This window comes from Apostichopus japonicus, chromosome 9 (genome assembly GCF_037975245.1).
Source record: "Apostichopus japonicus isolate 1M-3 chromosome 9, ASM3797524v1, whole genome shotgun sequence".
Taxonomy (NCBI): Eukaryota; Metazoa; Echinodermata; class Holothuroidea; order Aspidochirotida; family Stichopodidae; genus Apostichopus; species Apostichopus japonicus.
The window spans coordinates 14,763,266-14,875,623 of NC_092569.1; the positions used below are offsets into that span (position 1 = coordinate 14,763,266).

The window sequence follows — 112,358 nt, forward strand, 5'->3', positions numbered from 1 at the left end:
AAAAACATAAGAAATGTAAGCAAAATGACATTTACAGGAGTTTGGTAAGTGACCGTAAGTCTCGGACAGAATCATACGAGACTTGCCCGTTCCAAGTGAGGGATTTAGGATAGGCGATCAGATCATTCATTTCAGTGGCGTAGGAAGGTACTTTTGAGTGGGGGGGGGCTGAAGACTTATGGCCGGCCTGGGGGAGGGGTCTAAGGGGAGGGGGTGTCCCCCTCCCCTTTGGAATTTTTGCATTTCCAGGTAGCCTCAGATGCAATTTGGTGCAATATAGCACACTTCAACACCGACTCCATTTTGTAAACTTAATTTTGTATTTTCACCTGGCCTTAGATGCAATTTGGTGCTCCAAATGAGATTTTTTTCTCATTTGGAAATGAAAAAGGGGTTTTCTGACTTGCGAAGCGGGGGGGCGGAATGATACCTCCGCCTCTCCACATTTTTCACTGGGGGGCTGGCGCCCCCAGCCCCCCCCCCCGGTTCCTACGCCTTTGATTTATTTTATTTGAACCAATTAGGGACTATTCGACCAACAAAAAGCAGCCCTAGCATGCTACAAACTCAACCTTTTATTGGGTGGGGGGGGGGGGGGAGACCACCCAATCCCGATCGATTTAACGCCCATCCGGCCAGAGTGGCGTAGGCTTACACATGATTCCGCACATAAGGGAGCCAACTTCAAAACTTCCCCCTGACTGATTTTTGGACTGAAATTGTTATACGTCAAATGAGACATTATTTTGTCCGAATAACAAGTGTGTGAAGTTGACTTAACACAAGGAGGTGGAAGGGTGGGTGGGTTTGTCTCCTGAAGTAGAGGCTGAAGGTATAAATCCCCCAATTGACTATGGGACCATTTCACCACCACCTCCCCCCCCCCCCGCCACTGTCCCAGGCTCCCCTTATAGTTTCCTAACCATCTCCTGTCTGAAACAACGAGAAAGAGACTATATTTGTTCACTTTGGATAAGACATGTTATTATAACCAAAATAAACCCTTTTACATTCAATTATTTCTTTAAGAATGCTACTCAGTTCAAGTTTGAATTCAATAACGTTGAATTGACCTTTTACAACAACGCACTGCAGTAACAGAAAAAGACTTGACTAATTGGCATAGCCCACTTGCGCTATCTGAAAGCGTTCCATACTTTTCTGTTTTGCATATTTTATGCGACATTCATTGTCGTGCCCACCTTTTCAAGCATAACCTGTTTGTATGCAGAATATGTGTATATAGTCCTGCGTATTTAGAAAGCGCTCGGACGGTGGAAACACAGCATATTGTGTATGGGATGTGTCTTATAGTCAGTAGCGTAACGATAAATTTGCCGTTTTAATGATTTATTCATATTTTCTGGTGGAGGGGTAATGGTTTAACTGTAGGGGATTGAGGGTTTATAAGAAACTGTATTGCTCCCTCACAAACACGAAAATAGTAGAGATTGCCTATATATGTGTGACAGAAAATTCCAGTCTTCGATGTTTTGTGTTTTTGACAACAAGGCACTGTTTATATGACAAACATGACTCTTAGCTCGTCTTTGTCAAAAATGGTTTCGTATCAACAAAGGGAAATTCGCACCAACAAAGGGAACTTTTGCGGTTTTTTCTCCGCTTATTTTACGGAACTGGGGACGTCCCCATTCACATGTACCCCGTACATGCAGCTCAGTCGCTTACAGTTTAACAACTTGTGTCTGTCCTGTTTAGATGCGTATAAATTTGCCAGTCTGCCCTTTGAGGAAATTTATGTTGGTGTCAAAATGTCATTTACATAGTCGATTGACTTCCATACAGAATTTTGTAAGCTAGACACGGAACTGATAGACGATGAGAGTTCTTTTATGTTCAAACCATTACACAATTCTGTAAGAATTGGGAGAGTTTTGAGCTACCCATGTGTGTAACAGCTATGGTCCGTTGTCTGTGTTGAGCGAACAGCTATGGTCCGTTGTCTGTGTTGAGCAGACGTTATTGATAGTTTTAGAACTATTTTAAGAGTAACCAGCTACGACCACGAAGTTCAAACCCATTTACACCAGAATATATCTTTTTTGTTTAGTTTGTTTGGGTGAAATCTGATGGCGGATAAATGTAAGTCACGCATCATATAAGAGAGAAGAGGATGACATCCACTAAGTCGGGGAGGGGATGCGAGGCGATGGGAGGGGATGGGAGGGGAGGGGGCAGACTTGTTTCTTTGGTGGGGACACTAATGCATTTCGTAACTTTCGCATCAATTGTTTTGGTTTCGAACCCTTGGTGGAGGATCATTAAGGAGTCTTTACCCCTCTCCATTGGTCTCTTAAATGATTTATTGATGATCTGCATCCACACACAGGTGTGTTTGACCTTCAGACCGATAACCCAATTGTCTTTTTCGATTGTTCACATCCACGTACCCTGAGAAAAATAATTTTTCTGAGGACATGGTGATTCTTTTGAATTGACACCCGAGGACTTGGAATTCCTTTGTTCAATTGAGCTCAGCTGAGATATTCAACTACATAATTAAGCTTGGAAATACTTCCGTACCAAGAATTAATACCCTGGCATGTTCTAGAAAGGGATTTTGTCATCATTTTATGTTACAAAGAAATTTGTAAGCACCCTAAAACTCTTATTCCCTTCAAGTTAAGCCAATGAAAAAAGACGAAAAAATCAACAATAAAAGGAAAATATACAAATGGGTTTATCACAATTTTTATTGATTTGAAGCCAATGATCTGAGAAGGTTAGGGTATGAAGGAGTATCCATAAAATATATCAAACACAGGAAGATTAAAGAAGGTATGTGACGCAACCCATTTTCTCTTAACGGGGATTTCGAGGGATAAAAATCTATTACAACAAGCAGGCAATTCTTTTATAAAAATGCCCTGAAAGCCACAAACAAATACTTAAAAAAAAAAACGCGAAAAAAATAATTTTCTTGGGACAAATTAAACTTCATTTTTGAAATTCATCAGTTTCATTTTGTACTCCTTAAACAATGAAAATTTTTGCAAAACTTGGGGCTTGGTATTAAATTTTGCTTAAGGCAGTTTCCATTTTTATGTATTTTTAAAATGGTCGTTTTATTATTATATTACCTTTACATCTTTTCTTTACTTTAATAAAGGGCATCAAAATGTTTAAGAGTTAATCTAGGGAGGGTTATAGAACAGCCACCCCCTCTCCTTTTGTGGTTTAGTTGGCTGGACACGAACGTTGGTCGACATCTCCGACAAATCGTCTTGACGAGATGGGCAATGCTTCTCCCTGGATCACCATCTTCCTCATGCATCCCGAGAAGTCCTCGTTTTCAAGAATACCTTCGTGGACCATGTCGACTGTGGATCAGTAAATGGGGGAAAATTATCTTCAGCGGGTAGAAGTATTAAGTGCAAATGGTGACAACAGATTCGTCGCTTGTTAATCAAATTTAACTTTTGACAAGGCCTCGTTTGATCTCTCGCCCTACTTTATTTTAGTATTGAATATTACACGCTATCTCTCCGGTATAATGGTATTCATAAATAATGTATTTTGTATTACTTGCTTAGTTTCAAATATAAAAGTAGTGGGTATATCACAAACCCCCCCTACCCCCTCCCTTACAACCATCTTACTTACCCCAAAGGACACACTAACACACATACCTCTATCTGTCTCTCTCCCTCTCTGAACAACCCATATCATATACTGGTACATACTTAATCAGTTTTCCAAGCTTCAATGGTTGCCATTTACCTCTCTCTCTCTCTCAACACACCTCAGCTCTCTTGGTACCCAACATAGGATGTTTTGCTTTTAACAATACTTGATAAATTTTCAAGCAAAGGTGGTGGCCCTCACATCTTTTCCCACATAACACCCACAAGCATCTCTCTCTTGGGTAGTCCATATAGGGATTTGTACTTGTTCGCTTATTAATTTTCCAAGCAAAGGTAATGGCCACTTACACATTTTCCCACACGCCTCCCTCTCACTGGTTACTCCCCATATCAGATATTTTGAGTTTACCGATGGCCCCTCCCTAGAAAGAAGATGGCACCTTCACATCTTCCACCACTACCTTTTCATAACTACTCTATATATGGTGAGGTGCAGGGGGGGGGGTGTATGTCTTAATAACTTACTCGGCAATCCTCCAAAGAAGAGAGGGTGGTTGGTGTTGGCTTCATTAGAGGCTGGGTTGCCTGATGCCTGTATCCCTCTTACACCATCTACTTCAATGTAGGCTTGGTTGCGCTCCTTTACCACTGAAGAAAACAAAGCATAGCATATGACCAGGTCAAGGTCAGAAGAAAGCTTTGTGGTGCAGTCTCAAATAAATAGTTTCAACCAATCGCATCATTTCAAATGTATCTAAACAATGTTGCTGCACTGACAGCGTTCTTATCACCCGAATCGCCAAACAACAAAATAAAAACGTGAAAGCAACCAACAACAAGAACAAATAGTTCAACTCTCTGACATGAAGAATGTGGGGGTGGTGGTGGGGTGGGGGGGTCAGTAGGCATGTAAGGTGGTGGTTACTGAAGGGCTCCAATTATCAATTCAACCCTGAATGATTGACTTTTAGAAGACATCATGCCTGATGCTCTATGGGATGTTTTGTCTCATGTTATTACATAACGAATGCATCCCACAAGTAAGGACCAGATTATATCTGTCTCCTCGTTACCTTTAATGATATGCCACTCTCCATCACATAGAGAAAACCTGCCCTCGTCTGGTGAGAAAGTGGCTACAAATTCACCGCCACCGTTCTCGATGGTCAGGATGAGCTTCAGTGATATAAGAAAGAAATGTGGAAAGAAAAAAAATTATATCAGTTTGAACTGTTTCAAAACGCAGACGTGGAAAGATTGATTCTTTTAGTCAAAACCGTAGCCTTATTTACCGTTTACCGTTACATACAGTTTGTATGCTGTATTTAATACCTTGACCCTACCAAACCTTGATTTATTTTTGGTTACATCTGTATTTAATATCTCCATACTTCTCTCTCTAGATGGATACGGTTTATTATATGGTTTCAGAGCTTAGTTTCCTCCGATAAATTTGATCAAATACAGTAAGGGAAAGCCCAAGGACCAGCTTACAATTATTACTCAAATCAACCAAACCCCAACCCACCATGATTGTGCATCTTTCAGAACACACTAGCTAATTTTTTGGCTTAAAGCACATACATTTATGCAAGAGGGGTAACGGGTGGGGGTAGGTGGTGGGGGGAGAGGGCGTGGGGGGGTGATGATTCAAAAAGGAAAGAAGACTTACCTCTCCTTCTCTCATCTCTAGAGACATAAAGTCCATGTCTGGATTCTGCACGGAGAAGAGAGTACCAGAATTCTTCCTCGGCTTTATTTCGAAGCTGATCTCCAAACTGAATCCAACCCTAAAGGTAGCATCTGCCAGGAAAGCAAATAAATATTGGTTTCATATAAAATGACTTTTATTCTCAAATGGTTCTCTGCTTCTTCTTTTTCCTTTTCTTATTCTTTTCATCAGAACATATGGACATGCTTCCTTAACGGACTCTAGATCAGCCATATTATAAGGTGCATGGAACAATATTTGAGAGAGATCTCTGCTCCAAACTTATGGGTGAATTAACTAGAAAAAGTACCAATAGAGAAATTTAAATCTCTTAACCCCACCCCCCCCCTCCCCCTCCCATGCACAAGAGCCAAATTTTTATTGTTAGAACCTTTTTTTTAACAATTAAATAGCAAAATTAAAACGAGGATATTATAACATATCACAGAAAAGTTTGTAAACCAAAAGAAAAATGACTAAACCTCCAATTGCAGAATTCCATTTTCGCTTTTTTTTTTAATCCTTGTTTTTTGTCCGCTGGCTTGGTTGGTGTCTGTTTTAATTTTTTAGCACATATGATACAAATATCGAGAAAGCTTGGACTGTAAACTTACCTAGAACGAGGTATCCACCAAACTGGCCAAAGAAAACGCCAGGCTCCCTGGAACCTTGACACTGGGGTACTTCAAATTCAGAGAGCAATTCCCTGGGTGGGTCCACGGTGAAGTCCTTGATACAGCCTATCAGACTAACTCTGCTCTCCGGCTGTTAATAGAAATTTAATATTATAACCAACCAAAACAAATAAAAAAATCCCACCTTAACATTAGAAGCATCTTGTACGGTTTTGTTTTATACAATCGCTGGAGAAAGAGGACTAGTTTATGTAATTGCTGTCTTCTTGGAGACTTTCTTTACTCATTTTTTCACGACATTCCAACTTTGAGATACAAGAGATTTTAATGTTCATTTACTTACAAGGCAAACTCTAACCATCCAGCCATAAGTGCTCTGGCTATTTATGCTTTGCAGTTCTATATTAGAGAATGTATTGACTTTCCTGTTGTTGAGATGAATTTCTTCTTTTTCCTTTTTTTTTTATTAAATCTGAATCCCTAAATATCAAAGTTTCTGAAGATGGCTCTAAATGATGTGACTGTTCTTTTTTTAGTGTCAACAATACTGATTATTCTGCCTTTGAATATATGTAAAGAAATACAAAGGGAAGGAAACAAAAACTGAAAGGGTTGCAGATCCTAGCAGGGCTATGACATCACAGGTACAGGCGTCAGACACCAACTTTTTTTTACTAGGATATTTCCCGAACCATGCAAGAAAAATCTAAGCAATTTGGGAGAGTACTTCATCACAAATTCCTCTACCATTTAAAATAAACATAAAACTTGGGTTTGTCTCAGCTCAAAGTCATCGCTTATTGATCCTTCGCTTACATCAAAGTCAAACAATCGGAATTGCATGCATTATGACCTTCCCTGCCTGTAGCAAATACTACCCAAGTCCCCTGTTTTTGGCCAAAGAACAGGGGAGATTGAATATCTACTCGAGTTGGTAATGCTAACCATACTGAACGCTCCTCTGCACAAATTCATGACTAAAACACACAGTGCATTATTTCAGTGGTCAAGCCAAACTTGTCTTCACACATAGGAAAGTAGTGCTGTCCACACTTGTGGTTACAATCATATGGTGGCTGGTCAATTAATTAGTTGCACTCAAGGATGCATCCTAAAGGCAGTATTTGGTGTAGCTTATATGCGATCAAGTAACAAATTATGAATGCTCGAGTGAATTTGAGGAGTGCTGTTTTGACATAGGCAGGCTTGACCATCATGTGAGACATTGTGTATAAAGCCACTTCTTGTTGTACTAATGCAACTAAAGAGCATTTAATTGTCTAACGAAGCCCATTAGTGCCATTCCACAAAAAAAGAGATTAATTTGATGCTACGAAATATGGGAATAAATTGGTTGCTACGAATGACTAATTTCCTTAGTCCTCCTGCAGTATGTAGGACCAGATTTTGCTTTGTGTTTCGGTTCAACCGTATCAAACATGATTATGTGGAAAACTCGACTCAAACAGAGAAAAGATACAAAGATACGAGAGAAAGGTCAAATTACTTACTGGCACATCGGTAGCGGACCACGACGGTGGCAGACCCCCCACGAATAGCGGTGTTTCCACAGAGAGGTAACGACTGCTACCTCTGAGGATGCCCTCTCCGACATTGATGCCATCGACGAAGATGATACCTAGGAAACCATCTCTCAGAGTTCTGATCTGGTGTTCAAGAAATGGTACAAGATGATTAGGCTCATATTATGTATGCATTTATGTGTGTAAGTGTGCGTGTATGTATTAATGTATGTTCCACCAATGGCCGACTACCGACAGATGTCGCAGTGGTAGAAGTCAGGACCGATAAGAAAAGTACGAAACCAACCAGTGGTGGCCCTCCATCCTTCTGAAACTTTTCCCTCCCCCTGACCTTCCTCCTCCTCCCTCTGACCTTCCTCCTCCTCCCCCTGACCTTCCTCCTCCTCCCCCTGACCTTCCTCCTCCTCCCCCTGACCTTCCTCCTCCTCCCCCTGACCTTCCTCCTCCTCCCCCTGACCCTGACCCTGCTCCTCCTCCCCCTGACCCTGCTCCTCCTCCCCCTGACCTTCCTCCTCCTCCCCTGACCTTCCTCCTCCCCCTGACCTTTCTACTCCTCTCCCTGACCCTCCTCCACCTCCCCCTGACCTTCCTCCACCTCCCCCTGACCTTCCTCCTCCCCCTGACCTTTCTCCTCCTCCCCTGACCTTCCTCCTCCTCCCCCTGACCATCCTCCTCCTCCCCCTGACCTTCCTCCTCCTCCCCCTGACCTTCCTCCTCCTCCCCCTGATCTTCCTCCTCCTCCCCCTGACCTTCCTCCACCTCCCCCTGACCTTCCTCCTCCTCCCCCTGACCTTCCTCCTCCCCCCTGACCTTCCTCCTCCTCCCCCTGACCTTCCTCAACCTCCCCCTGACCTTCCTCCACCTCCCCCTGACCTTCCTCCTCCTCCCCCTGACCTTCCTCCTCCTCCCCCTGACCTTCCTCCTCCTCCCCCTGACCTTCCTCCTTCTCCCCCTGACCTTCCTCCTCCTCCCCCTGACCTTCCTCCTCCTCCCCCTGACCTTCCTCCACCTCCCATTGACCTTCCTCCACCCCCCCTGACCTTCCTCCACCTCCCCTGACCTTCCTCCTCCTCCCCTGACCTTCCTCCTCCCCCCTGACCTTCCTCCTCCCCTGACCTTCCTCCACCTCCCCCTGACCTTCCTCCACCTGCCCCTGACCTTCCTCCTCCTCCCCCTGACCTTCCTCCTCCTCCCCCTGACCTTCCTCCTCCTCCCCGACCTTCCTCCTTCTCCCCCTGACCTTCCTCCACCTACCCCTGACCTTCCTCCTCCTCCCCCTGACCTTCCTCGTCCTCCCCTGACCTTCCTCCACCTCCCCCTGACCTTCCTCATCCTCCCCCTGACCTTCCTCCTCCTCCTCCCCCTGACCTTCCTCCTCCTCCTCCCCCTGACCTTCCACCACCTCCCCCTGACCTTCCTCCTCCTCCCCCTGACCTTCCTCCACCTCCCCCTGACCTTCCTCCTCCTCCCCCTGACCTTCCTCCTCCTCCCCCTGACCTTCCTCCTCCTCCCCCTGACCCTGCTCCTCCTCCCCCTGACCTTCCTCCACCTCCCCCTGACCCTGCTCCTCCTCCCCCTGACCCTGCTCCTCCTCCCCCTGACCCTGCTCCTCCTCCCCCTGACCTTTCTCCTCCTCTCCCTGACCCTCCTCCTCCTCCCCCTGACCTTCCTCCTCCTCCTCCTGACCCTGCTCCTCCTCCTCCTCCCCCTGACCCTGCTCCTCCTCCCCCTGACCTTTCTCCTCTCCCTGACCCTCCTCCTCCTCCCCCTGACCTTCCTCCTCCTCCTCCTGACCTTCCTCCACCTCCCCCTGACCTTCCTCCTCCTCCCCTGACCTTTCTCCACCTCCCCCTGACCTTCCTCCTCCTCCCCCTGACCTTCCTCCTCCTCCCCCTGACCTTCCTCCTCCTCCCCCTGACCTTCCTCCTCCTCCCCCTGACCTTCCTCCTCCTCCCCCTGACCTTCCTCCTCCTCCCCCTGACCTTCCTCCTCCTCCCCCTGACCTTCCTCCACCTCCCCCTGACCTTCCTCCTTCTCCCCCTGACCTTCCTCCTCCTCCCCCTGACCTTCCTCCTCCTCCCCCTGACCCTGCTCCTCCCCCTGACCCTGCTCCTCCTCCCCCTGACCCTCCTCCTCCTCCCCCTGACCTTCCTCCTCCCCCTGACCTTCCTCCACCTCCCCCTGACCTTCCTCCTCCTCCCCCTGACCTTCCTCCTCCTCCCCCTGACCTTCCTCCTCCTCCCCCTGACCCTGCTCCTCCTCCCCCTGAGCTTTCTCCTCCTCTGCCTGACCCTCCTCCTCCTCCCCCTGACCTTCCACCTCCCACCAGGGCACTCCTTATCCATTATCTGATATTTTGTACTCACCTAACCTAGTACAGACACACTTAACTGGTATTGTACTCCATGGTACCTCATACAGATATTAAGTACCGACAGCTTCTAAACATCACTTTACCTGATGCCAAGGGCACTCCTTATCCCTTATCTGATATTTTGTACCAACCTAACCTAGTATAAGCACACTTTAGCTGGTATTGTACTCCATGGTACCTCATACAGACATTAAGTACCGACAGCTTCTAAACATCACTTTACCTGATGCCAAGGGCACTCCTTATCCCTTATCTGATATTTTGTACCAACCTAACCTAGTACAAGCACACTTTAGCTGGTATTGTACTCCACTGTACCCTATACAGATATTAAGTACCGACATGCTTCTAAACATCACTTTACCTGATGCCAAGGGCACTCCTTTATCCCTTATCTGATATTTTGTACTCACCTAACCTAGTACAAGCACACTTTAGCTGGTATTGTACTCCACTGTACCCTATACAGATATTAAGTACCGACATGCTTCTAAACATCACTTTACCTGATGCCAAGGGCACTCCTTTATCCCTTATCTGATATTTTGTACCAACCTAACCTAGTACAAGCACACTTTAGCTGGTATTGTACTCCACTGTACCCTATACAGATATTAAGTACCGACATGCTTCTAAACATCACTTTACCTGATGCCAAGGGCACTCCTTATCCCTTATCTGATATTTTGTACCAACCTAACCTAGTACAAGCACACTTTAGCTGGTATTGTACTCCATGGTACCTCATACAGATATTAAGTACCGACAGCTTCTAAACATCACTTTACCTGATGCCAAGGGCACTCCTTATCCCTTATCTGATATTTTGTACCAACCTAACCTAGTACAAGCACACTTTAGCTGGTATTGTACTCCATGGTACCTCATACAGATATTAAGTACCGACAGCTTCTAAACATCACTTTACCTGATGCCAAGGGCACTCCTTATCCCTTATCTGATATTTTGTACTCACCTAATCTAGTACAAGCACACTTTAGCTGGTATTGTACTCCATGGTACCACATACAGATATTAAGTACCGACATGCTTCTAAAGTTCCCTTACCTGATGCCACTGGTTGTCGTTGACTTGTATATCGGACTCGATTTCCTGTGACCCTGTGCCGTAGTCAAAGGAATAGATGAGCTTTCCACCAGACAAATAGAGGGAGGTGTAATCAAACTGCCTGTTATCCGAGGCATAGTACAGGACACCAAACTCTGCGGCCGTCTTCAAACCGAATGACATTTCATCTCTGCAGAGGAAATTTATACGAGGAGAGATATGAAACAACATTGGATAATTAACAGGTTCACGACAGCAGCTAATCATATCAGCTAATCATTCAACCAGGCAAAAATTATCTGCCAGTTGGTTCAAAATTTAAGGTAAAAAGAAAATATGTACAGAAATATTCCGTCAGAAAAATGTCGGTCCTGAGAGAAGGTCGGAAATGTTGTTCAGAAATGTCGGTCAGGTCACACTATTACATCGGCCAGTCAATGGGGAGCTGGCAGATTTCACACAGAAGATATGCGCATACTGAATGGTTCGTCTCAAACAGAGCATTTTACTTGCACAAACTTGCCTGGAAGACAATGCTGCTTGGAGTTTACGTTAACATTCAGGAGAAGTTGAAGGAAGGGGTAATACTCCCCTGTTTTGATTTACAGTCTTCTAAATTTGAGAGGCGCTTTCCTGTTAATATGTTCAACATGTAAGAAAAACTCAAATTCCCATATCACAACATTAATGTTTTATTTAGACCAACCAATCACTTCTGATTCCAAATGTCGAGGGGAAGAAGTTATGGTTTTTTTTTTTTTTGGGACAGATTTCCGAGCTTTCGGTTACGTGGAATACTGTTACTCGATATAAGTCTGTGGGACCAAGAATGTATATATGTATGTATTTTGGATCCTCCTGCAAGCAGGAACTCGCGAAGAAGCCATCATTAGCTTATCAAAGCTGCGAGCTGACCGAAGTCAGTCTCGTAGATTCATATTTTAACGTCCATGATTATGAATTGTCAATTGTCAACAACTCTGTAACTGGACGACAAAAATTAATCTTGGATTGACTCGAATTCGGGACCTTATGATTGAAAGGCACTGGCATTAACCACTGAGCTGTGTCCAAAAGTGTCCAAATTGTGGCCAAATATTGCTTACGAATGCTACATTTGACTCACTCGGTAGGATAATCCCTGCCCAAGGACTCGTATTCGTATCTGCTCTCGTTTGTAGCACCAAAGAAACCCGCCCCGGCATCCAGTGGATCCGCTCCAGACGAACCCAGCTGCCCGAGTCTACACTCTTCGAAAACACTGCTTGTCGATGTCTGTGAGGCGACGGTGGTGGTCGCTCCGGCAACAGGAGGTTGCTCCGAGAATATGGCTGCCTCCTCCTGACACAAGTTATAATCAGCACTGTGATCTGTTATTCTGTCTGCAAAGTTCTTCACTCTGTCAGAAAAGAGAATTCCGAGAACCGAATAGCGATGTTTAAAGGACGTACAATTATTCTCGATGCGTGCGATATTGTTTGCGTACTTCTCTAGATGAAGAAATGCTACTTACAAAATGCAACTGACTGACAGTTCCAATATATCCTCCTCCCTCCACAGTCACCCCCCCCCTTCCACCCCCGTCCAGCCCCAGCTTAACCTTACCTACCTCACAAATATAGCATCATGGGGTCAATATTAGTGTTTATATATTTGCCCTTACTATCCTTACTATGCTTTCAGGGTTGATTTCCACAACAGCTAGACAAGGATATCCAATGTAAGATGCACAACGAAAAGCAAGAAAAGGGGCAAAATCTTCAGAAATGTGTTTTTGAGGAAACCAAGCTAAATCTGCTAATTATCTTAAGTTCTACCCGAGGGAGCATGTACTATTTAAAAGCCTGTCGTATTTTTACCCCATCGGTGTTGGTTACACTAGCCCGGATGACTGGACATTTTGTCACAGACCGTTACTGCCGCATGAAATACCACCGATCTTACAACAACTTACTCAAAGCCAACTGCTACATTAGATATGCAGCCTACAAATGGCTGTAGATCAGGAAGGGCTTCAGTGTTGTACGTAATAGATGGCAGTCCTCCAATAAATAGCAAGTCACCCGCGATTACGGTAGTCCTTGTTCGGAAATTGCCGCTTGTTTCATCGACATCGTTGACCCTTAGGCTCACTCTGATGAGACAAAGGTAAAAGAAAGGAGTGAGTGCAACAATGACTGCCTTTGTTCTAATTTGTATTGTACTGTGTGCATGGTATCGAATTATGTGTATTGTTTTGCATAGAACAGTACGGTATTGTATTGTATTGCACTACACTATATTGTATAGTATAGTATTGAATTTTATAGTATAGCATTGTAAAGTGTTGTATTTCTAATTGCATTGTATTATATTATATTATATTCCATTGCATTGCATTATATATATATTGCATTGTATTATATAGTATTGTTAAGTATTGTATGGTAATGTATTGCATAGAACCGTATTGTATTGTATTGCACTATATTGCTTAGTACTGAATTGTATAGTTAAGTTTTGTATGGTATTGTATTCCAATTGCATTGTATTATATTCCATTGCATTGCACTGTATGTCTAGTTATGTATTATATAGTATTGTAAAGTATTGTATGGTAATGTATTGTATTGAACAGTTCCATATTATATTATATTCCATTTCATTGCACTGTATTGTATAGTAATGTATTATATATGTATTATATATGTATTGTATGGTAATGTATTGCATAGAACCGTATTGTATTGTATTGCACTACATTGTTTAGTATAGAATTGTATAGTTAAGTATTGTATTCCAATTGCATTGCATTGTATTATATTCCATTGCATTGCACTGTATGTCTAGTTATGTATTATATAGTATTGTAAAGTATTGTATGGTAATGTATAGTATTGAAGAGTTCCGTATTGTATTGTATTGCACTGCACTGAATTGTTTAGTATTGACTTGTATAGTACCGTTTTGGAAAGTATTGTATGGTAATGTATTCCAATTGCAATGCATTGCATTATATTCCATTGCATTTTATCCCATTGCATTGTATTAGTTACTCTACGAATGGAACACTGTGAATGGTTAGTTTTGATATCATCGTAAACAATCTACAAATGTCAGTCCTATTTTGTTTTCAAAATCCTTTTTTGATACTTTACTACTTTACATCGCCATCAGTTTCATCGTCGTGGTGATAATGAGACTCAATCAAGGTTTGCCAGATACTTTTCCAAAACATTTCCTACTGTTATGTAAATTCTACATCTCTGTATAATATGTTCTTTAGAATTGGATTTGTACATACTGTTGCAGACAATTGCAAGTACAGTTCAACGACACATTCGCACATCAGGCCTACAATACTTAACATTCACGACAGAAATGCTTTCAAAGATCTGGGAAAAGGCTCCATGAGTGAAGAGCGAAATCAAACAAAGCAAGATAACACTTTGTAGCTATCATGACTTAACTTGGTTCTTCCTCTTCTGGAAACAGAAACGAATCGCCCAGAAATAATATAAACACAACATTGCAGTCGAGGATTAAAATTTACAAAACCCCACACAATAGTATCAAAAACAGCTACAGAGTATGATTAGGGTACGCATGCAATGTATTACTTGACCGGGGGGATATTTAGTAAAACTACGCAGCCAATAAAATATATTTCATTCTCCCCCCCCCCCCCCAACCCAAAGAAAAGACGTACTCTCGTCCTGACAGCTTGGAGACACTGACGGAATGCCACTCGCCATTGTCGTAAAAATCTAGGTTGGACACGAGTCTGGTGAATTCGTCATTTTCTTTGCCAAACACAGCTTCCACTTGGCCATTGACGAGTTGCAGGACGAGGACGTTTACCTATTGACAAAGATGGGAACAAAGGTTAGGAATAGTTTTACTTAAAATGTTATTTTGATCTGGAAATCTGATATAATACACCCCCACCCCAGAGAACAAGCTAGCAATTTTGAAATTAAGAGAAACGTGCATTTCTGCAAATACACATAACTTTTTTCCCCCTTTTTTTATTATCATTGACTGAAAATAACACTTACGTGACTAGCATCTGACAGATACGCAATTAATCCAGAAGGTCGTTGAGCTCGGAAGTTCAGGGACAATTCACCGACGCCGTAAAAGTCTGTTGGTTGGAGTTTTACGAACCCTCCGAATGGTGCCGGGAAAGATACTAAGCGAGTGTCCTGTGTAAAAATAAAACCTTATTATATCTCCATAATGAAGTGATTCTCAAATAACAGTACAAACATACCTAGCTAAATTGAGGTTATGCATTATTTCATCTTTCTCTGCCCCCCCCATCCCCCTTCCGTTCTACATCTTAAATAGTGCCCACAAATTATACATTCCCTCCCTCCCTCCCACTTAGCAACATGTTAGCTCTTTTGTGTACACAGTACCCACGCCGGAAGAGAAATGGGTCAGAGGGGACCACATCCCTTTCCCCCACCACCCCCCACCTTAAAAGTATTTTGCAAAGAATTATGTATACTGATATGTATACTCATAATATACTTAAGGAAAAACGGAGGTGTCAAAACAGCCGCATATTTCGATCTTTTGTAGATCACTTCTTCTTTTTGTTACGTACCTGAGCAATACAGTTAGGGTAGATACCCTTTGACCTAACTCCTGCATTGAGGTCAATCAGGTCACGTATAATTAGAACCTCTTTCAGACAGCCAAGGAATCCACGTCTGGTAACATCTCTGGATTTGAAAGAATAACCGAGTCATTAAAAAAAACAAGGTCCTTCTGATTTCTCTCTCTCTTTTTTGGACCAACACAGATATAATAACAATATCAAGACTAAAAACTCTGCCCCAATGTCATCCTCAAACGTTACAATGTAATGCTAGTTAACAGTAAAAGATTGTACTCGCTCATTCATGGTTACATTCACGACATAAATGCCTTTTGATTCTACTTACACATATTGGCTATCTTTAATGCCAACCAGTCCTCCATAGTAGAGGTACTTGATGGGGTTCATCGACTCCATCGTTTCAAATTCGACAGCCAATGATTCACGATCTCTGTGGAAAACAAGCAGACACTAGAAATTACAAGCGTACGAAACAGACTTGACGAAGAGAAGCGTACAGAAGCAAACTAAACAGACTCGAACAAGTTTTTTACGTAGGGCATCATTTAACACTGGCTCACAATCTGGTGTCGTTAAAGGAGGCTTTTTAACTACCAAGGAAGCACGCATTGATCTGTTCCTGACGTACACCAAAATGTTCGATCAAAGAAACGATAAAATATCCATCTAACTCGAAGATATTCCACTGATTGATCAAGACAATGCAAAGTTATGCCATGTTGCAAGATAGAACATACAACTAAATTCTCTAGACACTATGCAAAGGAGGAGAGGGTGGGAGTGTGGGGATGTGGAGAGGAGAGGGTGGGAGAATGGTTGGTATCCTATTACATTACAATTCTACATGGATTTCTCCCCGCTCCGCCCCGCTCCATAAACTGACCTGCCCATTTGGTTCACTTCGAAGGTCAGCTCCCCAAACTTGGCAATGTCCACCAATGTCCATTGGCCGTTGTTGTATTTCCTTGACGTCCTCAGTACCTTCGTCTCACCGTCGATCGAGACTCTCAGTAGGACCTTGCCTCCACTCAGCTCCACAGATATGAAGTCAGACTATTGGAGAAAATAAGAAAAAAACAATTGACTCTTAATAAACTGACATCAACGATGTTCCCCCCTTCTTATTTTTGTACGAGTCACGTGGACAAGTGGTAAGGGAAGGTATGAGGCGTTCGTCTATCACTTTGACCCGACAATACGAGAAGAAGTAAGCAAGGTGACCAAACTTCGCTATAAATAAACTCGTCAGTTTGATGCATCTTCTATGGCTATAGGTTTCACAGGTTGCTCCACCTCCCAGACATAGGGGGTTATCAACTAATGACTTCAGCCCTATGAGGGGTGGAGACAGAGGTATGAACAATTATGGTTTCCTAGGCCTGCGATGACACTTCATAGGGCTTGTTCTGATGGGTCTTGGCAATACAGACAAGACAGTCAAACGTTGATACACCCGATCGGCAATTATGGATGCCATTTTTTTCCCACAGATTCTTGTGAACCTCCATGTACCGCACAAATGCCTCACATTTTTCACTACAGGTTGAGAAAGATGGCTCTATGGAGTAAGAGGTGGGAGGACTGGTGGGGGGGGGGGGAAGGGGTGTCGCTCACTGTAAATACCTTCCAACTGTCATATTATCAAATATATTCTTGAGAGCAAGTAGGAAATGACAAACAGGATTGTATTTTAACCACTATAAATGAATGGATCAAGCAGAATACTGTTTTCTTTTGGTAAAGATACAGAGCCAAAGTTGTACAAAAAAAAAAAAAAACATGGCAATTGGATGTAACCTATGATGTGGATAAACTTTTGGCCTGTTACTATGGAAATATAAACGAGAAAACAGAAAAGACCAGGATCTTTTCCTACCACAATCCAAGCCTTTTCAAAATCTCCCACTCTCAGCGACAAAGTAAAATTGATTCCCCGGAAGCCTGCAATCCAAAATTTAAACAACCTTATCCAAACTTTCCACTCCATTCACTACTGCAATGTTCTGAACAAAGTTAATAAAATATGTGGCTTTTTTTCTTTTCAGTTTGAAAAAGTTGGAGAATTTTTTCCTTTTTTGCGTTATTTCAGCTTTTTGGTTGACTTTAATAAGAGATTGTTTGCTCATGTACCTGGTTTTCCCTTTAGTGATAAGGGTATACTGCCACCAAATCTTGCCTAATTCCACACAAAACCAAAGAGAATAGACCACTTTTGCTTCCTCCATAAAGTTCCTTGGTATTTAATGGGTGAAGGTTAGGGAAACAAGGATGGGCTCCAGTTCAATATGGTACCAATTTCTTTTCTTTTTTTGTCCTTCAATGTTTAAGTTCATGGTTATGTGTGAAAGGATACAAATATGTTGTACAAATTTGAGTGTATATATGTATAAGTTCCGAAATATAACTCTGAATAAAGTTGTGCATAAGTTTAACCTGAAGAGTAAGTATATTAATTTAAATTTGAATTCTATCAGTCAGTCTATCAGTTACACGTCAGAGGGCAACGTATGCACCAAAAAATGTTTTTCAAAATTTTTGAATTTGTGATAATTATCCGATAATAACCCCTTCCTGATGCAGTTAATTAATACAAAACAGCCCAGTTTTATTTCAACTAATGAAGCAATATTCAAATACTGTACAATTATTGATGAGTATTTAGTATGACATGATTAAATGAATATGGAAATGTCTGAACTAATATTTGGGTTAGCCTCCAAAAATGGAATAAATGATCTACTCGATAATTAACATTTGTTCAGTGTATTTACCAAACAGTAGTCCAGTAGCTTTGTGATTTTTGTTTGAAAGTTTAGGAGAGATGTTATTTTCCAAGCACGGACTACAAGAGGCTCTCTCTTAGAAAGTGCACTCTTAGTAGTTATTCAACTTTGAAAGGATGAAAGGTCTACAATATCCTCCCGAGTTTGGAATACATATTCAACCTTTCTAAGCTCAAATGTATGATTCCACAGCTGTGGAGTGATTAGTAAAGATTATATTAACATATGTGTGATAAGTCATATATCTGTTTATTATATTATTGCTTACAGTTGTTTCATTTCCTTCCTGACAAAGAAAGTGGCCAAAAAGAAAGAAAATTTAGAAAACAAACAAATGTTAAAATTGTCAAGAGAAGTGGTATTCTATAACAAAGAAGTACTTGAATCCCAACCCTTAACTAATCCCTCACACATCACTCCCCCCCCCCCCTCCAACCACCAAAAAGAATTGACTTTCAATGCCGTCTCAGGGAACTGGACAATACATATCAGCATCTTGGTATAACAATACAATACATAGCAATCATGATGGCTTTCATCAGAGTTGCTAATTTTATCTATTACAGATATATTACTATAAGTTTTACCTCTACCAAGCAGAAATATTTGAACAGCCTAACTCTTAGGTGAAATGCTGGAGATGAACTATTTCCATGTCCAAAAATCTAGTCTGTTTCTTTGGTATCCAGATGCATTTCTTCGTCCATAGATTTCCTCCAAATTTCCAAATGTCTGTCAACTTTAAATTTGTTAGGGGGCATGATGTATCACCTTACAGCTTTTTCACTCCCCCTCCCCTATCTTCCCCTCCCTATCTTTCCATTCCCCTATCCTCCTCTTCCCCTATCCTCCCCTTCCCCTATCCTCCCCCTCCCCTATCTTGCCCCCTCCCCTATCTTTCCCCCTCCCCTATCTCCCCTTCCCCTATTCTCCACTCACCTATCCTCCCCCTCCCCTATCTTGCCCCTCCCCTATCTTCCCCCTCCCCTATCTCACCCCCTCCCCTATCTTTTCCCCTCCCCTATCTTGCCCCTCCCCTATCTTCCCCCTCTCCTACCCCTATCTTCCTCTTCTCCTGCCCTACCTCATTTCAAGCATTTCAAAGGGAGACCCCTGTATCATTGTACACAACCACATTGAACAGAAGAGTGCTGGTCTTGGAAGCAATCTTCTTGTAATGGCATAACCATGTCAGGTGACAAAACCATTAACCAAGTGGAATGAAATTTGACATTTTCTTTATTTGGAAAATTCATCTTTACAGCTGGGGGAGGAGGGGGAGAAGGTGGGACAAGTGGAGGGGAGTATGAACAGGTACTCGAGAGAACTAGATACCTTCACTTGGGCCGTTCAGGGTTCAAAACTCCAAACTTCTGGCTACAAGCCTCAACACACAACTTTCCAGTTTCATAGCCAACTCCCTCCCCTTGCCCTCCCCCTTGCCCTCCTTTTCCCCTTCCTTGCAATCCTAGCCAGGGTGTAATGAAAGCACATTCCCTTTGGCTGTGTTGTTTTGTCTGTACTTACTCCTTTCCTTCCAAACATTACAAGTCCCTCTGGCGACAGCGTCTTAAACGACAGGGTTTGGGTGAAGACAGCTCCATTACTTGTTGGATTTAGTACCTTCAAGAAACCGTTACCATCAAACAAAATGCTGCCAATATCGTTTGGATCTGCTTCCTGTGACAAGTCCGTCACATTCCTGACAAAGAAAAAGAGGGGGGAGGAAAGAGGAAATTCCAAATTAAAGGATAGCTTTCATTTGTAACTTAAGTTTATTCAAAATACTTTCTAAGGGTAAAGATACTGACATTTATTTTTTTCATTTCTAATGTATATGGTAGCATTTATAATTGCCAGCAGAAATTCCCATCTAGTTCTAAGCAAGATAGCACACTGCAGAAGGTTTGTGACCCCCCAATCACCCTCCTCCCCCTCCCACCCAATCACCCTTCTCCACCCCCCCACCCCCCACCGCCCTTACCCTCTTTTAGAATATTGAGGAATATTATATTTACTTCTTGTCCATTAACCTCCTTTTGGTGAGAAACCTGAGAATGGTGTCTTATTTTGCGTACTCAGTTATGGAGTTTTGATAAGAATTTGGCAAAACCGAAATTCAAACTTCTTGCTTAAGAAATACTCTTTCATGATTAATAATCATCGGTATTACAAATATTTGTATTTAATAATCTTTGGTTACCACAGTTACGGTTACTCTCCTACACCGCCCCCTCCCCAGCAACACACCATACCTACCTCCCTCCAACCACCAACACCTCAATCATGGCTTAAAAATTACCTGAGGACACCCTGGTCAACGTTGACAGCATTTGCAAAGTTCCATATTCCCAGTGGAGCCTGGTTGAACATGACCTCATCTATTCCACCGATAAATGGATTCACATTGACGGAGGGAGGCACCTGAAGTAGACCGCAGGGCAAAGTGAAATATTTCATAAAAGCTGGCTATGTGAAATGCAATAACAACATGTTTCACTTCACAAAGATATATCATAAGCACAAAACTGTTCCTTTTTTTTGGGGGGGGTGGGGTATAATGGTTTGTCTTAAATATAGATCTTGCTATTGTCACGACAAGACATTTCATATCTCAACAATTTTGTTCATCTTTTCAAAAACCAAACGTCTCTAACTTCCCTTTTGGAGAAACATGACTGGTAGCAACGTTATCTCTTTGCTTTATCATCTTCAGACTAAAGTTCTGCCTATAAGATATAATCCTCTTATTATGTTGGCTAGGCTAAGCTAGGCTAGGCTAGGCTAGGCTAGGCTTCGGGCTAAGTAGTAGACATCTCCAAGTTTATGGAGACTCAAAGCATGTACGAAAGTACTTTTCTTAAAAATGCAGACAAATGTTAAGCAATTTATATTTTGGGATAAAATTCTGATGGACTTTACCCTAAAGATGTGCCCAAAAGGATAGCCTAATTTTGTGTACGATAATCTAGGCCCACCAGTCATCGCTGCAATCGACTGCAATACTTTGGGACGAGATGACCTTGTTTTGCAGAATTTGCAGAGTTGTGCAACGGTGGTCGCAACATATTACTGGCTTTCGTCAGGAGTGTGAGGGAGACATAGCCATTATATACTTTAAAGCTTTACTTCAGCTTTACTGCAGACTTTTAACATCACAATCACTTGTTGCATTTTCTCTTTGATAAGAGACGGCAAATTTGGCAATTACGTTATGATTTGGTGAATGTATAAACAGCATGGGGAATGACCTAATAAACAACTGCAAACTGTCTTAATTGTACCCCAGGTCCCAGTGTACTATCCATGTAATTTCAAGGGGATGGGGGGGGGGAAGAGTAGTATAATAGTATAATATAATATATCATAGTATAATAGTTTCACAGGGGAAGCTAGGGAAGTGTTCACCTACACACTAAGAACTCACTATACAGTTTTCAGGGACACCTCCCACACACAGACCTAATAAACAAATGCGAGCTGTCTAAATTGTACCCAAGTTCCCAGTTTGCTATCCCTGTTATTTCAAGGGGGAATGGGGTGCACTGATGAGGCTGGGGTAAAGAAAAATCACTTTGCAAAAATTGCAGTATAGGCTCCAGTTTGTGTATGCTACAGTGTGTTAGGATAATAGTTTTAGTCCCAGAGGTAGAAAATTAATCACGGATATTCCGTGAATTCGCGGAGAATGCTCATTCCTGGGGGTGGGCTTTGTCACATAGTTTTCACAGGGGAAGTGAAGGAACAAGGGGAGAACTCCTGTATAGTTTTCAGTGACACCTCCCGCAAACAGACCTAATAAACAAATGCGAGCTGTCTAAATTGAACCCCCAGGTCCCTGTAATTTCAAGGGGGAAGGGGGGGGGGAATTGTCACATAGCTTTCACAGGGAAAGTGAGGGAAACAGGAGAACTCACTGTATAGTTTTCAGTGACACCTCCCACAAACAGACCCCAGTCACCAGCAAACTTGAGCAGCGACAGAACTCCGTCGGACTTAATGGAATCTTCTGCCGTATCCCTGCCGTTGGTATACAGTGACAGTTTGCCAAACTTGCCATTTCTAGAAGTGAAAAAAGAGAGAGAGAGAGAGTGAAAAAGAGCAGAGAGGTGACAGTATTAACCACCCTTCAGTTTGATCTCTATATGTTATAAACTAGAAGGAAGGATTTCTTCTCAAACAGCTGTTACTGCAGATGACATTTCTACACTGAAGATTCACAAAGCTTTAACAACCTTACACACTGCAGTGATTGACTACATGGTTCATACTATACCGTGGTGGTGGTGATGGTGGTGATGGTGATGAGGGGAGTAATTTCAGGTTTATAAGTTTGAACATTGGCCATTGTATGAATTACAAAATGATTCATGGTTCTGTGCAAATGTTTATTTTTCTTCTTTTCATATGGTGTCTGATGAGGACAACTGGTCACTCCTTACGTTCATTTTCCTTTTCTTTTTTGAAATCTGCTATCCTATCAATGGGAGTGTAATGTTACAAATTATAGCCTACACTGCAAATTTCTGTCCACTAGAGAATAGATAAACTGACAGAAATATTAGCCTTCCGATGTGAACATGTCGAAACCGTTACAATTACCGCATCTGTGAGATATAATTCATCACCATTGTTTCCTTTAATATTGACATATAAAAATCAAACACGTTTCATTTTTCGTTGTGACGTTTGTTTCCAAACTGCGTCTCACCTTTCCGCAACGATCTGGTGCCACTGACCATCGGCGATTTTTCCAGGCAGTTCTAGCACCACATCATCATCACCTAGGTTATACTTGAAGACTGCAGCACCATCAACCACTTCAAGGGCGAAATACCCATCCTAAAAGAGAGAACAGCAAGAAAAATAAGAACAGCAACTAAAAATGAGAACAACCTCCTACAAATGGGAACAGCAACAAAAATAAGAACAGCATCCTAAACAAGAGAACAGCATCCTACAAATGAGAACAGCCTCCTACAAATGAGAACAGCAAGAAAAATAAGAACAGCATCCTAAACAAGAGAACAGCATACTACAAATGAGAACAGCATCCTACAAATGAGAACAGCAACAACAACTAAGAACAGCAACTAAAAATGAGAACAGCATCCTAAACATATGAACAGCATCCTGGCAAATGAGAACAGCATCCAACAAATGAGAACAGCAACAAAAACTAAGAACAGCAACTAAAAATGAGAACAGCATCCTAAACATGAGAACAGCATCCTACAAATGAGAACAGTATCCTACAAATGAGAACAGCAAGAAAAATAAGAACAGCATCCTAAACATGAGAACAGCATCCTACATATGAGAACAGCCTACTACAAATTAGAACAGCAACTAAAAATGAGAACAACATCCTACAAATGAGAACAGCATCCTACAAATGAGAAAAGTATCCTACAAATGAGAACAGCAAGAAAAATAAGAACAGCATCCTAAACATGAGAACAGCATCCTACATATGAGAACAGCCTACTACAAATTAGAACAGCAACTAAAAATGAGAACAACATCCTACAAATGAGAACAGCAACTAAAAATGAGAACAGCATCCTAAACATGAGAACAGCATCCTAAACATGAGAACAGCATCCTACAAATGAGAATAGCAAGAAAAATAAGAACAGCAACAAAAACAAGAGAACAGCATCCTACAAATGAGAACAGCATCCTACAAATGAGAACAGCAACAACTAAGAAACAGCAACTGAAAATGAGAACAGCATCCTACATATGAGAACAGCATGCTACATATGAGAACAGCAAGAAAAATAAGAACAGCATCATAAACAAGAGAACAGCATACTTCAAATGAGAACAGCATCCAACAAATGAGAACAGCAACTAAAACTAAGAACAGCAACTAAAAGTGAGAACGGCATCCTACTAATGAGAACAGCATCCTACAAATATGAACAGCAATGAACAGCAACAAAATGGAGAACATCATCCTAAACATATGAACAGCAAACGCCAAACTTAAAGCAGATATTAACCTGATCATCATCTCTAGCTACTAAGACAGAAAAGATTTTCCAGCGAGGAACAACTACCCACACCAAACAGCTGAACATGAGACTTGCTCCATTTGTGGGGTATCCTAGTATAAGCTGTCATGTCTGGTTGCTGTTTATTTTCTTAATCTTAAGCATGTCCTCCTACCACTAGGACCTGCAACCTCTTACTCTCTCTCTCTCTCTTTTTTCAATCTCTTCATATATATTTCCGAGGTAAATATTAACAACTGTTTGACTCCGTAACCCACTGTCATTGCTAGGTCGTGGAGTTAAGAGATTCAATATTTAAGATTACAAGACCCACCTCCTCCGCGACGGAAGATGAACGATGTTAAAATAATTAGCAGAATGATTTTTTTTTAGGGCTGGAAGGGAACCATCAAATTGTACCCTCCTAGGAATTAATGATTGTAAAAGACAGAACAGCAGGTCAGAACTCACAGATGCATCTGGAGAGGCTCCGTAAAACAGAAGTCCATTCTGTTCTGTTGTCATAAAGTACATTGACAGTGATGTAACAGACTGTGGCTCGTCCCCTTCTACCACTGTTTGCCTCAGCTGTAGGATACTATCAGATTCAAGCTTGGCTGCAACTTGTATCTGAAAGGAAAAGTAATATTAGCAGGGATGTAAGTGCAGCCACAAAAAAAAACCGGAAAAATATTCGGAGACCCCAGGTGAATGCCGTCCTAACACATCCTACTCCTAGCTCTGACTACTTACACACTATCGTTACTGTATGTTAGGCTAGCGTAGAAGTATTAGCGCTAACACATCCTACCCCTAGTTCTTACTACTTAAACACTATCGTTATGTTAGGCTAGCTCAAAGTTACGAATACGTCGCAGCGAACTACGGAATAAAAAACAGTCTCACATTCGAATGCAATCACAAATATCGACTTTCAAATGCGTATCCCGTAGATTTCCGCCGCTCACTAATATCACAAGCGTTAATTCCAAAACTTATGTCGAGCACCAGCAGTTACGAAGATATTAATTAGCAGTCCAATCAACATGAATCAGGCAAGGTTTTTCAACGACAGAAATGAGCTATAGCGATTTGAAGTTCGCACGTACGCAACGATATTCACATGGCACAATGTTGCACAGTGCAATGCGATGATGCGAAACTGGAAATGGTATTTTGAGTGATCGATGAGTGAAAATTGAAGTTAGCTTGCTGCAACGGGCCAGGCATTTTTGCCGCGTTGTGTCTTTGATATTCAAACAATTTTGTGGAACTTTATTGGAATTAAAAAAAAAAAGGATTTCCGTAAAAATACGGAAGACTTTTTGGAATTAAAAAAAAAAACAGATTTCCGTAAAAATACGGAAGACTTACATCCCTGAAAAAAATTCATGGACTTCACAGCGAGATTAAGATTGTTCATCTCATGTTTGTTATATTATAGTTCAGTTCTATCGTGTTGCTTTCATCTACTCACATACACTGATATCATCTAACCAGATCAACTGATTTTATCTAATCAGATTTCATCCAATCAGAGTAACTGATTTCCTTTACTAAGATCAACTGATTTTGTCAAATCAGATTAACCGATTTCATCTAATCAGATCAACTGATTTTATCTAATCAGATTTCATCCAATCAGAGTAACTGATTTCCTTTACTAAGATCAACTGATTTTGTCAAATCAGATTAACCGATTTCATCTAATCAGATCAACTGATTTCATCAAACCAGATTGACTGATTTCATCTAACCAGATTAACTGATTTTATCTAATCAGATTAACAGATTTCATCCAATCAGAGTAACTGATTTCCTTTACTAAGATCAACTGATTTTGTCAAATCAGATTAACCAATTTCATCTAAACCAGATTAACTGATTTCATCTAATCAGATTAACTGAATTCATCAAACCAGATTAACTGATTCTATCCAATCAGATTAACAGATTTCATCCAATCAGAGTAACTGATTTCCTTTACTAAGATCAACTGATTTTGTCAAATCAGATTAACCAATTTCATCTAAACCAGATTAACTATTTTCATCTAATCAGATTAACTGATTTTATTTAATCAAATCAACTGATTTCATCTAATCAGATTAACTGATTTCATCTAATCAGATTAACTGAATTCATCAAACCAGATTAACTGATTCTATCCAATCAGATTAACAGATTTCATGCAATCAGAGTAACTGATTTCCTTTACTAAGATCAACTGATTTCGTCAAATCAGATAGACCAATTTCATCTAATCCATTTAATTTCATCGAGCTATGGGACATTAGATTAGATGTTCGATCTTGACTACATAAGAAGGAAATTCATCCATTTGTTTAATACTGAAATGCGCTCTTATTGAGTACTTGACCTTCACTTGAGCCTAACTGTCATGTGACCTCTATCATCCGGCTATGAATATTCATTTCTCAAGGTCAGCCACCTTCGGACAATTTGCAGAATGTTATTACCACCGCTGAGAGCTAATGTACTGACGGTTATGAACACTCCTAAACTATTCTCTATACAGATATGAGATATCAATAACGCTTTCACCATGTCGGCACAAGGTGCTTTGAAGCACAACGTTAACACATCACAGTTAATAAAAAAAAGGTTGTCTTGTCCCAACTGGTTGTCAAGGTCTTCCAGACAAGCTACATGAGACTAAGCTGAGTGTAGAAGAAAAAAAACATACCCCTTGAGCCAGAGTTCGGGCATAGCCGATCATTTCTCTCAGTTCTTCCAAACTTCCCAGCACGTTGTGGGAAATGTTCAGAATCGAGGTGTGCTGGTCCAGGAGGCCTTGCTCCAAGTCTCCAAATTGCTGCAAAATCTCACGACCTTGCTCAACTGTCAAAAAGAGGGTAGAAATTGGGATAGAAATTGTTAATTAGGAGAAAAAAAAGACTAGCTTTCCACTCGGAAATGTAAAACTATTATTATTATTACTGTTACAGATACAAATCTAGCAGCACCGGGCCCAACCGAAGCATCTTGATCACAGTTGGATTCAAGTTCAAGTTATTAACTTTAATACTTCATACTTCTTTCAACAACAAACAAACCTTCCTCTGGTATTAGGCATATCATATGAGGGGTGTTCAAATCAAGGATTCCTCACTATTCCAACATTCAAGGACTTTCAAGACCAAAAAAGGGGTGATTTTTCCAGACCATGTGGGGGGAACCATGTCTGCTAAGGCTTCTCTTACCAACTCATCCTTACCCATTCCACATTCTTTAATCACCCCCACTTCCTCCCTCCCTCTTTTCCAACCTCCACCTTTATCTCCAGATACCTTGTACTCATCACATATTTAACAATCCTCTTACACCAGCTTCAGAACCCTCAACATTCATCTTATCAATATTTAGGATTGTTTACGATAATAACCAGTGACTCCAAGAATGATAATTCATCATAGACAGCAGTCTCCCCCCCTCCCCTGGGGCACCTCTCCTTCACCCCTTGCCACTCTCCCCTCTCTCCTTTAACATGTCTTTGGTTTGCCTACTCAAACTCATTCTACTACTCCGTATTTCAGGGATGAGCCTGGGTAAAAAAAATCAAGGACTTTGCAAAAATTGTGGTATAGGCTCCAGTTTGTGTATGCTACAGTGTGTTAGGGTAATAGTTTTTGTCCCCGAGGTAGAAAAGAAATCATGGATATTCCGCTAATTCTCAGAAAAAGCTCATGCCTGGTATATACAGTATTAAACTACTTCACAAACCTTTTGCATTAGCCTCGGCTGCTTCGATGTTAGTTTGATCTATATTATCAGGGATTATGATGGTGACCAGTTCCTCCATGTATGGTAATTGCTGAGTAATCTGCTCCACCACACTGGCGGCAGCTCCTGCTCTCATGCTAGCATCCATTGCCTGCATCTTAGCATTGAGTGCCTGTTCACTGAGGGCAGCTATTAAGAGGAGGAAAAAAAGAAGACGAAGAAGAAATATTGAAGAGAATTAAAAATGATTAAAATGAAGACTCATGATTCAGATTTACATTTTGTTTACATTTATTGGGGGCATGGAGGTATGAGGGGTTGTGTGTTGTGTTGTTCTTATAAGTTTGAACTTGGACTTGGACCAACTTGGAACTTGGACCAAAGAACTGAAGGAAAGGTAGTAATATAAAGAACGAGATGGGCTCAGAGAATTAAAGTGATTTTGTGGGTGATTACCGAGTCAAGACAAAGTGAAAGGTGATTGGTTCTCTATCCATTTCACATGTTCACTGCAAACATTTTTTAACACATCATCTGTGGATATATTTTCAACAAGTTTCATTCCACATATGGCATATTTGAGCAGTCTCTCTAAGCTTACTCAAGCTGTACGACTGGGAACGAACCAGGCCCAAAAAGTTAAACAAACAGCTAATTGTTCTCGATGCACCTAGGCTACCACTTCCTGTATTAGTCGTAAAATCACCCATTACCTATTGCAGCCACTGTTTTCCCCCATCCCTCTCCCTGCCCCCCTCCCACTTTAGTCAAGTTGCTGCTGTCATATTGGTGTTAATCATTCAACCTAAACCTTGCATTGGGACGCTTGAGAATAAATCAAAATCGGCAGACATCAGAGAATATTCAAAGTGATGATCTCACCCATTACCTATTTCAACCACTGTTTGCCCGTCACCCCTCTCCCTGCCCCCAGCCCCCTTTAGTCAAGTTGCTGCTGTCATATTGGTGTTAATCATTCAAACTAAACCTTGCATTGGGACGCTTGAGAATAAATCAAAATCGGCAGACATCAGAGAATATTCAAAGTGATGATCTCACCCATTACCTATTGCAACCACTGTTTGCCCCCCCACCCCTCTCCCACCCCCCTCAGTCAAATTGCTGCTGTCTTATTGCTGTTAATCATTCAACCTAAACCTTATTGACTGGGACGCTTGAGAATAAATCTAAATCAGCAGACATCAGAGAATATTCAAAGCGATGATCTCACCCATTACCTATTGCAACCACTGTTTGCCCCCACCCCTCTCCCTGCCCGCCCCCACCCCCCCTTAGTCAAGTTGCTGCTGTCTTATTGGTCTTAATCATTCAACCTAAACCTTATTGATTGGGACGCTTCAGAATAAATCTAAAGCAGCAGTCATCAGAGAATATTCAAAGCGATGATCTCACCGACGTCGCAATTGTCGCCGACAAAGCCAGGTTTGCAGGATGCGTCGTTAGCATCACAGACTTGTATCTCACAATCACTGTTACCTACAGAGACCAGAATGAAATAAACAGTGAAAATCAAATTGTCCTCTGTGCTATCTCTCTTTAATTACAGAAGTCACTAGTTCATAGCATCCGCGCAGGAAATCTCCCGGATAAATCGAGATCGAGGTATCGATATTCGATAATAATATAACGATAACACAGTAACTATATAGCGATATATAACAATAAATGAGACTTACGGGATGGTATAGCCATCATGCCCTGCTCAATATCCGAGAGGTCCAACGTCGCCGTGTCCAATTTGCCCATTGCTTCATCTACCGCGGATGCGGCATTATTGAAATTGTCGTTGAGATCTGAGGGAGAAAAATAACGGGACATGTTTCCCACCTGATGATGATCATTCTCTGTCATCGTCCAAGAATAACACAGGGTTGTGGCAGAGAAGGGTAGGGGAGGGGGAGAGGAGGGGAGGGGAGGGGAGGGGAGGGGAGGGGGAGGGGAGGGAAGGGGGGAAAAGGGGAGGGGAGAAAAGGGGAGGGGAGGGGAAGGATGGTGCCAGTGAGACATGACAGTATAATGAAAAACAGATAAACCGATGATAACACCTCTCCCCACCCCCACCACCTCCCCACTTCCCCCACCCCATTCCATTTCATTTGCTCAACAGGCAGCAGGAGAAAGGATATTAAGAGAAATTCCAGTATATTACTTACCAACATTATGAGAAAAATCAAATACTACATTTTATGAAGAATTTTGTGACAGCAATTTAATCTATTGGTTTAAGATGGGGAATTAATTTGAAATACATACTGGGAATAGAATGCAAATAGAAATAGCCTATAATTTACCTTCCAATTTCTTCTTTGCTTTCTCTCCTTTGCTTACAAGTTTTCGGCTGGCCTTCAAAGAGGCTGCCGGTTGGGTTCCAAATTTAGATGCCTGGCAAAAGGTGGAAAAAAAAAGACAATAAAATTGGATGGGCCAGAAGAATGCATGTAGGATAATGAACGGCGGGATTGGCCTTGTCCTCACCCATCCCGTGTAATATTATATACTAGGGTCTCCATCAGCGGGACGCACTTATTTGACTTTTGGGACTAACTCTTTTTTCTATGATATGCTTAAAATTTACACGCGGCTTCAAAAAGTGGACACTTAAAGAATACTTGGGTAAGAGAGAAGAGACTATATTCTCCCAGCCAATGAGGTACATTGATAGGCTTATTTTTCCTTTATTACAAGCATATGACCAGATGGTGTAGCATTTAAGTCACATTACTACAAGGTCTGCAAACTGCATGCAGGCCTAGAATTTCACAATTTTAGCATTATGAGTTCAACCTCAAGGTTAGCCCTCGTCTGGTCTGTACCCGGAAGAAATGTTGATTTTCCTGGTGTCGTGTGATCTACAAAAGTAACCAAAAGCCGTCTTCTTTATCTTGGCTAATGACGCAGCTGCAGCAGGAATAAACTTTCAGAGAAGAGCTTGAGGAGTAAAATTAGGAAGATGGCTTCGGTTGTTTCATAGATCACACAATACCCAAAGTAACCTTCTCCATCAACATTTACATGACAACAATGACACAAGCTGTGATTTTTATGGGGGGCAAGAAAGCTAGGCTAGGTAAACCTCCATTATGACAGTATGGTAGGGTCTAGAGTAAAATTTATCATGTTCGTTCTGTAAGGAAGATCATAAACAACACATCACTTTCTCAAGATTTGTTAACATCCCTTGTGACAGAAATAGAACAAAGTTATTAAATCAGGATGGATTAAAAACCCAGCCGATCTGACTGCCAGAGTAATTACGCAGCACGATGGAATCGGCCGTTTCCTCCCAGTTATCGCGAGCAGTCTTCGGTTGTTTCAACTACGTACCTCTTCATCGGCTAAACTGCTGGCATTTTGGGCGTTCAGAGCAGCTTTTTCGGCATCTTCAATAGCCTCTATGATATCGGTGTATGCGTTGGCGGCTTTCAGTGCATTATCTGCTGAATCCTTGGTAGAGACCAGTAGACTGCCGAGAGAAAGCAGGAAATCAAAGGCAGATCATTATTTGTAAGCATTGGACGTTGCATCGCTCAAAGCTGGTCAGGAGCTATGTCTAGGGGGGAGGAAGGCATGTAAGAAGAACGTATAAAAGCAAAATCGAGTGGCCGGTACGGACCGGTAAAAAGCCGCTAGACTTGATCAAAGGTCAAATTAACGGTAAAACCAGTATACGATATATAATAAGCTAGACAGTCTGATATGCTAGATGACCGATCGTGGAAATTATTTTAAAGGACTTTGAGGGCAGATCAATTGTTTACACAGTGGCTCCAAGAACTTTAGGATACTGAGGTATCCATGCACTTGTTGAGTGTTGGCAATTCCTATTGTTTTTACAGAGGCTCTTCATGGTGTTACCAAGGAACACACACTTAAGTAACATGAAGAGTGACTAAAAACGAGTAACGGGTTCACTTTAATTCAGATACTCATATCGTTATACCACACCTGTTTTTACTGATTGTTTTTATTCGAATCTGATCACCTCTGAAATATCTGGGCTCGTTTTGACAGACATGATATCCGCTAATTTTCCTATTTCTTTTTCTTGTATTTAGGGTCGTTGTGACACTTACCCTTCTAACAAGTCGGCTTGCTCGGTCAAGTTGTCGGCATGACGGACGGCGGTGTCCACCACGGCGTTTGTTTCGTTGTACGCTGCCTGTAACTTAGCCAGACCGCTGTCGAGTTTGGTGTTCGCAGCATCCAGTGTGGAGGCATTAGCTGCCGTAGCCTAGGAGATCAGAAGATTGTCTGATATTAACAACAAACGATGAAACAGTACTTACTGTACACTAAAAATAATAACATTAGTAACCAATCACATGATTAATTAATCAATCGATTAATCAATCCATCCTAATCTTGCCTCTCCTGTTTGTGACAACAGATCTAGTCTAATTTTTTTTTTTTTTTTTTTTTTTTTTTTTTTTTTTTGCTGTTGTGTTATTCTACATCTAGTAATTATCATGTCTGATTTTTTTCAGATCACCTACATGTCGCCTGCATAAACCCATAAGTCTACCCAGAGCATACCTACATACATACCTGCACAGCAACCTTAGCATCCTACATGCATACCTACATACATACCTGCACAGCAACGTTAGCATCAACCAGGAGGATGTCTGCAGCTTCTATCAAATCCTGAGCTCTGTCTCGCTCGTCCTTAGCTTGCTCGTGCAAATCGTTAATCTCCTGCTGAGAAGCCTAAGGAAGTAAATAGAAAACTAATTTGCAGGTTTCTGTTCATATAATTATGTTCAAAATGTGTTCATGGTTGAGACTTTATTGCCTGCCCAATTAAAGAGTATGTTCCAACGCTGCAACATGTCTGTATCTGACTGGATACCTTCTAATGTAGAGATCATCTGTCGTGCCTGCCCAATTAAAGAGAAGCTTCTATTCGCTGCAACATTTCTGTCTAGGACTGGATACCTTCAAATTATGCTTTGGTGTTTAGCTCAAATTCCACAAAGCATTCTTAGTCAATGAGTACCTAATAAGAAAGAGACTGACTACATTTTACTAATACTTATTATCGTATAACATACAAAGACAAAGACAGAAATAGTCTGATGAGCTGCATAACTTGTACCAGTTTTCAAACAAAACTTTGAAATAAGTCCTTCTTATGTACAGCATGCTTCTTCAATATAAAAGCAAGAATTCTCAGCCTAGACTACAATCCTATCGTATGACATGAACCTATCCTGGACTAATTTGCATACAAGAAAAAGGACGACACAATAAATACTTCATAGCATGCATATGACTAGGATCCAATCGTTGTACTGAACTAATGATTAACAAAGACTAGAGTAATCATTTTCCTAAGATGGGTAAGAAACTTCTTACCCTTAAGTCCGAGCTGTAGTTCTTGCATATAAGAAAAATGACGATACAATGAAAACTTTAAAGCATGCATATGAATAGGATCCAATCGTTGTACTGAACGAAAGATTAAGGAAGACAGAGTAATCATTTTCTTAAGACAGTAAAAATCTCCTTACCCTCAAGTCCGAGGAGTAGTTCTTGCTCATAGCGTCTTTTGCTGTTTTCACGTTGTCTTCTGACATGGACGTCAAGTTCACCAGCTCTTTGATCTTTCCTGAAAAGTCACCCAAATCTTGGGACACGTTTCGCAAACGGCTCATCAGATCATCGGAGGCATTGCGGAGACCCAGAGCTCGGTTGAGCACTACCGGCAGAAGCCAAGAGAGAAAATGAAGAAGACTTAATGTCAAATCAGAATTCTAGGTATATATTAAAAGCATATCAAAACTAAATGATGTAAATATGTATTTATAGCTAACTTTATTAGAGGAAACAATATATTACAGCAAGAGAGTTTTAAAGCTCTGAAGTCAAACAAAATTATCTGGACTCATTTAAAAGAAAAATGTGTTGATAAAATGGTGTCATATAGGCCAAAACATAAAATACTACAAACTGAATGCAAAAGGTACAGACTACATATGCAGCGGAGATCTGCACAAACCTTGTGCATGACATTATTTTATCAGCCCGGCTATCTGGAAATGAGGAAATCTATTCTTCAAGTTAAGGAAATTAAATCAAAACAGGTCCTTTTGTCAAATGCTGTTCCTAGACCATCAGAGAGAGAGTGAGATATTTACTGAGTGGTCTTCTTTTACTTCCTTTCCAGAAAGCAAATTTTGCCTCTCAAAGGTTTTTTTTTAATATCCTCCCTCCCTTTCATCTTCAGCAGTTGATTTTTCATCACCTGCTTTGTTTTTAATCTCACAACCCATTGTTCTCCTTCACTATATATCCTCTAATTTTTGTTATTTAGTGTTCCAATTAACGTTGTCTGTACCCATACGGTCTACTTCATTCGTTTCCCTTCAGCCTTCCTTCTAGTCTGCCTCTGACTAAGTTCCCTACCTGAGATCAAAACTTTCAAGCACTCCCAACTTTTCATCAAATTTTTTCAAATATCAGATGTGTAACCGACAGTGAATTTTTTGTTTTCTTTGGGGTGGGAGGGGCGGGTGGGGGGGGTTATACCGCTAAACTATTATCACAATATTTCATGTGAGCATCCGAGCCGTAATAGCAAGTTTCCTCCTTACGTTCTGCGGCAGCTTCCAACTCCATCCCTGCCTGCGTTCTTTCTTCTAAGTGGTTTCTGCCTCTTATTTCCTCTAGGATCAATCTGGCATTGTCCAACATGTCGCTGATTCCCAGACTTTCATTACTGGCCGGAGCGGTGAGCTTGGCTTGATCTGTTGTTGGCAATTTAGAAGAAAAGTAAAGGGACTGGAGTCAAAACGAGGGTGATTTGAATGTAGTATCATTGGACTCTTCCAACATCGGAAATGAAAGAAAAAGTACAGTGTCAAACTACACGATATTAACGACACTCTTACACCTTACCTGAATAGCTGATGCTGTAGTGTAGTGGGAAGAGTGTATATTCTCCCACCCACCCACCCACCAACCACCCATCCCGGGCCCTTCCAAAACCATTGGGTTCCTGATTCAAAGTAGTAATCAAGGAGCAGGGATAGGTACAACAATTACAAGCCTACCACGTGATCTCAATTAAGTTAATGGTCACTAATAGTCAGTAAAACAACCAATTTAACCAGTGGTGGAACTAGGGGTATTGGTCAAGGGGGGCGAGATTGATCTGTAGGGGCGCTTTCGACACTATCTAAGCGGAGCGCCACCACAGGTTGGCGCGGGGTGTACTATTTTGAGTAAAGATACTCCCTAGATCGCCAGAAATTACCCTTTCCGGGCCTTGCTAATTTGTGGATGAACAAAGAATAAATAGGTGTCATCGCCATTTTGTGAGAAAATTACACCAACAAAATGTGACAAATGTTAATAGGTATTTGAGAGCGCAATAAAATAGTCACTAATCACGAATAAGTAAAAAGTGGTAAAAAGCTGAAAAGGGCGCCAGCAGTCCATTTGAGTCCGTCGGGGGGGGGGGTATCCACCCCCTCTGACTGTATGGACACTCCGCCACTGAATTTAACCCTAGAAATATGGGAGAAAACCCAAGAGCAGACTTGAATTCCTAGTGGGTAATTGTGCCATTCCTTTGATCATTAACATACAAGAGTCACTATTAAATCAAAATATTGTTACTAACCTTGGATGTACTTGAAGGTCTGGTTGATCTTGGCCGCAATCGACTCGGCTCTCTCTAAAGTTTTGCTAGTCGTTGCAACCATTTCTTGTCCGGTTTCATCAGTTTTACCTCCCTGAGAGAGAGAGAGAGAGTACAAATCGATGTCCGTTTCAGATTGACCATATTAAGAATAATTTTTTTGGGGGCCATTTAGAATTTACGATTCAAAACTCTAGGTCCAAAAAAAAAATTCTTCTGATGAATTTAAATAAATGTTGTGTTATTTGAAGTCACAGCAAAGGGAACAAAACGATGAATGTTAATGTTGGACACATGAGCTTGTACTTATATTCTCTATAGCTATTATATATACTGTTCAAAATCCTTAAAACTGTTACAACTCTTAAAGGGGGAGAGTCTCAGGTCTCGATTCTACTTCATATAAATAGACCATGACAGATTTTCTTCATTAGTTCAACAAATCACATTTCTTTTTCAAATAATGACGTAAGAACTCAAAACTCTCATTTTTCTGAATGTGATTAATTCTGGTATGAAAATTGTCTCGCTGACAGAAAATGCCGAACATTGAACCAAAATACATTCATTAATTGCTCAGTACATTATCAAAGAAGGTCTTAGCTTGATCCGATGCAATCTTCTCTTCTTTGGAGTACACACTCGGTAGGGTTTGGTAAACAAAAATTGTGGACTAAAAATGGAAAACTGCTTTAAAGAAAGTATAAAACTGATCGCCTTCTCATTTTGACCGACTTTACCTGTTTCAATATTTTACGAGCCAGATCTTTCAGAGCGTCCAAATCTTCCGTCGAGTTGCTCAGCTTCATGCCCATATCGTTGTTGTTTATCTCAAACACTTCTGTCTTATTCTGGAAAAGGCCAAATCATGAAAAATAATTGTCAGAAAATGTCGGCCTCATTTTGCTTTGTTCAGAACCCTGAAAACTATCTTTGCCTGGGATGCGACCAACGCAGTCACAAAACAAGAAAATTTATTGGTTACAACAGAGAATACTCTTCTTAAAATACAAAACTGTAAAGAATATTAAGAATTCGGGAGGAAAGACAATGACATGGAAAAAAATGCACCATGATTTTTCTAGATACTGCATGGCAAGCAAACTTCATACATAAAACATTGTTTTGTTAAGGCGTCAGATTCGTGATCCAAGGATTGCTGGTTCGATTCCTGCCTAGTTCATTACGTTGTGTCCTTGGGCAAGATGCTTTATCTCACTAGCCTCTCTCCACCCAAGGGTTAAATGGGTACCTGTGAGGTAACTTGTCATTGTCCTAAATAGAAAAAGAACCCATATGACCAATTCTTAGCAACAGCAGCAAGACGAATCATTGTTCAAAGACACAGCATAATCAACACACCATCATTAATGTCTAACGTGAAAAGAACACGTAAACACAAAACATGGTTGAGTATTACTAGGTAATATCATGGAAGAAATCATGCAACAATCATCTCACACATGACTTCCGAAATACACGTGGTAACTATATTCTACTTATAAAACCAGTTTAACAACACCCCCCTTACCCATACCCCTCCACCCTCTGCCCACCCCAAAAAAAATTATCCAAATCAAAATAAATTAAAGCAGAATGAAGGAGATTTGGTGGAATAAAATATGTATCTTATTAACTCTAGATGACTTATTTTCTCTACCTGTACATCATGCATGGTATTGTTTAACTGGGTCAATCTTGCCATTTGGGTCACGCCGACAGAAACGTTAAAGAGACCAGAGTGATTTGAATCCATGGTAAAGTCCATCTCGTCCAATATATCCAACAACTCATGGACGCAGTCATCGCAAGCTGATAGAGAGAGGGATATAAAGAAACAGGCTTCAAAATTCGGGGCTATTTTACTTGCTATTAAATGCCAGTGGCATTTGCCACTTGCCAATCGAGCATAAAAACAAAATAAGGCGCTGGCAATTTTTTGCCAGTTTACATTTCAAATCTAATTAAATTGGTAAAATCTGTCAAAAATTTCCAGGCAAACAATCGGCATGATATTTGTGCCTAATGTAAGTCCTGTTTTACTGCTTAATATAAGGAAATAAAAATGGGCTGCTCTCAAAAAGCTTGCACAGTAACAATTATGTGTCGTACTTCAGGAAATTAGCAGTCGGAACTTGATTTTAGACAGTATATTTTTTTAAAGGCAAAAGCAATTTTTAAGCTATTGTCAAAATTGGTGACATTCTAGGCTTGAGAAAGACTGATTATTAAGCAATGAGAACATCAAAGATGATAAAAATAAGCTAACAAGTCTTCAAGACAATACTAGGATTGACTGCCCGACATCAAAACCAATCAAAAACTCGGCACATTTCGAGATGTTCTGCAATGCCATACAAAAAACATTGTATCTTGCTTTTTTTTTATTCGCCCATGTTCTTGAAAAACAAAAGCATCATACTAAATATATTTTAAATAGGGTGTATCCTGACGGCCAATCTCACGATACCCAGTTTAGCTCGCCTCTCGTTTTAAGAAGATGGGACTTACGAAGACATCCGGCATCTGTGAGGATGAATCTTTCCTCACACTGGTCACATTTAGGGCCCATGGCCCCCGGAGGGCAGATACATTCCCCACTAAACGGATCGCATCTTAGCTTGGGAGGACATCTGCAAGCTGTTTGAACAAAGTCAAGGAAATCATATTAAGATAGATAGATAAAACATAGAGAAAAACATAGAGAAAAGATAGAGAAAAGATAAAGAAAAGCATAGATAAAACATAGATAAAACATACATTAAAACATAGATAAAACATACATTAAAACATAGATAAAACATTGATAAAACCATAGATAAAACATACCTAAAACATAGATAAAACATACATAGAACATACACAAAACATAGATCAAACATAGATCAAACATGGACTGATTTGGGTCAGGAGAAGGGAGGGTTGGGATTTGGTGGGTGGACTGATTTGGGTCAGGAGGAGAGGGGAGGGTTGGGATTGGTGGGTGGACTGATTTGGGTCAGGGAAGGTGAGGGTTAGGGTGGCAATTGGGTGGCAATCACACCATGCTTGACAGAACTACTCATGAATAGAATACTTACTGTCACAGCCAAACTGTGAGTAGCCGTAGAAACCCTCTGCACACGTGTCGCATTTGTCACCGTTGACGCCGTTCTGGCATTCACAGGCTCCGGTGCGGACATCACACTCAAAGCTCACCGACGCAACGGCACAGCCACAAGGGGTGCACCCCTCACCACTCTCGAAATCATAATGGAATGGCTGGAAGGAGAGACAATTTTTTTTATATTTATCCTGTATTTGTATGTGTCTGTCCCTCTTGCATATTTATCCTGTATTTCTTTGTGTCTGTCCCTCTTGCATATTTATCCTGTTTTTCTATGTGTCTGTCCCTCTTGCATATTTATCCTGTATTTCTATGTGTCTGTCCCTCTTGCATATTTATCCTGTTTTTCTATGTGTCTGTCCCTCTTGCATATTTATCCTGTATTTCTATGTGTCTGTCCCTCTTGCATATTTATCCTGTATTTCTATGTGTCTGTCCCTCTTGCATATTTATCCTGTATTTCTATGTGTCTGTCCCTCTTGCATATTTATCCTGTATTTCTATGTGTCTGTCCCTCTTGCATATTTATCCTGTATTTCTATGTGTCTGTCCCTCTTGCATATTTATCCTGTATTTCTATGTGTCTGTCCCTCTTGCATATTTATCCTGTATTTCTATGTGTCTGTCCCTCCTGCATATTTATCCTGTATTTCTATGTGTCTGTCCCTCTTGCATATTTATCCTGTATTTCTATGTGTCTGTCCCTCCTGCATATTTATCCTGTATTTCTATGTGTCTGTCCCTCCTGCATATTTATCCTGTATTTCTATGTGTCTGTCCCTCCTGCATATTTATCCTGTATTTCTATGTGTCTGTCCCTCCTGCATATTTATCCTGTATTTCTATGTGTCTGTCCCTCTTGCATATTTATCCTGTATTTCTATGTGTCTGTCCCTCCTGCATATTTATCCTGTATTTCTATGTGTCTGTCCCTCTTGCATATTTATCCTGTATTTCTATGTGTCTGTCCCTCTTGCATATTTATCCTGTATTTCTATGTGTCTGTCCCTCTTGCATATTTATCCTGTATTTCTATGTGTCTGTCCCTCTTGCATATTTATCCTGTATTTCTATGTGTCTGTCCCTCTTGCATATTTATCCTGTATTTCTATGTGTCTGTCCCTCTTGCATATTTATCCTGTATTTCTATGTGTCTGTCACACTTTGCCTCTGAATAAGATCTTTGTTTCCTTTTATTCTTCTTCTTTTTTTTCTACTCTGACAAAGATCCTGCTAGGATTAGAATGACAGACACTTTGACTATTATATACATTCAGGTGTTTTGAAAAACAGCAAAGTTGTTTTACTCAAAATATTATTTACATGCCACTACAATGAAATGGTATTATATACTCACAGCACACTGGTCGCATCTTTCTCCGACAACATTGGGTTTACAATGGCATTCTCCTGTTGTACTGTTACAGGAGTCTGAGCCATACCTGTCGCAATCACACCCTGAGAGAAACCAAACAAGATAAAAATGTATTGAAGTTCCAATGACATGACAATATGTTACTCTCTTCCACCTAATCAGGCTCTCCAACCATGCAGAAAGTCTCCAGGGCCCCTACCATGTCGTTGCTCAGGGGCCCCTATCATGCCGTTCCTCAGGGGCCCCTATTATGTTGTTCCTCAGGTGCCCCTATCATGTCGTTCCTCAGGGGTCCCTATTATGTCGTTGCTCAGGGGCCCCTATCATGTCGTTGCTCAGGGGCCCCTATTATGTCGTTGCTCAGGGGCCCCTACCATGTCGTTGCTCAGGGGCTTCTATCATGTTGTTCCTCAGGGGCCCTTATCATGTTGTTCCTCAGGGGCCCCTATCGTGTCGTTCCTCAGGGGCCCCTATCATGTCGTTGCTCAGGGGCCCCTATTATGTTGTTCCTCAGGTGCCCCTAACCTCTGACTGCTCTTAGAGTTAAATTTTGATAATGGGCTCACACAATTTTGTTGATAAGAAGAGATATTGTGAAACACATTTTCGCAAGTTTCTCGTCAAATTGCTTATTTTAAGTTCATCCTCCGCCGTGTTCCCATTCCCGGGATTGCTTTCACCCAATCATGTTGCTTTGATACTACAATCTGTGAACAGTACAGATCGTGCATTATGAGGATTGATAAGACAGTGCCCTCTGTATCATGCTATAGAGCCAGCCCGCCTAATTTTTATTCCTAGGACGAATAAGGGTTTCAGGTTTTCAGGAATTTACAAATTCTTTTGAAATCAGAGTTAGGGTTTAGAAAGTGGGTTAGGGTCCAGTTCCTGTGAAAATGAAGGATTGTCGTTCATAATCTGGGGTCAAAACTAGGAAAAAAGATTCAGAACATGTTTTTTGAAAAAGCGTCACATGTCTGGAGTCCAGGGATTTGATTGGCCGATGCCCTTATTCGTCCTAGGGAAAAAAATTACACAGCCAGCCCCATTAGGCCAACTCAAAGAGCATAAAAATCAGTACATTTCAGTCTAAAATGTCGCAAAACTTACAGAGCCGTTTGAGAGGTATCGAATTATGTGTAGTTATTACTTCAGGCTGTACAGTGCATCATACAAACTTAAAAAACTTACAACCTTAGCACAAAATGCATACTAATTATCAATATTTCAAAAATGCATACTTTGGCAATTTTTGAGGTTTACTGCATCTCCAAAGTACCAACTGGCACAGTCTTCACAGTTCTCGCCAGTAGTGTCCGCACGACACTTCAAACAGTTTCCGAACAGAGAATCACATTCCGGACCGGGAAGACTCGCGTCTGTGTTTCCAGAACAGCCACACTTTCGGCAGCGGCCGTACGGTCTGGATGGGTCGCCGTAGTAACCTTCGTCGCATCTGCGATGAGAAGCAGAGAGAGACGTGTGAACAAGTCGAATAAATAGATACAAAAAAAAAAAATTATTGCAAGATGGCATTAATAAACAGTGATGACACTCCCTGCCATAGGTTTACTTAATAGGTTAATAATAATAATAATAATAATCATAATAATAATAATAATAATGATAAGAATAATAATAGGTTATTTACTGTCATAGGTTTACTTACGGAAAGAAATCTGAACCAGTATTCAATTAAAAGGGATTTTCCCAGTGGCAGAAAAATGTCACAATTTTAGATGTAAGAAAAGCATATTTCACACTGTCAAGTTGAAAACCTCTCCTCAATATTTGGGTCTCAAAGGCAAGAAACGGTTGATAACCCATTTTTTGGACTAAAAACTCGGATACAACCTATACCAAGTTACAATCAAACTTGTATACATTTTCCTTCAACTGAATAGCTAGTTTCACTGATGGAAAATAAAAAATTTGAAGTGTAATAACATCATTTTGTTTAAATCTACACGGATTGACAGTTTCCTCGTCACTAGAGAGGACGATGTATTTAGGGTCACACTGTGAATGGTTACTCACTGTTCACAATATTGTCCCGTATGGCCTTCCAGGCAATTACAAATGACATCATTGCTGATGGTGTATTCGCAAGTCTCTGCAAAGCTGTCGAGAAAGAGAGAAACAACAGAGTGATCCCATGATACATGAGTGATTGTCAAAGTGAACCACTCTTATAAGTGAACCACAAAAGTGAACCACTCAGTAAACCAAAGTGAACCACAAAAGTGAACCACTCAGATATGAGGTTTAATGTCGTACCCATATTGGAGAAAAGAACCCCTATAGGGAAGCAAAGGAGTGGGGTTAAGAGTGGAAGGTGATATAGGAGAGGGCAGAGAGAGGGGAGAGGGGGGGAGGTTGAGAGAGTATCCGAAAAGTTTTTATATGTCAGTAAAATATTCTGCAGTAGCAATAGAAATGCACTGTATATAACTTTCACAATACCTGTGCGTGAATTCTGGTCTCTGCCCGACCCCTTCCCCTGCCCGACCCTGCTCCCCCTTCCCCTGCCCGACCCTGCTCCCCTTCCCCTGCCCACAAAACACCCTATTGCTCCTCTCATAGAAGAATAATTTCCCTATTTGGAAGGACAGGGTTTGTGAAAAAGGTGCAAATATAAAAAATAAAAAAATGGTCTTTACTTTTGATCCTCTCTAGCCTGAGGGCAAGCACAGATTTCACACGATTCGCCTGAAATCATCGTTCCATTGCCATGGTAACCAGTTCTGCATTTCTGGCACTGCGCACCTTCCGTGTTGTCTTGGCAATTCTAGGAAAAAGATTTTTTTTATTAATAAGAAAATTTTAGCTACACACAAAATAGAATAGTTTAATATTAGATGCGTGGGTAGGTGAGAAGATTTGGGAGTGAGAGGAGTTGGTGGAGGGTTTTTGGGGAGATATTCTTTATGCAAATATATGTAACTCTTGTTGAATATTCACAGAGTCATTACAACCATCATCTGTAACATATAGCATAATATCACATACCTTACACTGCTATGTGGACTATATCAAATCATCCTGTATAATAGGGTAAAATCATAAACTGTTGCCAAGCTTCTCCGAGATGGGATCTTCTTCGTTCATGATAAAAGCAAACCGTACCTCACCCGTCACATTAGAGGTAACAATTAAAACCACGTAACATTAGAGGTAACAATTAAAACCACGTACGGACTCTTCTCTTAAAAGAATATTGTATCATCAGAGGGAACAGACCCTTACATAAATACCACAGTACTTCTGAGGGTACGATCTGACCCCCAAAAAAATATATATATATTTATGCTAATCCATGATACTTTTTAAGAAGTAATGTTTGCCCAGAAGATCTTGCTATAGCAGGCTTATATATGTTTGTATTTGTTCTTGAATAAAGCTTACTTGACGAGAGAGGTAGGACCTTTTACGTATTCATATCTTTTTCGTATTCTTATTTTAAGGGATTTTGTCATTTTGTTACTTACATTTACTTAAAACTCACTTTTTTCTTTTTAGGAATTTCACTGTAAATCTATATTATTTTTAAAATTAATCCTTCATTTATATATATATATATATATATTTTTTATATTAATATTTAAGGTGTGTCAATTTTCTTCTTCATATTCATATTTAAAGGGATTTGTCATTTTGTTGTCATTGTAAAGTGCTCTTGAACAAGCTTAAGCATGAAAAGAGCACTATATAAATTTGGTAAAATAATAATAATAATTTACCTCGCATCGTCCTGTTTGGGGATCACACTGGTTGGTGTGGTTGTTACACTGACATGGCACGCACTGTCCAAGGAATCTTCCACGGTTGATACGATAGTGTCCAGGAGCACATTGCTGCAAGAGACAAAAACACACACAAGAATGTTTGATAAGACCAAGACTCATTGACAATATCACTACTCAGTGGTTACACATGGCTGCTACTTCTAACAAGAAACAAGTCAAAATAAAATAAAACTGTTAGTAAACTGCTTATCCACTAGAGAGCCTGTGTAAGAGAATCTGTAAAAGTAAGTTGGCCTGACGTTTTGATCCTAGCAGGATCTTCTTCAAAGGCTAAAAAAAAAAAATAGCCCTTGAAGAAGATGCTGCTAGGATCGAAACGTTGGGCCAACTTACTTTTAACAAGAAACAAGTAAAGTTAGAGAAAACAAAACCAAACGAAACAAGTATTCGACGTTATGGAAGTTTCTCTTCTAACATGATACACATAACACAAATAATTACATATTTTAAACTTACAGATCACTTCACTCATTTACCAACCATTTAAAAGCTAAATTAAATCAACCGAAACTGTCACTCACTTCACAAGAGAGTCCAGTGTACTCTGGAGGACACCTGCAGCGTTCCACTGAACTGGCCTTCTCGCCGGTACCATCCTTACGGGTAACGTCCAGAGAGACCTCGCTCAGACTAGAAAATAGAACACAGATATGCACAGTTTAACATCATTAAAGGCATTGAAGACTCGCCCCAAACCGAGTGCGGCCATCTGAAAAAGTTAACCTTCCGTTGCCTGTAAGTGACGTTTTGTTTGTGTCGCTACAAAATGCAGACAGTACAGTAGTGAAACATGATACCTCGTTATCTATAGCTGGACCTGAGATGTCCATTGTTTGTACAATGTGCTGTGGGTATTGAACGCAGCTGTATGTACTGACTGTACACTAGTGTCTAATTACCGATGGTAGCAAGCTGTGTGTGTGTATTTTCTGGGATCGATGGTGGTGTCTAACACTTCTGTAACACCTCATTCGAAACTAGGTCAGACTACCGGCATTAGACGTTTCTTTTGGGATGCAAGTCTTCACACCCTTTAATAACGAACCAGCTGACATGACGACTGTTACGATGTGACTATCTCTACTGTGTTTCTTCCACACAACATTTGTCAAAAGTGGGAAATATTTTAATATTTTATTTGTCAGTGATTTTACCTCGCATCTAAGATGTTATCAAAGTACTGAGCCCTGATTTGGAAGTCGTCGATATTTGCCAGGACCATCAAGAAGTCTTCCCTGCTCACGGTACGGCTGGAACCGGTGTAATGGAAGTTATCCTATAGGAACAAAAAGAAATGATCGGACGTAACATCAAGGGCTAAAAACATTCTTTTCTGTTCGGCATCCTTAGGAGCACAAGCCAAAACCAATGTGTAATGTACATCAAGAACACAACAACAAGATACAACACACTCCTTCTATCCAATAAATTTAAATAACTAATCATTTGACTTAGTAAATTCTGTCCATGACAGCATTCCAGGGAATATAGTGTCAAAGAAGAAAGTTCACACTTTGACATTTGACCTCAACCAAAACAATAGGCCTTCTTAAACTCATTAAAAGGAAGCCACATGACATGTATGAGAACTGTTCATTCTTAGCCCAACTTGAGATATCCTCTTTTTCTCAAAGTCATTCCTACTTTGACCTTCTATTGACCTCCGTTGACTGTTTAACTCTTCTCAATGTGGTATAGATGACTTTCTGCCAGTTCGTGAGGCAAGCTACTATCGTCAATTTCAAATGTTGGGAATGACACTATCCATCAGATTATTGCACTTAAAAGTAAGATTTCCGCATTTTGTTTCGCTGCTCTTCATCCCCCAACAAAAAACGGTTCTTATACTTCATATGACAAGTATGAGATTGGTCAACATTGGCTGTTTCACATATCAAAGTCTAAGAGCATGTGTCCAACACGCCCACCCGTTGGGCACACCTGTACGCACGCACAAGCACACACATATGTCATCACCATTGCACAGTTTACTTTTGCCTTAGGCAAGGAATCAATAAAAGTGAATCTTGAACAATCCCAACAGAACTCCAGAAACATGACTAGCAATAAAAAAATTATTTTAAAAAATATTTTAAAAAAATAATTAAAAATTTAAAAAAATTTTAAAAAGTGGCATATAGCCTATCAACACTACATTTCTCTATTAAAAATTCCTCTTTTGTTTTGAAAAATGTTTCTACTTACCTCCACCATCTTGATGTTCACCGACATTGACCTAGAAGGTTGAGGCTGTTCCACATTAGTGTACGTTATACCGATACCATTTCCCTATGTGAAGTAGAAGTGAGAATATTTAAATTAAACATTTTGGAAAAGATACTACAGTTTAAATTGCATAACCATTTTTATTACATAATTAGGAAGTTCAATGACAATAATTATTACTATGTTTGGTTAAAAGTTTTAATTACATGATTTGTTACATGATTTAATTGTATGATTGCTTAATTGCACTCATTTTATTTCCATAGTTAATATAATATAAAATGTTATATTAACAAAAATAACTGAACACACTGTATAAATTTTCAAAATAGTCATCAAAACTGCCACAGGGTATTCCTTGGTTTCATTAAATGTGTGTGTGGGAGGGGGGGGGGGGGGGGGGGGGCCACACGCATTAAAGAGGAGAAAATCGTTATTTGTCCCTTTCTTCCTTTACTTTGTCACAAAAAAATGCCAAAAGAACCGGGTAATATGTAAATAATATGAAACACTAAGCAGCTGCTGTGATATTGTGAAACAGACTTGAAAATTACGGTCAGTAGATTATGAAAAGTCAAAATGAAATACTGTAACTCTCCAGTTGAAGATGTGACAGAGGAAGATTTTCTGGGGAGGGGGAGCGGGTAGGGGGATAGGGGGGGTAGCATGTAAACTTTCATACCGTTATGGTGACATCATCCGGTCTTCGGAGAGGTAAGTAATTCGTGGTCAACAGTGGGTTGTTATGGACCCTGTATCTCAAGTAACCTCCATAGGAGCTCAACTGAAAACGAGAAAGATGTTTAAAAAAATTGTCAGATCTTTGTCCATTTGCTAACGACAAAATACGTTTAAAAAAAAAAAAAATAGATCACCAGTGGGTAGTAGAGTGACTCGCATACACGGCCACCGACGATTTCGAGCAATCCAGATTGTGTGACACACAGACAGAAACACTGACACACATGACCAAAATAACCCCAAAAACACTCACAGATAATGGATCAACAAAACCGACTGAAATCAAATTCAAAGAGTCAATACTGGAAAATACCATACCTTGCTTCCCAACCAGTTTGATGGTGGGATCCAATAGATAGGTAACGCTGGATCGGTGCCCTTGCCGTGGATGTATGCGTTGACCAGATCCCCGTTGTAACGGATCCGGGGATCTTCCGAGTTTGTCACCTGCCATTCCTCGCGGAACTCGACCTATCGGAAAAAAGAAAGTGAAACGCATGGAGTGAGGGCAGCAGTGATGAAACCGACGGAGAGAGCCTCCCGTAGAGCTCAATCTAGACTACGACAGGGTCCGTGGAACAGACATCTCTCCCTCGGACACACTTGTGTCACTCTTCCCCCTCACCCCTGATCCTTGACAGGGTCTGTGGAACAGACATCTGTCCCCCAGACACACTTGTGTCACTCTACCCACCCCCCTCACCCCTGATCCTGATCCTTGACAGGGTCCGTGGAACAGACATCTCTCCCCCAGACACACTTGTGTCACTCTCCCCCCCACCATCCCCCTTACCCCCAATCCTTGACTTGAAGCAGAGAGGATGCTAGCCGATGAGAGACTGAAAACTTTTCAGCTACTGTCTATTCGATTTAGAGAGAAACTCAAACCTTCCTCTGACAATGAATTAGAGGAAAAAGCAAATTTTGTTATCTGTCAATTTTCAAGTTTTAAAGTTTACTACCAAAATGATTACAGGGGTGGGTACAGACAAAACCATAGTGAGAAGGCCTCGCTGAGCCCCGGGGTAATCAATGAAGGTACACCACACATCTTTCTCGTTTTATCATTCCCTCCCCCCCCCTCCTACTTGTACTGTAATGTAATGACTGATAATAACTTTTGACAAAATTCACAACAGAGAAGGCTATGATTGTAGAGGAAGGAAGGAAGGAAGCTCTACTCTTGTAGCAGTTAAATGAAAGCTCCCCTCAAAAAGTTAAATATGATCAGATACAAAAAAAATTTGAACAAGAAATACAGAAAAATATTAAAGGCTAACTCTCCAGAGGTAAAGAGGAGGAGGGACTCTCAATAGGTGGCATGCGGACAAAGCCTGGCTTGTCATAGATTTCGATCAATCCGGCGATACAAAGTCCGCCCACCCTGTAAAAACTTCTCGAGTATGCATACCCTTAAAACTTAAACCACCTCCCTCCCCCCCCCCCCACCCCTAACAACGGCCTACCTTAGAAATGGCTCATTCTGAATAAAAGTGAGATTTGATTCAATCGGGGGGCCCTTTGCTCCAATCAATGTGTTCTTGTTGTAGAAGATTTTATTTGTGAGACCACGTAATCGGGTAAAGCTTACCGGTCCCCTGTTCCTGGTGTAACTCTTACAGTTATCGGTGACTCCAAAGCAGAAGCAAGAGATACATCCCTGGGAGTTATCGGCATCGATGTTGAAGCTACTGATGGTGCACCGGTCACAACGGCTACCGATGACGTTGTCCTGAACACGGTAAGGGTGGGGGGGGCAAAAGAATGGAGAATCTTGATAACAAAAAGCTTTGGTCATATCTCCAAATCAACTAAACAGTAAATGCTATGTTCAAACAAGGAGAATATAAAGTATTGAACAAAATGAAACATCGTAAACATGAATTTTGGTGACTGTTAAGAAGTCAAGTTGTACATCTTTCAATGGGTTAATAATCTTTATTTCATTTGGCTGGTTTAGCATCGTGCAACCCTGACCAGCAGAGTTTGATTGTCCCTTGGTCCTCCTGATCATAATGATGCATAATATGCTTCCCTGAAATGACATCTTCAAACAAAGAATACAAATGACCACCAAGGAAGCGATTTCACTCGTGTTTCGTAACATGAGTATGTTACATTCAGTGATTCTGGAATAAAAAAAAAAGCCCACCCCGATGAGGCTTCCAACGAGTTATGCCTGCAAATGCAGTCTTCCTGGTTATTAGCTTGCCGTTATCTAACTACAGGACAAGTTTTGCTTTACCTTGCAAAGACACTGTGAAGTTGCTTGGTCACAGATCTGAGGTAAGACGCCAGCTGGCTCACAATCACATTCCAAACAGAAGGGGTACTGATGATAGCCGTCCAGGCACTGGTTGCAGCGCCGACCTCCGACGTTAGTCTTACATCTGTAGTATGAAAATTGGAGAGTAGTATAGTGTATCCACAGTGTAGGACTGTTCCTTGGTTTGGATTACCATACAACCTCTTAGCCTGGAGACTTTGCATTCTCCAACATCCTCCAACTAACAACTCCACCTCCATCCTCCTACCCCTCCCCATCCCCCACACCCTCTTCCTCCTGCCTCACCCTCTCCCCTCTCCTCTCTCCTCTCTTTCTTCATATGAATCCCATCCTAAACCTCAACCTTGGCAACATGTTCACTAGTTACTTACAATCAATCACTCAATAAACTGCATATTTATTACAAGGTACTCCTGTTAACCTTTAAATGTATTCATGGTATTGCGCCACACTACTTGGGTGAACTTGTTCAAAGTTATACCCCAACTCGTCGTCTGCGCTCTAGCACCCAATCTTTGTTCTCTATGAACCCTGTGTCCACTAAATCTTATGGCGAGCGATCTTTCCAGTACTCCTCAACCCTCCTTTGGAATAAACTCCCACTCAACATAAAGAATGTCGTGTCTGTGGAGATGTTCAAAACTGTTTAGAATTTGAAACTGTTTCCATTGTTATAATTGTTATGTTTACTCTTATTGTATATTGTGTACATATCTTTCACTTTCTTTTGTACAGCGTGGCGAGACTTTATTGTAAGTTGCGCTATATAAGAATGTTTATTATTATTCTTATTATTATAATTATAAATCAATAAATAAATAAAAAGCAGAAACCTTGAAAAGAGAGAGAAGTCATTACCTGCACTGCCCATTCACTGGATCACAGACACCTTTGCTGCCCTCAATGCCTCTTTCTTCACATTCACATTCCTAAAGGAAAGTAATCATAAATATTCATGAGGGCATCCAACCGGTTTGATAACATGTGAATATGATCTTTCAATCTCTCAACATATCAAATTTAAAAGAACTTGATTAGCATTTCTATTTTTTCCGAGACGGTTAAAAAGAGATCGGATAAAAGGTATAAGACTCACCACACAACCGACGAGAGGATCGTAGCCATAGGTACCGGGTGCACACCGGTCGCAGTTTGCGCCGATGACATTATCTGGACAGATGCACTCACCGGTAACTTCGTTACAAATGTTATTTGGACAGGTACATGCTGCAAGGAAAGTAAAGGAAATTTAGTAAAAAATATTTGTGTACGATCGACAAAAAGCAACTCCTGTATACCCTGCAGTATGAAAAATTATTAATGAAAGTGTCATTCACAAAATATGCCTTTACTTTTGTTAGCAACACCAAGCCGTTTGTTCGAAACCTTTTTTTTTTAATAAAAATAAAAATAAAAAATATTTAATAAAAAATATAATTTTTTTTTTTTTAAGGCAGTTTAATCGCACTTGGTTGGTAATATTATAATAAAAAAAAATTTAAATGTTAAAACAACCGGACAAAGGCTTGGCACTCCCCAAAGTTTTTGTTCACCAACTTACCCCGACAGTTAGGGAAACCATAGTAACCAATAGCGCAACGGTCGCATTGTCTGCCGAGGACAAAGTCTCTGCAGGGACACTGTCCTCCGATCCTCTCGCAAGTAAAACCGAGGGAGCCGGAAGGATTACAGTCGCAAGAGAAGGCACCGTTATTGAATTCAGTGGAGATGGAAAAGACTCCGTCCTGGCAGATATCTGGGGCTTCCATACTAAAGGCGAAAAAAGTGCATTTAATAATATCCTCCTTAGTCAAATCTAACACCTTTCGAAAAAGATCATTGCCCTTCAAGCAGGGTTTCTAGATAGGAAGGGGATAGGGGGGGGGGGGGGGGGAGGGGAGGGGCAAATCAATTCTGTGATGAGAATCCACCCACTATCTTTTACTTGCCATGTATGCAGGCCCTTTAGTATCCTACCATCCTATCTAGGTATAGCAACATATGGGTTCCCTCTGGCCCCTTTTGCTCCTACAAATGGCTTCTTCTCCCTGGCCCTCATAAAAATTTAATGACGGGCAGAGGTTGTCAATTACCACCTGTCGTATGGTCATGAAGATGATAAACATCTGTAATTCATATTACTACAAAACTAAGTATTTTAACTTGATATAGCACTCACTATTATAACACAGTGACAAAAATTCCCCAGCTCTAAGCTTTAGTGGATGGAGTCTGGTATCACTAAACACTGCACTCGGCTACTTACTTACTTGGTATATGTACTTGTTATTAACACATTTAAGTGATGAATTCTTCAGCTCTCTATCTTGAGTGATGGGGTCTCGTATCACAACATCAGTTCTATCTGTTCTAAGTTAATAACTTGATATTACACTCATTATTATAGCACATTGAGGGAGAAAGTCTCCAGCTTGAACCTAAGGCATCAAGTCTGGCATCAAGTCACTTACTTGATATAGAACTTGTTATTAGTGCAGTCGATGGCAACAATGCTAGCTCTGATCTAAGGAACTTAGTCAAACAACTCTATACATTAAGCCAAGTCACTTACTTGATATAATACTCATTATTAGCACAGTAAGTGATGAATTCTCCAGCTCTATCATGCGGGATCGAGTTGAGGAAATCGACGGTAAACTGATCCTCTGGTATCGCTAGAATGTAATCCTGCGGAAACAAAGATTACACCAATGTAAAAATGAAACTGAAATGAAACTCCCGTACGGACTTTGGAAGGGCATCATATCAACCTTTAGTTTGTGAAATAAAACTGCTCCTAAAACGAATCACAGAATACATGAAAAACGCAGGCATGTCTCCATGTTGGCCCTTGGGTAATTTTTACTGGTAAATGTAGCAGTCTAATACAAGTCTTGATATTACAAAAAAGTATTGATGGAAGCGAAAAGGGGAACTCACAATCCAGAGTTGGTTTTCTCCCCCTTCTGGAATCGTCATTTGAATGGACAGGCCTTGACCGGTCAAATCAAAGACGTTGGTGCTGTCGGGAAGCGTTACCACCACTCGGCAACCGGAGACGTGAGGGCAGTATTTGGCATTAAAGGTACCTGTGGCAACCAAAAAAACACGAGACAAGATATGGATAATTTCGAGCTGCATTGTCTAATGGCAACAGGAAACTGCAGAATGCAACATGCATCATAGACTCATACTTTTTTTTTTAAAACCAAAGATACCTCTAAAGTTCCTAGCTTTCCCCCCCCCCCCCCTCAATCTTCCTTGTCCCAGGACCCCATTAATCTCACCAGATGCACTCAAGTGACCTCAGAAGTGTTTTGTCCATTACTTTTATAACATCATTCAAGCATTACTGCCTGCAAAAAGGAACTCAACTGGAAATGCAAACAGCTGCTCAAAATTAATTTCTTTGGAAGTCTGAAAAGGGATTTTTTTATGCTAATCTTGAAAGAGAAGTGTTTACATACCTTCGTTGTCAAATTCTCCCGGGATTCTAAAGTCTACATCGAATCCTGAACTGTAAGGCTGGTAGTAGTGGACGACAAACACGTAACGTCCAGGTGGAGGAAGGTTGATCTCGACGACAACAGTGGTCTGTGGGTTAAAGCAAGAAAATTTAATTGGACCAGATTGAATCAACTTTTTTACCTATTTATCTGATTTTTAGGAGGGGGGGGGCATTGCAAAAGCCTTTAGCATGTATCCAACTGTACTATTATTTTACCATACTATTGAGATTTGAGAAGCAACAAAATATTTGAAAATTTGCTAACATTTGTATACATGTCCTTGACCTAAAAGTTGTTTTTGTAGTTGCCAGGCAACCTGTCATGTGCATCCCTGTCCTTGATTTACAACTCAGATTTTAAGTTCTGCCAAAATTGTTATTCTATAGTTTTCCCCTTCTTTACTTGATATTTTCAAAATGTTAAAAAAAACTGTAAAACATTTCCCACTGCATCTATGTGAAGATTTAACTTAAACCCTCTACAAGCATCAAAATATTAATACAATTGCCTAGCATCATTAGTATAGATCCTTGATCTGTACATCACACATCATGAAGTTACAGTGAACAAACAAAACCAGAAACTCCATCCTTATGAAGAAGATTTTAGTATATCAAATAACCATTTTTGATCATCACGTCATGAAACGGTTCATCCAGTCACTCATAAATTGCCCACTGGATGATAAACTGGTTAGAGATTTAAAGAATTTTGATCAACATCAGTTTTCTTGTGAAGAAAGCGAATTATTCTGCCAAAGCGTTATGGCCCGACTAAGAGAGGTACCGTACGGAACCAAATTTCTAGACAAGTCGAACGACTTAAAGGAACTTACAGGACCGTCTGGTGTGTTGATGTATCGGAAGGTGGTGGAGGGGTTGTAGAAGTTTGGGGGATTGGGGGCTTCCCCGGTAGGGTCATCGAAGTCAATGACAGTAGAGTCGGGTGGGAGGGGGAAGGTAGAGCCAAGACATCTGGAAAAAAAAGGAAGAAAATGAGGAGAAAAATGAGTTTTTATAGGACAACAGTTTTGCCAGATCTCAAAAATTGGCGCTCTTGTTTGAAGTACGCGAAAAAGCAGACAAATGTACAAAAGTGATACTGTTGATTTCTTAAGATTTGAGACATTTCTCGCTGTACAGTTTGAATAACCCAACCAGGCCGAGTCAATTTTCCACTGCTTTAAACCACTCTATGCTGTCCTCTCATGTCCAGCTTCAAAGCACTCCTTCTGCGAGTATGAACAGTACCTTTTCATATATTTGTACATTTCATAGGAACGTTTTCATATGTATGTATATTATTTTACGTCTTATATGTTTTTTACAATTTTTTAAATGTTTTGAGCTCTTTTTAATCAACCAATTTCCATTGTATTTTTTATATGATTGGCTGAATAAATATATCTGTATCTATACCTTTATCTGATACGAAAACCAAATTTCAACACTGCTCAAATTGTCAGTACCTGAGATTTGAAGCTCGACATGAAAGACCCTTCTTGAAAAAAAAAAAAAAATACAAACTGGACGCAGTAACCACCCAATTATACACACCCTAACTAGTAGGAAATAAGCTCTAAGAAATGTTCTTCTTTTGCAAGGGATGTAAGGATAGAAAGTGTGTTCTTTTGTTCATGGGAATGCACTTTCTGAAGCCTTACAATTTAGCCTAACTGTGACAATGAGGTATACTAACCAAGCAGTTTAGGAAAAAAAATCTATACTGTAGTGTCATGTCCTGCTTTAGAGCACTCGTAGTGTCAGTACGAGCAGTATGAATATCATGATTCTATCAGATAAAGGTAAGGAACTGTCTGTACTGTCAGTACGAGTGCTTTGAAGCATGATATTAGAGGACAGTATATAGTGGTAGTAGCAATGGAAAATTTTCCCAACTGGCTGCTGCAGTAACACATAAACTAATACATATTCATAATAGTAATGTTACTGTTTTCTCATAAATTTAAATCAATGTTACAGTCTTTTAAGATAAACATATCTCAGAGGTGATTTATAATTTATGATATAAACCATTTTCTAATATCAAGATCATTTATTCAGACAACACTGCTAGTGGATGGAAAATCCATGAGAAGTCCAATATCTGCTGACATCTTTAAACAAACTACCCTCAGACTACTGAACCAGGGGTTCAGTAGGAAAAATGGGTACCTGTGAGGTAACTTGTCATTGGGTGCAGTATATAACTGCTGCCGACTGGAGGGATTGTCTCTGGGACAGGTTATCATTGACCAGGGGTTAAATAACGTCTGTAAAGCGCTTTGAGACCTATCGCTGGTATAAAGCGCTATATAAAAAGCAAATATTATTATTAAAATATTATTACTAATCCAAGAATCTACTTACTCTCCTGTGGACGATTTGATGCACTGTAGCGTTGGAGTGATGAACTCGTAACTGAAATCACCGACTGGGATGGCTATAATGGAGCTCTGAAAATGCACACCAAATTAAAAGAAAAAGATGACAAAATGCCATGCAATGAAACAAGTACTCAAAAACCCCTTACTAAATATGGCCAAATTTGGACAATAAAGTCCAAATTTGCATTGTTTATTGGTACTCAAATGTAACTAAGACCTAGCAAAATTTAAACTCAAAGTGTTTCATCTATTTAAAAATAAAAAAATACGACAGGATATCTAATCTGTACGTCTTTACAGCCCATCGATGACGATAAGAAATTACTTGAGATGTTTTCAAGGGTTTGATTAAGCCAATCAGAGCTCTTCACTCTCTTTGAGCAGGGTGGCATAACCCTGGATGTATTCCCTGAAGCTCACATTGTTTGCTGTACAGTAAATGTTTGGCTTGTTCTTGCATTCTGTGGACTCCGGCAATTGGGGCATCCAATATTTTCTTGCAACAGAGAAGTGAGTTTCAATATCTATCTCCATGACAAGGAATGAACTGCACTTGAAATGCGTAACGTTTAGAGTCGACGGCGACTAGATACCATCAATTTCTCCAAATTATGCTCTAGTTCAAAAGGCATGACAATCTATAATACGAGTTGAACGTGACTCACCACAGCCAGGAAAAATGGCTGACCAATCTGTGTGAGTGAAACGGTGAGAGATTCCTCCTCAATGGTAAAGACCTGAACCTCTCCCTCTGCATTCACTACGATGGATCGACACCTTCAAGACGGAAATGAAAAATAAAAGAAGAAAAAGGATTACAATTCCACCGAGAATCATTCAAACAGAGTTACCCTTTCTGCAAATGTGTGACTGTGTATAAAGCAAACCATGTTATCTAAGTAAATTCACTAACTTTGTGGGTGTGTTTAGCATCTTATTCTATTCTTTTATATTCATTTAGTTAGTTTGATTGATAGGTAAGTGGTCACAGGGGTACACACATTTAGTTAGTTATATTATTAGGTAAGTGTTCATAGGGGTACACACATTTAGTTAGTTACATTATAGGTAAGTGTTCACAGGTTCCACACAAAAAAATTCCTATTCTTGATGGGGGGGGAGTTCTCCTGCATTATGGGTGATATATTGTTGAGCCCTGTGATTTTAGAACACTTCCTGTCACATTTATGTTGTAATATTTACCTTCACAATCAATTATATTGTGCAATTTTGATAAATTGAATGTTATTTTGCTGTATAACCAATATGAATTATTTAATTCTGGGACAAAACAATTTGATAAAGCAACTGTAAAAGTCCTGATAAGGCATCATTCAGTTGTCAGCAAGATTCACATTTCTTTTCTTTCTTCATGATTTTCTTAGTTCACCTTTTCAAAATCAACCCATCCACACATATAGGAAAGGCAAGGACAAAACAGGCACCACATTGTAGTTTGGATTCTTGTTAACAAGGAATTGGTAACATTGATGTTTTGATGCACACTCAACCAAACTCAAAGATAAAAGAGATCAAATTTTTCACAACTACCTAATAACAAACTTTGCCTTTTGACAACCAAATTAACCTTCGATCAATATCACTCTCCCTCAATTTAGCTATTCTTTATATAAAAACTGACAAAAAACAACTAAAAAAAACTCGGGTAACCTCAAGTTATTAAAGCATGTTTTATTACTCACAAGTAAGTACAGTTGTAGAAATTGACAAATCCTGTGGTGGACTGTTCTGTTCCAAAGACTTCAAAAGATGCCCTTGGAGAATCAGAGTCCCCGCCGTAGTACTCTATGATGAAGACGTAGTCACCGGGCTTATCAAACGGAATAGTTAAGTGGAGGTTGCTCTGAAGGTGGGAAATAAGATGAAAGAAACATGGCTATAAAATGGATGTGTCAAAAGGACACATTGGGAGGAAGATTCAATTCCATCCTTTGTCTTGTGAAAAAAACAAAAAAAAATCAGAGAGGACATGACAAGTAGGAAAGTAGTGAAATTTTCATACCATCTACAAATCATTCAAAATGGAATGTCTTGTGGGTTCGTAGTCAAGTCATTAAAGGTATATTATATTAATAGTGTATCGATGTCATCGTTGTACAATGTCATATCACAGAAGGCAAGCAGTGGAACAAACCACACTTTATAAAATTTTACTTGAGGTGAGTCAGTGAAGACTCTCGACTTGTCTTTGACTCCATGTGGGTTAGATTACGTCTCTTACATTCCCTCCTCCGCCCTTCATTCATCCTCATGTCTCTAGAGTTCACATGGCTCTCAAACTCCCCCCTTACCCCTTCCCCTTACCCCTTATCCCTACCCCTTACCCCTTGCCCCTCTTCAGGATTGCCTCTGGCCAGGTATTCACAGAATACAGCTAGAGCAATTGACAATCTACACTAACTCCTCCCAACCTTTGGTCCCCACCCCTAGCCTTTCCTTTCCCTCCAACATTTATATCACAAACTTTCCCATCTGGAGACAACTCTTACCACATCTTCATGAGAGGTACATTGATCCATCTGTCCTATCCCCCCCCCCCAATCACCACCAACACTTACTCAGCTCCCCAAAACTCCTCTCTCTCACTTCTTCAAGGTCCACCCATCCCTAACACAAACCCACTCCCCCCTCCCACCCCCTTCACCACTCCTACACACCTCCCACCCCGTTCTCCACTCCTCCAGTGTCCACTCTTACCTGTTCCTCATCCAAGAGAGCCAGGTCAAGGACATCAATTTCGTTTCGGATGTACTCGTCTATAAACGGACGGATCCTGATCTGTTGGTTTGCGGTGATGTCATAATAATAGCCGTCGGTACCTCTGGCATTAGGGAAGGTATCCACTGATGGATAGACGTAGTAGTTGCACCTGTTCATAACGATAAGATGATAACCATCAGATTTCACTCTTTTGTGTAACAAGAGAAATCTCAATTTCTACCTTTCAATTTCTATATTGCTTATGTAAGTGCTTCAAACCTGGTTTTGGAGATGGAACTTGGGAATTTGGGGAGGGGGAGGATTGCAGGGAAAATATCGGGTTAGAAAATAATGTACTCTCATCTTCATAATATATGTAAGGGAAGTCCAAGACTTCAATCAAGGGGGCCCAGTGATGTAATTGCCCACAGGGCTTAACCTGGCTTGCAAGGCCCCTGATTCACTGACCTGTCTTGGTCCTGACCAGGGACACATGGGTCGGCCACACTCTGAATCAAAACAGTTGCTTCGTAGAACGCAGATGGAAGAAGAACTAAGTAGTCCTAAGAAAGACAAGGAAAATGAGAATAAAGTAAATGAACGCTCTATTTTACACACAGGCCACTGTTTTCCACTAGTATGTTCATCTGCTCCAATTTGGGAGGCAAACTTCCTGCTTACTAGTAAAAGTCTGGCATGCTCTTTATAAACTGAATATGATGTTGTTAGGCATTGTGTCAACAACAGAAAAGGACACTGAGGGAGAGGAGAGAGGAGAGAGGAGGGGGGCTCTAGTATCCTGCAGCCAGGCTGCACAGGACATAATCATTTGTGCAGTTTCACAAACATAGGCACTGCTGGTCTGCCATGGTAATACCAATTCTTTGATATTGATTCAGCCTTGCTGCAGGGGATATTGCAGCTGCTGCAGCATTGACACAGTGCCTTAGTTTTGCAGGAATACAATCATTCTAATCATAATTTATATATGAAGAAATACTATGATAGCCTACGATACACCCCATCCTGCATTTATGCTCGTGTTCTTATCCAGGGATGACCCCGGGGTAAAAATAAATCACAGAACTTTGCAAAAATTGCGGTATAGGCTCCAGTTTGCGTAAGCTACAGTGTGTTAGGATAACAGTTTTTGTCCCCGAGGCAGAAAAGAAATCACGGATATTGCGCGAATTCGCAGAAAAAGCTCATGCCTGCTTGTCAAACTAGACGCAAGGCTGTTTAGGTCCCTTATCCTGAGCAAGTTCAGTTATGAACAACGGCAACTAAATAACTATTATTCAATTACTTATTGGCAGAGCTGAATGTCTGCAAGAGGTAATGGAATAAGTTTGGTATGTGTTAACAGACATTTTCATGACAAAAAATTAAATACATAAATAATTTTTTTTTTCTAAATAAAAATTTAGGGTTGACTTACGAGGAGAGCGCCCTCAGGTGCTGTAATGCTGACCGTCCATTCACCGGGATTCAGCACGAATGGCATAACGATACCGCCGCCCTCTACCGTTACAAACTGAGGATCGGCGCCAGGAATGAAGAGAATATCGCTGCTCTGTGCTGTATCTGGAGACAATTTAATGAAAATACAAACATGTCTTGAAAAGAAGATTTTAAATTAAATTTAAAAAAAAAAAAAAAATTACATTTCTCTGTCTTACTTCCAAGTTATCTATCTGCAAGTCTCTGAATTATTTAGAATTATGGTTTTCAATATGCAATGGCGCCCCCACGTTACACCTCACATGATTAACCTGGTGTTAAGTTCCCATTGATGGGGGACTTGTCATGTGATTAATACTGAAAGCCCATTTATAGACTGAACAGGTCAAAGTGATAAATGAGTAATATAAACAACCACAAAGCCAAACAGCTTTGCGGTTCATTCCTTGCCACATCTTCAGAGGAGAATCATTTAATGCAACAATAAACACAATTTTTTTTTAAGTTTTAGACACTGTTGATTTCCAGTGATCAGTAAAGTTCTCGCACTCCTGTGGATCTACACATTTCATTCACATTTTACTCTTTGGAGATGCATGTGTTCGCCTTGGATTTGAAACTTCTGCTGACCTCAAATGACCATTGATCTCCACAGAAAACAACAGCATTCCTTGACACACAAACTTATAATTGGAGTTTCTCATGTCCACAAAGTTTTTCAAGTCTTTTTTATTAAGTTAGCTTATTATGTGAAGTTTTCAGATTATGCCTTATTGTTAACCTCAAATGACCTTTCACCTCCACCTTTGGCAAGGAATCAATAAATCTCTCCACATATACCTTAAAAAATAAGCATCCAATATATTAACTAAGAAATGCCTTTCAGTATGTACACTTAAAAACCTTGGTGAGAGCACAATTTAAACAAGAAAATACAGTTTAAAAGATATCTTGATGGGAAGGGGATGATGGGATGTGTGGATGGGTGGGTGGGTTCAACTTACCATGCCGTTCTGATAATGGAGTCACTGTAATGAGACCCTTTTGTGGAACGCTGCCCTCAAACATGTAACGTATCACGATTCGGTAAATGCTGTTGCGATCAACGCTAATATCTACCATCACCTCAGGCTGCAAGCAAGAAAATCAATTATAAAACTGCTTAATATTGTAAACACGCAGATTCCCGTAGCAGATTTATGAGTCTTTTTCTGTGATTTTTTTTTTTTACTGGCTGTATTGACCTACTGGATGTGAGTGACAGTATGACATCAGTCCATGAAACCAAAAACCAGAGGACTTCATTTCTCTTTTTCAGTTGAATTTGACAAAAGTTTTGAATTAAATTTGATGTCATTGTTAAATGCTTTTTTGATAACAATTACCTTGACTAGTCACTTTCATTTCAGATAATTAATAAGTAAAAAGTTAATAGTTTACCAATCCTGACAGATGTTAAAAGGAAACTCACCTGAATGTTTGACATCACTGCGTATCCGAGGTAACTGAATCCTGGGAAGACATTTGGATCATAGCCAATACGAGGGCGTCCTCCTTCGGGAATGTAACCACTCTCGATTTCAAACTTGATTTGGTGAAGGCTTGGGAAGAAGTGAAGCTGGGCTGGCCTGTTTTGTGAGTATTAAAAGAAAATTATCAGTTTTCATTTTAATGTGTAAAATATCTGTCATCTACATGAAGAAAACAAAATTCATCTGACATTTTAAACACTAACAAATTCAATTTTAAAATAATTTGTTAAATTAGCAGATTTTTAAACAAAAATAGCAAAGCTTTTTTGATGTTTATAGGAGATTACAAAGGCCAACAATATAAAAACATTTTGATTGCAGGCTATTGTTCTATCCATATGTTGGTTATCTAGCCAAAATAACTGACAAATATTTCATATCGAAATCTTGAAAATTTCAAAACAATGCAAATTCATTCTTACACCAATTATTAGAGGACAATTATTTAGAGGACAATTTTTACTAACAAGTATTGCATCATATCAGAATTGAAATGTGGATAAGTCTCATCTTATTTTAATTACTATCAATAAATTGATGATATTAATTGATTGTAAGAATCTTAAGGTTCAACCATTAATAACCACATGCAAAAAGCAAGTCACCTTTTCAACAGATTATACCTTTTTTTTCCACATAATTGGAAAGAATATTTGATAGTTTAGTTCTTCAACTGCACTGTTATCGGAACTTAGAGTTCAATATCATATCAAAATCTACCAAAATCAACCCAAAAATAGAGCTGCTTCTGGTCGCATGGCGATATATTAACCACCACGGTACAACTGACAAACTGCAGGGACAAAGTTTCCTCTCCAATTGAAACATAGAAGATCACATTCTATTGGTAACAAGAGCCCAAGGGCACTGTGGTTCCTTGCTTGGGGTATATGACAATACACATAATATTACCAAGCAAGATTGGGCTGAAATAGTCCAAGTAATTGTGGTCCAGTGGTCCTACATGTTCCCATAAAGTAACCAACACTATAGCCAACACTTTTGTGATCACAAAATGTGATCGGATTTTTTATCAAAAGGCACTTTTGAGATCTAAATATGGCGTCGCAAATGTAAGAAATATAAGAGACCTACAAGCGTGTCAACAGATATGATAACAATGGAGACCTCAGATGACATGACCTTTAAGTTTCAAAATGTTCCACCACCCCATTCACAACTTGTCCCAAAATATCAACCATGTCACACCTTGGCATTGAGATTTAATTGCATTAAATGTCAAAAAATTAACTTTGTACTTGTATGTAACTTCACACACAAAGGTCACCCGGAGGTCAACCAATTGACATTTTTGATCGGTGAGACCTAAATAGAGCATGACTGTAAAAATTCAAACATTTTTTCTTTGCCATTTTTCTCCCCCCATAATACTACTTTTTGAACATTAGCTGACCTTTGGTGACCTTGATCACATGACCGTTAAGTTTGAAAATATTCCCCTATACCATTTGCAACTTGTCCAAAAAAATCAACCTTGTCACACCTTGGCACTGGGAGTTATTGCATTAAATGTGTGAAAATTAACTTTGACCTCAAATAACTTTGCACACGAAGGTCAAATGGGGGTCAACCCATTGACATTTATGATCAGAAGGTACCTTTAACATCTGAAAATAGCATCGAAACTGTAAAAATCCACAAAACACGAAAAGGTCACCAGAGGTCAAGGGTCACCCAGATGCGGGTCGACAATTGGATTACATTGAAGCAACTCCCAACCCTAACGGACAATTTGTTCTCAAGTTGTCGCAAAAATACTAGTTTTTTATCATTAATTGACCTTTGGTGACCTTGTATCACCTAACCGTTAAGTTTGAAAATATTCCCCTATACCATTTGCAACTACTCCAAAAATATCAACCTTGTCACACCTTGGAACTGGGAGTTATTGCATTAAATGTCTGAAAATTAACTTTGACCTCATATAACTTCGCACACGAAGGTCACACGGGGGTCAACCCATTGACATTTATGATCAGAAGGTACCTTTGACATCTGAAAATAGCATCAAAACTGTAAAAATCCCTAAAACACTAAAAAGGTCACCAGAGGTCAAATTGAGGTCAAGGGTCACCCAGATGCGGGTCGACAATTGGATTACATTGAAGCAACTCCCAAACCTAACGGACAATTTGTTCTCAAGTTATCGCAAAAATACTAGTTTTTTATCCTTAATTGACCTTTGGTGACCTCGGATCACATGACCGTTAAGTTTGAAAATATTCCCCTATACCATTTGCAACTTGTCTCAAAATATCAACTGTGTAACACCTTGGCACTGGGAGTTATTACACTAAATGTCTGAAAATTAACTTTGACCTCATATAACTTAACATACAAAGGTCACCTTGGGTCAACTTATTGACATTTTTGATTGATGAGACCTACATTAGAGCATCAAACTATACAAAATCAAACATTCTTTTCTTTGCCCATTTTCTACCCCCAAAATACTACTTTTTTGACATTAATTGACCTTTGGTGACCTCGGATCACATGACCGTTAAGTTTGAAAATATTCCCCTATACCATTTGCAACTTGTCCAAAAATATCAACCATGCCACACCTTGGAATTGGGAGTTGTTGCATTAAATGTCTGAAAATTAACTTTGACCTTGTATAACTTCGCACACGAAGGTCACACAGGTGTCAACCAATTGACATTTTTGATCGGAAGGTACATTTGATATCTAAATCTAGCATCAAAACCAAACATTTTCTTTTTTGATCGTTTCCTCCCAAAATAAGCACATTTTTTCTAATGTGACCTTTGACCTTTTGACCTTGATTTCAGATGTAGTTTAATCTCCTGATTCCAAAAAACAAAACGAAAAGTCTGTACAACCATCCTAACTCCGACCGAAAAACTTTGACCCCATATAACTTCGCACATAAAGGTCACACGGGGTCAACCTATTGACATTTATGATCAGAAGGTACCTTTGACATCTGAAAATAGCATTGAAACTGTAAAAATCCCAAAAACACGAAAAGGTCACCAGAGGTCAAATTGAGGTCAAGGGTCACCCAGATGCGGGTCGACAATTGGCTTACATTGAGGCAACTCCCAACCCTAAAAGACATTTGGTTCTCAAGTTATTGCAAAAATACTAGTTTTTTATCATTAATTGACCTTTGGTGACCTTGGATCACATGACGGTTAAGTTTGAAAATGCTCCCCTAACCAGTTCACAACTTGTCCCAAAATATCAATCTTGTCGCACATTGGCACTGGGAGTTATTGCAGTTTTAATATTTTCGGTTTTTGGACCATAACTGACCTTTGGTGACCTTTGTGGGCACCAAAAACAATAGGGCACACCTTCTCCATATGGCGGATCTATAGTCCAAGTTTGGCCTCAATCCAACATTCCCTTATTGAGATAGAGCGTACCCAAGCAAGTGTCACAGACGCACACACACACACACATACATACACACACACATACGCCAACCTGACTGCATAGGTTCCTTTTGCTAAAGCAAGGAACCAAAAATACATTACAACATGACACATCAGATATGAGATAAATGTGATCTTTTAAGTTGGCCATACACAGCATAAACAATGTTGTTGTTAAAATACTACCGTGGTAGGGAAACTTACACTTTACACGTGCGGCCGGTGATACGGGGTCGGCAGATGCACTGTCCCGTTTCTTTATCACAGAAACCATGAATGGAACCTCCGACATCACAGCCACATTCTGAATAAAGACCACAAAAAAATAAACCATTTAATAGCTAGTCCACCTTCACTGTTAATATAATGTAAGCCTCCCTAACTACACCAAATGAATTCTTCCACTTTTAACAAAGTAACTTCAAAAGTTGTTGTCTAAAGCCACCGCCAAATTTACCCAAGTGAACACGATCGGACTCAACTCGACTCTCGTGACCTAGTTTTTGATAGTCCTCCAGCCCCATCGCCTCACGAGTTACACCGATATGCTGAAAGACTGATCAGCGCACACACAGACTTGTTTTCTATTAACGGCTAACACTCATTTTAAAACAAAATGCAAAGTTATTACCCAGTTATACAATTACCATTCAATGGAATCTAAGCAGATGTAGTCACAAACAGTTGCACTCTGCGGAATGGCATTGCAGGAAAAATTAAAGAAGTTAATTTTCCTTGACTGAAGCTGCGGCAAGTTAAAACGGACGGAGTGAGGTAAGAATTACTGCTTTCGCTCATTTCAACCATGATAATGGTTTCTAACGAGCTTGTCCAGATGATAACCAGTGTAAGGTTTCCATTCAAAATCGACTTTATACTTTTGAGAAACTGATTTGAGAATTTAAACTTGGTGTCCCATCTGTCTTTTCTTTTTTTTTAACATATGAGATGTTAACGTCTGTGTGGCCTGAATCTTTTCAACTCTAGCTTTCGAAACAATAGTCGCGATGATAAACTCACCGACGCATCCAAAGGCACTTTCGCCTTGTAGCATGTAGTATCCATCTCTGCAGACGTCACATTTCCTGCCAGTGACCGCTGCCTTACAGAGGCACTGACCGGTGCTCTATGATAGAGGTGGGTCGAAAACGGACACTTCATCATTTATCATTTTTTCTTGATTTTGGAAGATACAGTTAGCCAATAAAAATTGGGGGTAGAAAATTATCCAAACTACTTAACTATTCAGAAAATTTAATCTGAAGTATGTTTAGCATTGTAACACTTATGTAACTTATTAGGTTGAAACAAAAACACACTATTAACATCAATACATAGACAAAATCATAATTATAACAGATTTATTGATACACTCACGCTGCCTTTCTTGTTGCTTGCTATGATTTTTTTTTTCCTGTAATATAATTTCTGATCAAGGTCAACTACAAATGATTACAAAATGGAAAAAAAAAAAAAAAATTATAAAAAGTCAATCAGGTACAATCATTCAAAAACCTACCAAGGAGCACCTAAAAATTTCCTTTATTTTATTTATTTTTGTGATAAAAACAATGAAAACTAATCAGTAAGAGAATGGATGGTTTTCATCCCAGTTTGAATGAGATCAAGAGAGACCTGTAAAATGAACTTAACAATGAATGGGGGACACAAGCATCTTCTTGACAGACAAACAGACAGACTGACATTTTACATCATCCACGGGTGACTCATTCATAACGAGAGATCTGGAAACCTGTTGGCACATTATCAAGAAACCCAGTTATGAGCTCACTGAAGGTCAACAAAGAAAAAATGTCAATAACTCACCATGTCACAGATAGAAAGTCCACCAATGGTGCCATCAAGGAAACAGTCACAGGCTTCACATCCGGCCGGGTTGCTCCTGACCAGATTGAAGTATTGAGGAGCGCAAGAATCACAGGTTCTCCCAATCACATTCTCCTTGCAAAGGCAAGCACCCTGACAACAAAGAAAATAATTCTCGACATGATTCAAAGGCTGACTTTAAGTGACAAAATTAAATGTTGTTAGGTTCTAGACCATTTATATGATCTATGTTGTATTTCTGTACCATTCTTGATTTTGAGATATGACCTTGTAAACACCTGAGGCTCATCAATAATAGCAGCTGGACTGCCAAGTTTAACACCCACCATCCATTAGATCATCAAATCAAATCAGCTGCATCACAACATTCAACACATCAACAAATCAACACATCAGCTCAACATCACAACTCTCAACAGAAAAAGATGATATTTTCATGGCCTTAAAATAAACAGAGATTCTGCTTATGCTAATGCTGCATCTCTTGCAAACTGATATAGTTGTAGAAACATTGCCAGGAATTTTTTTTTTTTCTTGGACAATAATATATCAAGACTAAAATTCTGACTTTAAGTGACCCATTAAAAGAAATATCTGAAAGTAATTGAATTAAATCTGCAAACTTTGATGACAACCTGTCCTGTACCTGAGTAGCTTGGCCACATCCACCGAGAGGTTCTCCCGGGACGTCGATCACTCCGGCTGGGTTACAGTTACATTCTTCGCAGTTAGGGTAGTTGTAGAAACCTTCGGCGCACATGTCGCAGGTCCTGCTCTGGTATCCCCCACGACACGTACACTGGCCGTGAAGCTCGTCGCAGATCAGACTGAGCGAACCGTCCCGACTGCAGTTACAACCTGTAGAAAACAAAGTGCAGGACAAGCTTAGACCAGGTGATGCTTGATTATGTGTAATGACGGTTAAGATGTCACTTTGTATCTTCAATATATCCTAAAATCAATCCTTATGAATATTCATTAACAGAACTGTACTGTTTTACCCAACACAGAGTTTTTGGAACCTGGATTTGCAAATCTTTCTACTTTCTTTAACCTTTTTTCCAATTTTTTTTTTTTTTTTGGCCAATGAGGCAAGTTTTTAATAAAGGTGAAACTAGGTGAAGCTTTTAACTTAGATCAAAACTAAACCCACATCATTGGCTGGGCATTAAGCAAAAGCTCTTCAAAACTCATGTATGGTGATAAATGTTTACCATTTAATCTGTTTATATTTTTGAATCCTTATAGTGTTTTCTGCATTTTTGCTTTTAAAGAGATTGAAAAATAAATCATAAGTTTTGACAATATCTCATTCTCTCAATCCAGATAAATTAACCATTATTCCAAATTCAAGAGCTTTCCATTAATATAAATGCGTCGCCAATTGGCAGACAGGGAGATCCAATTCGGCTTTAGAATGTATCACCGAGATTCGTTCATACCTAAGAATTCTGGGTATCTGAAGAAGCCACATCATTGGTACTATGCTTTAAACAGAAGCTCATCAAAACTCAATGTATGTTGATAAATGTTAACCATTTCACAAATCTTTTCATATTTTTTCATTCTATTTGTGTTTCGGAGATTCGATCATACCTAAGCATTCTGGGTATCTGAAGTAGCTGTTGTCGCATCTATCGCATTTCTGGCCCGAGAATCCTCTCCTGCAGTAACACTGTCCGTTGTCCGTGCAACTCTCGTACAAGGACCCGTCCTCATCGCAACTACATTCTGAACACGAGGAGAAAGAGATACGACAGAAAAATTGATTTGAGAAAAATTTGATTTCCAACATATTAATACTCCGATAGAGTGACTAATTTCTAAACCACTGTCTAGAATTGATGTTAGAAAACGGTTAATAATGTGATTTAAATCTTCACAGGGAAAATGGTTTTTTTTCTTTATTTGAAGACGATTTACGCATAGGAAGGTATACCTACCGAGACAGAATGGAAAGTTGTAGAACCCTTGTTCACAAGTACCGCAATCCGCCCCTCCAAAGTTATCTTTACAGATGCAGCTGCCGTCGGTACTATTACAGACATCGTCTGTTACTCCATACGGGCTGCAAGAGCAGGCTGAAAATTTAGAAAATAGAAGTATTAACAACCGCTCGTAATCTTTCCAGTTTTTGCACACATCTAATCCGGGGGGACCGATTGGCTGAAAGGTGATGACGTTGTCCCTACTGTATTCCACACTTTTATAGTAATGTCTCAGGAAAATAAGGTCCATCAAGAAGCGTCACTCTTTCAACTTTCCAGAGGGGGCGTTTTCCGAGACGATATGCAGCTTTATCGTTAGACTATTGGTGAGTGAGTAAAAATGGATAATAAACACAACCCCAATAATCATCATCATCATCATCATTATTGATCAAGAAGATGGAGATGCCTCCACAGACCGTCTCCCACAAACGAGTTAAAGACAGAGCCACACTCGTTAAACATTAAATGAGACACGAGAGACAGTAAATGTTCTTTCATAATTTGATGGCAGAAGACTTGATCAAGTCTAAACCACAAGGGCTCTAATATTGTAATGTATTTTTTTTCCTTTCTTTTTTAACAATCACCAATCTCCTTGTTAATCTTTCGTGATAGAACTTTTGGAATGGAAATAAAAAGAGAATTAAAATACTAGACAAACATGGTATATGATATTACCTTGGACTTTGATGAACGATGACAACTATGCATTTTTTTACTGGTATTTATTTGTATTATAATTTTTTGGTTATTCCTATTTTCTTTTTTTTTTAAATCCTTCTTTTTTGGGCGGGGGGGTTGAATTGTAATAATTTGTCATATAGGCAGTTTATCATATAGAAGAATAATTATGTGCTGGTGTAACGTTTCCTCTAGACTCCTTAATTATGAAAAAATTCGCAACTATTACATCCAAATATATTCCAGTATTCATGTAGCACCTGACTGACTCACCTTCACACCAAGACTTTGATGAACTCTTGCAATTATGCATTTTTTGACTGGTATTTATTAGTTTCTTTATTCCTAATTTTTTTTTTTTTGAATTGTAATAATTTTGTCATATAAGATTTGGTCATATAGACAGATAATAATGAGTTGGTTTCATGTTTCCTCTAGACTCCTACATGACAATTACAACTAATAAATTAAGTATACTAGTATTCAAGTAAAACCCGACTATACATTGTTTTATGACTTGTGGAAGTACCACAATTTCCTTTTTATGGAGTAATAAATTTGACTTTACTTTTTTAATTTACTTTGACTCACCTTCACACCTAGGGAAGTTAAAGAAGCCAGTTTGGCATTCTCCGCAGGTTCGGGTTTGGTAGGTATTACGGCACTTGCACTCGCCGGTATCTGGATGACACACTGGGCTGAGGGCACCATAACGATTGCACTCGCATGCTGGAGGAAAAAGTGAACAAAATAAAAAAAATCCTTCAAGGAACACATAACCCCAAATTAACATCAGTCATAAGGCTTGGTATTTGTGGAGCATTCAATATTTAAAATAATGTAACAGATAAAAAAATAACATATGGAAAAGTAATAACTTTTTGGACTCAATTTTTACATTTTAAGAGAAGACCTTGAAATGTTGAGAACTGCCAGAAAGCAACTCTCAAAAAAAAATCTGAAACTGACAAGACTGGAAAAGTTGAGTCTTTAAATGTTGCATTGGTATCACCCCTAAAGCTAAAAAATCAGACAATTTTCTGAATTTTATGTCCCATCCGTTAAATTGAAATGAAATCCCAAGAAGATTAGGAAAATATTTGGCAGAGATGTTCTCAACACAGCAGAGACAAAACATAGAAATCCATAGCAGGAGGCAAGAAAGTCTAGAGATGAACAAATATTGACTTTTATAATGTTGGCAAGCGGTGTTGTGAGGGAGTGAACATGTGGGATAATCTGTACTACACTACCTGCTCACCTCCCTCCCACTCCTTACCTCCCCTCCTTTCCCTCCCACTACCCCACCCCCCAAAAAATTTGACCCCCCTCCCATAATGTTTAAAGTCAAGTTGACTAGACGTTTGCATCCTTAAATGTTTTCTTCTGTGATAGTGGCTGTAAAGTTATGATTAAAAGTAGTACTTACAAATGCACTCTGGAAAGTTGTAGTATCCTGGGGCACAGAGATCACAATTTTGTCCAAAATAGTTTGGTTTGCAAGGACACTGCCCTCCGTTGGCTTGACAGGTCTTGTCGGCAGTTCCGTTGACGTTACAGTCACATGCTGAAAGAGATCCAATGTTATAAATCACCATATTAGGAGCTAATTTTCTACAAAATACATTGAAAGTGATAGCCTGTAAGATTGATGTGTTTACTGTTAAAGGGCCGGTGGAAACCGAGCCTTCACATCACCTGCCTTTGAAAGGAGCGCAAACTTGGTATAAATTCAGAGCAAATATGCAACAAAAACATTCAAAATCTGTACGCTTGATCTGTTTTACTGTTTTAAGGGCCGATGTAATTCTTAACATCTCCTGGCTTGGATAAAATTCACCTTACAGAATTTCCCATTCCTACGATTAGTTTATATAGAACGATTGTATATCATGTCACTATGCTGCCTTGTCTAGTTACCTTCATGGGATAACCTGCTTACCGGGGGTGGTAAAACCATGATGTTAGTTTGTCACAATTATTGTATGAGAATACTCACTGTAAGAAGAATGATACATTAAGCTAAATCGTGCGAGACGACCCACTTACGTTTGCAGGATGGGAAGTCGTAGTAACCGTCATTGCACTGGTCACAGTCCGGTCCAGTGAACTGAGGCTTACATTCACATTGACCGGTGACTGGGGCACAGTTGCCCGTGGAGAAGTAAGGATCGCAGTCACAGGCTGAGGAGGGAGAAGAGAGATAAGCATGTGTCACGCCATACCAGAGTAACAGACAGACAACTTTGATACACAATGTATGTATGTATGTATTTTAGATCCTCCTGCAAGCAGGAACTTGCGAAGAAGCCATCATTGGCTTATCAAAGTCGCAAGCTGACCGAAGTCAGTATCATAGATTCATATTTTAACGTCCACGATTATGAATTGTCAATTGTCAACAACTCTGTAACTGGACAACATACATTAATCTTGGAGTGACTCGAACTCGGGACCTTATGATTGAAAGGCACTGGCGTTAACTATTGAGCTAACAATATGAACAAACAATGTATTAAAATTGGGATTATCGATGTCGACGTTATGCAAACTAGGTTCCGTACATTGGATACTACTGTTTTCCTCTAGAATGCGTGACGCGACAGAGTGATGAGTCACAAATTTGTGAAACTATTATCTTTGTCTTTGTCTACTGCTCGCGGTGGCATATATTTCTACATCCATTTTCAATACGACACTTACACAATAAAAACGAGAAAATCTAGAAATTTATACAAACGTTAGTTATTCTAGTGCACTAAGGGAGAGATTCATTTGTTTCTTGACTTTGTACATTACCAGAATCTCAAAGAGTGAATATTTATCACGCAAATTTTTTTTATCTCATTTGAGTAGGCCAAAATTTCTTCTAGATGTGAGTTGTATTTGCTACAGGCTTCTAAGTGTTGAATAAATGACAAATGCAGAGAATTACAATACCACCTGAAACTTTGAAATCACAGCCTCAATGCTATATATATACTTAGAAAGCATGGCACACACCCTCAGGGCATCCTTTACAAGTCAGGGATTTAAGAAACGGACTTAAAAGCATCATAATATCAGTCACCAAGTACCTTACTTTGTTATTTGATACCAACAGGGAATAGAAAAGTACAGTCATCCCAGCACTCAGAACCCCATCCTCAAAGAACAAGTTTTGATGTTTTCACAACCTTAACATTCCTTTTAGCTCAAATGAACAGAGAAAGACATTCCAACACGTCTGGTTGCTAAAGGTGTTAAAGAACTGTCCAAGTTAGGATTCAATATCAAGTATAGTTACTAGGTTTTAAAATCTTATTTATGAGAAAAGCAACACATCCGTTATTAAAGGAGAAGAACACTATTACAATCATTTGTGATCATAATTTTACAACATTCTGAGCCAAACCTTCGTCAAATGCTTTTATGATTGTTTTTCATAAAAGAAAAAATATTCTTCAAGGATAATGAAAAAGTCTAGAGAGTTTTCTCACGTTCACAGATGTCTGGGGAATCCAATGGTAGGTTGCCGGATCTGTAGTAGCCGTCAACGCACTGCTCGCAATTGATGCCCGTGGTGTTGTGTACGCAATCGACGCAAACACCGCCCCCTTCGTATCGGCCGTGGATGTCCAGAGACTGACGATTCCTGGCGATCTCTTCGTCGAAGTAACACTCAGAAGCATGACCATGACAGTTGCAAGCTAAACGGAAACCGAGATTAAAAACAAACAAATTGAATATGCGAGCTAGCATCTTAATCCAGCAGCTCTCGGTTTGTGAAGGACAAAACCGGAGACAACGAGTTCTTGCCAGAATTTGCTTGTAATCAGAATGACCCTGACAGTTGCGTGCTAAAAGGAACTAAAAGATGTAAGAGAAACCAGAATTCATCCCTTTTGAAATGAAAATTCCATACAATTTGATAGGCTCCATTGTGTTACGGTTAGCGCCCCTGCTACGCAGGTAATCGCGAAGACAAATTTCTAGAGAGTCTTTCACCAAAGGATGGCATGGCAAAGCATGGCAGTTTCAGCAAAACCTTCACATTACATTCAATTGTAGCAAGCTGATAGATTTTAAATACTAATAACTTTGTCATATATCTGTCATTGATGCTGTGCAAGAAAGGGTTTACAAAGAATGTCCAAAACCTTATTTCAAGGATTGATCCAAAGAACTAATTTTAATCATAGTATAATCGGAAATGATAAGAATTAAAATATTTGACATGTGACCTTGCATTAAAAAATTTACTAATAGCTGCAGTTTTAATTCAAGTTCAGACTCTCAACACTGGGGAACCTGGGGAGGGAGGGAGGGGGCTGTATGGGGGGGCATGGCACCACCAACAGATGGCAGGAAGCAATTGCAGCACCAGTAAGTCTGACTCTTGCACCACTTCCCGCTCCACCTCTTCCCCTTTCAAGGGCCCCAATCTCAAACCAGTTTTAGGAGTCCCTGAGCTTTTTTTCCACTCTGGTATAAATTTTTGCTACCAAAAATGAGGTCATGACAGTATGTGCTGAAGCCTTGAAGGAAGGCAGACAGCACACTTCCAGTTATCCCCTCCCTACCCACCATTTGTTCTGCTCAAACATGTTATTTTCAATGAGTATGATAAAATAGTGAGGTTACTCAGTCTAGACAACTCAATTATAAATTGACACCCAATAGTTTAGCCTGTATCCATACCCCAGGGATCTGGACACTGGTTCCTAGAATGGAATTCAGATGTTAAACTGGCATAACCGTCTCAGATAGATCAAAGAACAGGTTTCTTCCCTCGCTACCAACAAATCACATTCATTATGTCAAGTTCGGATGGACCTATTCAATTGGTGCCCCATGCAACAAAAAGACCTCCAATAGAAAATAAAAAACATTAAAAAAATCAAATTGATTTCCTCAAAAAGGCAGACAATTTATCCCCACAGATGTTTTCATAAAATTGTATCCTTCACCACCCAACCTATTTTGTCTTTTATTGTAATCACAATAAAATAAAAACATGTCTCTTGTGTGTTCGGCCACAGAAGTCATAAAGAGGTCAAAGTTTACATTCAAAGAGGTCAAAGGTTACATTCCATTAGACTCTTGAAACTGATCATTAACCCAGAGGGTGCATCTGGTTTAAGCGAGTTTGCTAAGGAACAGATGAGGTTGGAAATAATCAAATTTAAAGCAGCATATCCATAGAAATTCCACTGATACCAACAACAAAAACAAACACTAACAACACACACAGCATCATGACCGTAATGAATCCTTTGCTTTCAGCATGGAATCAAATACAGAAAAATATAGCTCTAGGTAACCCATTGTCAACACTGCTTTTCCACATCAAATTTTTTGTCCACTTTCCTTTAAATTTCACTACTATCCCTTTTAACCCATATTCAGCTCCCTCCCATTTGACATTAAAAATTTACAGCAAGGCCTTGATTTACTTAAGTAGATCACCCCTGCAGTTCAAGTCCTACCCACTTGCAGGTGGAGTTTTACATTTGGCCCAACGCAGCATCACTCCCTATTTATATACCAAAGAACCTAACATTTGTGTCAGGACATGGTCTACTTGGCAACCACTCCTTTAAGACCCAGTCAAGTTCCCATTCCAGATTACCACAAAGGGGTTTGAGGGTAAGGCTTGTCTCCATGGTAACATCACCAAAATTCTACCCTAACTTGTGTGTTCCATCCTAGTTACTAGCAAGAGCATCAAGAAACAGATTATTTACTTAGAGATAAAAAATATTGAAACTTTGTGAAATCTTCAGATCTTAGAGAAATAAACTGTATCCGAAAATTATCTCAACATACAATCTATGCCTTGGGGTATACTTGTCCTAAGCACCTTTAAGGTTTCAAGGGTCAAGTGTTTTGCACTTCAATAAATACACCAAAGATTGATGAAAAAAATTGTAATGTTTTTGGGGGGTTTTTGGTGACAGACAAAATCTATACCTTCACAAACACTGTGTGTACTTATACAATCCAGTTTTGGATTTATTTTTCTTTTGTTTTATTTCTTTGTCAAAATATTACTTTGAAATTACATTTTTAATTTTTATTCATGAAGGATACTTAACTGTACAATCGTTTATGAAAATCTTTGCTGATGGGAATTGATACATAGCTAATTCCATTATTTTTATTTATTAATTTGTATGATTTGTTTGAGGATTTGGAGGAAGTTTTAAACTTTCTTAGTTGTTGGGGAAGGAGAGGGGGATGGGGGTGGTTGGGGGGGGGGGGATGGTGTAACATAACTTTTAATATAGCATAAAATTACACCCCAAATTTTTTTCTACAGTAGCATCAATCTCACACTGATAAAATTGAAGAATCGTGTAGGGTCTCCCTTTAACAGCACAGTGCAAGTTAACTATAAAGTACTGTGTTATGCCCAATGCAGTGTGCTCAATGCTTACTGGAAGGACACTGAAAATCTGTAGGAATGTTCACAGTGCATTCACCAGTATTTTTTTTCTCTCAATCCAAAAACATTTATGTCACTCTTCACAAAAACCAGAAAATGTCCCCAGAGTTTTTAGATTGAACACAGATGGGTGTGACACATGAAACGATAAAAGTTTGCCCTTAAAGAAAGCAAGACAAAGAAAGAAGAATAGAAAGTGCATCCTTACTGTACCCCTAACAGTACATGGATGGATGTTTTAGGGTTATTTAATGGACAGTTTTATCACCCTCTGTTCATTCTTTAAAAGTGATTCCATACAGCTAGTTTTAGGCCATTAAAACTCCCATAATGTCAGTCACTGATAAGAACCTGAGCTTTTGTGTGGACAGTAGTATCGTAGACAACAAAAAATTCATATCATAAAAATTGATCTCTAAACTTTCATAAAAGTGAGTTACTCCAGATATATGTTTGATGAGACATTTATCACAATGGTCAGGCCTATCTCTCTCTCTCTATGGTCTCAAGAGTAATGGACCCAGGTTTTGTCTGCTGATGGTAATCGTTACTTTTGACAGCAAACTTTACTGTTTTGGCAACACCAATTAAGTTAGTAATGAGAAACATGCCTGGGAAGACATATGAGTGCTAACATAGGATTTGCAGGCACCTACGAATGGAACAAACGGGTGGGGTGGAAAGGGGCGCACTTAGAGGTGGGACAATGGACCAGGTGTGCAGCTTTGGTAACCAACCTGCATGGGGAAGGGGTAAATGAGACAGGGAATGGGCAAGGTGTGAGGGAGGGGTACGCCATGGGTACACCTTCATGAAAAAATTATTTCAAAATTAAATTATCCATGGAGTTATCTGCAAATCTGTAAATGGCTTTTGGAGGAAAATTTCCAAAAATTCTCTAATTCCCAGGATAGGAACAAGTTAAAACTTTTCACAAATTGAACACTAAATTTGCCCGCCTCTTCAAGACATTCCCAAGCGTGCTGTCATGGCAACCAAAAGAGCAAAGCTTGGCATATGGTAGTAGATCTCCATTTGCAATCCTCATACTCACGTTCGCATTCATTAGAATTATCCAGCGTGGCCGGTTTCCACCTTTTCTGCACGTAGCCGGGACAACAGGTCTCGCACTCGGTCCCGCAGGTGTTGTGTGAGCAGGTACAGATGAGACGTCCGTCCAGGCCGGGCGTGTCGCAGGTGTCCGCGTGTCCGTTGCAGACACAACGTCCACCGATGGAGATGTCTTTGATACTGTAGTAGTACTGTGCAGAGGAAACAGAAAAATCATTTAACTTACTGGTTTAGATATTTACGAGTGACGAGCTTACCTGTCTCCTCACAACCCGCTGTTCCTCATCGCCCTAGCCTCGGCAAGGAGGAGGAGTTGCCTTCACGCCTTTTCTACAAAGAGGAACCACATACGGACTGGTAAGCAGACAGGGAAGCGAGGAGCAAAGCAAATTTGGGTAAATTGGATCGAATCCTTCATTTATCTTGAACTAGTTCCTCCTTTTCATTTTTTGATGAGATTTTTAAAATCTGATCTCAATGTGGTTATGTTTTTAAGCCAGTGTCTCCAACCAAGCACCAAAAAATGAAATTAAAATTAAAATTTTGTAAATCAATTTTTAACATAATCTCGGGTTCCAAGTTCCAACCATCGTTTAGATATATCTACAGTGCTAACCTATTCAAATTTTCCCTTTCCTCATTTCTTCCCCCCCTCCTTACCCCCACATCATCCCCACCCCAAATGTTTCTTATTTCTTTTTATTTCTTTTTTTGGTGTTATTATGTTCTTTTTATACTCTTTTAGCAATAACTGTTTGGAAATATATATTTATAATATATCTCAAGAAAACTAACTGTGGAGTATATACGAAAAAAGTTTAAATGATGCAGGAAATGATGAAGGACATTTTAGCAAACATGATGGCACATTTTACTCATACTTGTCATCCTGGTAACTGGATGCAAACTTCTTCCTACAGTAGGTTTATTTTTGTGGTATGGTTCTTTTTAACTTCTTTTTTGTGGAAATCCCCAGAAGACATAACGCCTTCCAGCTCCTCCCACCCGCAGAGGTAACGGCAGCATGATACGTAGCAAGCGGTACCACAAATTAAACAGTTGTATTCCTGCAGCAATTTTTTTTTTGAAACTATTCAAAATATTGTTTTAAAATCCCTTCAAGGTAAACCTTGCTTATTGCTGTAACCCAGATTCTGCTGTGAATAAATGAACCTGCAATGTCTGACAAAAGGGTTCCACTTCCAAAGTCACAGATTTGGGTCTGAATAAACAAATGTAAATAAATCCTTCTATCGAAGGGGGAAGAGGATGACACAGTACTGAGCTCCGAGGAGATTTTTTTGTTGACATTTTATCGGCCTCTGCGGGTACTTGTGTTAACAAACTGCGGTGCTCATTGTCTGTTTCGTGCGTATCTAAGGTTTCCATCTCCGAGGGCGGTAACCCAAGCTGAAGAGGATTGCTATGTGTCGAGAATGTTACCGGCTCAACTTTTACACCCCTTGGTAAACTTTGGAGAAAGTAAAAACTCTGAGGTACTAGTCTTTATTTGTGAATCAGTCTTTTTTGGGGGGATTGTCTGATGGTATGTTACATGTCAAACTGTCAGGTAATGGTGTGCAGTCTCACCGGTGGGACCAATTAAAGCCAAACACATGGGCAGAAGGTGCAACCAATATGAAACTGATCCTATGAGTAACTTTTCAAGGTAAACCCAGTCGGGCTCAGTGGGGGAGCCCTCACTCATTCCATGGGATCGAAAGAAGACTGAAGAAGAAGAAGTTAATAAAGCTTGTGTGAAAACATTTCCACCAGGAATATATGCAACATGAAACTTGTAGTCTGGACAGATCTAAGATATTGTCAGTTACACTCACACGTACATAGTCTACTCAGACCACCAACAAATCACTGTCCTGTTGGTTTGCTGTGAAATGGTATCAACTATGAACCTCATCCACATATTATCACCGAACCTTCTATAGTAAAATAACTTCTTTTGAAACACAAAACTATGATAATTTTTAATCCAAAGACTCGTTCTTTTTTTTTTGTTAATCCCTTAGTCTACCACTAATCCTACCATCTTCCTCTTTCTCCAGCTATCATCCCCCATGAGAATACTTTGTGAGAAGATGCAGGGAGATTTCCTGTTACAAAACAAATCCATACCTGTATTCGAGAAGAAAGGCTAACAATAAACAGCATATATCATTCACCTTCAAAATTCCTCCCTCCCCCCGGCCACCGCCCCCTCCCCCAAAAAAACATCCAGCCCTTGTTCGAGTTACAAAACCAGATGTGTCTTTAAAATTAACAGGCTTTAACAAATCTCATTTGAAATAATTACCCGTCTGGTGACTGTGGGGTCCTGGCGGGCCAGGCCCATCAGATGTCCGAGCAGGGTGTTGGTCCTCTGCAGACGAAGCCTGATGTTGGTGGCTTTGGTCCATTCTTGAAGCGTCTCTGAGTACGAAAAGTTACCAGAGCCTGGACGTCCATTGACCAAGGACACAACAATCTGTGGAGAGATGAAAGAGGAACACCCTTGGGTCACCAAATAGATTGTTTTTTGTCACTGTTTAAAGAGAATTAACGGGGAGGGGAGGTAAAAGAATATATGAAAGCATCCGGTTGGACTGTGTTTAATTAGATAATACTATATACTGTGCATGTCAATGGTTTGTTGTGGCCTTGCATGTAAATGGAATGAGCGTAGAATGTGAGGGTGGGGTGTGACTGGGGAAGGATGAGGAGGGGGAGGGGGGTTGACCTACATTTTCTTAAATTTGTGAATAAACTGTACCATCAGCATATTACAGCTTGGTAAATTAAAAACATGAAACCATCACAGAGAAGGGTAAATGTTGAAACGCTCAAATTCGGGACTACTTTAATTAAAACACATCCAATATCATTACAATTTGCATATACTGTACTGTACTTCACATTCACAGTACCAATACATATAAGAAAACTAAGCTTTGTTTCAAAATGTTCCTTTTTTTTTTTTGACAGCCCATACACCTTGATATATACTTCCATTTTAAATTGTTGCAGAACAAAGCGCGTACCTCTCCATCTTCCAGAGGGACAATGTTTGAATATTCATCAGTTCAATTTTCATATTTCACATGCACAATACCAATATATACAAGAAACTAGAAGCTTTGTTTCAAAATGTTCCTTCTTTTATTTTGTTTTTACAGCCCATATTCCTTGATATAAAGACTTCCATTTTAATATGATGCAGAACAAAATGCGTACCTCTCCGTCTTCCAGAGGGACAATGTTTGAATATTCATCAGTGCAGATGACATCATCGTCGTAAGTGATATCCGAGATGGACTTCATCCCAAAGGAGTTCAAACAATCGCTCTCAGACTTAGCAAAGTACTGCCATGGCTGATAGGTGGCTCCGTAGTCCCTGGATCGCTCCAGGATGAACTGACCCGGGCGTGGCGAGTTGGCACTCTTGATGATGATGTAGGCGACATGGTACAACTGAAAAGATACAAACATGCACAGAGAAAAAAAATAAACTAAAATTGTAAAATTATTTATGGTATCAGCATGACACTGCTTGGGCAAGTTTGTATGTCAAGTTTGGGCACACTTAAGGCCCGGTCACACTACAGCGATATTTTATCGGAATACGGTCCGATTTTTCCGATTTTAGGCTGAAGAGTGAGGTTTGTGGTAGTGAATGTAATGAATGCAGTGGAATATTCGAATACCTACTCCAAATCTGAGGGGTTCTGGAACTGACTACATTCTGAAGTGACGTCACATCGAAAACCGATAAAAATCGGAAGAGAAATCGGATAGCTATCCGATAAAAGGAAACGGAGTCAATATCAAAAGTTAGGAGAGGGCTATTCCACATCGGAATGGCTCAACAGATAGCAAATCAGGTCCTTTATCACAGTGGCTAGAAGACCCGAACGAAAAACTGGCTGTTTCGATTCCTCCGGGAAAATCGGATAGTATTCCGATAAAAAATCGGTATAGTGTGACCGGGCCTTTAGCCTGCCAGAGTGTACATTGGGCCCAATAGAACATATATATAATTGATATTATACAGTATCAAATAAGTGTTGTACAGAGTCAACCAGCCACACTATGAACTTAATCCCTTTGAGATTTTAGTATCATACGGTTTCACAAAATAGATCGAAATAACAATTTAAGGAACTATGGAAATACGTATAGAGATATTAAATTCCTAACCTTTGGGGGTTAGGAGGGTGGATGGAAGGCAATCAATCTCTACCTCAACTCAAAATTATTTGTCAGATGTGAAATGACTAATGACTTTTATGAGCATTTAAATAGTTGTTATGACTACAGTATTCAAACAGAGGGTTTTGGGGGGGGGGGGGCAATCTTTCATATGATTATTACTACCTCTTTTGTCAGAAATGAACCTAACACTACCATACCAAAAATCTACAGCTCTCATACCCTTATTCATCATCCCCCCCCCCCCTCCCTTAATTGACGTTTATTTCCTATATATTATGTATTTTCATTATACAAGATTGACACCAAACTGGAACAAATGGCCTCCATAAATCACTTGGATCTCCTTGGAGCAAGTTCTAAACAAGTGTCTGTTTCTAAAAAAGAGTGAAACTTTCAAAGGGAGAATTGTGGTTTGACCCCATAGGGTCAGGAGATACACCCCTCTGGCTAACTTACAACTAATAATCACCACATGTTTGTGAGCAACTCTTGTTTTTGAGTAACTTTTCTGCTTTCTTGTGGTTTCTTTCTTATATTTTTTTTTTTACTGCTAAGGGAATCATAAATCCATCATGGTCCACATATGTCAGGAATTTGGAAAGTTATGCAGGCCATGTGCATGACTAAGAGCCTAGTCAGAACTTAACTGTGATTCTATAGTGCATCTATCATATATGAAATATTTTCATTTCTAATTTGTTTCTATTTTTCTTGTTATAACCAATTGCTGCTAGTCCTTGTTTCTTAACAGATAATTAGGAAAAAAAAAAAGATTTTCTGCAATATTAATATTAAAGAAAACACATCTGTATCAAGAAAAGTATTTATTATCAAAAATTGTAACAATTGAAACTGTCTCTCTCTCTGTTTTATGATTTTAGTGTATTCTGTCTTGGAAATTTTCAGTTTTTTCTTTTCTTTAATACTTTTCTCTTTGGGGGTGCAGGGTGGGGCTTGGGGAGCCAGTGAGTTGTCAGTGTCAGGTGAGAGGAGTTAGAAATGGGTGGGTAGTTCCAACTGCTCACCAACTAATGGTTCCTGAATCTACTAATGTACAGGTTTCTGCAATCCATATGGACTTCCAATTGATCATTCCAACCCTCTTATTTCAAAACTTGGAAAAAGTTACAGCTGGTAACCCATCATGTTACAAATGAAATAGCACTGGACAGATTAAACCACTTGCCTCCACAAAATGGAATAAATTTACTGTAGTAATTAAACACTATTGATTTCATTTCATATATTTTGTTTTTTTTTCTCAATATATATGCTTTTATGAATATGAATATGCTTTTAAACAATAATTATAATTTTAATTGTACAAGGAGAAAGTAAAGTGGTCTAAAAAACCATAATAGTCTTAACGAGTAGGTCCGATCACCAAACGGGAAGAAAAATAAATGAACATCAATGGATTAAAGTAAACAGTATGAATAAGTTTCTTTCAACATTGGCCACTCCCAAGAACAATACAGTCAATTACTGTACAGTTCACTCTGTTAATCTGTGTGTGAAGTGTCAAACTTACAAAACTAACAGTAAATATCCTTTGGGGTAATGAATCATATATACCAAGTGAAGATGTGGTTTATATTTTGTAGTTAACTACTGTACAACTAGATCGGGGTATAGATCAGCCACAGTGTCAAACAGGAAACAATCACGGTACCACAAACAGGAAGAGGAATGGACAATCTAATCATAGATAACTTTTGCAAGTGCATATTTAACCAACCCCAGAATCCTGTCAACCTTCAAAGACAGGAAGTTAATAACACAGCGGCCCCAAAACAGATCTGTTCCAGCTTTGGGAAACAGGGAGCGGGATCAATGCTAAGTGTTGTCAAAACTGTCGTCTGGGGTGGAACCACGCCCGAGTGAAAACCATTGCTATGATAATGATTGGGGGAGGCTGTGACTCCCCATCTGCCCCATCCTCCCCCCACCACACATACACTACACACAACATAAACAGTCAACCTTTTCCTTCCATCTTTTTATCTTTGTCGGTAAGAAAAATCCTCGCACGATGAAACAATTGAGGCTGGGTCACTTCCTACGAAGGGAAGGAAGTTGGTTATTACAGTGTCTGGAATTAAGATCCACGATAGCTAACAGGTACACTATAGGTCTGGTTCCCACAGTCTACACTCTACAGTGTGTTGTTTTATCAACTTTCAAGAAATGACACAAAAAAACAGTTCTCACAGTTTACAGGCTAGGCATCTCAACACATGAATTTTGCTGAAAAGTGAACTGCAATATACTGTATATATATCTTTTATTTTACTTTCAAATATTCAAACACCATTTTCCAGGGTAAGTTTTTCCCATGGATGGTTATTTGAATTCAGTGGAAACATTCAATCACCAAACTGAATCTCAGTGAGAAGTGAAGAGGGGTATAGGGAGAATGGGGTTTGCTTTTTGTGTGTGTTTGGGGGGGGATGGAACTTATGAATAGTGGCAGATATACTCTACATTTTCAACTATATTGACTTTAAAAACTACTCCAGTAGAGACTAAAGCTTATAATGACAGATTTATAAATATAGAAATTACTGAAACAGGGGAGTGGTATTGCCAGGGCTGGGGCAGCTAGCCTCCCAGTATAGTCAGCTTCACCCCTCCCCCCCCTCTTCTGGATGACACTAACTTTGTCAACAATTCCATTTTATTTACTATCAGTCTGAACTTTATTTGCTAGTCTTCTTTACTCAGATTACTCATTTACTAGTCTGCTTTATTATTTGTTTATTTATTTATTGCTAACCTGCAGGAGCCTGCTGTGCACAGGCTAGCTTTGACAAGGCTTCCCTTCCCTCCCCCAACCCCACTCCCCACCAAACCCCAACCCCACTCCCTCCCAAACCCACTCCCCCTGCAAACAGCAACTTGCTCTGCTGCATCCAAGGTCAGATTTCTTCAAAACTTTAAAAACAGTCCACCAAGAAACAATACTAAATGCTGCTCTTTTAATACTAGGGTGTCATGTGACGTACTGCGACAAACCATATTTACCTGACATCCTCTCAATTTTTGAGTTAATTTACATATATCCACAGACCTTTAACAGTATGAACTAGAGAACGGTGACCTCGAACAGTGAACACTTCTTATGCACCTTAATTTTGAATTGAATGAATTACCAAAGTTTAGTTGTATCATACTATCAATACCAACCATAATGTGGTTAAAGCACAGGGGGAAAAACATGTTATCATAAATCAATAAAAATCAAGCCAGAAACAATTAAGTTATCCATGAAATTAAGTTATCCCATGAAAGAGCTGGATTTGGTATTAAATCCATGATGAAACAAGAGCATCAAATGTAGGGGAGGACAAAATTTTATTTATTGGCCGGAACTGTCCATATGACTTGTTCAAATACGTGATCAACAAATGGTAAGAATTTAGGAAAACACATAGCTCTTTTAGTACAGTCACTGATGATGGGTATATTCAATTATATATGACCAGTGAGTTTGTTTAATATCACATTTGCTGCATATAAGTTTGCAATAACTTTTATTCATGCAGAGCAAAGATTTCAAGTGGGACAGCTAGTTCAAAGTAAGGTAACTTGACAATTTATTTTTCTCTACTAACACTTATTGAATTACAGAATCTCCACAGAAATTATAGCTAGAGCTGTAAATTGTCATAAATATACTTGCTTCTGATGTTACATCAAATGATAATTTGCAAGTGCGAAAAATTAATCGCTTCCTCTAAAGGATGTTAGACCTCTGAGTTTGTCTGTCACAACAGGATATGTTGGTTGGCAATTCATTAGCTAAGCAGGGAGCTCACTACTCTAAGCAGCTCCCTGAGCTAAGTACGCTCAGTAGCATTAATACAGTACAGTAACACTGGTGCAGAAACAAAAACAGATATATCTGTTTGCAAACATGAGTACTGAAAGATTTGCATGCCAAAAGTATTAAACCTAAAATACACTGAAAAATCCAAGCACTATGTGAAGTGCATGTTTGTTTAGTCCTCCTTTAATACTAAGTTGTAATGGTCTGTGCACCTGTCATGACAGGGTAAATATTATTAAATGGTTGTCACTTTAAAAATAAATCAAGTTTAAGAAACGTATTACACCTCCTTTTAAGAGGTACTAAACAGTAGATATGAAACGCTCAGCACAAATCGACACAGCTCACAATTGTCTAAATCCCCCACAAAGTAATGAAGTTGCATTTAATGATTGGAACAATTGTAATATTAAATTGCCTGAGTACAGTAAATGTTTCTATCACCTATTGAAAGGATCACAAATTCCTTGTACTTTGACAAATGAAAACCCTTGCCAGCAAACTATCATTCCAATTCCCACTCGCCCTATCTTTCCTCAATCTCTCCAGCCCCACCCACACCCCCTCCCCCTCACCCACCACACCTCATGAGCAGGGGGTAGGGGGTCCAGCCCCAGGACCTGAGATCAATTAGAGGGGCCCAGGTAAATATGACATAAATAGTTATTTAAATGGGAGACTTCAAAAGGAGGGCTCAGTGCCCTTTTACCCAGGGGCCCGAGCTGTCTCTTGATACCACCCTTCCCCCCCCCCCTTTCTACTCTCCTTCCTATGCAGTTTTCTTGAAAACTGACACTACTTTTTAAGAAAAAGTTGCCCAGGAAAAACCTGGACACGAAAACCAAACTACCAAACGACTGATCAGCTCTCACTTCCAGTCCCCTTGCATCGGGATTGTGACTGTGTGATCATCGTCGGGTGTGCATCACCATTCCCCTCGAAAGGGAACAAATACTACACATGATCTTAGCCAATAGGCCGAGAAAACTGACACTATACGTGTATCATCAGTACCTAGATAAATGCTGTAATGGCAATAAACTGCTGAACTGAGCGGCCACACAATAATACCACACATTTTCCACACAATAATACCAATCCTCCAGCTTAGGAAAGAGATTATACACATCAGAGAAGTTGAATACTATTTTAAGATCTCTCCCTCCTACAAGCTGGAAATCCATCTCTATGACCAAAACCTTTTGTGTATAGCTGAGTAAAATTGTTCAGGGCCTCTTCACCATTCCCCTCCTAATCATGTGTGTGTGTGTTAGTGTGATTGATAATAGCTTCTTAAATTCCCAGCTTGCTGACCACACCAAACAACTCTCTGTTTGTATAAGCTGCTTGGCCTATTGAATACATACAAATCCCACAGAGTGAACAAAACAAGTGGTCAGGCCTTGTTAATCTGTTTGTGGCTGTTAGTGCTCACAGCCCTACAAGGCTGATTCACCCTGGTTGTTGTTTATTGATGCCAATCAGTTCATTTCAAACCCTCTCCCTCTCTTGCTACATGTATAGCAATTATAGAGGTCTGTCTGTTCATGGTCCAGGGTCGCTGGGTTTTCTGTGATGTAACCAGTCTAATCAACAACCCAATTCAGGATAAGAAAGGCAAAATACAAAACATGAGCATTGCATCATGGGCAGGAACTGTTCGGGATTCACAATTGGGTGGTCTATTAGCTGAAGTACTGTTATTACTTAGTACTGTTATTAAAGGCTAAAATTACTTTTATCGATGTGTAGGCCTAGCTAAGCAACTGTGCGTAGGACTGAACAATATGAAATGGTTACCACTGACGTTCTTTGAGGGAATTTAACATTTTCGCCTCTACTATGACTCTGAAATGGGTTAGCCATTAAATATGCCAACAAAAAAAGACCAGAATGCTGTGTGGCAAATGTAGCTCTAGATAATAAATACAGTGACTAATTGAGTCAATAAATTGAGTCTGGTCAGGAAATATCATTGGCAAAGATTCCATTCAAAACTTTAAATGAGGTGATACAGCAATTACAATTATGCTTAAGTTTGCAAAGGAGTGGTCAATCTGTACATGTACAAATTCCCTCACAGAGGTTACAAGTAAATTATAACCCCTAAGTTTTAAATACTACACATGTAATTTGATGAAACAGAAATTGTTCAAAATGTTAAATCATAAATTTTCTTGTGTACTGTAGTTTATCCAATGAAAGACAATGTTATTAGATAACAATGTTAAACTTGTAACAAATTCAACCTAAGAAACAATTTAGCAACTTCTTTTAGTTAGGAGGCATATATCATCTCGAACACACAAGTTCAGCATTATCTTGTATTTCTTACATTAATTACTTTATTTCCATATTATGCTGTATTTTGCTCATGACTGTAAAACATCACAAGTTCAGCGTACATCCCACAGTAGCACTAAGACTGCATACATTATTACAGACCTGTCTTGTACCTAGTTAAAATTACAAGCTGTGGTCAATGAACAGTAAACTATGAAAATTTCCTGGTAAGGAGGTAACAGGCCTTTTTATAAACTATTCTAATTTTACACTGCCTTGTACAGTAATGGTTTACCACAAGAATGGTATGAAAACTGCAAGATCCACGCTTTCAATGGGTCTTAATGCGAGAAGCTCCAAACCCAAGCATCAGATTGAGTATATATCACAGAGACTCAGAGACCATTTGTGAACCTGAACAACTCCCAGCAAATCTCTTGAGCAAAATCTTGCTCCATTCGCAAGATTGTTAATTTTTATTCATTTTTGATCACACGCACAAAAGATGATAAGTTGGAATTGCTTTTGAGTTAGAGCGTACCATCTTAAATTTATAGACTTTTGTGTCACTTGTCCAACCAAGAAGTTTGTTTCATTAATTTGTGACACAAGATAAAACATATCTAAGAGAGTGAATACTTGGAAATGCTCCTTAAACCTCAAAATGATTATGACATCAATGGAAATCTGACTTTATTTGTCATCACGGTTTGGTCATAAAATAAACCACAGCATTATCCCACAACTTTTGCTGAGATCATCCATGTCCTAGCATGTATACATAGCTATAATATATAAGCCTCATTGTTTATAACCTTCTACCTGGGAACATGTTGAAAAATTGCCCACAACAGTTCTGTTGGTGACCACAAACTCTATGGATGTTTACAACATCTGCAAGTTCCACTAACATTGGAATATTTAAACACCAACCCCAACTTAACAGCTTCATGGTCTGATAACCTGAGATGAACACATTACCAAAAAATATGGGGGCCCGCGGAAGTATCATTCCGCCCCCCCCCCAGCTTTGCAAGTTAGAAAACCCCTTTTTCATTTCCAAATGAGAAAAAAAATCTCATTTGGAGCACCAAATTGCATCTAAGGCCAGGTGAAAATGCAAAATTATTTACAAAATGGAGTGGGTGTTGAAGTGTGCTATATTGCACCAAATTGCATCTGAGGCCACCTGGAAATGCAAAAAATTTCCAAAGTGGAGGGGACCCCCCTTAGACCCCTCTCCCAGGCCGGCCATCAGTCTTCAGCCCCCCCACTCAAAAGTACCTTCCTACGCCACTGCACATTACATAACTGTGACCCACAAGTTGGTACAAATTAGACGTTGGTGTACAGCCTGAGCAAAAGTATCCTGAAATTGAGAATACATTAATTCTCCATTGCATACTTCCATGATCCCCTTATTGACCGTGAGCTTTTCAAAGTGTGTAAAGAATTAAAGATGTATCAATGGTTATCTTAATATTAAAAAAAATCAGGGCCGGGATGGGGATACTGTAAGATGGGCTTAGCCTCTAGTAACCTGAGGGTTAATTTGCATCTTCTGAAGCACTGTATAGAACAGACATTTTCTGAATGCCAGCATGTTCAGAGACACATCAATTTTGACATTAATGATGCCAAGTTTTGACTTCATTCTTGTACTTCAAAAATGTTCATTTCAAACTTTATTCAAACCAGAAATTATGAACTTGGCTAAATTTTTTGAGTGTGCTGTGTGCTTGAAAATAAAACAGAATCAGCAATTTTCATAACAATTTTAACAACATCAGTTATTTGTACTTATTACTATGGGTCCTGTTGGAATAGTTTTGTTAAAATTTGCTTATTTGTGACATGGTGTTTTAATATCATCCATTGGGATACTGTTTTTTACTAAAATTCTGAAAATATTAAAATTATATCAAAATATTAAATAATTTGTGTACAACCAGTGGCAGGATTTCTGCCATACAGTTGAAAAAATGAGTGATCTGTGGATCAGCAGAATGATACTAAACTGAATACATCATTACAATCTCACAAAAGGTGTGGTCAATGGCCAGTCCAAGACACCATGTGGGACCAGGTCAACACTTAAGATAAGAGATATTGACAATTGTGATCACAACATTAGGACTACCCGATTATCAAAACTAAAGGTAAATTTCTGCAAAGCATATAAGCAATCCAATGGGGGCTGAAGTGTCCTCTTGCAGACACATACAGTAGATGCTTGTACTTGAATGCTTAGTAACATGATATTGATAGTTAACCATGATATAGGCCTAGGCCTTGTTTTAACGTTGGAAGGAAACAGGGCTACTTGATCATTGATGATAGGCTATGCTATGCCTGACACTAACACTAGCTTTATTTAACCTAGGCCTAGCTTATGCTATAAATGTAATTCATACGTCCACAAAAAACTTGGTTTATACCATAATTCCTTAGTCCTGGATATTGTCACTAAATTAGGCTACAAGTACAATACGTACTTAATAGAACTTGGGCTGCAATTTGTAAATAAGGACCACGTTGTGCTTAGGCCTAAGTTACGCTAGTGCCTAGCTTAGCCTTATAAAGTTATAATAAGGGTCACGTATTTTTACCTGGCCTAAATTGATTGTGATGTTGACTTCATTGTAATTCACTCCTCTACTGGGTCTTGAAAGAGGAGGGCTTTGCCACCATTTCTCGGTCCCATCAATGGCTTGGTTGATAGGATGGAATTTCACAGGGTCGTTTTCATTGCAGTAATCGCAGTACTGGCCCTGGATAATTTCTTGTTCACCGGGTCTTACAACATCAGCAGTGTTTCCAGTCAGTTTGCAGTACCGTTCTCCCGGCGGGGCAAACCCTTCTCCACATGTCGCTGTTGCTGAAATTTCTTTTCCTTCCGCCACATTAAAATAAGTTGGCGTCAAAACATTCTGACAATTTACTACTGCAAGTAGGCAAAGGCCAACAAATATTGCTTGTCGAGCTTTGAAACCCATCTTGTTTGTCAGGGTTCCTCTGCCAGTTTGCTCGACTTCTGTTATCTAATTGAAGAGTAGCTAGCAAGGTACGTACGTATTATATTACTAAAGGTGTTCGTCTAAAGAATCACACATGAGAAAACTTAAAAAGGGCAATGGCTTTCTACTACGGCGGTAAGTGTCGTGCTATTTTAGTTTTTCGGTGCAAACCTTAAAAAAAACAATATTAATTATGATATTGATTGCTCAAGGCAGCTAACTTCTGATGGCCCACATTGAGTTATCCCTATTTCTCTACGGACCAATTTGACATTCGTTATGCTGATATTTCTTTCTGAGAAAGCAAAGCCTGCACCGCAGCTACATTTAGAAAGACACGCTGCCATAACTTTCGTGATTTAAAGTTTTCGACTAGTCCACTTTTTGTACAGGTGACCAAAACTGCAATCGCAAACGTAAGGAGTCGGTGGCAGCACTCCGGTTTGTATCATTTGGATCTATTTTATGATTTTTATCGTATAGTCTCATATAGTCCGCAAAACAAGAGCAACAACGCTGTAGAAGCTCAGCTATAAAACCTCTATTTGAGAAATTTGTGCTTCCTTTTACAGAGAGTGACATCGAGGTAGATAGGAAACATGAATATCAAGTAATATTTTACTTGATCTCCCACGGATGGAATTATTTCCCCAAATGGCGGGAAAATTAAAATGGAAAACATTTTGTTACTCACACCAAAAGCATATACTTGTCATGAATATTGAAAAGTTGAAAAACAAATTTCATGATCATTGCGTATGATCTTGGCCTATATTTCATCATAAATGATAACTTTACAGAAGGTCTTGTTTTGGGCCCCTTACATGACCACACAAATATTTTCATGAACATCTTTTGTTCACCACCATTCGAACGTTATATCCACAACACTTCAGCAAATTGGGACAATCGCTCTATATGAGTAGCATTTTTTACATTTTCAGAAAATGACCCCTTTGGCCTCAAATGACCTTCAAATGTATATGATATGATCGCATGTATGAGAACTTAACTCACACAAACCACTTACGAAATTTCAGCCAAATTAAATGAAAACTGAGAAAATGGCAGTCAATCAAATATAGTGAAAAAAACGTGACAGAATTTCGGCAGAATCGCGCCATCTCTATTAGAAAATCGAATTAAAGTCATGAATTAGTCCCCAATTTACATCCACTTTGTGAGCTATAATTAGAGCAAAATAATACAGTAATATTAAATAGGCGATACTTTCTTGTCACTAACTATTTGAAGACGACTTGAGCGAGACACATCGACGATTTATCAGACTTTTCATATCAGGTATTAAATTCGTCATTGTTATCATGGCACCAGGAAAATCTTAAATCAGGAAAGTGTCATTCATTTCATTTGACTAATTGCGTAGCTTATCAAACGATGTCGCTCAGGCTTAATAAGGTGCTACGTACATTCCTGTTAAAAAAGGACTTAGTAGATCATTTGCGGTACGTATATGATTGTTTTTTTTATCATCACGCAGATAAAAAATAAGCGGCCTACTTCCCTTAGTGGCTCTAAGTCTAAGGGGTTAAGCTTTTAATTCATATTCCTTTTTCTTCTTCTTTAATTTTTTGTGATTGTAAAATATACATCACAATAAACATTAATCTAGCACATTTGAATACAGATATCGCACTAAAACCAAATATAGTAGTTTTCACATGTTGCATTTCATCACCATGACCAATCAAGCTTCGCAGAGTTCATCATTTGAATATAATTGGACTTTTCGGTTTGCAAAGCAGTTTATAAGAATAAACACGAATTTAAACTGGAAAAGAACGAGGTTTTATCTCAAACAGCATACACTGATAACATGAGGAAGAGTTTCATATTTGCCAATGGCATTTGTTATCGTCAGGTGTTTAGGGGAAATATGAGATAAATAATAATTTAATCTCATTTTCATAATTTTCGGAATTTGAAGACTTCACGAAGGTGGCCAAGTGACATATTTCTTTGGTCCAGATGACATATGTACCCCGGGCCCAACCTGGCTCTCGACGCCCACTGAGCGTTGTATTATATTATAACCGTTTTGAAACCAGATCACGTCAACATTGGTATCTACAAAACGATATAGCGCCCTCACTTTTTCAATACGTCATTTCGTGACGGCCTGAAATATCTCTATTAATTCGTCTGCTTTATATATTTTAAGTTTGATTTCATTTAGTTTTTACGTCCAATATCCTGTATTTCCATCACTACATAGTAGTATATACTATGCTTTGTGTGCATTATAACATACGGTATGGTATGTAACAATGCTAAAGAGAGCGAGGGGCGGACTAGGCTAAAATTGTGGAGTGGTTAATGCGGGTGCCGTCCAATCATAAGGTCCCGGTTCGAGTCACTCCAAGATTAATGTATGTCGTCCAGTTACAGAGTTGTTGACAATTGACAATTCATAATCATGGACGTTAATATGAATGTAAGAGACTGACTTCGGTCAGTTTACGGCTTTGATAAGCCAATGAGGCTTCTTCGTCAGTTCCTGCTTGCAGGAGGATCTAAAATACATACATACAAATACATACAAATTGCTACCGACTCAGTGATCTTAAAAAAAGCGATTCGTTGGATCCTTGAAACAAGCTTCACATTTGGCTCTTCGGACGAATGTAAGACTTTTCTAGAATTAGAGTAAATCGGCGTCTTCTGTTTTTTCAAACTGACTGAATGCTCCGACCCGATTGGTCTACCGATTATTCAGCAGGTAAAACAGTTGACGAACCTGCCATTCCATAGGGGTGGAAGTATAGGTTCATTTCGTCAGTATTCGTTCACAAGAATTTTGGGGAAGATTATTTTAATTGTCAACTAATTTGTGATCATCTGGTCTGTGCGTTGTGCATTAATTTAATATTAAAACAATCACAACAAAAATCATAACACAATGAAGGTATATATACCAGAAACCCGAATTGTCTAGTGGAGTGTTTGTTATAACAACAACAAAATATCAGGAAATTGTTTCATGACTTTTGACAAAAATTATCCAGCATTGAACTGAAGAATGTGATCTGGTGTGATGTTAAGTTGCTATGTAAAGCTTTACAGTATAGCCTAATTTGTGAAGTAAATTGTCACCTTTTACTTGCATTTAACCAATGATGAAATCGTATCTTATTCTATCCTCTCTTCTATAATTTCTATCAATTTCTTTCTTCCTGTCCTTTTTCCAGGTAATGATGGCATTAGGACTGCACCATCTAAATATGGTGGAAGCAGAGAAACAAAAGTTGAGAGCTCAAGTAAGGCGATTAGTCCAAGAAAACACCTGGTTGCGAGATGAATTGGCAGCGACCCAACAGAAACTTCAAACTATAGCGAACAAAACTTTGCAGAACTGAATGAGAAATACAAACATCTGGAATACATGAACTCCATAAAAAAAAATATAATGAAGATTAAACACCAGAGGTATTGTATGTTAATTATTTTGCTTTCTTGCATCGACCATGCACAAAGAGAACCACTCTAAAGGTGCACAAGTGTTGAACAGGTTAACAGCTCCTTTGGGGTACTGTAGAGTGCTGATGTTGTGAGCAGATAGGTTAACTTGTCACTCATTAATATGCAAACCTGGTCAGTTTTGAAATATCGCTGATGAAAGAACAGAAACAAATCAAATGACAAAGGAGCCGTTTACAAAGACCACAATTATTCCAGACTTCATTGATTGACTCAGCTAACTTCGAGAACCAGTTTGCAACATTTTGAACGTCAGAACGCTAAGCTTGAAACTGATCAAGTCAACTTTCCTTGTACTTTTCTTTTAACCTTTCATATAAATCATGGTTAATAGCTGGATGGGAGTTTCATTTCATATTTCCTTTGCTACATTTTGAAATTGATCCAGAAAAGTTTGCTATTGTTTGAGTTGTGATCGTGAAACCTCATTGATTTTCTGTGTTTTCTTTCCATTAACAGAGTGAAGATAGCTCGTCGGCAGCAATTGATCTCACCTTCCCAGACGATGAAGTAGCTCAAGGAGAAGGTACTAACGTGGAGCTTGCCTTATATAATTCTAATGTATGCAGTTTCACTAGTAACGTCCAGATTGTTTTTATAACTAATGTCCATGGTTCTCCGACACAATAGAAAAGAAATTATTGGTATGAAAAATTAATGATTTCTGTTAAGCCTTCATTGTTTGTATCTGCATGGTTGTTGCCATATGTATCTAACACTCAATTTATCTCCTGTAGCTTTAATAATGACGTTTTGGGACAGTTAGGACATTGAACAGGAGGCTTTGTGCTACAGTTCATTGTATGTTAAGAATAAACAGAATAAATGGTTGCATAAGATATTTAAGTGCAGTTGACATACAGATGAGGGTCCCTTAGCACTATTGATTTAATGAGAGCTTGCAGACGGTGAACTGTACTTTGTCATGTCATTCTTGTAGCTGTATCGCAGTATAAGGCATTTTGATTGGCCAACTAAATGGTTAATGAACTTTTCTGCCCATAGTGGTAAAAAAAAACAGTATCAGCGTTACCCAAAAGAGGGATATACAGGGGTATACAAGCATTGACACAAAATATCAAGTGTGTAAAGGACACAAAAAAAAAAACAAAAAAAAAACTTCTTCTTCTTTCAAACTTTCAATGTGTAAACAGTGCTTTTTTAGCAAACAAGGCTGAAAAGTAGATTTATTTTCTTGCTTATTGACTGAGCATATATTGGATAACATGGCCTATATAAGAAACGTAAGATTTTGTATGATAATATCTAAAGATCTGCTTTATTGGCTCCAATTATAGCACACTATATAGATAGGAAAGGTTTGTGATTACGTAATCGACCTGCCACCTTCGTAAACCGTTACAATTAGCCTGCATAGCTTATTAACACCATAGGCTCTTTGTGTAAACATTGTGTGGAAATATGTTCATGTCTACAGTGTAGTTAATTAAACAGCGTTCACACAAAAAGTCTCATACAAGAAATAATATATGGCAGGCTTTGCAGACTATTTGGTAAAAAGAGGTCATTTTACGACTAATTAAGGGGGTCGATTACGTAATCATAAGAAACCTTTCCATTACAGTGTGCTATAGTTGGAGTCGATACAGCAGTCCTTCAACGTAAAATTTTACAAAATTATTATTCAATCAACCCTGATGTGCAGAAAACGAAATTAAAAGAAACATATTTGGATGTATAAAAACTTTTTCCAATAAAAGTTTGTAACCTTCAAACTCAATGTATTCTATACCAATTTGTCCAGGCGCGTAGCCAGGAATTTGCCAAGGGAGGGCGAAAATGTGGGCAAACTATCAGAGCCGTAGATACGGCATTGCAAACTATCCAAGCGTAGCGCCACTATGAGTTGTCGCGAAGCGTACAAGAAAATTTTGGCTGAAAATGCCTCCCAGATCGCTGGAAATAGCACTTCCCAGGGCTTATAAGTTGCATCTTAGCATTTTCTCCTTTGAAATTACTAGCGATATCATAAAAACATTAAACCTTCGCCCCCCCCCCTCCCCTCTTGGTTACGTGCCTGATTTTGTCATAACCAAAGTAAAACTACCGTCCTTGTGAATAATTTAAAAGCAATCTGAAAACCTTTTAACAAAAGACAGCAAGAAACTTACCAGGAAAACCTTTCCCACTGTTTGTTAATTGATGACACTTTATCCAGTCATGACACGTTTTCAAATTTTCTCTAACGTGTATAATTGAATAATATATTTTAATTACTTGGATGAAAACCAATTATCCTCATAAGTATTCCTATTATACCACTTAATGTGAAAGAAACCAATTAAGTTAATAACATTCAATCTGCTGAGAGTTTAAGGGGTTTCTTCTAAAGCCAAATTTGGTTTTAATCAACGGATGTTAATATTAACTATACGATTTGAGATGATTTTTTTTTTCTGCATGAATCTTGTTGAGCATGAACTGACATATATATATATATCGGCTTGCCACCATTGTTTGGCTACTCTAACCAGTATGGTTTTGTGCGTTAACCTTGAATGCACTTACTGCTCTGTATTTAATGGCACCGAGAGTTCGAAAATTTTCCATTGAAGAAGCTCCCAGTCTCATATGGATTGGGACTGGTATGAGACATCCATTTTCCCAATTGACCCCTGGTGAAGTCTCATCGACCATAGGCCTCCGCCCACATTAGGTTCTTTCACTCAATGTGGTACAATTACATACCAAATATGCGATCTGTCCAAGCTTCAATTGCAATATTATGTTTAGGAAGGTGCGTTAGAGTACAGAGACTGGGTGGAGGGGAGTGAAATAAATGTTTGGCAATCGTTGACTTCAAATGACCTTTGACCTCCACCAAAAGCAATATTAGGCTCCTTAACTTTGATATGGTACATCTACAAACCAAATATGAGATCTGTCTAAGGTTCCCTTCATGCAATACCATGTTTACAAGGTTTTCACAATTTGACCTCTGATGACACCAAATGAACTTTGAACTCCACCAAAAACAATAATCTTCTTGTACTTAATGTGGTACTTCTACACACCAAATATGAGGTCTGCCCAAGCTTCCCTCCTAAGATATCGTCTTTACAAAGTTTTCACAAGTTGACCACTGGTGACCCCAAATGACCTTTGACCTCCACCACAAACTATAGGCTTCTTGTAACCAAAGTGGTTCATATACATATTGAATATGAGATCTAACCAAGCTTACCTTATTGAGATATCATGTTTACTTGGTTTTTCACAATTTTGACTCCTGGTGACCCAAATGACCTTTCACCTCCACAAAAACAATAGGCTTCTTGTACTTAATGTGGTACTCATACACACAAACATGACATTGGTCCGACCATTGTTTCTCCAGATATCGTGTTTACATGCTGGTCACCACAAATGCAAACACACGCATACACACGCACAGGTGTCTTTCCGTTCAGAAGACCCCATTGTTTTTTCCATTGTTCAAATCCACGTACCCTAACCTTAACAATACCCTATAACAATAGAATTCTTTCGAGGACATGTTGATTCTTTAGAAGTCACAACCAAGGATCGGGAATTCTTTTGTTCAAGTCCTCGGTCAGAATACAAAACAAGTGCACATGCACACACACGCACACACATACAATCATGAATGCAAATGTTACGGCTATCATCTAAACCAGGGGTTACTGTGGTGCATGCACCCCCAGGGGTGCGTAAGTCCATCCCAGGGGGGTCGTGAGACGTTTCTGAAACTAAAAACTAGAGTCTTTTTTGTTGAACTAAAATCTGATATCTCATATAATTTAGTAATGTACAAAATTCGTACCTATCGACAAACTCTTTTCGCGTTCCATACGCATATGTTGCCATAGTCGTGGCGTTCCGTCCATGTGATAAACAACTGAATTATGAAACACACACAGGCCGCATGACTTTGGTGAGGTTGATGTACGCATGACCGTACGTCGTGAAGATAAAGAGCTGATCTGATCTTGAAGTTTCCAAATAAATATTTGTTTATCCCTTGTTTTTTTCATTACAATATAACACTATGAACTTGATCTTTTACGAAGCACTGTTATGCGTATTATAGTATAATAATGGCTCAGATCGTGTCTCGAAAATTTGTAGGGTTCGTGGACAACTATGACATCCACAGGGGGTTCGTGGGGGGGGGGTGATAAAGTTAGGGAAACCCTGATCTAAACTTATAAAAAAAACAGAGAACCTACACACAGTAGAATTTATGTGCTCTATCACATGAGTTACCCACAATGCACCTTTTACGTACGTACTTGTGTTGTTCGTTAAATTCGTGTTTTACTGAGCAATAATTGTGACGTAACTTACTTGTTGGGGAGAACTTTGATACGGGTTTTAACTTTAACCAACCTCGGCAAAACCGTCGAGCATCTGTTCGTTTACCCTTATTTCGTTTATCCAACCGGTTGGGTTCACCGTATTAACCAATTTGTTGTACCAGTCTCTACTACGTACAGTTGGGCATTTTGGATTTTAACAAACGCATTTTTAACCAAATTTATTACCCAACTAAGGCTAAATAAGTATATAACTGTATTTTCTTCCATATACTTGTCGTGTGTTTATCTATGATGTTCTATATACGACCACTCCACTCGAATGACTGTGGACATTCTCCCAATGTAAGAAGAATACTGGAACTATTGAAATATTAATGTTCCATGTTAGTCACTAAAAGTATAAAAAAAATATGCTAAAACGTCTAAAAAAAATGGTCACTTATCATAGTCAACCTTTTCCCGTCTCTTGCCACGGTCACAATCGTACAGAGCATTCTTCTACAGAAGGATAAGTTCTTTTGATCACCATATCTCCGATCCTGCAATGATCTTGAAAATGATTTGTGTGATTATACTAGTTTCATGTTTTATTACGAAAAGCTCAGTTACTTATTGAAATTAGCCCTATAGAAACTGTCTGTTTTTCATGGTTATTTTGATATTGGAAAAGAATAATACATAATGGAACTTTTCGTTTTGATCATACTCCAGATAATTCGTGATTTTTGGGTCTCTGACGTCAGCAACTGAATTATTATGGAACTGATATTTGACTTTTTTTGTCCGAAATGTTTATTTTTCAAATGGTTTTCAATGAAAAGGGTAATTCGGTTTAGAGGTTTAATGCTTTAAAAATTGATCTTCACTTGTTGTCGAGAACAAATCATCCACCAATGCAAGTCCCTTTTTCTAAAGAATATGATACAATTCAAAGTACTTGTGTGACGTCACATACGATGCACAGATTGACGCCAAGGATGTACTTGGCGGGGAGTTCCTCTCTCGTGTAGCCAAGGGTTTTGTTTTCACTGAAAATAAAATTCACTTTCCCATTTGTTTTCTTAAAAAGAAATTTTCTGAAAGGCCATGATGCTAGGATGAAATATTCTAAATGAAGGATGAGACATTTTTTATTAAATGTAGAGTACAAACAGTCACGAAAAAGCAACGATAAGTCTTAAAAGGAAGATATTGACATATATACACATATCTGTATGGTATACTTAAAGAGGGCGCACTCGCATAACGGCCAGCAGAGCCGTACGTAAAGAGGCAAGTGGGCAAGTGGGCCAACGAAAGACATGGCGTCGTTTTAGGTCCATTGCATACGAACGCGAATGCTGGCTACTAAATAAACATGTAATCAAGTAGTTACAAGTAAAATAAAATAGAAAAATTCCCCTGATCAGGTCTCAATCAAGTGATGCAAATTTGTATTTTATATGGAGATCCGAGGAAGGACATCACAGCATATATTTCCTTGTAACAAACCTATCAGTCATAGAGCATAACAAACGATATTTTGTGACTCACCATGCGTTGTACAAACTAACTGACTAAAGCAATGCAGACAGTTACACTTGAACTTAGCTTAATTGCTAAACGGAGACTCAGCGATGTGTAGTCTATAGTTAGCCTATATATCTGTAGCAGTATTAGTGATATACTTATATAGGCATTTACATGCTGTTCATGTAATTTGAATGCGCATTCACATATAGTTAAAAGTACTATACATATGATTGGTTTATTCACTTCACACGGATCAAGGGACCGTTCACTAAATTATATTATCATAGGCCCTGTGTCGTGTTCTGATATGATCAGCGTTGCAGTGTGTCGATCCCCTGGTCACCGAGGTCACATCGTACTTGATATAGCGTTACCATGCAGGGGAGATGTCCGCACTGAGCAATTGAGCAATTTTCTGCAAAATGTTTAATTGACGACTTATCGTATCTCGTCAATTCAACATTTTCTGCAAAAATGTTTAATTGTTCATTTCATTCCATCTGAGCAATTGAACAATTTTCTGCAAAATGTTTAATTGACAACTTATCATATGTCGTCAATTCAACAATGTTTAATTGCTTCATAAGTTGTCAATCCAAGCAAGCCATCAGCAATCCAACAGCAATCCAACATTTTCCTGATTTTTGATAAGATATTATCTTGTTATCTAAACAATTTACTGAAAATGTCAACTTATGGAGCAAAGTTTTTCTTATGTTGATGGCACTTTTAAGCTTCCGTAATATACAGTATACCTTTCTAATTGATCTAGCTCGCGAAAATTGTTACCGTCTGACCGTGTGTTGCGGATTCTTCTTTTTACAGACGTCGGAGACTTTATGCAGTTTTCGTAGTTTGCCGAGTGAGATCTATTAATTTATTTCCTTTTAACATCAAGTCCATATTCCAAGCTAGCGTTCATGCATTTTGAGCATCGATTTGGAGGATGTTGAGGGGGAGGGGGGGGGGGGTGGGGGTGGGGATGGATAGGGTCTGATGGATCGTGGCTAAAGGTCGCAGGGAAGCTCCTAATTCGTGAGCTTTATAGCTTGCAGACCATTCTCTGATGTTTACGATACAATAATGTTTTGTGATCACTTTACTAGTGATTAGTCTATTCCACTGAAATTGTCATCCTTATTTCGATATTTGGCTAACTTTAAGCCCTCCTACTTTTGACAGAGCACATTATAATCCGTAGTGTACCCAGGGGCGTAGCGAGCGGGGGGGTGTGGGGGTGTCACACCCCCCCCCCCCGCAATAATTTGGTCGCTGTCGGCAAATTTTGGGTCTGTCGGCAAAAGGAGAAAAGGTGAAGAGAGCGGAAGGGGAAGAAAGAAGGAAAGCTGAATAGAAAAAGGAGAACGGGAGCTTCTTCCGTGCCAAATTTGACTTAAAATATGCACCAGATTGCATCTAAGGACGTTCAAACTAATTTTTCCAAAGGGGAGGGGTAGACCCCCTACCCTTAGACCCCTCCCCCATTTCAGTCACCACTTCCAGATCCGTCGGCAAATCAAATTTGACTTAAAATATGCACCAGATTGCATCTAAGGACGTTTCAAAACTAAAAATCCCCATTTCAGTCACCACTTCCAGATCCGTCGGCAAATCAAATTTGACTTAAAATATGCACCAGATTGCATCTAACGACGTTTCAAAACTAAAAAATTGCCAAAGGGGAGGGGGACACCCCCTTCCTCTTAGACCCCTCCCCATTTCAGTCACCACTTCCAGATCCGTCGGCAAATCAAATTTGACTTAAAATATACATCAGATTGCATCTAAGGACGTTTCAAAACTAAAATTTTTCCAAAGGGGAGGGGGACACCCCCTCCCCTTACACCCCTCCCCCATTTCAGTCACCACTTCCAGATCCGTCGGCAAATCAAATTTGACTTAAAATATACATCAGATTGCATCTAAGGACGTTTCAAAACTAAAAATTTTCCAAAGGGGAGGGGGACACCCCCTCCCCTTACACCCCTCCCCCATTTCAGTCACCACTTCCAGATCCGTCGGCAAATCAAATTTGACTTAAAATATACATCAGATTGCATCTAAGGACGTTTCAAAACTAAAAATTAGACCCCTAGAAAAAGGAGAACGGGAGCTTCTTCCGTGCCAAATTTGACTTAAAATATGCACTAGATTGCATCTAAGGACGTTCAAACTAATTTTTCCAAAGGGGAGGGGTAGACCCCCTCCCCTTACACCCCTCCCCCATTTCAGTCACCACTTCCAGATCCGTCGGCAAATCAAATTCTCCACACCCCCCAACAAAAACCCCTTCGCTACGCCCCTGAGTGTACCGTATACTTGGAATTCAGCTTCAACACACGTTTACAAATCAAACATGAATGAGGCTTTAATTTGTCTGACAAAATTAGACAACACCAGATTTTAATTTAGTATAACAGAATTCGATTTCGGCATACTTTTACAATTTCAATCAAACCATGAGCTCTTTTTTTTTTATTATTTTTGCATATTATAGTATACATTTACACTAATTTATTTAGGGTGGGGGTGGGGGGTTTACGCAAAGCCCGCCTTTGTCAGCCGCGTTTGTTCAGAAATTAATGATTCACACGTCCATGTAAGACAATCAACTTCCATCTGAAAGTTGAGTTTTTTTCTATGGAAAAATTTAAGGAGTCAAACTTTCGCAAAACCATGTCAATATTCACGACCCCAAAGGGACATTTGAAAATATCACGCAATTTTTGTTCTACTATTCTACTGAATATTTATATCTAATGATATTGCCCGAAGAAATACAGTAACCATGCAGTAATCATGCACCTTGTGACATCTCAATAGAACTAAAAATAAAGAAATACGATAACAGAACAAATTAAGAAATCAGAAACTATGTCGCATAATCAATTAATCCCACGAAGCATGTAGAAGATCGGAAGAGTTGTGTATAATATGTCTATTTACGAGTCAAATAAAATCAGTATATACCATTCCCTTGTATTTATTTATTTTATTTTATTTTATTCGCATTTTTATCCAGGGTTGCTTAGTCAGCAACAGTTGGTTTCCAATAAGGCCCTGCTTTTTACATTAAACGTTATATACATATAAAGTCAAACAAAGCAATACAAAAACAATTAAATGTACAGATACAAAGCAATTAAAGCTGTAAAGTGGAGACAACTACAAAATAGATAAAAAATGGAAACAAAAGAATTATCAAAAACATAAGAATAATCTAAAATATAAGAATTATCAAAAAATATAGAAATTATTTAAAAAAAATAAGAATTAGCAAAAGGTGTCAAATTGTTAAAAAGATAAAACAGTATAAGAATATAACACAAGCTAAATAAAAATGGATTAAAAGTTATAAGAGATTAAATGAAATAAAGAACAACAATATAAGAAATCGTTATAGTACATATTAGAATAGGGCAAGACTAATGTCATTTTAAACAGCATGGAGACGTTTTAATTTGTTTTTGAAAATGGCAAGACTTTTTGATTTCTGTATTTCAGCGGGTAGCATATTCCAGGGTTTTGCTCCCGTGTAGGAAAGGGACCCTTTGTACCCTTCCGTTTTACATAAAGGGACAATGATAGAGTTCTCAGAGTATCTTGTGTGGTATGCATGGTTTACGGGGTCTTTAATCGACTTTGAGAGATACTCTGGCCTAAGATCATTCAAACATTTAAACATCATTATGCGCTTTTGATTTTTCTACAAATCATATAAAGAGTCCCAATTCAGTGATTTCAGTAGATCTTGTGTGCGGATATCATATGACGAACCAGTTATAAATTCGAGCACACCTGCCTTGTAATTTACATCATTTCTGCATATCAGTTACGTAATGTTCAGACCATACAGTGGATACATATAAAAAAAAATGTGGTAGACTCATGCTCTTATATAAAATATCAAGTTGATCTAAAGAAAGGAATGATTTATTTTTGCGTAAGAAACCTTATAACACTCTGGAGACTTTACTGCAAATCTGCTCTACATGATAGTGAAAACTTAAATAACTATCTATATAGACAAGTCCGACACATTTCGCATTCTCTACATTTTCAATACGTACATCATCAATATGAATCTTCAACTCATCAAGATCACTTGTTCTGCGTTGTCTACTTGAAATGAGCATGACTTTAGTTTTATCTACGTTCAGAGCAAGGTTATTCTTTTTTAACCAATTACATATTGCTTTCAGACAATTATTCAATTTAAAATTTGACCTCTCTTATGGTGTTACCTGTAACAGTCAGGGTAGTATCATCGGCATAAAGAGCCAGGGAACCTTCTGGAAATATGTTAGGCATGTCATTAATAAATAAACCAAAATAGTAATGGTCCCAAGATGGAACCTTGTGGAACACCTACATCATTACATTATGTGATGTAGAGTTGTCACCCTTTAAATTAACACTTTGTTTTCTGTCATTAAAATAAGATGAAAACCATTCTACGCACTTTGTGGAACAACCGTACAAAATAATGTAACTTTCTTAATAAAATGTCTCGATCTTTAGTGTCAAATGCCTTTCTTAAATCAATGAATGCAACCCCATTTAACAATCCATTATCCACGTTTCTTAACCATTTGTTGGAAAGGTCTAAAGGCATCGTTTCACATGAATGATTTGGTCTAAAACCAGATTGACATGCATTCAAAAGGTGATTTTGGGAAAGAAATGTATAAAGCTGGTTGTGTGTACGCCCCTTTCTAAAATTTTTGGAAACAACTGGCAGAACAGAAATCGGGCGATAATTACTCAGATCGTTGATCTCACCACCTTTAACCCTTGCAAGCTTCCATGCACTTGGGACCTTAGATGTGGATATTGATAAATTAAATATGTGCGTTAACGAAGTTACAATGATACCGCAAGAATACCTAAGTAATTTAACACTTATACATCGTCTGTGGCAGTTGCTTTATTTCATGACATTCTATTTGATTTCTTTACTTACATACTAAATCTTCAGTTAAGCATTCTATGTCAAATACAGCATTTATGTATTCTATATCTAAAGCATGGTGAGAATCGTGTCTTGGAGCGACCTTTTCACCAATTGTAGCAAAGTATACATTAAACTCTTCTGCAATGCCCAGTGGCGGAGCGTCCATACAGTCAGGGGGCGAATGCCCCCCTGACGGACTCAAATGGTCTGCTGGCGCCCTTTTCAGCTTTTTACTACTTTTACTTTTTCACGATTATTGACTTTTTTATTGCGCTCTCATCTACCTATTGACATTTGTCACATTTTGTTGGTGTAATTTTCTGACAAAATGGCGATGACACCTATTTATTCTTCGTTTATTTGCAAATTAGCAAGGCCCGGAAAGGGTCATTTCCTGCTATCTAGGGAGTATCTTTACTCAAAAAATTTCTGTACGCTCCGCGCCAACCTGTGGTGGCGCTCCGCTTAGAAAGTGTCGAAAGCGCCCCAACAGACCATTCTCGCCCCCTCTGACCAATACCCCTAGCTCCGCCACTGGCAATGCCCGATAAATTATCAATATTAACATCATTGAGTGTCAAACAGGAGGGAAGTACTGGTTCTGCCCTTGGGCTGCATGATACCTTTAAAAACCTTCCAAAATGCCCCCCTGTGCATTACTGTTTTCTTAGTTTGTTTTGAATATAACTTTGCTTCTGAGCACGAATACTGTTTGTCACTTGATTACGTAATTGCTTATAAACATCCCAATCATTTTCATTTTTACTTTTCCTTGCTTTCTTTAGGAAAATAATCTCTTTCATTCATTAACCACATAATTTCTCCTGTTAACCATGGGCATGTTTTGGATCTAGCATGTTTTGGATCTAACACGTTTTTCTTTTTTTTTAGGAGCATGTCTCTTCTACAAGATCCAGGAATAATTCTAACCATAAATTCCATGCTTGATCTACGTCATGAGTTTTTTGTAAATGACTGAAAGTCCTGTTTTGATAAGTCACGCCCTGAATGACAATATATCAAAATCACGAAACGATCGGTACTTAACATAAGTTTGCCCTTTTCGCGTTCCATACTTAACATGCTTACACCACTCATTGAGGTGACTTTTAGCTGAGTTGGATATAATAGTATAAATCAACATATGGTCACCTTACTGACGTAGCTACTTCAATATATATAAATGAGTTCCAACACGAGTACAATGTCCTGAGTACGCGAGAGCGAGTATTTAAGTGTTACGTTGGGGTGTGCTCCGGCTCATTTAGTTTGGGCTCCGTTATTAAATAGGTACAACGAACAACAGATAAAGAGAAACTCCAGACATAGATATAATTGTAGAGTATAAGCTTTATTGCTGGAGTGTATCTGAAGTACATTCTCTGAAGTCTGGAATCTTAGTCTTCTACATATTAAAAAACTACAGTATTTAAATCATTTCAACTTCCTGTGAGGGGGCGATAACCTCTCTGTGACATAAACTCTTGGTCTTACTTATAATTACTAAGGCACATAGGAGAGTGCTATGACTAACCTCATTTGTAATACACATGAGATGCAACAGGTTGTCATCTCTGGTTCAGCATGAATAGTTCATGGAATTAAGACAAAGGGGGCTTCTACGAATATGATGTGGGTGTAGAGGTGAATAAGTCATGAACAGGAAGTAAGTAGTTACTCTTAAGACAGAGAGGCATGGAAGCAAATGTTTAAAGTAATATGATGGGGATATAACTACATACTACATTACATAAGCTTCCATGCACTATATATAGGCATGGTATCTTAAGTGTATGTGACCATCAATCTTGATGAGATGAGAGGTCATGACAACATCTTCGGCCAAACAAAAGTCACACTATCATAGATATATAAACCAGAGGTCCGCAAACATCATTAGGCCAACAAGTCAGGCTCTTACGTGAGGCCTAAGCCACAACCGACCAGACGTCCACAACTGACCAAACGTCCACCTTAGATCTATAGGTTTCCGAAATTCCATGAGTGCGGAGTAACTTGTAGACAATAGTACAATTCCCCGAGGCCTCATTATGAGTACAGGTATATAATTATATATATGCTTGAAAGTATGAGCACGGACTCATTATTCGAGTCCCGTTGTTTAATATAAGTTACATTGTCATCACGGTGTATAGTACTGGGAAATGTAAATTATAGAGTCCGCAATCATTTAGGTCCACGACCCATGAGCTTCCATAAGGATTGACCCACGTGCCCATCAGACACCCACCTTTCAGTATCGATGTTAAAAATGCATGAAAGCTAGCGTACAGTGGTTATAAGGGAATTTATAGGCTAATTCCTATAATGTGAGATATGATATAAGCATATTTGGTAAATGAAAGGAAATGCTTGTGATCACATGACCCCCCCCAACCCCAAAAAATAAAAATAAATAATAATAATACGGCCTAATAATAATAATAATAGGCCTAATAATAATAATAATACAGCCTAATAATAATAATACGGCCTAATAATAATAATACGGCCTAATAATAATGATAGGGCCTCATAATAATAATAAAATAATAAGAAGAAGATAAAGAAGAATCATAAAACTAATAATAATCATCATAATCATAAAAAGAAGAAGAATGAGAAGAATAATAAAATAAATTATTTTATTCACTGACTAGGCGACTGCCCTTGGTTGTGATAAACAGTATAGACATCTTGTACTTGCACGTATACCATAATCATATTTATTAAATGCATAATATAATTTGTAATATATAATATACAATATATAATATAGACCATGTTCCTATAATATGAGTCCAGACATCAATGTTATCCATTGATCATTCAAAATTAGTCAAGGTTCCCTGACCATTTTAACTTGACTCCAAATATGACTTATCAAATTATAGACGTGTATTATTACCTGCAGACTCTTGAACAAACATGTCCATATCGCCGTTATGAGATGCCTATACAATATAGTATATAAGCTACTTATTTTTTTTTCTCCAATTTTTTCAGATTTGCGAGAAAATACAATGCTTTGAGGCACAGTCTTAATTAAAGTACTTAATTAAAGTACTGGTATACTAGATGTCGTTATACTGATTATCAAATATAATCCTCGTTATTTGTTGGAATTGTAGGCGCAATATTCGTAACTATAGTCAGCTTTAAATTATTTTCCAAAGCAGAGAAACGCGAAAGAAACGTACCGTAAGTATATAGGGAGACAATGGCGTCAACATCAGATACCTGAAACCATATGTATCCGCCAGTTTGTCTAGTTCATAGAAATCGTAACTTGATTAGACCCAAAGATTTGTTTTATCCCCCCCCCCCCCCCCCCTTTCGCCCATCCCACACAAATGCATCAGGTGTTTATCTAATCTTTTCTTTCTTTTCTTAAATATTTTTTAACCAATTACCATTTCATTAAAAGATTGTTTATGGTGTACATAAATGCATGTTTAAAAATAGTACGTTTTACAAAAGTGTGTATATGTTGTACAATAGATTTGAGAGTTCGGTAACTATACATCTTAGAAATAAATATACATTTTAACATTTGACAATGATTTGCATATTTGTAATGTCCTTCTTTATGATCTGAACAAACACACTGTTGTCAAACTTACAATTGATTAGAGAAACATTCCACACTGTTTGATGAAAACCCATCTTAATATATTGTCCATAACTCAACATACGGTTGATTAATAACATATTATTAATTATTTTAACTGGCCTGACCTTCCACTGCATATCACAGTAGGAGTTCTGTGATACTATCTGGGAAAATATAAAACTTAATTTAGGCTTATATAATCTTCTAGTTGATTTTTATCATTAAAACTTGCCTACCTTTGGCATGCTTGACAACAACCAATGTTCTCTGATTTTTTTTTTTTTTTTGTAAGTTTTTTTTTTGCAGTTTTCTCGTAGTAATATGAGAATAAATTAGATGCATTTACAGCGCATTACAAAATTAAAAACAAAAATCATATCTTCACCTAAAAATTGCCCAAAATTGACAACAATTTTGCTAAGCAATCAAATTTAGCCACCAGAAAATCGTTTAAATATTTTTTATACCCTCCCATCCCATCCCCTCCCCTCCCAAGCCCCCTCGTGCACGTTTATACTGAACTCTCATAGCAGTACATGTACATATTATATATATACATACATACATATATATATATATATATATATATATATATATATATATATATATATATATATATATATATATATATATATATATATATATATATATATATACGGGAAGCGTCTCTTGTGGTTATGTTTAATACTTATATATGAATAAATATATAACAATTTATTATGAAACTTGCAGAAATGCAATTACTAATTAACTTATTTTTTTTAGGGGGGGGGGGAGTATTAATGTTTAAATGTGGATAGAAGACTGACTCCAGGGGACTGTATAAGTGAGTGGGTGGATAAGGATTTTATCTTGTATATACCTCGGTATATATGACTTGGTTAAAAAAAAACGATTCCCACAGACAAAGAGCTGATTTTAGCTTCCGGTCTTCCTGTCTTCACAGTCATTTTGTCACCTTGTTTTTCTTTGTTCCTAACTATCTTCTAATTGTTTTGCTCTATATAACTGTGGCATGTATAGACAGTAATATTAGAGGAATACATTTCCCAATGGGCCGCGATCAAAAATATAGCCTTCTTTCCATTTGGACCGCTATACGTCTATCTTCAATTCAGTTCCACTAAAAGCAATACAATGAAATCAATAAAAAAAATATATTAAAGTAATATACTTTAAATTGAGAAAATTGTGTTCAGATCGCCAAATAAAAAAAGGGAAGGTTTCGAACGTCATAAAGCCTTTCACAGTGAATGTGATCCCCCCCCCGCACCCCACCCCAACCCCCACACTTTGATTTGCGACGTTAATCCTGCTTGGTCTATTCTTGGTTAAAGCTTATCATAAAAAGATATTTTACTAGACTGGTTGAAGGATTATCGTAGGCGCATATAACTAACATGTATATATGTTGCAATAGGCCAATATATTAACAGTTTGTGGTTGCCTCTATACATTACAGATCAGACCCTGCACTCTGTGTTAAGCACTGAATTGAATCGAGGTTTTTAATTTCTATAGACTTTTTTAATTTGAGAAACGTGGTTGGTCTTCAGAGACATTTAGTAATTTCCTTCAGAAACATCACAAAACGTATAGCGAAACATACTAAGTTAATGGCCTCCGATAACATGTTTACAATTTTAACAAATTTTGTCAAGGACAAATGAAATAAGATGTCATCCATATATATATATATATATATATATATATATATATATATATATATATATATATATATATATATATATATATAAATATATATATATATCCATATATATATATATATGTATCCATATATATATCCATATATATATATATATATAAATATATATATATATCCATATATATATGTATATATATATGGATATATATATATATCCATATATATATATATGTATATGCAGGTGCCCTGTTTTTTAATATGGCGTGTGAAAGAATACTACTTGGGTGATATTTGTATAATTTACATACATACACACATACAAAAACTAAAACAAACGACAAACAAACAAATAATGTATAAATAATGTTAAAACAAAACCCATTTAGGTCTGGACATAGGAGCGGACCTCATCATCGATTTAATCTTAAAGAAGCATTCCATAGATTTAACAATATGTCCAAGGTGAGTAAGTCAAACACCGGGATAGCTGTACGGTATAGAAAAGAAAAGAAAAAACATTGACACCCCAAATAATATATTTCCTTTGTATTGCACTATGACACAATAACATATATAAGTCCCAGAAAGTATCTCCCTTTAATGAATGCAAAAGAAAAACAGTTTCCCGAACTTGTTATTTATTTATAATACCAACATGGAAGGCATGCAGTTAGTTTATAACTTTAAGCAGCCGAATTTACATGTAAGAGAAGCCGAATGATTTATAACTTACACTTCATGTCGTGGAGTGAGGAAGGGGGGGGGTCCAATCTACAGTTTTAGATAATTTTGAAGAACCATTTCAGGTGGGGAAACCGTGAATTTCTCCTGCATGAAAACCCACCTTGCTTTAGCTATCCAGGGTTCGAAACCACGCCCTGATTTCCCAACAAACTCTGAATGCTTTGATAAATTTGTTGTCGGTAAAATATATCTGTGAGAAAATTAGATATAAAGGCCGCAAAGCAAAAAAAAAGACGAAAAAAAATTGTATCCCAAACGAAATGTGTCCCCCCCCCCCCCCTCGCACTACGTTAACCAAAGACAAATATTATCACACAAAAAAAGAGTCGTATTCCTAACGGAATGAGTTTTTCTCCCCCTCGCACTACGTTAACCAAAGACAAATATTATCTCACACACAATAACAAAACTCTATTGCTCACTCAAACCTACACTAACAGCAGCATAACTCAATAAAAATATGGCTAAAACAAAATTCTGCTTTTAAGGGGAAATTCCTCTCGAATAGTCTGTGCAAACTTATTGATTGATGATATTTAAAATTAAACGTTATTAATTTAGTTATTTTACGTATCCATGAGTGCATGCATGGGGAAACGAAAGGTATAAAGGTGTCTGTCTGTTCAACCGAACTAGTTTTTGTGTACGGTATAGGATATTAATCATGTCTGTCGTGATATCATGGTCCTTGAATACTGTTAAAATCAAACCTGTAGTTGCAAAATTATTGAATTTATATGAGTTGCAGTATGAAAATGAAAGCATTGGTTGTGTTGCGTTCATTTAATACAGAACGTATTGCTGGGTCACATTTCCCAATGGTACACGGGGCTCATCTGTAACATACGTCGCCCCTATGGAACGCCATGTTAACATTTATTCAAAAATCAGAGATATCATCAATTTAATTCGAGACATTGCTGCGATTAATTTCAGATTTCTCGCATTAAATTGACGATATCTCTAAATTATTTCAGTTATCCTCAAAACAATTTGAGATATCAGAAATGAATTAGAGATATCTGGAAATGAATTAGAGATGTCCGAAAATGAATTAAAGATATCTGTAATTACTTAAATAAATGTAAAAATGGCGTTCCATACGCCCCTGAGGTGTTGATATGCTGGTCTACTGATATATAGAGGTTCTCAGCTTACAACATATATAGGTGCGATTAACGCTCAGGCCAGTCCAAAAAAGCGTTTAACTCTGTCCAAACGTCATCAAAAGGTAACAACTCTAGCCTGCCAAACGTGACCAGCTCTTGGCCTCGGGTTGCGAATTGTTTTTCCCCAAACAGGTTTACAAGTACAGAGTTTTCAGCCAATCAGATTGCTCGTGACGTCAGTATCAATAATGGTATCTCCATTGGAATAAATCATATATAGAGGAAACTATTGCATAGACACCGTACATATAGGACGGGTATATCTTCGTTGCAACGAATGGATTTTAGTAACCTCTCAGTGAAGGTTTCTCTGGTGATGACGTAACTTTTCCGACCAAGCATGAGCGACAGTTTACACATAACTGCAAACCTGTTTGGCCCAAAAAAATATTCGCTCTAGGGGTCGGCCACATGACGCGATCTACGTCATACAGAAAAATAACAACTCACATCATGAACTTGCCGTCTAATTGCTAATGTGGTCTACAGTTGTACTGTTTTATAGCTGGTAACAGTACACTGGGAAGGTAGGTAAATTGATATACAGGGGAGATTTCTGGTAAACAACTTTACCCAGATTTACCTGGATTTACCTGGATGGTCATGCACCCTCTCGTTTTCGGATCAGAAGAGTCTGCATGAGAGAATGGCTCTAAGGGATAGGAGTTATATTGACATCATTCCATAAGCCTGTTCTTCAATATGTTGAGTGTTTGGGACTGTAACTACATTTTCTGATAGTCTATTCCAAGTTTTCCAAACTCTATTAAAACTTACTACGCACGCGCATAATCAAAAGTAAATGACGAAGTCTCCGGGACTTTTGGTTCGAGTGAGCTATTATAGTCACCACGCAAGCGCGTTAACATCGGGTTTGACTCGATTAACGACTCAGACTATACCAGTCGAATGCACATACTGTTTTGCACCGTGTCGCTCGCAACTATAGGGCATGTTTGCACCGTGTTGTACTGTGGGGGTTTTCTAGACATCAGTGGAAAGCTTAATCAAAGCAGCCTACTTACTTTCAAGGATCACTGAATAGCCTGCCAATCGCATAGCCTGAACGTGAACTGGATTATTTAAGTCTCAAGTACATAATAATAAGGGCGAGGTGAATGAGGAAAAGGGGGGGGGGGGTACTGTAGCAAGTCTTCTTGATTACAATAACAAGCTTTCACAAAAAAAACTTATTTCCTTATGCAACACAAAGTAGACTAATATGCTCATATCATGTCATA

General features: G+C 39.0%; 1 protein-coding gene across 2 annotated transcripts; it reads right to left on the minus strand.

The window, feature by feature from the left end:
- Nucleotides 1-2,696: 2,696 nt before the first annotated feature.
- On the minus strand, nt 2,697-89,698 carry LOC139973108 (laminin subunit alpha-like). 2 transcript variants are annotated; one of them, XM_071979535.1, is made up of 76 exons: nt 89,253-89,698; nt 79,554-79,790; nt 78,637-78,807; nt 76,309-76,516; nt 72,307-72,516; nt 70,877-71,011; nt 70,257-70,394; nt 69,419-69,556; nt 68,099-68,236; nt 67,752-67,886; nt 66,802-67,013; nt 66,135-66,287; nt 65,328-65,433; nt 64,512-64,611; nt 60,822-60,978; nt 60,355-60,481; nt 59,328-59,473; nt 58,358-58,452; nt 57,887-58,058; nt 56,872-57,032; nt 55,834-55,945; nt 55,152-55,237; nt 53,618-53,756; nt 52,741-52,867; nt 52,214-52,362; nt 51,846-51,961; nt 50,835-51,043; nt 50,370-50,500; nt 50,132-50,202; nt 49,232-49,376; nt 48,578-48,718; nt 47,305-47,457; nt 46,928-47,029; nt 46,225-46,308; nt 45,174-45,295; nt 44,541-44,649; nt 43,954-44,067; nt 42,874-43,001; nt 42,251-42,334; nt 41,455-41,669; nt 40,196-40,296; nt 38,813-38,993; nt 38,244-38,372; nt 37,393-37,544; nt 36,473-36,583; nt 35,715-35,826; nt 34,684-34,836; nt 33,601-33,788; nt 32,681-32,797; nt 32,164-32,321; nt 31,415-31,553; nt 30,382-30,472; nt 29,767-29,883; nt 29,483-29,566; nt 28,070-28,258; nt 27,033-27,187; nt 24,797-24,955; nt 23,038-23,168; nt 22,244-22,388; nt 20,629-20,750; nt 19,854-20,028; nt 18,595-18,612; nt 16,427-16,596; nt 15,869-15,973; nt 15,529-15,646; nt 14,975-15,121; nt 14,626-14,777; nt 12,892-13,071; nt 12,064-12,336; nt 10,938-11,127; nt 7,463-7,618; nt 5,931-6,081; nt 5,278-5,408; nt 4,679-4,781; nt 4,131-4,253; nt 2,697-3,341 (listed from the first exon to the last, which is right to left on the minus strand). In XM_071979535.1, exons 1-76 carry the CDS (start codon nt 89,637-89,639, stop codon nt 3,199-3,201), a joined length of 10,932 nt encoding a protein of 3,643 aa, XP_071835636.1. In that variant the 5' UTR covers nt 89,640-89,698; the 3' UTR covers nt 2,697-3,198. The 2 variants fall into 2 exon arrangements, with proteins under 2 accessions (XP_071835636.1, XP_071835637.1); XM_071979536.1 differs by lacking the exon at nt 18,595-18,612.
- Nucleotides 89,699-112,358: the final 22,660 nt, after the last annotated feature.

Bases quoted from the DNA above. Each gene is read 5' to 3' on its own strand.
- LOC139973108 (XM_071979535.1), bottom strand. From the start codon at position 89,639: ATGGGTTTCAAAGCTCGACAAGCAATATTTGTTGGCCTTTGCCTACTT. The intron at 51,044-51,845 runs GTAAGTGACTTG...TTTCGCCTTTAG, and splicing joins AATAATGAGTATTATATCAA to TATGGAAGCCCCAGATATCT. The intron at 20,751-22,243 runs GTGAGTTCTCCT...GGTCTACTTCAG, and splicing joins GTGTCACTGAAAACTATACA to GTGCCTCCCTCCGTCAATGT.